Here is a 104,491-nt window from a genome sequence, read left to right on the forward strand (position 1 = left end):
AGTATTTCTAAGAGTGAGAGAGGTATTTTACAATCCTATCCAATACAAAGAAAGGTGCTGTCCAGGCACTGATTTCAAAATTTTGAAACAGAAAGGTTGCCTGTCATTCAAAATAGTAAATTGAAGACTCAGACTCTTAGAGCTTCTACTGCAAGGATTATTATTCTTCAGGAAGAAACACAAACAGCAGTGACCGTTTTTTCCACAGACGTGCTCAGCCATCAGAAAAGCTTAATAAGTCCCTATTTAGTATGCATTTATGCAGTGATTACATGAACTTTGACCTCTGAAGAGCTGTAGCAATTAGCTTTAGTGTCCGGCATCTTCTCCCACCATTCCCTACTGGCTTTCTTGGGTCTTCCTTTTTCATCTTAGTAGTTCATGCACTAGGAGGGTGTAAAATTTTAAAGTTGACTTTCCACATGAGGTATTTGCTTCTGCACAAGTCAATTCCCCCACCTCTCCCCACCACTCCTGTCTAAACAGCCATCTCAGATGGGTATTGGGGCTCTGATTGTCGATATTACTCAAACGCAAACGGATTTCAGTTCAATCTTGCCCTGTACTTTCTCAAAGAAGATCAACTCTAATGGCCCAAAGAGCTTCATTTCATAGCTCATGGCATCTGAAATAAATTGGATCTCTTCTGTCAGGCTAATTTAATGTGTTTTAAATATTCAATGTGATTTATTTTAAGTCAAATGAAACCTAGTGGGTTGGCAGAAAGCTAGAAGAGGAGGCAGGAGGACGAGAAGGGCAGCTGGAAGCTCCTCTCCCTCCTCCCCCAAAAAAAGAGCCAAGAAGGGAGAGGAAAGTGTTTTAAGTTTCTAGTAAACAATGTTTAGCAAAAGAATAATAGGAAAGTTGCCCCTTTCCCAAAGAGGGATGGAACTATAATTGTTGCCTTTAGCGGAGAGCTCAGATAAACCGCTGGGACTCATTCTAAAGTGACCCATCACTGCATTCATCTCTTCTTGAACTTTCGGTGAACCTGAGATTAAACAGGGGTGAGCAGCTAAGCAGTTTGTTGTTAGCAGCCTTTTCAACAACCCTTTCAGACTGAGTAAATATTGATCGGTTTGAATCTGATTGCCCCAGAGGAAAACACCGCGGCATCTGAATAGCCTCCAAAAGTAAACTTTCAAAGGTGAAGCCCAGAGCAGACTTCAGAGCCGCAGCACCATCTCAACTCAGCCTAGTTTGAGGACACCCTGAATTTCGGAAGTACTCTGAATGAATGTGAGGGAAGTGAGGAAAAAGCATTTGAAACTGGAATTTTATATTGCAGTTATCTAAAGTCCCTAACTGAGACTCTTGTCCTTTTTAATTTATCAGTAAAATGTTCTTTTCTGTTTGCCCTTTTTTGTTGTTTCAGTTACCATTGCTGTCATTTTTCAAGGAGCTAACTGTGCTCCTCAGAGACCAAAGTGGAAAAAGGGAGACCTTGAAATAGAATGTGTTAAGCGCCTTTGATTTAATTGATTGGGACAACTAAAAAGATACAAATGTTTTCCTTGTTGAAAGGTATATTAATGTTTCCTAAATGCATTGCTTGTTAACTGATTTATTCCACGACCTAGAGAAGGCTTGGGATGGTCAGCCATAATTTATCGTTCTCCTCTCAGCTACATTAAAACAGCACCTTGAAGATTGGAATCTCTGGGATTCCAGCTGGTCGGGCCCTGCTTTTAGATATTGAAATCATGGCAGTGGCATGCAAATGACATTTTAACACATTAAAGTATTTGGAAACCAGCCATCTGTTTTGCTGTGTGGCCTTACACTAATAAACAAAAGATACCGTATAAGGCCAGGCAGGGAAAAGAAAGAGTTGGCCGACTTTGAAGTTCTCCTGCATCCACTTGAGTCTTTTAGAGGCAACCCCAGAACCCAGAAGCCGAGGGGAGAGCACCGGGTGCCCTTGATATGGCCGCAGCAACGGTGCCTGCAAAGTCCAGGCTTCCCCTTTGACAGGGAAGTACAGGAAATCTCACGGGTGCTATAGGAGGCCTGCAAATTCCAAGTTTTTGTAGGATTTCTCCCCCAACCCCCTGCTCATTCTTTGTGAAACACCCTTTGGAGAGGAAGGAAGTCATATGTCTGTTTTTGTTTGTGATGCTGTAAAATTTCTGCTGTACTCTTGGGGCTAGATAAAAACCTCTAAAAATGTGTGAAAGTAAAGGGAAAGTGGTAAGAAGTGTAGGAGGAGAGCCACTTTGAACTCTCTGATTTGTTGGCTTCCTCTGTTTAAGAGCAGATACATGCCTTGATCGGAAGCAACTTGAATATTGAAAGACCCCACGGCGGCTTCCACAAGTTTACCTGGAAGAGCCTGTTGAGCCCAAAGAAGATAGAAACCTTTTTTTCTGGGTTAGGTGGCATGGAATTAGAATTGCAGATCTATTATAGCTGTGATGGCTATGAAATCAAAACTGCATCTAATGAGAATGAGATGTGAACCCAGGGGGGTGGAGAGGGGAGCTGCAGAAATGGCAGGAAGGAGTGGATATTGACCGGAGGAATGAGAGGAGAGATGCAAAGGTTTACTGAAAACAGACCCCACTCAGTTTAAAGAGTGGAATATCATGGAACACTCTCTGGCAATCCAAAAAGAAGGAAGAAAGATGGGGTGGGGGACCCATCCTCAAACAGCTTTATACTGGAGCTAATTAAATGTGAATCTCCTTGCTCTTGGTTCGCTGATGTGAGGAAAGACTGACTGAAGAGTTTCGGCTTTTGAAGGGGGCTCTGTTTATACATACGTCAACATTCGGTTGGAGGTGAAAAGGTTAGCACTTGACCCACGAAGTATCCATGTTTGTTTCAAAAATAGATCTGCTTCATAAATTTCTTCACCATTCATTTTTTCCATTATGAAATTTGATTATAATAAGGGAGCTATTGTTATTTTAAAGAAAACCTATTAAATAAACACTGGTTAGGTGCAATTACACTCATAGGGGAAGCTTCAGCTACAGAATGGAAAGCATTTACTTGTCTTCAAGAAAAGGCCCACCTCTTTGAAAATACACACCACCCTTCTCTCCTTTCCTGCATGAAATGAGCCAACTTTGTAGGAACCAACAAATTATAACCAAGTCAAATACACAGATGCTTAAGCATATCTGAAACTTGAATATATTTATTACAGACATCTTAAGACCCGTAAACTTTGCTCTGGATCACATCACTGCAGGATCTCAGAGCTGTTCATGATTGTACAGGAAATGGGGAATATCATAGACTCACAAAGGATAACTGATAGAACTCAGTGTGGTACTTTAGGGACATCAAAACATTGTGCGACATGCAAAAGACTATTCACGAATCACACAAAATATACATTCATTGTGCCATCCATCACATTAACAATTGAGCTGAAAATACATCATGTCCAGCTAAGATAACTGTGAAAGGAAAAAGCTTATTTGAAGAATATCTTTAGGTTCCGAATAATCCAGCACAAATTTTAAATCGAGTGTGGCCAGAGAAACAAGAAAGGGTGGGGATGGGGAGACACTTAGCACAGGAAGCAAGTTTTCTGAATCTTGTTCTGAACTCACTGAAAGAACAAATTGAGACCGTCCTCTGAGGCATCTGATTGAGTTTAAATGAGGGTTTTAATTCTTTAACTTATAATCACATATAAAATTGTACCAGCTTTAAGAGTTTTCCCACCCTGTTTTAGTCACTTAATCTAAACATTTCTAGAAAATCTGTATAAAGATAAATCTCTCAGGACAAAGTATTTACAACCAGCAAACTCACACACATGAAACTGACTTAAATTAAGAGCTGAATTAATTGTGTAAACACGATCATAGTGCATCTCTTCTTCATGAGCTCCTGGACTCTCTCTCCATCCTACTTTAAGGGCAAAGTAGGGGAGAATTGTAAATATGCAGATAGATAAAAGATGAGAGGCCTTCCTCTGACATGTTTCTGCTGGCAAGGAAGACTATTTTCCTGTGGAAATCTCCTAAAAGTAGAGGGGTATTAGGGACCATGAGAAAATTGATGCTGGCACTCAATCCGCATTAAAGAGTTAACACCCCACCATCACCACCACCACGACCACCAATCAAACCTTTAGTCCAGAATTCTCTGGAAACACATTATTCTAGCCAGGAGCTCCCCAGATAGGATCAGAAAGGAAGAGAGACTGTAAATGGAAAGGAAGATAAGCTAAGAATGTGCTTTGAGTAACAAGTCTCAGCCCGAGGAGGAGTCTAGGCTGCGGAGTCTGGGCTGGGGGCAGCCTCAGTGGGAGGTAGTCAGAGTGTCTGAGGTAGAAGACCCCGGGGAAGGAACGCAGGGCGAGGAGCTGGACTTCTCTGAGGATTCCTCGGCCTTCTCCTCGCTTCCCGGTGGGGTGGCCGGAGAGATGGGCAAGAGGCCCTCCTTCTCTCGTTTCTTTTGCTTCATTCGGCGGTTCTGGAACCAGATCTTCACTTGGGTTTCATTAAGCTGTAGGGACGCCGCAATCTCCACCCTGCGGGCGCGCGTCAGGTACTTGTTGAAGTGGAACTCCTTCTCCAGCTCCGTGAGCTGCTTCGTGGTGAAGTTGGTGCGCACCGCATTGGGCTGACCCACGTAGCCGTACTCTCCAACTTTCCCTGGGGTCAGGGTGGGAAGCGACGAGAGAAAAAGGAAAAATTTTTACAATCGATATGAAATCCCCTACACGCTTCAGAGCAACATTCAGGTAAAGGGGCGATCAAGAATTTCTCCACACAAACCGAGCTGGGGAGAGTGAGTGATGAGGTGTAAAGTGTTAATCTGAAGTCAACCATTAGCGTGGTCAGACTTGTGATTAATGGAGCCTGCAGATATTAACAGAACACCCCCCCCCCAAGACCTACCCACTTCCAGAACCTCTAAAACTCAACCCCTTTGGAAACACAACAGTCCCAGGTGCTCCTTTGCCCCAACACACCTGGGCAATCGGCCCACACCCTGCAACACCGGTAGGAAGGAAGAACTTAAAAAAAAAATTATTAATTTTCCCTGGAAACTAAGCATACTAGCTCCTTCCAGAATCATCAAGGAGCATCCACAGAATGGCAAGACTGACCTGTTTTGGGAGGGTTTCTTTTGACTTTCATCCAGTCAAAGGTCTGCGCTGGAGAAGACGTCTCTGATGTAGGAGAGCGACAGGCTTCTTGGTGGCTGGCGTGGAGAGGGGACAAGGAGTTATTATACGTGGCCAGGGCCAGGCTCTGATGCTCTTGTCCATATGAGTGGTGAATGTACTGAGGCGAGCCCACCGCTCCCCCGGCATAACCCTGGTGGTGGTGGTGATGCTGGACCATGGGAGATGAGAGATTTCCAGAGTAAACAGCGGGAGCGCACGAGGGGTACCCACCACTTACTTCTGCTTCCTGATTTAACGCGTAGGGGCTGTAAGGTGCGCTGAAGTTCTGCGCGCCGCCGTAGCTTGGACCACAACTCGAGTGCGAGTACGACACTCCCAGGTTCCCGGGAGTCTGGTAGGTGGCTGGCTGGGGGTGGTGATGATGGTGGTGGTGGTGGTGGTGGGGCGGGCTGATCTGCACCCCCCTGCCCACTAGGAAGCGGTCGTCGCCGCCACAGCTGTTGGCACTGACCGCGCACGACTGGAAAGTTGTAATTCCATGCTCGGAGGGGTAGGCTCGCGCTGAGCAGGTACCCGAGTCGCCACCGCTGAGGATGGGATATTCCAGGAAGGAGCTCATTCTTGCATTGTCCATCTGTCACTGAGTGACCGGATCCTGCGAAGCCCTGGGTGACCGTGCCAACTTTCTCACTTCCTCCATGGGGCCGGAGAAGAAAAATGATATGAATGTACAGTGCGCAAGAGGGGGGGCAAGAGGGCGGAGGGTACTTGGGGAGGGGCACGTGACTAAGTCAACCAATGGAGGAGCCTCCTGCGAAACTTTGCTGGCTCGCGCGGTGATGGATCACCGTTTCAGTGGCATTTAAATCCCGGGCGCTCCTCAGTCTAGGTGACGCGCAGTCGCCCCCCCAGGCAGCCCAGGCGGCGGCAGCAGCTGCGGTGGCTGCAAGGGCAGATTCAGAGCGCTGGGGTGAAGGGGAGCAGAGGCTGCCTTCTGCGCGCGCCGACTTCGCTCGCCGCCCCCCTCCAGGGGGTGGGGGCTGGGAGGCATCCCCCGTCTCCGCCCCCCTCCCCACCGTGCAAAGAAAGCTGAACTGGCAAGAGGTGAGAAGGAAAGAGAGCTCCGCGCTCTCTTGGGTCGGGAATCAGTGGGCCGGAGCGCGCTGGGCGGCCACTAGCACGCAGGCCGAGCCCGGAGCGCGCCGAACTGGAAGGGAGGTCCCCGGGCGCTTTCACTGCACAGTTCCTGCTGTGATGCCGTGGGGCAGTGAGGAACGCAGAGAACGGTGGCATAGGACGAGGCTGGGCCGCCAGCTCTCCAACCTCCGAATGGAGAAGGAAGTGCGCAGAGGGCTGGCTGGAAGGAACCTGGGTGGGCGTGGAGGGGACGAGGGAAAGAAAAGAAACTTCCCTTCTCCACGGACGGTCTCCGAAGCTCTCCCCCTGAAACACACACACTGGCTATTAGCATGGCTATGAGGAGCTTCTGTAATTCGACGCCCTAGGAACGGGTGAGCCCTAGGAGCTAGGCTTGCCGGAAAAGGCCGCGGGTGGCCGGGTTCTTCGCCCTCCCTCTCTCTTCGCTCTCCGCCCCTTTCTCCTCCCCACTCAGCTTTGCTTCAGGAGCCCTACGGGATCTGCAGCTACTCGGACGCTGGATTTTGAGGGGGTAGGAGGCGGGGGAGAGAGATGACGATAACGGACGTGGCCAGCGTGGGGGCCGGGCCGTGAGCTGCAGGCCATCTGCCGGCTCCCCAGGACCCAGGAGCCTGCGCGCTTCGGTGGGGGCCTCAAAGGGCGAGACCACAGCTCCAACAAAGTACGCTGAACTCCCCCCGAAACGTTTACTCCTTTTCTGAATGGGGATATTAGGAGTGGTAGAACTTCCTTTATCCATTCACCCCCGTTCTACTGCACGTCTGAAGTGGGGGTGGGGGCCGGCAGGTGGGAGGAGCGGTGGACAGATGGCTGACGGTGAACCCGACATTTTCTTCTTCTGCAACAACACCTCCTCCCCTTTTGTAACTGACTGTGTAGTTCCTTGTGTGAACCTTCAGTCTTTCCCTAGAGAGACACGTGCAAATCTGAACGTCATCCCAGGCCAGGGGTCCTGTTTTCCATCACCCTCGTCCTACTCTGATACTGATGGGGTCGTTAATTGCTGTTTACTATTAGGTTTCGTGTCAACCCTTGGCTTGTAGAGAGAAAAGGCCAAACAGAGGCTGGAAATTGATGCATTCTTAGGTAAAAGAAACCCAGAGATCGTCCAAGAAGCTTTGCAGCTAATGCTGTATAGATGTCCCTCTGACCATGTTTACCACATTGGAACCCGACAGATGAAATTTATCTGAGGATTGTATGTGGATTTGGGGTTCCCACTCCCCTCTAGTTTTCCCTTCCCAATTAGAAGAAGGAAGTTTTGCTTGAGGCAGTCACATTTCAAATGTTAGTCAAATTTTCAGGGTTCTGCGTTCTGTTCTCCACATGTAGAAGTTCCCCCCAAACCTGTCCCAGCAAGAGGGAAAACTCTTGCAAGCATTTGACTATGGATTCCCTCAGTAGCAGAGAAACATCTTCCCTAAACATTTCCTTTTGAAATATTGTTCTGTGACCTTTGACCCATCCCCAATCACTGTTAAGAGGGAGTGCAGGCAGGAAAGGTCACTCCTGCCTCAATTTCAGCACCTGGGGAACCTCATCTTGGAGAGTGGAAAAGGCAAGGCAGCCCTCCTGGAGGCGGCTTCCTTGGGAGCATCAGTCCTCCAGCGATGGGGAGAGAAGGGGCTCCCGGGGGGAGGAGGCAGGACGTGAGGGAGTCCGCACTGGCATTGCAGACAATATCCTCTCCGAGCCAAAGCCTGTCGGGTACGTTCTTCCCGCCATGTCCCATTCGTGTCCTTTTGTTGGCCTCCTCGGCCCAGGTTTGCGCGACCCCCTCGGCCACAGAGCTCTCGCCACAAAGCCGCCCCGGGCCTCCACCGCTCTCCTTCCTTTGCTAGTTCTCGGCCTCTGCGCGCCTCTCCCTCCACCTCTCTTCCTTCCTCCAGGCCTCTTTTCTGGGCCAGCACGGGTGGGGTGTTTTTCTTGGAACCACAAGCTTGCACTTGCACACAGGCCCGCAGACACACGGGTCAGCGACCGACCCGCCTCCCAGAACTGCTCCCTGCTCCCCGCAGGCCGGGTTCTTGCAGCCGAGCCGGCTCCGCCCCGGCTGGCCGCCCAAGGCATTTCTCTCCCGGTGCTGCTCACAAAGGCAGCCTCCGCTGGCCTCGAGCCCGCAGGCTTCCGTACCTCCATTCGTTCCCCACCCCCACGAAGTCCAGGGGCTCATTCCGCCGTGTAGGAGACCCTTGGTCCTCTGGGCAAGTCGGCTGGTGCGCCACGACTCGAGCTAAAGTCGCCACGACTCGAGCTAAAGTATCTTTAAACGCCACAGAAGAGTGGGTGAAAGGCGAGCTTGGTTACTATTTAACTGATCGCCTGCAAACGGTTGGCTGGGCTCAAAGCGCCTCTTTCAGGGCTCTTCTACTAGAAAAGGAAGGAACGAGGAGGAGACAAAACGCCGCCGAGGCCCGGAGCTGTTCATGGCATCCGCGGCTCAGCCAAGCTGTTGTTTTAAAAGAGCAATAAAAATGAATTATGACTAAACGCCTTCTAACTTAATGCTTTCGGACGGGGATCCCCGGCAAATACGTAAGAGGATTTTTATTTGTGCATGTGTTCCTGCAATTGATCTCTTTGATGACATTCTCATTCATAGAAAGCGTTTGATTTATGAGCGTAGGACGAATCGAAAACAGCAGCGGCTCAGCCCTGGCCGCGGCCGGGCCGCCCCGCTCCGCTCCGCGCCTGGGGCGGGAGACCCGCCAGGGTCCTCACAAGCTACCGTCGCTGCTGGGACTTAGGGGGCAAAGAGGTGGGGGAAGGTAGGAAGCAAACCCGTGGAGAAAGATGGCTATTTCCTTCTAACTTCCAAGCCTTCGCTATTAAGAGCCGGGTTCTTAAATCAACCCGCCCCCACACATGTTGCTTACACGCTGCGTTTTCTCACGGTAAGTAAGTAGCCATCAGTACAGCTCAGTACGGGAAAAACAAACAGGGGGAGACATAAGCAGGGAGAAAAAAAACCAGAACAGCCCAGTAACATACCCTAGATCACATTTTATTGATAATTCATTTAAAGTGCTTTTTCTCTTTCTCTTTCTAGAAACTGGGTTAATTTATAACCTCGGGTGCAGAAACACTCCATTTTAAATCTCAACTTGCTAACCTGACTTCAAAGCTTTAATGATCCATTATTTGCCATGTAAACAGATTTAAGAATGAAATATTGATTTTTCTGGCCCTGAAAAAAAAAAAGAATCCTAGAATGACTGAACCAGAGGATTGGAAAAAACCCTTTCTGAAGTACACTTTCCAGCTAGTAACCACTGTTTTGTTTTATTTTTGTTTTTCTCTTTTAGGTCTGTTTGCCTGGACCCATCAACAGCTGGGAGACTGATCGACCACACTGAAAATGTGCGGGGAGATTCGTGGGGGAGGGGGTTGGAATGTAGATGTTTGAAACAAATGTGTATAAATAAATGAATTGTTGATAACTTAGTTATTGACCTGGAGACTGGTGGCTTGTTAAAGAAACTCCATGTTCCTCCATCCTGGAGTTGGGGTTTCTGTAGGCACTTTATTTCTCCACTTTCAAAAGCTTGGGCTTGACCCAACTCTGAGGCTGCCCCATCCTGTTTCTATTACCAATTTAAATCTATGGCTTCAACCTCTACACTAAAAACCAAATCCATTCCCTTAAGGAAAAAAAAAAAAAGCAAAACTCTTCTCAGAAGCCTTAACCATTTTCTGGCTTTCCTTCTTTGTTGCTGTCTCTTGAAGACTTTGAACATGCCCCCTTAAGAAATATATTAAAATTGAAAAAGAAGATGAATCATGACGAGAATTTTATTTACCAAGTTAGACTAAAAGAAGAAAAAGAAACCGTTATGAGCCTTGAGAAAGAGGGGGAGAAAAAAATAAGAAAGCTACTTATAGCAAAGGAGAATTTATTCTACCAAAAATACGCATGACAATGCATCCTAATGTAATACAAAAATAAAAAGAAAGTGAAGGTACAATTCTATGATCACTTTCTTGCAGGCCTCATATATTGCTTTCAGGAAATCACATAGAGGGTTGTTGGATGAGATTTAAAACAACTAGAACTCCAAAATAATCTGTAAAAGATGGCTCTGAAACTGGGTCAGGGGACTCACTAAACAGAAAATCTTCAACATTTAAAGGAAGGAGAGGGTAGGTCCAGAAGAAAATAAAATAAAAATCAACTCTCAGAATAAAAGAAGGCAAAACCACCTGGTCAAAGGGGTTTTTGTTTTGTGATGCTTTGTTTGGCTTTAATGTTTTTAGTAATTCAGATGCTGCAAGTCAATTGTGGTGAGTGTGTCTGTAAAAAAGTCAAAGCTGTCAGCTGAAATATCTACGGGACTGTCGAGGGAACCTGGCAAACTGGGCGAGACTGCATCTGAAAGCTGCAGGCAGGAATCTGTGGAAAAAACGTTAAAGTCCTGCAAAGAGGGGACCTCGAGGGCCTCGGGACTGTCATTGTTTAGGCCAGAGCCACAGTTCTGGCCCATTGTTGACAAGCAGTTAGGAACAGTGGGTGACTGGTGCTGAAAATGTTTCAGATTTTTCTCATTGCTGGTTAAAGGCGAAACTGGGAAACTTTGCGAATCGCCATTGTGTCCATTGGGAGCCTGCTGCTGAGAGAGGGCGTTTTGCTGAAAAGTGTAACCTTCCCTCTCCAGAAGGGCCCCGGAGACGCTGAGGGCTTGCTCAAAGAGCGATTTCTCCTCCTCGTCCTCCTCCACTTTCTCAGAGTCTTCCAGGCTTTTAAATTTCCCTTCGCTGTGTTGGTTCTCCTTGCACTGGGTCTGCCTCTTGTGCTTCATCCTGCGGTTCTGAAACCACACTTTCACTTGCCTCTCAGTCAAATCCAGCAAAGCTGCAATTTCCACCCTTCGGGGTCTGCAAAGGTACTTGTTGAAATGAAATTCTTTTTCCAGCTCTAAAAGCTGCGTGTTGGTGTAAGCAGTTCTCAGGCGCCGGGAGCCCCCGCCGCTGCCATCGGCGATTTCCAGGGATTCTGCGGAAAGGGAAACCAACAAGAGACACACGCACAGTTGGAGGTGGAGGGGTCCGAGCGGGGTTATTCCACTGGAGAATAAATATAGCAGAAAAGATCAACTGCAACAAAATGGCCGCCCCTGGATGCAGTAGAGCTATTGTGCTGCCTTTCCTGGGAGCCCAGCCCAGGGAGACCCCATCTCTTCCACCTCCATCAAATTCCTGCCTGTAGTTCCCCCCAACCTCTCCATCCGGGAGCAAACTTTATATTAGCCACACCACAATTTATAATTAATGCATCAGCTGCTTAGCTGAGCAAGAGCGATCTATCACTCTTCATTACTGTCAAAAAGCCAAACTCTAGGACAACTAGACAAGAGGAGGTCAGTTCCAACTCAAATAAATCATCCCACATTACACAAGTTAGGGAAAGTTTCCCCCCCTCTTCTTAAAAATATATGTGTGTCTCATTGTGGAGCGCAGAATCCCTTTTCTCTCCATCAAACCCACTCCTGAGCCCACAGGGGAAGGGAAGGCAGCCAAGCATCTCTCCCTCTCCCCCTTCTCTCTCAGCCCACGCTCCCCTCCCCCCATAACCGCTCCTGGGGCAGCCCAGAGGGGGAAGAGGGTCCCGGGGACCTGGGGCCAAGTCTTTGGACTGACCTTTGTGGCTGAGGCAGGCAGGGCCGGTGGCGGCGGCGGCGGCCGAGGCGGGCGGCAGCGCGGTTTTCTTGGCCGCTTTCTTCTCCTTCATCCACGGGTACTCGGGCGGCTGCAGGGCGCCGGCGGGCACTGGACTGCCGCGACTGCCCGCGGGGCTCGGCTTGGGGCGGCCGCCAGCGCCGTGGCGAGGGTGACTGCCCGGGTTCAGGCTGGGAATGGTCTGCTCAAAAGGAGGAGGAATCAGTGTCGAGTGTGAAAGCGTCGAGGTCTTGATTGATGAACTTTGAAATGTATCAGCGACAGGGGGAAAAGATGTCAGGCACTCAGCGAGCGACGGCTGGCTATTGATAAAACCAATCTCTCGCTCAAATTCGTAATTCATGGCCTTCTCCTTGGAGCCCCCTCGGAGAAAAAGTTCCCTCTTCTGGAGGGGCTTTGGGGGGGCAAGGCCCAGGAAAAAGGAGAGCGCGGAGGAAAAAAAAATCTATCATAGAAGATCGCTGCTGGGGTGTTTTTTTTCTAATTCACTGATTACAGCCGTATGGGGACCGCGCTACTATTAAACTATTGAATTCATGGAGACAAGGTTGAAATTGGACCGAATTGGCTGTCACATGATTGCTTCTGCCCAATGACAATTTGGGCTTTAATCAAAAGAAGCCACTGTCTGTTTGATTGATCCAAAAAAGTCGGGAAGGAACGCCTCATTGGGGGCCAGCGAGGCTTTATTTACACTTTTTTCAGGGCAAAAATACATATATGTGGGTGTGGATGGGGATGCCTGGGTGTGTGTGGGGGCGAGGGTGCCTGCCTGCCTCCTGATCAGCAAGGATCTGGTGTGTGCGCCTGGGAGTGTGTGTGAGTGTGTGTGTGCGAGTGTGAGCCCTGCTGCCGGTCCCGCCGGCGGCTGCCCTCTGCCTCCCCCGCACACTCCGCGCATTGTTTGGGACTGTCGGGAAGACGCCTCGCACCTCACAAATCATTTAAGCACCTCAGTCTGACGCCTGCAGTCATTAACAAAGTAATCCATTAATCTTCAAAGTTTTGACACCCAAGGCCCTCGCATCCCAGCCACATAAGTTCTGCTAAGGCAGGAGGAAGGAGCAGAGGGAGAGGAGAGATGAGACAGGAAGAAGAAAAAGAGAGGGAAGGAGAGAAAGAGAAGAGAGAGGGAAAAAGGATGCTTTTTGGGGTTCCCCTACTCTTATTTTCCTTTTCCTCCTCCGCCTTTTCTAAAACCACTTCCTGCATCTCAGCACTGATCTCTCTCTGGCTCTGTTTTCCTTTCTCTCTGTCCGTCTGTCTTTCCCTCTTTTCTTCCCTCTTCACCCCTCTCTCCCTCCCTCTCTCTCCTCTGTCCGCCTCTCCTTCCCCCACCTCCTGCAGGCCCTCGCCCCCCTCCCAAAGCCCAGCTCGGAATCCGCGCCCCCAGACCCCGGACCCCGGCCCATTGTTAACCGGCTTTTCCAAGGCAGCTATGCATCTGGCTGCAACGGGAAGCGGAAAATGGGAGGCGGCTCTCGAAGCTTCCCGACCTTCCTGCGCCATCAACTTTTCAGGAGTGGCTCCAGAAAGATAGATGCATGTGCCAAGCGAGACAACAACCCCAGGTCCCTGTGCCCAAATCCCTGTAGCCAGGGAGGCGGCTAGCCAAAGAAATGCCGCGCCCGAGCAGGCGAGCGCGGCTCCTGGCATTCTGGGTTTCATACCCATAGGGCTCGGGTGCGGTGAGTATTTCTGATTTCCAGGAAGTCTGCTGGAAGTTAGCAGCAGGGAGAAGGCGTTTGTTCCTCTCTTTTTTTCTTTTTCTTTCCTCCCCTTCTTCTCCTTGTCGTTGTCGCTGTGACTGGGGACTTGTTGGTTCAGATGCGGTGGGTGCTCCCTGGCAGCCCGAATTGCCTCCCGCACCTTCCCGCTCCTTGGCCACCAGGAATATTTGCACCAGGTTCTGTTGTGGGAAATAGCACCGCGGGTGAGAGAGGGCGACCCAAGGAAGAATATAAAGGTTCTCTTTCTCTGTCCACTCTCTCTTTTTTCCAATTCGGAGACTTGAGACTGAGCGCATCTTAGACTGTGCTGGAGGGTTCAAAAGATAACACCTTTAAGTAGCAGACAATAACTTTTTAAAAATCCACCAAGCCAGAAAGAGTGGAGCAGGCTGAGAGAGAAATCTGGAGGTATCTCTTTTCCCCCCTGAGGATGATGATTCGCTTTTGCTTCCTTTGAAATGGACCAAGTGATCAGACTCCCCCAGGCCGGCAGGCATCGGTGGCAGGAAAATAAATCATTCTGATGGCCAGAGAGAGAGAGGTTGGTGGGGGAGAAAAATCTACGTAGAAAACAAGAAAGGCCGGCCGAGGCACAAGGATAGGACTCCATCTCTGAGGCCAGCATCAAAGGGGGCTTGGGTTGGAAATTAGATATAAAGTGGCCTCCATCGTTGGCTAGCCCAGAGCATGGCCTTACAGATAGAGATGCTATTTTGGAAAATGTGAGGTTTTTCAGTTTTCTTGCTTTTATTCCAAACAAAGCTCTGAAGGAAGTCTGGGCACGATCAATCTTGCTCACCAAAAGCCTTGACAGCTTCTGGCCCTTAAGAACACATTTCAGCTTCGACCTCTTTCCAAGATCAAATGTGGCTGAGCAAAGAGGAGAGCAGGAAACGCAAGTAAACAAGGAAAACTAGTCTTTTTAAAGATGTTTTTTGGCACTATGAGAGTAATAAGACTGCTTTTGGGAAAGGTGCTTTGCGGACTCTGGGGATGGTGGCTTTGGGCATTTGGTTTTTCCAGAAATATTGAGGGGTTAAGGGGAGGGGGGCTATGGAGAGGGAGCAGCAGCGCTGCCCCCATATCGCTGAGGCTTTGTCAGGGGCTGCGTGGGTGAGGGCTGTCTGCTCGACTCAGTGGCCTTAATTCAAATACCATCTGGAAGAAAACCCTTTTCTTTGACCATTCAACACTGAAACACTGAAATCTTCCCCAAATCTATTACTTTAACTCAGGAGATATTTTAATAAGGATTTCTTTTTAATGTCTAAGAAACTGGGGGTGAGATTGATGTTTTTTCTTTGAAAGCCAAAATGAATGTCTTGACTGGCCAGATATGGGAAATCATATTGGAATCTCATTTAAAAATCTGTGCCCTGAGGCAAGGAGGAGGCCTCAAAACCAGTTCTCCCGCAGCGAAAGAGTGGATTTTAGAAATGGGCTCAAATGGTGGTATCTCTGAAAGATTTTCCTCTCTGAGTGGACAGCTGTCTCTCTCCCCCTCTCTACTGTTCCTTATTTCCCAGGTAATTTTATACACTTCTCTAAAATTATTACTTGAAAGAAGCCCCCTGTGTCTGCTCAGCCTGCTCAGTTCAAATTTGAACAACCAAAAGAGCAGAAGCTCCAGTTCTCACAAAGACTGACTTTCCAGCCTCTGCATTTCTGAGGAGCGCCATATTTCGGCAGGGAGATTAGGGTGGGGTGGGGTGGGCTGGGGTGGGGTAGGGAGAAAATCTCCTTGTTCCACAGCATAAACTTTTTAAAAATAAAAAAGTATGGATCAGGAGCCCCAGGAAAGATGTGGGGGAAGCACTCTCACTGTGAGAGAAAAACCCAGATCTCTACAGCTGCCTGGCTTTGCATCTTCCGAGCCTTTTTCTTTTTCTTAAAATGTGAGGAGGTTCCTTGAAAGTAGCTCCTGCGGACCCAGCAGGTACCCAGAAATGGCTCCAGTGCCTGGTTCTAAAGATCATCTGAGGGAGCTTCTCAGGGGGAACATAGAGGCCATGATGATAGATATTTTGGATTGCAAACAAAATGGCGACATTTTTCACTTCTGCCTCTTGAAAGATACAATCCAGGGAGAAGGGGGATTTCTCTCTCACATCAGATGCTCCTGATCCCCAGACGCAGGTGGTGCCTTACTTCCAGCTTTGAGGGGGGATTCTGATGGGGATGCAGTTCTGAGGTTTGCACTTTCTGAATTTGGTTCCTTCTCCAAACAATTCTTCAATCTGAAGATGAAAATATTTCCTATCTCTATGCGCGCCTTTGCCTCTGCCAGCCATCAGTAGGCAGACCTATCTTAAATCCAGGAGTAGAAATGTAATGTCTAGCTCCTGTAGCACCAAATGAAAGAAGTACTTATAAAATTGCATTTTTATTAGAAAGATACTAATCTCCTTTCTCTCTCCCCCTCCCCCTGGGGCCATAAAAGGAAAGCGGGGAGGGAAGAAGGAGAGGAAATAAATTCAGAGAATGCCAAATCCCAAACTCCGGGAGGAAGACGATGCTGGGACTCAAGCAGTCCAGAGCAGGGCTCAGGGAGGCTTCTCGGAGCTCCGTCCTTCTTTTGCTGAAGACCTGGGTGAACTTCAGTCTCTTTCCAGCCGCCTCGCGCTCAGCGGCGCGATAAGGAACCTCCAAGCATTCGCGGAGAGTCTGGTTGCTCTTAGAAAGTGCTGGGCATCCTCCGCGCGGCTGGCGACTCTCCGGCTTAAGGCGTTGGCTGGTCCGCTTCGACCCGAGGAACATGGTGGAGAACACAGCCCTGCCTTATTCCCCGCCGGGCCGCCCGGGCACCTGTGCGCCCCCCGCCGCGCCTCGGGCCGGCTGCCTTTGTTTCTTCCGCACTCAGCACTCCGCAGCCTGTGCGTCCGCGGCCGGCCTCCGTGGCAGCTGGGAACCAGACAGCCCCGCGGGCTGGCCGCTCGGCGTTTCCAGAGCTGCCGCCGCCGCGAGCTCCGGCTGCCGTCCCGAGAGTTCGCCGTGCTCGCAGGCCCCACGCCGGGACCGGAGGGCTGCCGCGGCCTGCTCCGCCAGTTTGCCTCGGCTTGAATTCCACGCAGAACCCCGTCTTCGGCCAAAGAACCCCTTCTGAACACGGGTATTATTCAGAATAAAAACTTTATTTTTTTGTTTTGTTTCTCAGAATGTGAGCAGCAAGGAATGTAGAACTCTCAAAACAAATCTAGCGTTTTTTACGTTTACAGATTTTTTTTCCAGTTTCGCCGGATGTTAAACCTAAATCACCGCTGTCAAAAGCTGGATCCTCTCTGGTATTATTGCATCATTACCGTTTTTATAAAGGAATTATATTTCCCTTTCAAATAAAAAAATTTACTATGTACGCCAATACACCATTGAACAAAAGGCCCAAGAAACCTTCTGAACAATCAGGGTACAGAATTTCTTTAATATAAATACGAACGGATGGGGATAAATAATATTTAAAACTTAGATTATTCAATGCTTGCAAAAAAAATATAAATAAATCTGACTGTTCACCAGCACACACACACGGAAAGACGTACACTTAGTCATCCTTGCACAGGGAGCCCCTGTTTCAAAGCGCCTTTGATTTTTCTCGCTCTTTACAAGAAGTGCAATTAAAAAAAAACAAAAAAATTTTAAAAGTAATCGCTTCCCCTCGGGAGCCATAATGTACGAACAAATTCACATTGAAGAACTCGGCTAGAAAATTTGTTCATATACCCTGTTTCTGATCAAAGAGTAGAGAAGGAAGAGGGTGCAGGGCCAGTGGCCGAGCGAGGGGAGGGAGGAGATAAATATCGCTACTGATACTGACAGCCATTCCAGCAACCAAGATTGCTACGTCACATAAACTATAAAAACGCGTTACCAAAGAAAACAAAACGGGGGGAGGGGTGGGAAGCGGGGGCTGGAGGAGAGAGAAAAGGGAGGGACAGGAAGAACCTTAAACAAAACAAAACAAAAAAAGTAAACGAAGAAGAAAGGGGGGGGGGACTCTCCTGGCGCGCAGCCCCGAACCCACCATCACAGGTGGGTGAGCTTGGGGGCTTCCTGAATTCTTCCCTGAGAAGGATGGTGGGCGGTAAGGTCCGTGTAGGTGGGGTGCGGCTCCCCTGGCCCAGGCCCGTGATGGTGGCCACTGCCCAGCGGCCCAGCACCCCCGTAGTCCATGGTGGCCGAGGCGGCGTGGGGGAGGTGCGTTAGGCCGAAGAGGGCCGGCCCAGAGTTGCTCATGGGCTCCACATAGCTGCCCCCCACGAAGACGGGGCTTCCCTGTAAGTGTGGGGTCCCATAGCTGCCGTTGCCCTGCAGACCATGCGCATGCGGGTCATAGTCGGGGGTGCCCCCCGCGCCGGCCCCCGCCGCCGCCGTGTAGCGCTTCTGTGGGGGTGGCGGGGGCGCACAGCTGGGCAGGGGTGCAGGGTAGGAGGCGGGGGGCAGCCCATAGGCGCCCTGGGGGGGCTTGGAGAAAGGCGGGGGCGACTGGGGCTCGTATGGGACACTGTTGACCAGCGAATGCATAGAGTTCAGATAGCCACCCGCGCCGGGGGGCACAGGGCTGCGACTTGGGGACTGGCCCCCTGATGATGTCAGCATGCCCTTGCCCTTCTGATCCTTCTTGTACTTCATGCGGCGATTCTGGAACCAGATCTTGATCTGGCGCTCGGTGAGGTTCAGCAGGTTGGCCATCTCCACCCGGCGCGGCCGGCACAGGTAGCGGTTGAAGTGGAATTCCTTCTCCAGCTCCACCAGCTGCGCGCTCGTGTAGGCCGTGCGCGCCCGCTTGGACGACGCCTGCCCAGGCGGGCTCTTGTCGCCGGCGCAGCTCTCCCCTACGAGGACAGAGGAGAGAGGAAGAATGGCGTCAGGGGCCGACCGCGGCCCGCCTCGCCCCTGACCCAGCCAGGCCCCTCCTTGCTCCAGGCCCCAAAGTTCCTCCATCTGTCAGGGCCCAGAAATGGGGAGGAAGAACTAGGTGCTGTCCTCTGTTCTGGTGGAGAAACAGTGTCGGTAACTGAGTAGTTAGCCCCTCATTCAGTCAAGTTGCAAATCATAGGCTTCTCTGAGGGAGGAGGGACAGAAAAGCAGAACCTCCAGTCTGCCTTCCTGGTCTGTATTTCTGGGGCCTTCACTTTCTGACTCTTTTACTGATCCTTCAGGCCTATCAGGCCACAGTTGGGAGTCTCACCGTCTTCACTCCCTTCACAGTAACTGGAACGTGGGCACCTCATGTACACTCAGCAAACCTTCCCCTTGCTCACTGTCTGACTGAAGGATTGGAAAGTTGCCTCAACCAGCCACTTGTTTAATCTACCTAGTGGAGATGGGTGGCGTGGAAGCCCCAATCTAGAAGGCCTTCTCTGCCAAAAGGAAGAGATCTCATTGAAAGTATCCATTTCTGGCCGGGAGGCCCAGGCCCCTGATGCTGGGTCCTATTAATTAGGGTTCCCCATGTCATTAAGCAGTTTGCTTGAGCTTTGCCCACTAATCTTGTGCCCTCCTGTCCTCCCTGGCCCCCCAAATCCTGGCTCCAGAGGGTTCCAGATGCTCAGGCTTGGAGCAGAGCACTGGGAACGGGAGAAGGGAGGGGCAAAGCTGACCAAGATGCTGGGAAGCCTAAGACCTAGGGCCTATCCTGCACTGGAGTCCAGTTCCAGGAGGCCCATGTGGTTCCTATTAGGGTGACAAGTCCAAAGCCTTTCCCCCAGGAGATCCCTGGCTGCCTTCATTGTACTGAGTCTGAGTAGGGCTTTCCCAGAGGTAAGGCAGCCACTCCATCTGCTGGAGCAAAAATTAAAAATAAGCTCTGATTGTAGGCAAAGCATTGATTCTGACTTGGAGGGTGATTAGGCCCGCTTTTATTCTGCCACATTTCAGTGTGGGGTGCATGTCACTGTTTCATTAGAAAGGAGGAGTTGCGTTAAAAAGAGAGAGTGGAGCTCGGCTTTGCTCTGCTCAAAGGTCCCAACTCCAGAGTGGAACAAGAAGGGATTCCAAACCCACTAGGCCTCACTTACTCTTGGAGAAGTCCAGAGAGACTCCTAACAGGTCTCTCTCTGGGGTTTCCTGGGCACACAGTGTCCTGTCACCTTCCTAGTTGCAAAGACTCTGGAAATCTTTGTGGGGTGGGGAGAGGAGGAGCAGTGAATTCTTGGAAATGTTCCAGCGCTCCCAGGCAGTGCTGGCTGTGGCTGGAGGTGGCTTGGGGGGCCTGGGAGCAGGCCAGAGGACCCTCCTCCAGAAGGCACCCCTTTACCTGAGCTGGAGCCGCTGGTTTTCTGCTTTGTGTTTTGCCGAGACTCCTTCATCCAGGGGAAGATTTGTTTGGCCACCGTGGGCGAGTTGAGTAGGGGGCTCTTGGCCGCGCTTGCGGGGGCAGGGTTGCTGCCGGCATTCTGAGGTGGGGAGACTGAAGAGGGGGGCGGGGGCGCGGCAGGAGCGGGCGCAGGGGGCTGCGGCGGGGGTTGAGGCTGCTGTGGGGCAGGGGGCGCGGCCTGGGGCGGTGGCGGGGCCAGAGGCGGCTCGCCCAGCCCCGGGGGCTGGCTGGGCGGGCCGCTCAGGGTGCGCAGACATGCCTCGCTCAGCTCGTGCGCCTTGGGGTGGACCCCGGCGCTGGCGGGCGACTGGAGTGAACAGGCGGGTCGGTGGTACTCGCCCTCGGGGCCCAGTGGCGCGGACGCTGGGTAGGGCTGTTGACTGGCATTATAAGCGAACCCGTTGGCTGCCTGGTAGGGGTAGCCACCGTAGATCGCCGAACTGTCGTAGTAGGTTGCTTTTTGCATCGCGTTGTTTCACGATCTTGATGGCACACACTGGCAGGGGCTTGACACCCGTGAGGGCGCACATTGGCACGCCCCCGCGGTCACGTGACGCTCCGCCGCCAATGGCCGCCCCGCGCAGACCTGGTGGGGGGGGCGAGAATCGCAGCGCGGTGAGGGCTCCGCGCAAATCCATCTTACTCTCAATAGCTAAGTGACATGAAAGCCATAAAAGAAAAAGTGGTCAGCAATATTTAGCAGCACGACTTGGCCCCGGGCGCAGAGAGCCGCGCTATAAAAAGCCGCTGGAATTTACTGGCAGCTACAAATATTTGCTTAACTTGCGTCTGGAGTTGGGGGGTTTTCCGGGGAGAGAGGAGGACAGTGAGTGAGGGCTGAAAGCCAAGTCTTGGGAGCTGGAGTCCAAAAGAAGAAAGGCCTGATGGGCCAGAAAGGAACAGGGTTGGGATCCTTCTTTTCCAGGGAAGAAGAAACTTGGGGTGTCCCTTCGTTTCCGCTCCTTGGCCTCATCCAGCGAGCCACGCGACTCCTTCCCTCTGGGGATCCCGGGGAAGGGGCGAGGAGGCAAAGTGGAGCTTGGGTCGCCAAATTTTTCTCCAGTCCTCGCTTTAGGACTGGTATTTGCCAAAAGAGCCCTGACACGGGGTGACTTCCCATCCAGCCCCTTCTTGGACCTTCCAGCACCCAAAAGAGGTATGCGCAAAAATTTTTCAGGCAATTGCCCTACTCCACCCTGCTTGATTTCAGAAGCTGAGCTTGGTAGGCAGGGATATGACACACCTTTCCAAATGAGCTCCTTGCGCCCAAGAAGGAGAGAGAGAAACTTTGGATGGAACATCCTGTGTGGGGTGGGACCAAAAACACTTGCTCCAGCAAGTCAAACTCAAATCCTGGACACTTCTTTACTCCTTTCCTATTTCTCAAGCATGTCCCAGCAAGCCACTCCCACCTCAATTCCCCTGATACAGAAGGTCCTTAGACCCTCCTGCCTTCGGCTTTTTGAGGTGCTGTTATTCAGGGCAACTATCAAATTCTACCTGTTAAAACATGATGGATTAGAGAAAAAAACAACCCACCAGGAACCTGAAAAACCAGCGTTCATCTCCATGACCACGGCTTGAACTCTCCTTCCAACTTAAAGATAATAGGTTCTGTCTGAGAAACTGCTATGTAATTTGATGTATGGGGGTCATTTGGCTCCGGACTAGGGATGGAAGCACAAGCCATAAAATCCTGCCAGAGTTCCCTGATCTTTGTGTGCTGTTGTTGTTGTTGATATTTGTTCCTTGGCCTATTTACCTGCTTCAGAAACACCAAGTAAAGGGCAAGCCTGGAAATCTAAAAAGCAATTGAAAGTCTTCTCAACCCTTTTTTTTATTTAGAAAGCAGTTTGCAGAAGTGAAATCTGTGTTTTATTTTTATTTTCAACCTTTGCATGGTCTACTTCTGATTCTCAGCTCAGAAAAGTTCCATGTGAGTTCATATATTCACTCACACACACACACACACACACTCAGAATGGTAGTCTCTCTGACCATTTAAGAAAATAATGACAAATTCATGAAGAAAATGGTTTACACTTCACGCCCAAACTACACGTATTTGAGTCCTGGAGTTATTCAAGTTTTCAAGGACTAGCAGACACTTTAACTAGAAAAAAAAATAATGTAATAAGCATCTACCAGTGGATGATTCTAATTTCATTTTTAACAATGGACTCCTTCGGATTTCATTATTAAACCAACAATCTGACCAACATCTGGAAAATAGGCACAATTAATTTTCCAGAACCTCAATTAAAAATTACAGCATCCCTTATCCGGAGTTATTGTGCATAATCTTGAGCCCTGGAGTATTGTTTCTCTTTTGGAAATAGATAGGAAGCTATAGATACCATGATCGAAAGTAAATAAAAGATAAAATAAAATTTAAAACTGATTAGCAATTTAATGTCTCAGTTTCCTGTCCTTTCACTGGAAACAGTTCCTATTACATTTGGCAATGTTAATGTCTGCCATTATAAATTTTTAAGACGCTAGGTTTGTATAAAATAAAACAGGTTAAGAAAATTACTCCAGACACTTGAACAGCAAGATATTAGATAAAACAAAATTAAGTTGATTTGGAATGTGCAATATTTCCATTGACTTGCTAATACATTATCACAAGCTACACCGGCCTGCTGCTTACTTAAGTCCTTTTTAATCAACTTGTGCATTGTCTTGTAAAATAACAAAAATACCTTAAAAATCAAAGAGCATACAACAACTGCCATAAACTTAAAATATGAATTCACCTCGGAGATACCACCAAAGTCCTTCCTATTGTTTGAGGTCAGCAGACAACCACCTTGGGGCCCATACAATTCCCTCCCCAACCCAGCCCCCGAAGTTTGCAATCTAGTAAAGAAGTTGAATTGGAGATCTGCCAGCCAAGAAACTTTACTTTGCACCCCCAAGCAAGGGCTGGGGATATGAGGAGATTCCTCCGAAAAGATCTGTTTCTGGACAATAACCCCAGGTGCAAGAGCTGAAAGAGGGTTGAGGAGGCTAAATTGAGTGCAGGAAGCAAGCCCTATTGTCTCTCTGGAAGATCTGCCCAAATTCAACCTCCTTCCTTCAGATACCGCTCCCTCTTCTCGCTCCTGCCCCTTCCTCAGCCTGCCTTCACCCCGAGTTTAAGCGGGAACATCGGGTAAGAGCCCCCACGTCCCTTTTCCCATCCCTCTCTCCCTCCCCGACCCAGAAAAGTTGAGGCTGGGCTAGGGGAGAGAGAAGAGGTGGGGGCGGGGATGGGAAAGCGGCTTGAACTCGAAGTGTAAGGGTATCAGTCACTGCCGGGAAGGAAGCTCCGGCTTGTGAACTCTTCTTGAACCGAGATTTAAGTCTGCAGCCATAAATCACCGAGACGTAAACTCCGCCATTCAGCGCTGAGAGCGGCCGGTTGTGGCCCTGCTTACCTTAACTTCTGAAGAGCGCCACGAGCGCAGGCTCGGGCTCGGACTCGGGTTCCAGCCCCCGGCCCGGCTCGGCAGCCCGGCCGGGTCCCCTCGGCACGGGATGGGCACCGACCCTCAGCATCAGCCGAGACGGCGGGCGGGCGGGAGACCCCGAGGCCCGGACGCCGCGGCGCGCAGAGCGTGGCCGCCTCGCTGCTCCAGCACGGCTCGCCCAGGGCGGACTGGGGCTGCTTGGACGCCCCCCCACCCCTCCCCCACACCCCCGCCCCCTGCCCTTCCCGAGGGCAGCAGCCGCGTCCCGGAGATAAGCGCTGGCGCGGCGCGGGGCTCTGCCTGGGCTAGTGGCACCGACTTGGGTATGTTTCTTATGAATATTACACGCGGAGCAGCGTCTGGTCGGGGGTGCGCTGGGGGGTGCTGGGGGCGGGCGGGCGGGGAGGCCGAGGCGGCTAGGGAAGCGCGGGCCGGCGTGGGGGATGGGGCTGAGGCGAGGGGAGGGACAGGAGCGAGAGGGGGAGCTCGGCGGCGGCGGGAGGAGGGCGGCCTCCCCCCAACCCCCAACGCCCTCCCTCTCCTCACTCCTAGGCGTCACTAAAGTCCAGGAAAATTATGCTAATGAGGACAAACGGCTCTCACAAAGGGGCTCTCTGGCCGGGCTCTATTTCTTAGGAATCCGTTTGAGAAACCAAGTAACCCTCTGCCCTGGACATTTCCAGTTGGGGGGCTAGGGGAAAGAAAACCAGGAGAAGAGAGTTCCCCAGACTTTGGGCAGTATACCTCACCTGCTCCCCTAATCCAAGAACCTTAAAGCCATCTTTGGGGGTTGGAATAGGGTCTCCTTTCTCGAGAGACCTCCTCAAGAGCCAACTGGGCTGTCTTTGGTTATATTTTAAGACAGAAACCCTTGAAATCCTGGCAGCCGGGAGGGAAGGAGCCTGGGGAGATGCTCATTTGTCCCGGCAGTGAAATGGGACGCTCTGCGCTCAGGTACACACATGGGTGCCTAGGAACCTGGGTCTCCAGCTCGTCTGCGCCCATTTCACAGCACAGACACGCAGCTCACTCACAGGAAAAAACGAATAAAGATCTGACCCCACCACGAACCGACATCTATGATGTTTTCCCCCCTAGTCAGTGGTATACACAGAGGAAAGGCCCGAGTGTGCCCGGTAAAATTGCCACAACTTTAAGGAGGATGGTCTTTCTCCCTCCTAACGCCTCCCTCAACTCCCCAGATTCAGCAGCAAACTCTGCAACGGTATGTGTGTGGCAAAAAGAGAGAAATGGAGCTTTCGTGCAATTCCAAGGTGTCAACGGCCGGTCCTTCTCAAAGGAAGGTGTTAAAAATATAAGTAGTATGTTTAAACTGTCAGGGAGCCAAAGTGTCACCTTAGAGCAAAAACAAAGCCAAGGGAAAAGGGAGAAATCAAAAAGCACTCCGGGCCAGGGTGGCCTCATGCATACCAATGGTTTTTGTCATTTATGGCTGGGCAAGATTTATGACTCGGCGCCCCAAAGCTGTAAACAGAGCACAAAACAGCAAACACTTGCTCCTTATGGCGTATTGCGGCAGCGCGACTTGAAAGGGGGAGCCGGGCCGCGTAGGAGGCGAGAGCCGGCCGCAAAAATCCGCTCGGAGGCAATTTCTCTTCAAACCGGCCGGGTCGGATGTGGCATTTGAAGAAAGAAGGCGAGGGTCAATAATCAACCCGTACTTTCTCCTCCAAACTGCTGACGCGCCTCTCACCGCTTTCTCAGCTAATGCAGCTGCAAGGAAGGCCAGCAGTCCGTGAGAACCTGCCGGGGGAGGGGACGGCCAGGGCCCAGGGGCCGAGGGCACCGAGGTGAGGGCTGGGGCGCTCGGGGCGCATACCTTTCCACCGGCACCGAGACCGCGCCGGGCACAACGGGGGACTGGACACGCCAACCGGCAGGAGCCTGGGGAAAGGCGGGCAGGAGCTCGGGCGAGAGCCTCCGCCCGCCCTCGACCAGCGGCTTCTGGGCGGCGAGCTGCAGCGGGCAGAGGTCGGGTTCCGACCTCAAGACTCGGTTTTGGCCCCCAGGCACGCAGACTGCCGGGGTTCGGGCCTCTCTGCTGAAATCCGAAGGATTGGCTTTTGGAACAAGGTAGCCGAGGTGATTAAAGCAATTTATAGTAGCTGAAGGTTTTTTGTTTGTTATTGTTTTTTAAGAGAAAAATACCGCCTGTCGATTTCCACCGCCAGAAATTACCGGCCCTGCCGCCTTGCCCTTTCTAGGCAAATCCCACAGCTAGTCACCCGGCTCCGCCAAAACCACTGAGGTTTTCTTTGCTGAGAGTACTCTTTGGCTCCCCAAATTCCCCCAAGTCCCTGTGCTCCCCGATCTCTCACTCATGGGGACCAGAAGAAAATATTTTCTCAGCACTAGACTATTTGGAGCAGCAAGGGTGTGCTGGTGCCTTTCTACCCTTCACAGGGGTCTCCTTGTGAGCATGTCTGAGAGGGCCTCGGGTGGCTCCAAGGCTGTGCAGCCAGGAAGGAAGGTAAGGAATAACTGTTGGCAAGAAGAGGCATCGAGATCCCAGAATAGGGAGCAAAATTAATGAGGAAATACACTTGCCTATGAGGGTGAGGCTGGCATTTTGAGGGTAAGAGGGAACTAGCCTTTTTTATAGCTGCAGTTTAGCTATAATGGAGTGGCTTTAGCTCTTTCTGTGGAGGAAAAACCAACTTGTACTCTATAAATGTGACTATTGGCTTCTTCTCACTGTGCACACTCTCATACAGAACCAGCTCGAGAATCCATCCTTAGATGTTTATTTTGCTTGTTGGCACTGAAGCGACAATAAAAAGATGCCTTTAACAAACCTATATTCCCTCTCTCATTCTTTCTAGTGAAACTATATTATTTATGAGTCTTTAACTGGGTCAAAAATGCGCCAGAACCAGGTCATAAATCATACCAAATGCTGACAAGTAATTGAACAGCAATTAAAGCTTACATTTTATTTCCAAGGGGTGTTTTAGAGCACTTGAACCAGCCTCAGTTAAACATAGTTAGCACCGAGCCGGCAGCCGGGGAGGGCAGAAGCAGCCCTTCCGTTCTGGGGAAGTAAATCCCACTCAAGTAAGGGAAGCCTGATTTGATTTTTTTTTTCAAGTACAGAAAGAAATATTATTTTAAAAAGTCACAGAGCAAATCCGATTCCCGACTCCTTGTAGGCTCCCCTTTCCTCTGTTCCAAGAGCTCCAGGAGCAGAGGAAAGTGAAGTTTCCTTTGCCTTTTCAGGGAGTTTCCATCCTTCCCAGGAGTGCTGGGTCCCCAAAGCCCAATTAGCTGGAGCTTTCCCAGTAATTTGGAAGCACATAGTTTAACTCTCATCTGCCTCCATCCTGGCTACAGCACAGCTCTGGGGCTCTGAAGCCAGAGAAATGTCTGCCTCTGCTTCCCTAAGACTGTGCCTCCGAACTTCCCTCCAGCCTAGGGCACAGTGGCCAGTCCTTAAACTCTCCAAGCCCGCTGGGGGCGTAAAAAGGGGCACCCAGGCCATGCGGATTTATGAAGCCCAAACCTTGCTCCAGGCTCCCTCCTTCCTCTGTCTCCCAAATGTTAGAGTAACAGAGCTTCTGGGCATCCAGCGCACTTTCCCCTATCCCAGGCCTCTCCTAGATCTGAGCTGTCCTTCTCCACCCCTACCCAGGCAGAGGGTGCTCCGGAGAACAATGGTGTGTCCTCTTTGGCTCCTTCTGTCCAGCATGTAGGAGAGCATGTCCTGCAACCCAGCACTGAACAAAGTAGCCTGAAGCATCATCAATAAAATGGCAGCGCATCTGCACACTCATTGATTTCCCTCTCCCAGCTGCTCCGGCTGCCCAGGTCAGCCCTAACCCTCCATCCCAGGCTGGCAAACACAGTATGCACCTTCTCATTCACCCAGTCCTCACCCCTCCAGGCAGTTTCTCTCAGTGAGAGCAGCGCAGGCCACCTTGGCCCGCGTCAGCTCTTCGGGACATCCCTCCGCCTGGGGCTCAGCTCCTGGGACTAAGCCCGGCTGCAGTGGACAAAGCCACTGGAGTGCTGGAGGCCACCGGGCCCACCTAGTAGCCCCCAAGTGCCCCTTCCTTTAATCCCCTAACACTTTCCAGGGAATTAAACTCAGTCTGAGGTGCTACTAAGGATCTTTCAAATGGTTTCAGTTCTAAAGGAGAAACAAAGGAAGAGAGGGGCTGAGGGTCCTGTCCATGAACCAGGATCTCCTTGCCTGACCTTTGTCTCTCACAGCCATAACTCACTCTAGATATGAACAATCAGCGGAAATACCTTAAAATAAATTCCATCCTCCCGGTGTAGCCTCCAATCCCATCGGCTAGCTCGTCCAGAACCACTCCATGAGCGCTGAAAACTGCAACACGCTAGGAGAGCGCTCTCCGGAGAAGGGGAAGGAGAAGGAGGAGGTGGGTGCGTGGGGGTGGGGGAAAAAAGCTCTCGTTCTGTAGAGAATCTAGAAAACGTAATCACAGGCGAAGCCCGCCCGGGTCTCCGCTCCAAATGCCACAATAATGCGCTGTATTATGTGCTCACGTGGTCATACGTCAACTTAAATCCTTTTATTTGAAATAGGGAATCACTGAAGGAACTAGGTTTCCAAGCAGAACATTTAGCTTTGGGGGAGCAGAAGGGGGGGACCTTGACCAGCAGTGGGGAAGAGCTTTGTCTAGGGCAGTAGGATGCTGGGGGCATCTCTCCCCCCTAACAAGTGCCACACAAGGCCACTTATCTCTGCTTATATTTCTTTACACACGATCCAAACACAAGGGAACAGCAATGCCGTCCCCATTCTAGAGTCCACATAACTTTCTATAAGGTCTTCCACTCACGGACAAGCAGAACCCAGCACACCCAAACATTCCAGTATCCTCTGGCCTGCTGGCCAGTACATCAAAAAGCAAGGCCACTGTTTCCAGTAATGACTGGCCTAGTCAGTGGACTCCCTCATGGCCTGTGATTGTATGCAGTTTGCAAACACCCACGCCATACACTACAGCCACTGGAGAAACCAAAAGGCCCATAATTACCTGACAAAAGGCCAAAGCACCTCCTTCCAGTCCAGTTGGTTTCGTTAGATGGGAGCCCCCTAGGAAAGAGGTGCTTGGTTCTAGAATGGTGGGTCAGGGTTTCTGCAAAATCTGGAGGGACCCAGTGTCCTGGCCAAACCTGCACTTAGGCATTTCCTCAGTGCATAGCTGGGTGATACACAAAATTATAGGCTTCTAATGATGAAAAATATAAGGGGAAATGGTCTGGTTGTCTCTGCAAGAGGAAAAAGAAAGAACCAACCTTTGCTGGCATCCCTTAAATTAACCTATGAGACAACCTGGGACCCTCTCTGCAGATGGGTCTGTCTACCATTTCCTACAGCAACGCTATGTCCACCAACAGAAACTGAACTGGACCAACTCTGCTCAGGAGGAACATGGCTGAAACAAATAAGCACCCCTCCCCTCCCCCCTCCTACTCCTGCCTTCTGCTTGGTGACACTGTCCACTGATTTCAACACTTCACTCTCTCATGAGCTGTCTAAAAAGTTCCTCTTCTCAGGTTTTAGTTTCTGAACTTTGGGAGTGCTCTGAGCTGGTGAGATCCCCATGCCATATTCCTTTGTTCCTTAAGAGTGGGTATTCAGCTGGCTAGGCCTCTCTAAGTGTGAGGACATCACTTGTAGCAGCTGCAGGGGGCTGTGCATGATTTCTCCCCTCCCCTCCTCCCCTGCAGGGGACAGAGGGGCCTGGTGAGAATGTAAGGCCCTCAGTAAGGGGGCCTGGTCATGGAGGTGTCCAAATCAGAAGGGCAATAAAAGTGGAGGAGACCTAATCCCTTGGAAGTGAGGCCTGGCCTAAACTGGTGGCAGAATTCCAGTAAAGTTCTGTCTGTAGTATAGTTAGGAGAGAACCTCTATGTGAACTTTCCCAGCTCTGACTTAAGCCATAAGCTGGAAAGCAAGAACCCAAAGAGAAACCCTGGATCTCTCAGGTTTGGGGGATAGGGGACAGAACCAAAGGTTGGTTCCTAAAAAGCTCTCTCCAGTCCCCCAAGGACTCAGATCACTAATACACTGTCTTCTGCTCCGCCCCCCCCCATAAATATTTCACACTGAGATCTCCAGATAGCCTGAAAAGGACCTGGAAGTATTGCCGAATTGCTGGTAAACTCCCTTCCCCCCAACCAAACTTTCTGCAAAGGCTTCAAGTCAGAGATGAGAAGGGGCCCCCTTCAGAACTCTCAGAACAATCTGCAGCAAATCGAAACTCCTGAGGCCATAAATCAATGAGAGAAGTCTTTGGTACTGCTTCAGAGAAATGCCTTAACGCCAGCAAGGCCCAATGGCATCTCAGCTCTAGCCAGGAACTTCCATGCCACCATTAACAGCCCAGTTAATGCTCCAACTGCTGTTTAGCAATTAACATTAATGAGTTGGGGTAGGAAGGGGTGATTTGGTGGGATGTGAAAGGAAAAATCTGAGAAAATCAAAGGAAACTCAACTTTTGAGGTGAAAACAGATTCCCTAAGAGAGACCTTGGTCTGGGCAAACCACCAAGGAACCAGCAGCTGCGAGTCCTCCTTCAGCACTCTGAAATCCACTTCCCCGGAGCAAGGCTATGGGCCTTTTAAAGTTCAGTTCCAGAAAACAAGAATAGAGATGCTCAAGAATCTAGGCCCAGATTGGGAAACCCAGCTGCCCGTCCTCCTCTACTCACTGCCTTAGCCCCTAATTTGACCAGGGTTGGGACACATGTCCTGGATCCATGCCATCAGAGTCAAAATAGGCAGAAAGTTGTCTTGGAAGGAGCAGGTGACCAAGGATACAGAGCTTTAGTCAATATTTGCAAGGCTGCTGGCAGATTAGATTTATCTGTATTCAAATACTACAACCTGATTTCTCTGTCAAAAATACACTTAACATTTTTCTCCCTTTAGTTAACTCTAGTAGTTTTTCTACTCGCCATCGGGTAAGGCCCTCTTAACCCACTTTTTTTGGTTTGTTTTTTTTTGTGGAGGTTATAGATCATTATTTAACATGAGACATTTCCTGTAGGTGCAACTGCAGTGCAAATGGGTTCCAAGTTCTCTGGACATATGTGGATGTGTATATCATTTTATACTCATGGTCTCAAACTCCTGCAACTATTTATACATGCAATGGTTCTGTTGTGTGCAGAAATGCAAATCGTATGTACACACTGAGTTGCAAATTCCTGAAATGCTCCATTTATATCTGATATAAATAGACATACAGTAGCTGAGAAAGTAACCCAGCTTTACTATTTCTTTATTTACTCCTTATCTGATAAAATAATAGTTGTATGCAGAACACCACATCAGCCTTAGAGTGTCACTGAATAGCATGTTGCAATTAATAACTTGATATCTATTTGCAGAGCAAATTTTAAGAAAGACTGAGGCCTAGGGAATAGAAAACAAAATCTCAGAAAACTGTTTAAAATAGGTAATTCCTGAAAGAACAAAGCAAACCCATTCCTTCATACCAAGCTTCTGAAAGCTATTCCAACAGCCCCTCCCCCAAATAGGCACGAAATTTATGGATCTTTTACAAGGTAATAAACCACAGTAATTACCTCCCTGCATCCCAAACTAAGAGAACAAATTAAGCCAGAACTTGAAAAGAATTTTAAAGAGTTTTCCCTTGTTCCAAATAGGAAAAGAAAACGCCGAGACCCAGAAAACCCGTGCTTTTCCCGTAGGAAGAAGAGCGGATCACCCCGGCTAAAGGAAGCGAGAAGACCCGCCGCCTGACACAGTCTACACATTTGAAATACAGCAACTTCCCTCATGCCGAGGAAAGGCAAAAGAATAGAAGAAACTACAAGGCGGCGAGGCAAGTTTCCTCAACGCAGAGCTGGGGCTGACGACAATTTCCGAACTCACGGTCTCCGCAGGCGCCGCAAACAGTCGACAGGGAGAGCGGCCCACGCAGCGGCCGCCGCGCCCGTGGCCTCTACTTGCTTTGGCCCTGCTGTTCCGTGTAGTGGTTTGTTTGGGGCTTGCCGGCAGAAACAAACACACCCTCCTGACACCCCCGCCTCCCCACGCACACACATCTTTGATCTCTGCAACCGCCCCTCCAGCACAACGCGGGCCAGCGTTGGGGGCAGACTCTTTGTCTGCCTGAAGCCCCGCATTCGCGGGGCGTGCAGCTGAAGCGAACCCAGCTCCCCAGCTCCTCTGAAGTTAAATATTGACCAGAGCCTTTCTGAAAGGGCTGCAGCTGCCCGGGAGAGGAACTCCTCCCAAAGGCCGGCTGCAAAGCCCGGCGCAGTGAAGACTTTTGGCGCAGCGCTTACCTCGAAAGATGTCTAAGACTGAACCAGAGATTGTCTCCAACTCCGGGCGCTCAGGGAATCGCCTTTTCCGGTGTCCAGGCGCTCTGCGGACAAACAAACAGCAGAGGGTGAACGGCAGCTGCCAAAGAAAGGAGTTAGAGGACCGGAGTTGGAAGCGCGGCCGGCGCGGGCGCCAGGGTGGCCCCCGGGGTGACGCGGACACGGAGGAGTCGCCAGGGCACTCGTCCATGCGGCGCACTCATTGCTCAAAAGGTTCCAGTCTACAAATGGCCTGATGATGGTGATTTATTTTTCTAAAATAAATACATACTGCATCTCTGCACCCACACTCTCCTTTTTCTTTCTTTTTAGGGAGTGGGGGATGGGGGAGGGGAAGAAAAGGGACGAGGCAAAGGAAGATAGGAAGGTGGAAGAGGCTTTGCTGCTGTTGGCGCCGGCTCTGCTCGGACAGCTCCTCACGCACCTCAACTTGGGGAATGTGAATGCACGCTTTATTTTCTTTTGCTAACAAAGGGAAGCCTTGTCTGGGAGCATTCAATCACGGATTCTCCTGAAACCTCTCTAATAGCGTTCATTTCTGTTTGGCGCGAAATCAGACCCCGGCTCAGACCATGGGCCTGGGGTAGTCACGAGAGGTTTTGTCTTCTGGTTCATTCAAGCCCTGGGTGCGTCACTTCTCGGTGCCAGTGGGTTGGCAGGAGTACGGCAGTGCCCAGTCCCTCAGAGCCGGCCAACTGGAAGGCTGTTGGTAATAGGGGGAAACTGGGAAAGACGCCGGCATCAGAGAATACCCGATCTGGGGGCCCTATCCAGCCTGGCCTTGCGCAAGGGCAGCCAGCCGCTTGATGCCCTAATTCTGCTGCCACCTCATCCCTCAAGATATTTGCAGCCCTCTTTTACTCTCTAACTAGCAAATGGTCAGCCAACTTTCAGGAGTGAGAAGTCACTGGGGAAGGGGCAAAGAATTGTCCTGGGCTCTGGCCCCTGGCTTGAGGAAGTCCTTGGCTGGGCTGGGACTCTGTGGGGCAGGTTGCTTCCACAGCCCTATCCCTGCCCCATTGCCCCTTCACCCAGGTCTGGGTAGCCTTCCTATACTCCAGCCTGCCCCAAACCAGCCCTCGATGGCTGCCCCGCATCCATGCAATCCTGCTGATAGCACCAAGAGAGCTACCAAATAGCTGACAACTCCCCTGACCCTCAGGCTTCAGGGCCCCGTAGCACATTGAACAAGTGGCAGAAAACCAGCAGCTAGCTGCCCTCTGCCACCACCTCCACCTGCAGCCCCCTCTCCATAAAGCACCCGGGACTCAGAATCCACACTGAAGCACTTTCTCTTGTTCAAACTCGCCCTCTATGTCCCCAAAGGGAGTGCCCCCTGGCCTTGGGGCTCCTGGTGTGACCCTGAGGAAGGTGGGGCTTAGCTACCCTGCAGGTTGCCACCCAACTTCACCCCAGAAAGATTCACTATGCCACCGTCCGCCACCCACTCTCCAACATCTCCCCGCGACGCTTAGGAGTGTTGTAATTATTATGGTTATTATTATTGTTGCTATTTCCTTATCCCCAAGTCAAATATTCATGGCTGCTGTTTCCCATAAATCGTTCAGACTAATGAGTCACAAAGAGATGTTGCCCAGGTCTCTCCTTCTGCAATGGCCGCCGCCGCCGCTGTGGCCTCTCTCTCGGCGTTTTTGGCGCTCGCTTGCTCCCTCGCTCGCCCGGCGCGGGTGATTTATGAACACCGGGAAAATTGAACAAAGCCGCGCGCCGCTCCTGTGGCATCTCTGCAGCCTTCCCCAGTGTGAATCAGAACATTACCAACTGTCTGCGCATCCGTCCCACTTCATCACCAAAGCCAGGCTGTGACCGCAGAAAACCCGAGCCCGAACTCACGTTTCCCCGGACGCGGCGCGCTCCCGGGACTCGCAGAAACCCTGCAGAAAAAGCCCCAAACCCCCGCGTGGGCCCGCCAGCTCCGGTCCTCCCCGCTGAAGGGCTCTCTCCAGCTCTCCTGAAGGAGTTAAAAGCCTTTGGAGATAAATCTGAGGACGTGTGTTTTTAAAAATCAAATAGTAAGTTGGGGTCTCACTTCTGAGAGATTCATTCCTAGTGAGGCCCTGACGACGCCGATCCATTCCTGACGATCCGCATTAATTATTTAATGAGTCACGTGACCTCAAAGATTACAATTTCAATATCTCCCTCGAACAGGCGCTACACCTTTATCTGCTGCAACCAGGGTCCTTGTTTGGCTGTTTTAGTTCCCAGGCACGCAGATGCCCTTGTCCGACTCCAAGCCCCCGCCACCGAAATCCCAGGGCAAGCATAGCATTAGTCACTCTGGGACTATAAGAACTGTGGACAGTGGGGTGCCCACCGCACTCCCAGACACCCTGATGTCCCTCCCCTCCTGAGCACAGAGGTCAGCCCACCTGCCTCAGCGTTCCGGCTAAAGTGGTTTGGTTACATAATCTCCCGAGGCCGCTGTGACAGCGCAACAGGCAAGAACCCACCCTTCCTTCCTGGCCCCCCGCACACCTGTGGCCATCCGTGTCAAGTGTAAGCCCGACGACGCACGGGTCCATTCCAGGCAGAACAGGCTTCCGCTGAGGAAAGATGCACTTATCCCTATCCAAGGTGAGACCAAAGGCTCTATTCAACCTCCGTACTCATTAACATAAACATTAACACAAGGAGCATGGGGGGCAGGGGCGAACATTCAGCTGCCTCAGTTTCCTCATCGGTAAACTGAGAAGACTGAACCAAAATAGCCTCCAGATCTCTTTGGCCTTGCACATTCTTTCAATCAGGGAATCTCTTTTAGTCCCAGGAATCAATTCCAGAGAAAGCGGGGTTGGCTTGAAAGAGGGGAGAAGGCTATTCCATGAGTTTAGGCTCTTAAGAAGAGATGACAGAATTTCAAGACAGAAGCTTCAGACTAGGATGTTTCACAACAGCCCTAGCAGGCTCCCTGACACTATTAAGGAGCTAAAACTCGCTCTCTTCCTCCTCTTATTTTTCCCAACCCATACTCTTTGAAAGAGGAAGCAGAGTTATTCTTGGGCCAGTGTATAATATAGAGAAGGGGCAACAAGAGCAGTAGTTGGGAAGGGTGAGCCTGTGTTCTTGAATACAGGACCACAGCTAGCGCTGCAGAGACCAAAGGAGTGCCGAGAACAGACTATTGCTGCACAGAGCCCACTCATTCAGATGGGAAGCCCCAGGTTTCTGTTTGCTACATTGACTCTTTGGGGGTTTTCTTTCCTTCCATTCTAAAGAGTCACTGATCTGTTTCTACGTTGAAACTGCTGGAGGGAAGCCAGCAGTGAGAAGAGCAGAACAGTTTGGAAGCTTAGGGGAGCAGGGGGATAGAGGAGAGATGGCAATACCCACCCCATGGGGAGGAGGCCTCGAGGTGGGGGGGAATGTGGGCACCCTGGGACAGCTGGCTATAAAGTCAGAGAGATGCAGGGCGGAGGGCCTGCTCCCCATATATCTAGGTAATCTTCCCGTGAGCTCCATCCTGGGTATTAAGTACTCTACTATGCCTGTCACAGTTGAATTCCCGCTGTAATAAAACACTGGGTATATCATAGATTTCAGCAAAACTAGGAAAGAGAGCCTGCAAAGTGCCATTTTTCTTCAGGGGGGAGAGTGTTAAGTACCTAATTCAAACTGTGACCATTAAAGTGTCTCCGATCCGATTTAGGTTGATTTCAGATGTTGACAAAACTTTTATCTCCAGAGTCATGCACAGCTTGGCTCTGTGACTAAAGCAGATGAGTGTGTGTTAGAGGGAATGAAGGAGAAAGAGAGAAAGAAGAGGAGAGCATGTGTAAGGGTCACTTGGGTAGGAGAATTATAGAGCTTACACAAAATACTGTCTTTAAAGGTCAAGGGTTTGAGGGTCCAGTAGGGTTTGCTTAAAAAAAAAAAACAATTAATGAGATAGAAAATTTGTCCTCTGGGTGAACTCTTATGGTTGCCCTAGCAAAGCACAGACAATGCTTGATTTTAAAGCACGAAGTGGGATTTTCTAAGCTGTTATAACAAGCTCCCTTAAAAACCCACAACTGAAACAGGCAAAACACTGTGAAGAAATGACATGATCATTCGGATCATTCTGTATCACTTTGGCTTTGTAAAACTTAGCAATACTTTAATAATCAAGACAATTTGGGCAAAAATGCCGTTTTGTCCTGGAATATTAGAAAAACAATCTCCATCCTCTCTTCCTTTCCTGGATAGACTATGTGAGTGAGTGAAAGAAAGTTACCCCCTTGATCCCCATAACTGCCTCCAGTATGAAGCTAATGAAGGCCCCCATACCCCTCCTTCACTACAAAGGAGAAATACGAGAATTTACCTTAAATGATGATTATCTGCCATTTGAGGTTTTGCAGCTCGACACTCAATTTCCACCATGAGTCTAGGCATTTTTTGAGCAGACAGCCAAGATGCTGTGTCTTTGCCTGAGACCATATTATTTGCAAGAAGATCCCTCGCTTCTCCACAGACTTTTCCCAGAGAATGCCTTTCAGAATTGCTGTTGAATTACAAAGAAGTATTTATTGTATGAGGTGATTAATGATTCCTGGGAAAATTGCTATTTTCAGCGTGATTTAATTTCGTTTTGCAAGTGCGTGTAGTAGGGGAGAGTTAATAAGTTTCGGCAGCAGTTGCAGTGCCTCTAGAAATCCCTGGCCCCCCGTTCACACCTTATAAAATGCACTTTAGGCCGGGTTTGGCCTGATTCCGGAAGGCACGTATTTGTTTGTCCCTGAATTTTCTTGGGGAGAGGTGGAGGCCCCTCGGAGATTAGTGTCCTTCACTTTCCTCTCAGATCTGGTTTGTTCACAGGTAAAGAGCTGATCGCCCACCCTGTATCACACACCGGGCAGCAGAGGCTAAAGGAATAACAGGACTGACCACTGGCTGAGCACTGGCCACTGATGGAAAAATGTGTTTAAAATTCCTCTGATATTGCAGAGGTAGGTGAGTGCCACCCCCTCCCATCTCTGCTAAAATTACTACTACATGAACTAAAAATCGCACTCAGTCAAGGCCAGGTGACCATTCTAATATTCTGGGGCTAGTGTGTGTTGGTTTTCTGTCTCTTGTTGCAGAGTACTCCTTTCAGTGACAACCAAGTCTAAGTCCTCTCTGCTGATTTGTAAATCAGTAGACAAATACTAGGGTTATAGAGATTGAGAGGTAGGTTTTGATTTTCAAACTTTTGACTCTAGATCTCTAGGTTAGGCAGAAAGATCCAGGAGCATTTGAGGAAAGTGACCCTGGTTCAGAGTTTGGCTTTCTTCCAGGACTTAATACTCTGAGGTCTACCTTGCTTGGGGTGCATTGTAAAATGTCATTATGATTTTTTTTTCCTCCCCTCAGAATAAACTTTGGAGGGTGTACTGGGAAAATTCAGTTTATCTTGAAAGCTCTTGCTTCAACAAAGAAAAAAGGAAGAAAGAAAAGAAACAAACAAGCAAACAAATAAAAATTCCCAAGCTGTAGTTAGTGAAGAGAATCTTAAAAACAGCAAGAAAGAAAAAGCAATCTCAACCCTTTGCACAAACTATTTTTTATCTCCAGGGAAACAGGCAGATTAAGTGTGAAGGTGCAATAAATACCACAGGGACCACTTCTTTCCAAGTGTGCTCAGAGTTCAGCATGTAGAACAGCTGCAGAAACTCCTGGGCCCAAAGCACTGCACGGTTTCACCTTTCATTGCAGGGAAGGACACGTTTCTATGCCTTACAGAGACTGGAAGCCCAAAAGCCTGGCCAAGTTTGGGAAGCAGAGGAGCCCTCTCAGAGCTCAAGAGCCTTCATGCTCTTTGGAACTTTTCCCACAGTGGGTCAAACCTGACAAGAGTTCAGCTCAAGTTGAACACACTCACGCAAATGACGTGACTATTCAGAATCTAAGTGAATACAACTCAAGCCATCTACAAGATTTTTATATCCGAGGTCAAGCATCTCAAGCCAAAGAACTTGTGTTTTTTTAATTTAAAGTAGAAACACACAAATATGTCTTAGAACTTTAAAACAGTTTATTCTTAGCACATGGCTTTCTATATAGCCACAACACAATTTGTACAGTTGCACATGGGTCTAAACGCACTCCCCTCTCCCCGGAGATTGTGCCTCAGAATAAGACAACAATATCTCTACAATATTTTAAATAAATGCAAAGAAGGGAAACTAACATATGTCACATTTACCATCAAAGTCTATACATTTTCAGAATTAAATAATCTTGTGAGGTCCACAATGTCTACTCATTTATTCAGTTCAATGCAAGCTTGTATGAGCTGCCTTAACGAGGGAGGGGGAGGTAAGGAATGAGGGAAAGAGGTCTGTTTTCTTCTGCTTGCAACAAATATACATGTACATGTCCCCAGTCAGCTTGGGCTGTCTAGCTGACTTTAGCCATCTCAAAAGTATCTGATGCCAAGTGGTCCTTCTCAGGTACCCAATCCTGGCAGCCTTGTTCAGGCCAGCAGGTTGTTCCACCAGCCAGCATCCTGGCTATTGTCCTCTCTTGGATGGCAACCAGTAAACTCTTACCAGGATAATGTCTTCTTTTCTATTATCCTTTTCACCAAGTTGGGTTTTGTTTTGGGGTCTGTTATGGTCCAGATGGGGAGGGGTGGATGGGGAAAGGGGGAGAAGAGAGAAAAGCAGGTGGGGGAAAGAAACTGATCCAGATCTCCAGAAGATTATATGGAGGAGGGAATGGGTGTGGAGGCGCCCTGGTGGGAGTGGGGATGCGGGTGCGGGCTCTGAGTTTGTGCTTTCCCTGGCGGGCCTGCTGAGGCCGAGGCCGAGTTGGAGGATCGCATCTTAGTGTTGGGCAGTTTGTGATCTTTCTTCCACTTCATCCTCCGGTTCTGAAACCAGATCTTGACCTGGCGCTCCGACAAGCAGAGCGTGTGGGCGATCTCGATGCGGCGCCGCCGGGTCAGGTAGCGGTTAAAATGGAACTCCTTCTCCAGCTCCAAGACCTGCTGTCGGGTGTAGGCGGTTCGAGAGCGCTTGGGCTCCCCTCCGTTATAACTGGGGTTGACTGAAAGCCCATAACCCCGAAGGAGAAAGCCAAGGAGGAGGGAGTGGAAGAGCGGGAAAGGAGGAGGAGAGAGAAGGTGGGGTGGGGAAGAGCAATTGGACATCATCATTATATAATAACCTGACACCAAGTTCACGCAAGATACATAAAACGGCAAAGAAAATGTTTCACAGGCTATTGACAACGGGAAACACCCGAGAGCCATAAAGAATGGTGCTGGGCATTGGGGCTGAAGAAAAGCTTCAAAGACACATGGCCTGAAGCCTCTGCCAGGGCAATTAAATTTATGGGGGCTATAATTACTGCCCTAACAGTTTGGCGTCTCGTAAATCTCCCGATAAAGGGACCCCGGGTACAAAAGGGTTCTCACGTTGGGATCAGGCGGCTGGCTGGCGCGCACACACCCGCATCTCACTGTAGCTTGGGCCAGATGGGGGCTCCCCTCCCGAGGCCCCCTTCCCCTCTGCCTCGCCTCCTGACCCCCGCCCTGGCCCCAGCACACCCTTTCGCGCCTCCCCAGCGGCGCCACGTACCGGCGCTGACATGGATCTTCTTCATCCAGGGGTACACCACGGGCTCCTTGCCCTTCAGGCCAGGCGGGCTCTTGTCGGCCAGGAGCAGCGGGCACGCGGGGGCGCTGCCCCTTGCCGGGACGCCCGGGGTGGCCGGAGCCGCCTCGCAGCGCCGCGGGGGCGCGGGGGGCGCCGCGCGATGCTGCGGGGGAGGCGGCGGCGGCGGCGGGGGCTGCCGCCCGGCCGGCAGAACATGGCTCGAGTGCAGGCCGTGCGCGGGACCCTTGGCGTGCGCCGGGGGCTGCTCGGGCTGCGGCGGCTGCCCCGGGCTGGCGCCGCCGCGGTAGCCATAGGGGTAGGCGGCGTCGGCGGCCCCGTGCGCGGGGTAGAGCGCGGCCGCGGGGTAGGAGGGCTCGCGGGCAGCCCGCGGCGCGTAGTAGGAGGCGGGGGGCTCGCGGCTGCCGCCCGCGTGGGGGAGCTGGGGCTGCTGCGATGGCAGGTGCTGGGCCGCGGGCGCTGGGGGCTGCTGGTAGCCGGGGCCCCCGCCCGGGCCGCCGTCTCCGCCGCCCGGGCCGCTGTGCTGCGCGTACTCCTCGAAGGGAGGGAACTTGGGCTCGATGTAGTTGGAGTTTATCAAAAACGAGCTCATGGTCATTAATTTGTGAAGTGCAAAAATACTAATTTTTCTCGCGTTGTCGTTTTTCTGGGCTCGCCGAGGCCCCTCCCCCTCCTGTCTCGCTTCCCATCCCCCCTTTCCTCTCCTCCCTTCCCCTCCCCCGCTGTCAAGCGCCCACCCCTCCCCCTCCCCTTCTCTCTCCCCCTCCCTCTCCCTCCGCAGCCGCCAACGCCACCAAAGTTCGCGCCGCTCCTCCCCCGCCCACTCGCGCGCGCGAGCTTGCGTTTCTTCTCGGCCCCGCGCGCGCCCCGCCCAGTAGCCCCCACGTGACCCAGTCCTGCCAATGGGTGTGCTGCCCGCGCGAACCCGGATCAGGAAGCGCGCCGGTGGGTGATGGATGCTCCTGTCCGGCTCTGGGCGGAGGGAGGGAGCTGGCGCTTTGGTCCCCCAACCCCCCAACTTTGAGTCCCGCTGGGAATTCGGGGCCAGCCAGCCTTCTAGTGTTCACGGACACCCAGGCCTGGCCCTGCGCGTGCCCCACTCATGGTCCAGGCCTCGGGGCAGCCGGGTGGCCGCGGCCGGGCGCTGACCTCGGGCCCAGCCTAGCCTGGCCTGGCGTCCTCCAGGGTTCGAGGCCGCCTGGGGGAGGGAATGGCGTCAGGACCAAGGAGGTATCCTGGCTTTAATCCTGGCCCCGGAAGAAAACGAATGAGGCCAACAGAAGGGTTTTCTCACCAGCTGATCCCCTTCCCTATATCGCACTCACCGCGTCCGCGCCCGAGATGCCCTGCTTTGAGAAGCCAGGCAGGAGCCGCAAGGGGTGGGTGGGTGAGCAGCTGAGAGGTATCGGGCCAAGGATGTAAAGCGAGTCCATTCCAGTATAACCAGATGGGCACTTTTTATTTTTTCTTTCTGTTAGAGACAGAATCCATTTGGTTTTTTCCCTAAGAAAAATCAGAACTTTCCTAATAGTCACTTATTTGATGAAAGTGGTGAAGTGAGAGTTAAACATGCTCGCGTTTACTAGATGCGATTGTGAGAGAGAAGGTGGCACAAGGATGAGAATGGATAGAAGCGACCCCTCCACAAAATCGAGCTTTGAAATCAGCAACTTCCTATTTTGGAACAATCCGCAAACAAAAACAAGCTAAGGATAGGATAGGGAGTGTCCCCAGCTGATCGCCAACGACGAGTCTTTATCCGCTAAGAATTTTATGTTCTGTCTTTTGGATGCTGCTTTCTCAGGCTGTATCTGCTAAACTTTTATTTACAGGCCAGTCTATAATTTCTGAATTGCTGAAAATTAGCATATTAACGATATCACTAGCTCTGGAAGAGGGGGAGAGAGGACTGTTGCCTGCCATTTAGTAATTGAAATTTGATGGGTAAACTAATTATGCCATTATTAACAAATAAATTACATATTAATTCCACCTAATGTTGATCTCTGAAGTAAATACTGATGCCTTACTCGTAGTGTGTACTTTCTCTTTCCTTTTCTGAGAGACACACCTAGATCCTCTACTTTTCAGCGTAGATTAAAGCAGTGCAAACTAGCATAGTTACCATTCTAAAAATAGTTTCATATTGGCATGAAAAGCAAGGATATTTCAGCTGGTGTACCTTAGTTGATTTTTCAAAGAACAGTATAAACAGCCTTCTCACAACTGAGTCTGGAACGCAGACAAGGAAAGTTATAGCCTAAGCCTGGAGACACTTCAAAAGGAATGTCAATTCTATCTTCATTTATATCGGTTACTCATATGAGTTACTAAATGCTGGAATATATCCATTTGATGGATAGTCATTTAATGCTTAGCCACATAAAGCCTATTATATGGGACTAATCTTTAAACTAATTTAGGAAAAGAGGTTAAAAAAGGGATCATGTTAGCTTTCTAACTGGAATCACCCTGAAGTGGTACAAAGAGGTTTTTCACATTGGATGTGTGTCTGTGAAGAGTGCTGTCCATCCATGTGGGGCACCCTGAAAATTTTTTTTAATGAAATCTGAGCCACAGACAGAAATCAACCCTGAGTGTAATCTTTAGAGCCCCCCTCTCTAGACTCGGGGAAGAATCTAGCCTGTGATATAGCTGCCCAAACCCATATCTCTCTACAGCAAGACAAAATAATATATACATAAATACTATATAATACAAATAATATATACATACATAATGTAATTTGCGAAACAGAGCTCTCTAAGCTTCAGAGGGAGAAAAAACATGACAAGGAAATTTTACCCTCCTCCTCATGTCATCAGCCTTCAGCACTAGGGTCCTACCCATATCTGTTTAATATTATTTACAGACACTAAAACACAAAATTCAAGTTGTTTAGCCTCAGAACCTTCTACTGAGTTTCTATTTTAAAGTATTAACAAGGCACGGGCGCTGTTTTGTATATGGTTAACCTAAACGAGTTAACTATGCCTGTGTTTCATGTGGTTCTATTACTTTAGGAAGATGGGCTTACACAGAATCCCCCATGGCCTGTAACTTGTCTTTGTGGTTCGTATCATAAACACAAATGGAGCCAGGACCACCAAGTGTTATCTCACACACCGACATTTTGACATTTTACTGCAAGATTTATGGCTGTAATAAACAATCTCAGTACCTTTTCTGATCCTTCCACAATCTCTCTTTACAAGCCGTAGCATCATTCCATTGAATCAAATAATCTTTTGAAAAACATTTTTAAAAAAACACCAAACTCTTGCCTTCACATAAGATTCAAGACACCAAAGTAAAGCCAGGAAGAAACTAACTCAATTAATAAATAAACAAGTTTACCAGCAGCATCTCGCCCGAGAAAAGATGGGATGCTCTGAAATCGAGCAGAGAGGGAGCGTGCTAATCTTCGCACACCAACTGGCTCCAGTCCCAAGCAGGGTGAAAGCGTTATCCTTTTCTTGGGAAACTGGTAAGCACATTTGCTCATTTCCACGTGCAGGGATAACATATATTCCCAACAAAAGCTTTCTTAAAATCCCATTAAGTGAAATAACTTTTCATCATGTCCTCGAATCCCAGATGGAGAAGGAGAGCGAAGGGAGTCCAAGGAAGAGGGAGGGCGAGAGGGAGGCAGTATTTGCAGCCTAGTTTGAATCTGATTTGAATCATTTTGAATATATTTGGAACAGCCTTCCCTCTTGAATGCAACCCTGTCCCAAGTTTCAAAGTGACCGAACAGTGACACCGTGTGCATTTTGTTTCTTATTAATCTTACACATTGACAGTCTTTGTTAAATCACAAGGCTCGCCCTTCACCAGCCGACATTTTCATATTTGTTAGACGCGCTGACCTGAAGTTCACCTCGGCCTTGGACTTTGTGCTTCTAAAAGGTCTATACAGTGTCTTTTAGAGAGCAGGGTGCTTTGCCCAGGTCACTCCTTCTCAGGGAAAACCAAGGAGGGAAAAGCAAAGGAAATGTAAACGTTATGGAATGTATTGACTGTATTTGTCCTTTGTTCTTTAGAGCGAGAGTCCCCCAGACTGACTGTTCTCTATCTGAAGCACGTCTCTGGAGCGCACACGGGAATGGCTGAATTTCAAAATGCCTGATGGTCGCATTTGAGGGCTTCCCCCCACCTACGCTAGGCATATGATTTTTAGAGAAGCAGTAGTTTATCAGCCATTTGACCAATTAATTGGGGGTTGTTTCCTTGCAGTAGTTTAGAACAATGTACACGACCCAGGCATAAGAAGAGAAATTCATGTTCGGATTATACATGAATTTTAACCAGGACTGTGTGAGAGTCCTAAAAATCAAAATCCTCCAAATAAAAAAGTAAGCACTCTAAAGCAACTAACTTCTGCAGATACCTTTTTCTTTTACTTTAAAAACTGGTTAAGATGTATCTATGATTATTGAAGCTGACATGTTGCTAAGTTGTGGCACCTTTTTAACCAATAATACAATAACGAGGTTTTCTCAAAGAGACGCTTAATTGTCTCGGTGAGTAATAGAGGGGTTTCAGTTTTCTTCATTTCCATAGCCCAGATGTGGTGAAGTGTTCACTGCTGCAGCAGCAGTCACCACAGTTGTTCCCTGTCTTCTATTTTCATCTGGCACACTCCCATTTGGCTTCAAGCTCTCGACTGGCATGAAAACTTTACACATTGCACAGTGGAAGCAATCTGACTACTTCCATGAAAGCGGTGTTTGGGAAATATTTACTTTACTACTGGATGTACCTGGCACCAGCAAATCCAATCAACTGGAACATATTGGGATGATCTTACACATCCCTGCAAGAGTCTACATTCTGAGTAGTTGAATTAGCTTATGTCTAAAGTTGAAAAGAAAAGTCTAGGAAAACAATTTTCATCTTTCTCTTCTATTTTAGTACACTGATTACTTGAAGATCAATTACCTGAAGATCAATACATAGAAAAGGAAAATATGTCCCCCAGAAAATAGATTCTAATGGCACCAGCACTTACAGCTAATATAGGTGCATGACAAATAAAATATTGTTTAGCTCTCCAGTTGCAACTCACACAAGAGACATGGTTCCAGTCGCTTCCTTAAGACACTATCCCCTTTCTTTTCTACTCTCCCACTCTTCCTCCTTAGCTTGCTTCCCCTCTCCTTAGCTTTTATTCCCAATGTATTTTTAAAGATTACTTTCCGGAGAATAGAAGTCTGTCATGGGTTGTCTTAGGAAGGAAGGCATTTGTGGATTCCACCTTCCTGCTCAAATGCCATATTCTTTACAGTTTAGTTATTCAATTATAGATTGTAGCATTTCTCTTACATTCAGTTTAGGTTTAACAACAAATATAATGAAAAATTTCCAACAACAGGAACATTTTCGTGGAACCAACAAGCACTTTCTCACTGGTGGAGGGGTGGAGGAATCCTGTCTCTTCTGGAAGGTTTTCATTTCCTTCCCTCCCCTTCCCAGCAATAAGAACCCTTTGAGTTTAGTGGGTGGCAGTTCCAAAGCATTCTGTGTTTGAAAATTGCTAAGAATACATTTTGCAAGAAGTGCCTGTGTTTGCCCTTGTTCTCACACACTTTGGGGATCATTATATGTACTAAAAAGAAAAAAAACCTGGCCAATCACAATCACCGGCTTCAAATAAAGGACGTTTCCTGCCCCATTCTCTTGCCTTTGAAGGTATGATGGAACATTGGAAACTTGCTGCATTATTTCTTAAAAGTCTACTGATGAGTTTTGAGCTTTTTTATTTCATGACAAACCCCCAAACAAACTCCTGGCTCTCCAACATCTAAGGTGTTGGTGTTTCAGTAATCTATGCCTATTTACCTGCTGCTATTCCCTCAGAATGGGAGCGATAATTCAAGATGAAATACAGCATGTATTACTCTTGAAAAGAGGAATTTTCTATCCTTTCCTCCGTAATTGAGGTCATTCAACCACTAGGGTTCACCTGGAGTCCATACCGTGATACACGCGTCACTTCGAGCCATTTTATCTTTTGTGCTGATAGTCAAGATCGCAGCTCTAACATTGACATCAAACTCTGTCTGGGCAGATGGCTAAGAGTGCTGCACAACGTAAACTTTTGACCCTCAACTTTTTGACCTGCAGTTGTAACGCACTAACCACAAAAATACACAAAGCTGCGCTTCTTCTTTCAGGGGGAAGCCACCCCCCCCCACCCCCGCCCCAGGATCTCAGGGATGCTCTGCTTCTGCCATGGCCTTTTGGAATAAAAGGGTGAATTGGATATTTTTGTGTGTTTCTGACTGTATTTCCTGTCAAATCAGCCTCCTACCTCTTTTTGTCAGCACTTAAATAGAAATGAGATTATTTTGAAATTACTCATCATTACATTTACAAGGAAAATTTGGAGTAGGACGGGGAACCTCGAAAAAAGTGAAAGGAACAAGATGGGGAGGAAGCAGGCAATGGGAGTTGGAGACATTTTTTTTTCTTTATTTAAAAATAAAGATGCAGCCCTAATTGTTGGGAGAGCTGGCCCAGGCAGGCGAGTTGACTGTGAACTTGTACTAAAGCGTGCTCTGCTGGCGATTCCTAGGGTGTGCAGATTTATCTTCTCTGCATTTACTTAACCCGGCAGTGAACTGCGCGGGCATCATTTGTTAGGCGATGACAGACTTCACCTCCAGCAAGGGCTGCTTCACAAAATCGCAATAATTACCCAATAACCTTCATAACAAATATTATTATTGAAAAGACTGGTTTGTGGGGAGGGGACCTGGTGGGAGAAGAACAGATTTCTTTGTGAAAAACACCAAACAAAAGAGACCTAGGCAAATCTTCCAGTTCTGGGGTTTTCAAATGCCTGGGACTGTGGCTCCCCTCTCCTGTGTGGGTGGGAGCCTAGGCTGACCCCCTCAGTCCCATCTGGAAGCCTCGTTTATAGTTCTGTCATTGACTAGAAAGAAATTCTGCCTTGGAAGCCAAAGGGATGGAGCCCACAATGTTCTGCAGTCTCCATGATGGGCAAACCTCAGACAGACTGCACAGCTAAGGCCCGAGAGGCTTCGAAGGGCATCTTTTAAGCTAAAAGGATTGTTTTCCTTTTTAATAGCCCATCTTTCGGGATGTAATTTGCTCTCCTCTCACTAATTGTTTGGATATAATACTCTTCACATCTCAACAAATGAACATGACTCCATTTTTTGTAGAAAATTCTGTCTTGCTCTCCCAGAGCCGCCAACAATGAAGCAGGGGAAAGAGCAGGAGAAAAGGAATCTTGGCATAATGTTGTGAAATTAGACCATGGAAACCCTAACAAACCCCTAAGTAAGTGTGACCAGAAGCTTCCTATTATATTTATAGTTCAGGAAATATTGTCTCTGTAGCTTGTAGAAACACGGGGCCCTGAACATTTCAGACGCCTTCTCCTTTTACAAGACGAGGAGCACAGACAGACACTTCTGCCACTGGCTGAGGCTGGATGTCTTCATAAAACCCCCAATGACAGAGATTTTTTTCTAAGTAAGTTCTTCTGCAAAAATAACCCCAAGGATGCACAAGAAGAAATAATTTATCTACAAAATGGGCAGATAGCCAGCCATCCTCTTTACTATGCTTCCTATGAAAATAGGAAGAAAGAAAAAAGATCCTCCAATAATGCTCCCATAAGTCTGACTGGAGGCTGTACTTTTTTTAAAGGTCATTTAACTCCTTGTGAGTTGGCCTGCTGTCTTAAACTCTAAAGTTTTCTGAAGATTACAACAGACAGAAATAAGCAGGCTGACAATATTTATAGCCTGTAATTTTTGCAATTCATGAGAAAGATTCTGTAGATTGTGTGATGCTGGATATCAGTCCAACAGCCTTTCTGCCATTCCCACACCCCAGGGTGGGATGTGGACACAGAGATGGTGTGGACGCTTCCTCCAGGGAAGTTACTCAAATGAACCTGCCAGCAGCCCTATCACTCTTTTTTTCTGCTACTACTTTTAGTCACCAAGAAATCACTCAAGCAAGATCACCAAATGAGTAACTAAAATAAAATCTTAACCCAATATTTTCCAATAAAGAACTCAAAACTGAGAGCAGTAAAACAAAGACTGCAGAGTTCTCAGAGAGACATAATAAAAGAGAACCCAAATAGAGTTTACATTCTGGCTCCCCCTGAGATGCAGACCCATCTTCCTGAGTGCTGAGACATCAATGCTCGCTTTACCAGGTTACCCAAAATGACTTCAGGCATTCACCTTGCCACTACTCAAGAGAAGCTGGACTTGTGGGATGGTTTCAATTTTTTTTTAAAAAACTTCCCAGGTTTTGCTTTTCGGACCTCTGACTTTGGGGACATCTGTTGGACTTATGTTGAGCGAAAGTGGTCTCTGCACAATAAAGTTTGTTGAAATTCCAAATCTATACTTTAAATTTTTTCACTTTAAGCACTTAGTAAATATCTTTATCAATTAGCACTTGCAGAAAACTACCCAGCCTCTAAGGAGAAAAGCAGTTGGGGACAGAAGATCCCATTTTTTGTTTCATTTCTGACTTGGAGAATATGGCTTAATTCTTCAGAAGGAATACGGGGAAATCTGCGAGGTCCCTTGTGGGTACCCATCCAGAGAAAGACCCCAGCAATCCCCAGTCATGGCTTTGCCACTGAAGAATGTGGGGGGGTTGGGGCCAGAGTGGGTAGCTGAGGCCAAGCTGGAATTGTACCCAGGAAAAATTTATTTCACCTTACTTCACCCGTTGGTGCAATAATGGGGACTGTTTTGGAAATCATAGATTATGTAAATTTCCTGGGATCAAACAGAAAGAGCAGCTAACAAAAGAACGGCGGAAATCTCCTACTGACAAACAACCAGTTTCTTCCCTATACTACCCTTTATGACGTGTCAGGAAAAACAACCTAATGGCTCTGGGGACTTTTAAGTTGGGCATTGAAGACACCTCGATTTCCCCCCAAACTTTAGGACACAGTTTGGGAGAGAGAATTTGCCTGCATGTTGCTGGGGAGTAAATTTCTCTAATCTTCCGTGTTATCCAGGGGGATGCCTAAGTTGCCTTTTGAGGGTCCTGTGCCTACTAGATGTTTTAATTCTACAAAGGAGGAGAGGAAAGGAAAGAAGAGAGGGAGAAGAAAGGCAAGGCGAAGAAAAGAAGGCGCTTTAACTCCTTTCATTTAGCCTGGAGATTCAAAGACTTAAGTTAAATCCGGCCATAAAGTTTATTGCTTCAGACTCACAGGCGGGTGAGAACAGTCCCACCAAAATAAAAAGAACGTACAGGCAAACAAGGTTCAGGGCCTGGTCCCGGTGCGGGGCAGGGGCTGCTGCGCCCTCCCCCCAGGTGGCGACCCGCGGTGCCCAGCGTCCCGTGGGCGCTAGTGCCCTGGGCTCGGCCTCGTAACCCAGGGGCCCAGCCTGAGGTGCAGCCCGCGCCTCGCCGGCCTCTGCCACCCTCCGGGCTCTCACCAGCCAGCCTGAAATCGTCCCCGAAGGCAGCCGCCTCAATTCAGGGCTGCCAAATGACCCCGGCCCGCGAAGACACATTGCCACAGCCCCGTAAGGAATCCCGCCAGAGTCCGCCTCGCCCCTGCCCGGCCTTTCTTTCCAACGCCCAAGCACTCCCGGCGCAGCGCGGCCCTCGGCGCCCGCCCGCGGCCGGCGCCCCGCTGTCTCCCAGCCCCCACCCTAGGGCTCCGCTGCCCCCAGGAGCCCTGCCCCGCCAGGCCCCAATGGGAGGCGGCCCTGCTAGGGCTGCACACACAGGCCCATTCGCACACAAAAATCATCTTTTTGCGCGCCTGCGAGAGCAGCGGAAGTCATTAACATCCGCGGTTGTGCAGCAATTAAAGTTGGGCCTGGGGATGCGGCGCGGCCACAGGCGCTTTTCCCCGTGGTGCCTCCGTAGGGCTGGCTCCTGGCGCTGCTCCTTTGGGCAGGGGGAAAGTTTGCTCTCCCCTTTAGAATTCAGAGGCGACCACAGAGGTATTGAACCAGAGACAGAAAGAGAAAGAGAGAAAGGTCGAGGAAGAAAGTTTTCAGAGTACAAATAAAGTTGAAAGCGCTCAGGAGGCGAGCTTACCTTAACTCGGAGGGAGCCATTTTTCAGAGAGTTTTGAGAACTTGTAGTTTGGACACTTCTGGACCTAAAATTGACAATTTGAATGACCAGGCGGCACACGTAGCCTGCAAAAGAGTCAAATGGAGTCCAGCGTCAGTGAGATTATATGTTATGTGGTATATAATGTTGGATGTCAACTCCCCAAAACCATAAAACTTACTTTAATGGCCCCACGTGACGTTTTATAGCCAGTGAGCCGATCTGTCTGTGCTATGGATGATTTTACGATCTAATTCATAGACAAAACCCTATTCATTTGGCACCCAAATGTCATATAGCCGGAACTGGGGCTTATAAAGTTTACTGTTTTATAACTTTTAAAAGGAAAGACGGCATCAGAGTAAGCAGTCGGTAAATGTGCAAATCTCTAGTTGCGCTTTAGCTGCTCTGAGGAGTTTCCCAATCGAGCTAGGATGGGGTAAGTACCTTCCATTTGCAGCAAATTAATTGTAGCAAAAGACGCCAACTGGGTCCAGGGCGAGGAGTGGAAAGGGGTGTCTGGGTGGGTCAGGGGCAGGGGGTTTGGGGGCCACAACTTGGCACAGCAGCCTCTTCACCAAGTGGAGGCCTAGGATGGCCTTAGGAAAGAGGCAGCATCTGTGCGGGCCCGAGGGTGGCTAACAAAGCCCTGGGCTTTTGCTCCTTTCTCTCTCTTTCTCTTTTTTGTACCCAGCAAGTTAATTTGGTTTCCTCAGAGATGGGCAGGCTGGACTCAGGCTTTGCCACCACCTCCAGCTTTTCCACCTTCTGCCCTGAACTCTCTGATGGGTCAGAGTTAGGGAGGCCGCGGATCAGGGTGTCGGTCTGAGGGCGCCTTGCACAGGCAGGCTGCTCAGGTAGCCTCAGACTCACAGCCTTCCACACTGGACAGACAGACAGAAGAGCAGAAAGAGCCGCTTGCTATTTGGCACAAACCAGACCAAGAGAACTTACAATAGAAAGTTTATTTTTTGTTTCCAGTCAGTATTTTTTCCTTAAAAACAAATACAAAAAAAAAAAAAAAAAAAGCTGATCACAGTTTGCTTAAACAGCCAGACTTGGACAATATTTGTAACTTTGTTCACAAAAACATACATCACTGAAGCTGCGCTTATAAGAGCCACTTCCAGAGTTCGTGCAAAGGGTCCTACAAAGGCACGCAGGGACACACCGCTCAGAGTCACAGTTTTCGTCACAGAGTCACTAGTCACTACATGTCGAACAAGTTAAGTTGTGTCTCATCAAGTCACCTCTACAACAGCATTAATTACACAAGGAATATAGGTAGTTTGAATAAAAATATCTTTAACAGCTTGGAGCTACTGAGACAGGAACACTTCCACTCACATGCACAGTTAAACAACTGGAGTGCAACACACGACATTGGCACTAACAAGGTCAAAGGGGGACTTTTTGTGTGTTTTTTTTCCCTTTTCTTTTTTGTTATAGTTACTTCAAGTAACACAGCTTGCTTCATATAAATAAGTTAAAACATCTATTTTTTTTTTTCAAGACAAAGCCATTCAGGACAAAGAGATGAACAGAAAGCTGATCTACTTATACAGGCGCTATAATGGCAATAAACAGGCTCATGATTAAAAGATGAATTAGGGCAACGAGAACAGGGCTTCTTCACAGAAGGAACACAAGGGAGTTTCAGAAAGTCACCTTAGTACTGACACTACGCGGGGTCCGCTAATACTGCTCAGTACTTTAAACGCTCAAATACTCAGGGGCGGAAGGCCCCTCCAGCCGCCGCCATGCTCATGCTTTTCAGCTTATTATCTTTTTTCCACTTCATTCTCCGGTTTTGGAACCAGATTTTAATTTGTCTCTCGGAGAGGCAAAGAGCATGTGCTATTTCAATCCTCCTTCGGCGGGTCAGGTAGCGATTGAAGTGGAACTCCTTCTCCAGCTCCAGGGTCTGGTAGCGCGTGTAGGCCGTCCGGGCCCTTTTGCCTTCCGGGCCGCCTATGTTGTCTGCAACAGAAAAGTCAGCGGTTTAGCCACCAACTCCTCAGTCCCTGGCTACTAAAGCCCGCCAGCAGGATGAGCCAGGGTCCTGAGCAGAGAACAGGGGAGAAAAGCTCAACAAGTCCTCCCTCCTCGCCTGCCCACCCCTCCCGAATTTCCTTCCCTCTTCCTTTCTAGAGAGAAAACAATACGATTTGGACTCAGGGAACAATCGGCCCATCTGAGGCTGGAGCCGCGTCCCGGAGGCTCGCCCGGCGTTCCCTCACCCCTCTCCTGCCCTCTGGCCCTGCCCCTGGAGCCCCGAGGCGAGGCGGGGGCACCGCCCTCCCAGGCTGCCCACCGCTCAGACACCCACCAAAGCAAGGCCCCTTGCTGAGCGCCCAAGTGGCCTTCAGGTCACCCTCCCTTAAAGTTCCAGCCCCGCGAGCCGCCTCCTGTTCCAGCCTGCACGCTTGGGGCGCCTGCTTTCTTTTTCTTCCCTTTCCTTTTCTGTTCTCCCTCCTGCCCCCAAACTTCAGAATCCCGCCGACTCTCGTCTCCATTATTCCCCCCCCAAGCCCCTTTTCGGGGACTCTAATTAGTAACGCTGTTTCCCCAGCGTAGCCCTCCTCATAAATTATCCACCCTGACAAGCCCGATTCACAGCCCTACTGCCATCCTCTACCTCTCTGCGCCCTGCTTGGCTGGCCTGACCCGGGAGCGCGTTCCGAGGCGCTGGGGTTCGATATGGGTTTTTCCTTTCCCCGCCTTTCAACGTCTAAACTTGCCTGGCCAGCGGCCCTTTCCCCCTCATTTGCGAGCGCTGGGCGCTGCGGAGAAGAGAAGGAGGAAGGAGGAAGGCAGGGGAAGGAGAACGGCGGGGAGAGGCTCCACAGGGCTGGGAGAGGCGAGACGAGGAGAGAGACGGGGAGAGAGGGCGGTAAAGGAAAGAGGGAGGACTGAGAGCCGCGCCCCCGCGGCCGCGTGGATTTAGAAAAAGGCTGGCTTTACCATGACTTATGTGCAGCTTGCGCATCCAGGGGTAGATCTGGGGTTGGGCGGGCGGCGCCGGGCTCGGCTCGCTCTGCGCGCTCGCCTGCTCGCTGCTGGCGGGGGCGTCCTCCTCGGCTCCGGACGCCGTGCCAACCCCCTCTCTGCTGCTGATGTGGGTGCTGCCGGCGTTGGCCGAGGCGCCGCTGGAGTTGCCCAGGGAGTTTTTCCCGCCGTGGTGGCTGTCGCTGCCGGGCGAGGGGGCCACAGCGGAGCAGGGCAGCGGGTCGGGCGGAGGCGAGTGCGTGGACGTGGCCGGCTGGCTGTACCTGGGCTCGGCGGGCGCCGTGCTGGCGCCGGCCGCATAGCTGCGGGCGCGCTCCCCGGAGCCAAAGTGGCCGGAGCCCGAGCGGCCGACGCTGAGATCCATGCCATTGTAGCCGTAGCCGTACCTGCCGGAGTGCATGCTCGCCGAGTCCCTGAATTGCTCGCTCACGGAACTATGATCTCCATAATTATGCAACTGGTAGTCCGGGCCATTTGGATAGCGACCGCAAAATGAGTTTACAAAATAAGAGCTCATTTGTTTTTTGATATGTGTGCTTGATTTGTGGCTCGCGGTCGTTTGTGCGTCTATAGCACCCTTGCACAATTTATGATGAATTATGGAAATGACTGGGACATGTACTTGGTTCCCTCCTACGTAGGCACCCAAATATGGGGTACGACTTCGAATCACGTGCTTTTGTTGTCCAGTCGTAAATCCTGCCTGATGACCTCTAGAGGTAAACTCGTGCACTAATGGGGGAGTTGGGTGGAGGCGAGAGGGGTGGCGCGCGCGCCCCAGGCGCGTGCCCGCCGCCCGCTGCTGCCGTTCAGTCGGACTCGAGCGCCACCCGCTGGAGGCAGGGCGCATCGCTCCGCTTCCGACCCAGGGCTGCAAGGGCCGGGGTCGAATTGAGGTTACAGCCCATTATGGCAAAATTATTGCATTTCCCTCGCAGTTCCATTAGGATGTACCAATTGTGAGGCCGTCAGCTGCCGATCGCGTGCCCGGCGAGGATGCAGAGGATTGGGGGGAGATGGTGACTTGGATTTTATTTACAACAACTTTATTTCCCCACTGTGCAGCCCCTCTTATTTTTGTGTCGAGGTTGGGGTCGGTTCTGCCCGTCGTGCCGGCAGCTCTGAAATTTGAAAATACAGATATCACCTTCAGGGAAGGGGGGAGGCTATTTAGCCAACTGGAGAAATAAATCCTGCCCGCAACAGTAGCTACAATTACGGCTCTGTTTTTGCGAGCGCATGAGGGACAGTGTCCCTGCCGCTCTTAAATGACAAGCGTCTATTAAAGATAGCTTTTGTGTAGTGTTTCTCCGAGGCGAGGTCAAATTCCATACACTTTTATAACCGAAGTCGATTTTTCTTTCGTGTAAATATGGTCTTCGTGTCATTAGTTTGCTGTTTGATTTGCTTGAAGTATCCAGCCTGAAGAATCTTCACACAGGGTCCCTTGAGCCAGCCGGCCCCAAATCGGAGGGTTCTCAGTGAACCCAGCGAGTGGGCCGAGGCTCCCCGTAGCCACAGTAGCTGCTTGGGGGCTGGGAATCCGTGGGCCGAGTTATTCGGGTCTCGCTTAGACCTCCAGGAGTAAAATGAGAGCGCTAATGCAAGCATTTCGTGGCAGTGCCTAGTATCTCCGTTGTTCTTTTCCTGGGTTCTGAAAGAAGAAAGCAAACCACAAATACAGCCGAAAGGCATGGGGGGAGTCTCCCCGCTGGAGGCCGGGCGTCGCCGGCACCCCTGGCACATTTGGAAACCAGGACTTTTGCGGCTCCCATGGCCCTGGGCCGCCTCCTTTGGTCCTGAAGGCTGCTCTGGTGGCAGCACCGGCACTGTCGGAGGCGGGGAGCCGGAATCCAAAGCCCAGAGCCTTCGGGAGCCCAGTCGCTCCCGGGGCTGTAAAGTTCCACCCGCGCCCAGGTTGGTTCAGCTCAGCTGAGGCTGCTTCTCTTCCACGGACGGTTGCGCGCGGGGCCGAGAGACCAGGCTCTCTCAGGGCCCCCTTTGTTCCTTGCGCTTCTTCCTGTCTGGGGGCGGCCTGGGAGGCCACCGCAGTGCTGGGGCCCCAGCCTTTAGGCCCCCTCTTTCCAGTGGCCAGAGTTGATTTGGTGGTGTCCTCCGAGATTCGGTGGCGAGGGACCGAGGCGGAAACGCCCAGACACCAAAAGGGGCTCAGCCCGGGGTTCTTTCCTCTCCAGCAACCCTGCGTCGGGAGCTCAGGGGCGCGCAGAGGCGATAGCACAAGAGCCGGGGACGAATTCGGGGCGAGCCCTGGGATGCGGAGCCAGCTTGGGCAGCCTTGGAGAGCAGGACTGCACGTGCAGTGCGCCCCGCTCCACCGCTGGGATTGGCTGTGTGTGGTTTTTATTATTATTATTATTTGTAAGAAATAAATGCTCAGGCGTTTGCAAAGCTCCGGGCTCCTCTGAAGCTGCGGAAGCTCCCCGATGGGAGGCGGCGAGAAAAGTTGGGGACCAGGCGAAGGCAAGGGGCAAAGCCGAGAGATGTTGCGGCGCTGGCCTGGTCCCTGCCCAGGCGTCTACTCGCCCGCCTTTGCCTCAGCGTCCTCCCCGCTGGGCTGTGTGGAATTGATGAGTTTATTTTCCTTTTTCCATTTCATGCGGCGGTTCTGGAACCAGATCTTGATCTGGCGCTCGGTGAGGCAGAGCGCGTTGGCGATCTCGATGCGGCGGCGCCGCGTCAGGTAGCGATTGAAGTGGAACTCTTTCTCCAGCTCCAGCGTCTGGTAGCGCGTGTAGGTCTGGCGGCCCCGGCGCCCGTGACTCCCGTACACAGCACCTGCGGGCAGAAATGGCCGGCCTGGATAAGCCAGCATCCGGGCAGCCCAACCGGTCAGCCCCGTGCCCCGCGCCCCAGGCCTCTGGGCTGGAATCACCCGCCTCTACTTCAGCCTCCCCCACTATATCTGGGGCCAAAAGCGGGCTGGATGGGAGAAAATTATTTCATACCAGTCGAGACGTTTTCCACTTAAAACGAGTTGGGGTGGGAAGTTATTGTTTTTGAAAAATCTGCTCTGTAAGAAAACTACTACAAGCAAAAGAATAGAACGAATCATTCTTAATTCGGGGTACCTAAGTCGTGTTTTTGTGGGACTGCAGTGTGTGTATGTCTGGGAGTGGTGGGTGTGGAACCCTGTGAGTAGAATAGACATTGAATTCACACATGGATCTCCATAAAGATGTTACTGTGGCCAGCCATGTCAGGACTCAACATGCTTTTTGGAAAATTTAAAATGGTCGGCCCTCTTGAATCTTTGCAAACTCCCCCAAATTATATGGCCCTTCTGAGAAACACAGAGCTCCTTTTAAAAAAATAATAAAAGTGGATTTTAAAGCAAAACATTGTAAGTTTAAGAATCCACATTAGATTCTGTCCTGCTCCAAGGATTCCCTGTCGAGTTTTTGGAAACCAGGGGCAAAGAGATGGAGCTATGGGCCATCCGAGGTTTCTGGAAATGGAGGACTGTGATGGGCTATCTGTTCTGGTGCCAAAGGGGTCCATGGGTGGGGGGCTCCCCCCAAGCTGGGTGTGTGAGACTCAGGCAGGGCCTCAGAAGGAGGCAGAAGTTGGCTGAGTGAGCAGCTGAATGGAAGGGGGAGGAGGGGAGGGAGGAGAGAGAGAAAAATCCTGAGGCTGGGGACGTGGCCCTCCAAGGCTTTGGGGAGACGCTGGAAGAGGCCAAATGAGGGCCTTTATCTACCTGCGTTTCTGAAGGGCAGAAAGGAGAGGGGGTTTGGAAGTGAAGGGGTGTTATCAGTGATGGTTACAGAAGGGCCATCTCGCTTGGACATCTGAGCAGGATGTTACCAGGGTGCGGTGTGGGCAGGCGCTCCCTCCCATCCAGCCTGGCTCTCTCTTCAGGTTGCCCCTGTCATGGGTCTCACATAGCGTGGCAGTGACCTCCCACGGTCCCCTGAGGTGTCGCTTTACATGGACACTAATGCCCTGCCTTTACTCTGCCACAGCTTGATTGCCTCATTGGGAATGGTTTTTTTTTTTAACCTTCTTTAAAAAACTAAGAAACTTTGTTCATTCTTTCCTGTTTTCTACTTCCTCTTTCTACTTTCTGTCTTTTCCTTCCTTCCTTCTTTCCCTGCCTCCTTCCCCCTCTCCCTCCACTCTCTTGGGGGGGGTCTGCAGGGAAATGCCTTACCCGCGCAGGAGTTCATCCGCTGCATCCAGGGGTAAACAGGGCTCGTGTACTTCCGGTCGGTGCCTTCGTCATGGAGGGCTTTGCCTGGCACGCTGCCGCTGTCGGGTTTGTACTGCTGCTCGGGAGAAAAGTGCAGGTAGTCCCCGGGGCCCCTCTGCTTGCCACTGCCCGAGGGCGAGGCGCCACTGAGGTCCTTATCAGAATAGAAACACGAGGCCCCGTACTCGTAGGACGCCCGGTTGCAGGCCAGGACCGAGTTGGACTGTTGGTAGAAACAAGGTGAGGTGTATGTCTTGTCCGGGAGGCTCGACGCCCCGTAAGAGGCCGGGAAGGGCCTCAGCGCGTCATAGCCGGCCGGGTAGAGGGGCAGCTGGCCCAAGAAGGAGTCCTGGCCGCTGGGCAGGCTCCCGGGGAAAGTGGGATTCACAAAATAGGAACTCATTTGCGCGCCCCTCTGCAGGACTGTGATTTGTTGTGTATTAGTACATCTGGCTATAACTATTAGTAGTCATCGAACTGGTTTGTTTCTGGATGGCCGAACGCCAAAAGCGACAGCAGCAAATCGCACCAGCTGACGCGGCGGCGGCCAATGGGAGTGAGCGCCGGAGCCCGCTCCCCGGGGACCGCGGCGACCGAGGCAGCAAAGTTACAAACAGCCCCCAGCCCGCCCGCCCGCCGCCCGCGCGGCAGATTAATGGGCGCGCACAGCCAGCCGGCCCGGCTGTCCTCCCGAACGCCGGCGGCGGGCACCGGCGGGCAGGGCCGCGCGGCTCCGGCCGGGGCCGGGGTCGGGGCACCAGCGTCCGGGCCGCAGCAAAGGCCCCACCAGGCCCGCTCTTTCCTCCTCCTTTTTTGCCTTGCTGGATTTTGGCTGTTTTTTTCTCTCCAAACAGGAAACCTGACAGCTCTGCGCCGGGAGGGGCGGTGACAAGGGTGGCTTTGCTCCCCGCCGGCCTCCCTCCCGGCAGGCCCTGAGTTTGCCCCTCCCCCCGCAATTCCCTACCAGTGGGTGCGGGTTCCGGAGCTGGAGAGGGGGCTCTGCGAAACCAGGCCTTCCTGCGCCTTAGGAATCGGTGCATCCCTTCTGTCCCGCCTTTCCCACTGCCACCGAGGGCCTGGGCCTGGCCGCTGAGAGCGGAAGGCTCACCTTGAGCTGACCAGGACGTCGCCAAACGTAGTCTCTTCCCCGCCGGCCCCCTCCGCCCACAATAGGATATGTCTCCTTTGAGTCCCAGTGGACTCCCCGCCAATGGCCAGCGACTGCCTGGCCTCAGAACACCCCCACAAGCTGTGCACCCCCGCCCCGTCTTTGAACTCAGGAACCGAGAGGCCAGAAACTACTGGTTTGAACGAGAAAGGGACCTGCAGAGGAGTGGCCGTGAGACTAACTCCGAAGCCAGCCGGGAACCTGCTCCCCTCACCCAGCGCCCCGGGACTCGCCCTCCGTCACCCGGACAGCTCAGAGCTGAGACAGATCCACTTGTGGAAGCTCTGTCCTCATTCGAGAGGCGCGGGCGACCCAGGGTGCCTGGTCCAGCCAGGCATAGAGGGCAACTCGGCCGGCGCAAGGCTGCGGGATAATTGATGTGCTGGGTTTCCGGGGCGCCCGACAGCACGCACTGTCCTGGGATGTGCCCTCTTTCTTGCCTTTCCTGGGACCGTTCCGGCTGCCTGCCACCCGCGGTCGGCCCAAACCGGGAACAGTTGTCTCACCGGCTCCAGAAATCGTCTGAACTGCTTTTACCGCGGTCCGAGGCCTGGCCTTCCCCAGACAGGACATGAAAAGCCTGTGCTGGGCTGCTGTCTCTCCCCTGAGAGGTGTGCCTTGGAGATAGTTGACTTTTACAGCACATGGATCAATCTCGTTTTGTAAAATGTGATATCTTTCCAATGGCATTTTTACCACTGTATTTGTTGGGCTTGTAAAATCCCCTGAATTAGCTTTAAAATCCTCAATTCTGTAGAGGTTGAAGAAAGACTATTTATACGATTTGGTTGAATTTCTGGAAGGTGTTTATAAGACCTGTAAAACTGGTGAATGCAGGCTGATGGGGTTCAGGAATTGGGGAGAGTGGCAATACCCCCCCTAGGAATCTGGCAATGACTTCCTTAATTTCTTCCCTGCTTCTCGATTTTTTTTTCCTGCCCTCACTTCCCCCAAAAGGAAAAAACTGGGAAAGGTCACCCTCCACAGAGCCTAGAGTATACCATGGAAAGCCGCAGCTGCCCACCCGATGGAGGTTCGCCCAGAAGCCTTCTGCCTGTGCCCCAATCATCCAAGCCCCGAAAGTTTCTCCTTTACATATACAAAGAAAGACCTCCAGGGAGAGGATAGATTTTAACATTTCCCTTGCATTTCCTCAGGAAAAGGACCTGAAAGGTGAAAATGAAAGCTTATGAGCCAAAAAATAAAAGGGGAATTGTTTTTTAAAAGTTATGTTCGAAGAAAATCTTGTTTGAGTTATAGTTTCTTAAATAAGACCATCAGATGACAGTGATTTCAAGCAAGTTGTTATCATGTAAGACGAAAATAACCATTTGGAGATGTTCATAAATGTTTACATTTATAATTTCTGCTTCCTTCCCCCAGGTCCCACACAGTGTTAGGGCCAGTGGCAGTTTACTACCATTATTGTTTGTTATGGTCTGACTTGAATTTTCGATCTAATAATTGTACTAGTCAACGAGAGAATTTGATTTCTTAGCTAAGAGCAAAAAAACCCGTATTTTTAGCTTCTACAGGCACTATGATGGAAAGAAATATATTAAATTGAAATCCCTGCGTGTTAGCCAAGGCTGGTACATATCATGTTGGCAGCCGCCCAATTTATTTCTCCAACCAGCATTAGGTGCCTATATATATATATATGGAAAGAGAGAGAGAGAGAGAGGAAGAGAGACACACTCAGGCAAGAATAGGAGCCCCAGACGCTGGAGGGAGCCTCTCTTGGGATGGTGAGAATGGCCACCAGGGCTCTCTTCTCGGTCAAAGCCACACAGAAAGTCCACTTACCTTTCAGCTGCTCTTCAAGGGGGACAGGATGGCGAGCAGGGCCCCATAGTCCGCCCTTTCCCTGGGCTGCCCACTGAGCTCCTCCACCTCCATCAGCCTGGAGGGCGGCCTGCTGGTGTGTTGGGGGGACCTTGAAGGCCACCCTGTCCGCCGGGATCTCGAGCCCAGGCCAGAGCCCATAGCACACAGGTGCGGCCTCTGCCTGTCACAGGCCCTCGCTTGGAGCCAAAGCCCGCCTTCCTTGCCATAGACAATCCTCCTCAGGGCCAGCCAGGCCTGCAGGCCTCAGGACTAGGAGTGCCCTCTCCGATTTCAAAATCCCAAAGCGGGCGCGTTCCTCGAACCAGCGTGCGCCCCCGGGGCCTTGGGACGCGCGGTTTGGACAGAAGCAGCCATGACGTGCCAGGCGGCCTGTGCAACCAGTCTCCATGGTGCTGGGGTTGGGGCGGGAGGACCCGAGTCTAGTCGGGAGTCCAGTTCCTGCCAAGGGTGACCAAGGCAGGGGAGGTTCCGGGCCCGTCAGCCCTGGAAGGCCGCCCCTTAGGTCCTCCCTCGCCCCTCTCTCCTCGGCCTGCTAGGGAATCTCTGAGGGGCCCGCGCAGCAGTCGCGCCAGGCTGCAGGACGCGGGGCTGTGGCTGGCGTCGGTCCCGGTGACGGCCACAGCGTGGCAGCAGCGAGCGCTAGCGCGGTCGCAATAAATAATCTGCCCGCGGCAGCCGCAGTCAGGCAGCCCCGCGGCTCTGCGATGCAAACGCGCCGCTTTATCCGCCCTGAGCGCACCCGCACCGCCAGTGGACGTCCCAGACATCCCCAACCCCTTCTTAATTATCTAACGCACAGTAAAGTATTATCTTAAGGTGGGAAAACAACAGTCAAAGCCAAAAAACAAACAAAAAGAACACGAGCCCAGAACCTCAGGATCGTTTCTACTCGCTGTCCCGGGAAGCTCCCTGGGGCAAATCTGGCCAAGGCGCACCCAGGCCAAGCCACAGTCTGGGTCACCGGGCTACATAAAGACAATGCCCGCGGCACCCTCCGCGCCGACTCCCGGGCGCTGCCGCCGTCCTCTCCCCGCCGGCGGGTAGTGGGGCGCGCGGTCTCCAGCCCGCCGCGCCGAGGTGAGTGGGGGGTCCCCCTATCGCCCAAACTCGGTCTGCTTCCTTCCTTCCACCTTAGCTGTGGGCTCCTGCCACTCGCAAAAGCACCACTACATCCTCTGCGCCGAAACTTCCCGCCAAGCAACACCCAGCCAATTAACCCCATCATCTCCTCCAACACAGAGTTGCACCCAGGCACCTATTCCTTCTCCCGCTGCTTCAGACACTTCTCTCATCGGAAAACAGCGTGAAGGGAAGCAGGCAATCAGCAGAGGACTCTGGCTGAATTAGTAAGTCCTTGTTTGTTTTTCCCTCATTCCCCCTTTCTCTCCAGAAACCAATTTCCATGGAATAGAAGGTGGTGTGTTTATGCTAATAAAATGTCTGTCGATTAATTCACTCTTGCCCTCACCTCTTCCCACCTTCCCATGTCGGGAACTGTCTCCACTTGTTGGGGAATTCAATCAAACCAATTTGGTCATGAAGGGGAGAGAGAAAAAATCCAAACCCGAGGGGCTGGTAGGGAAGGCAGGGTGCAGAGCCACTTCCTTTTGGTCTTCCTGAGGTCTCTGGGGAAGGGGAGACAGAAGACCTCAGTGCTCCCACGCGGTGCCAGGCGCTGTGCCATGGAGGGAAGGCGGCCTTTACTGCCATGGTGAGCCAGGCAGAGGAGAGAGAGGCTGTGTGTGTGTGTGTGTGTGTGCGCGCGCTGTAGTGTGTGTGCTGTAGTGTGTGTGTTGGGGGGGCGAATGTGAACGGTGAGTGTGGGTGAGGCTGAGTATGCCCCTCTTCAGCGCCGCCCTGGGTGCCCTCACCCACCGCCCCCGGAGCCATCTCACCACCTTTGCTCCTGTCTCCCCACATGTCTCACCTTCAGATGGCGGCTCCCAGAAGCTCCTGCACCTCTGACAGCTGTCGCTTGGGCAGCCCGAGGAGACGAATTGTCCTCCTTCCTGGTGCCAGAGGACGCAGGAAATTAGCCAGGTTGCGAGTTGCAAAGCGGCCGCCACGGCGCCGGGAACTGGGCGCGCCCCACCTCCAGCGGGAGCGGCCGGGCCAGGCCCGGCAGGGGCCTCATCTCGCTCACCATCGCCGGACAAAGCATAGCCGAGCCAGGCTGGAAGGCAGAGCTCCGAAGCAGGCAGGACGGAGCGGAGCGAAAGAATGCGGCTCTATTCTCGCAAGGGAAATTATAAAAAAGTTCATGTTCACGGTTCCCATCCACATGACCGACAGCGTCCAATGGAAGGGCCGAACAACTCATAAAGTTGTATTGCAAAGTTGTAAATTTTCATAAACAACAACGGATTTATGACCCTTTCCCCATCACTAAGAGGAGGCAGCTCTTACACCGGCGCCATCTTACCACGGAGGCCGCCCCGACTTGGGGCCGCAGGTTTCACGGACCCAATTGGGCCGGGTTTTACTAAAAGAGCAATAAGAAGCGGGCCCAACCCAGGCAGGAGACTGGAGTCGAGGTCTTTGCCCGCTGAGCTCACGCTGTTCTGCGCTGTCCCCACCGCCCCTCGCTCCTTCCCCGGCCCTTCATCCTTTCCCGCGCCCAGACACCCCTACCGAGGTTTCAGGCTTTGCAGCACGGGGTGCGGCCCCTACCCCTTCCCGCACCCCTTAGCTGCAGTGCTGGGCCCTGGGGCGCCCTGACTCGCCTGAATGCGGGGTGGGGGTGGGGGCTGCGTCAGAGGCCCTGAATCCCACCTCCTAGCCTGGGGCCGGGTTCAGGGCTCAGGAAGAATTCGGGATCAGTCTAAGGGTAATATTCCTTTCCAAGCCCACCGCAGAGCCTTCGAGAAAAGGGCAGATTTTAGATTCGCTCACGGAGTTTATGAAAGCTTTTAGGGAGGTTCATAGGATAGAATGTATCCATCGAAGATTCTATTTTCAAGGGATCTGGAAGATGTTGGCACATACACACAAAAACCGGACAAAAATCTCCACACAGAGAAATGCACATACACAATTATGGACACACGGAAGCGCATGCTCTCAATCATGGACACAGAAATACATACAAGTATGTTCTCATGTAAGAATACACAGACATACACCAAACTACACATACAAAGAGAGGTACACATATACCTATACAAGTCCACACATAAAAAATCCACACAAAAAGGGACTCGACACACATATACACCATAACATGGAACCCAACACTTGGATCCTATTCATCCTTCCACTTTTGCTTCCCCAAAGCCTCTTTGGGCACACAGGCACAACCAGAGCTTGCTCTCCCATATGCTCACCCTCTTTTCCCCAGGACCCTCTAGATAAAGCAGTCATGTTTGTTTCTTTGTCACCAAGCATCTTTATTTTTCTGTTACATGAAACACAGCTGGGCAAGACGGGAAGCGAACCTTCCCGTTCCTGAAACCCCAGGCTAGAGCCGAGGGGGACTAGGGGGACGCAGGACAACACAGGAGATGAAGGGCACTGGAGAGGGCAATGGCCCTCTCCACCCGCTAGAGAGTTAGCTCAAGACAACACACCATGCTACAAAGTCACCCCAGTAACACATCCTTCTCAAGACATTGCCTTACAAATGAGCTCCAAGACTATATAAATGACCAAAAAAAAAATCTTGTTCAAATATACAATATTTGCTATTGTAGGAAAAGTCAGGGTGTACATATTCAACATGGCTGGACAGCAGGACACAGGGGCCAGAGGAGAGGGCAAGGAGGCTGGGAGCATCTCTGCAGTCCTACTAAGCAGAAGCTAATCCAGAGATCTGCAGCTAGCTTGGGAATGCTCCCCTCCAGAATTGGGGGGATGACGGGCCTGAACTTGGGGTGCCCAGGCCAGAGAAGGAGGGCTTCTAGGTTGCAGCACTTAGAATGCTTTGGAATAAATATATTATTTTTCAATTTAAATAGAAGCCAATGCCCTGATCCCCAGACCCCAGTGCCTTCTTGGCGCAGCCTGGGGGAGGGGTGTCCCCAAAGACTGCCAGCAGGAAGCAGCAGGGGCCTGGCTGGGCAGGGGCCGGCACTAGGTAGCAGGCAAGCCAGTGAGCATAAAATAGGTAGTTTGGGGCGAGTAGGTAGTACTGAGAGTCAGGTCCTTGCCGGTATTGGGGGGGGGGGGGTTGCTGGGTGTTTGCCAGTGTTGGAACACATCTGGGCTTCCTTGGAGTGGAGGCCCACTGGGGCTGGGCCCATAGGTAGTTTGGGGGTGCCTCTCACGGAGGCCTGTGCTAGGTAGTATCTTTTCTGCACCAGCACAGAGCTGGCGGCCCGGGATTGGGGGAGTGTCTGTCAGGGGTCCTCAGAGGCAGAGGGGATCCTCAAGGAGACCCAATCTAGGCGGCTGCTCAGTCCAGAAAAGTTGGGAGTTGAAGTGGGTAATGGGGTAGATGGGGTGCAGGTTGGGGACAGGGCTTTTTTTTTTTTTTTTTTACATTTTTTTTATTTTTTCTACTTTTGTAAATAAAATCAGCGAGTCTCTAAAGACGCTTTCCCGACTGTGTGGTGCAGGCAGGGCCCCGGCTCGGCCACTTATTCCTCCTCCTCCTCATCGTCGTCGTCGTCTTCGTCGTCGTCCTCCTCGTCGTCCGCCTTGTCGGCGGCGGTGGTGGCGGCGGCGGCAGGCACAGCGCCCTCGGGGGCTGCGGCAGCGGCCGGACCCTCGTCCTTATGCTCTTTCTTCCACTTCATGCGGCGGTTCTGGAACCAGATCTTGATCTGGCGCTCGGTGAGGCAGAGCGCGTGGGCGATCTCGATGCGGCGGCGCCGCGTCAGGTAGCGATTGAAATGGAACTCCTTCTCCAGCTCCAGCGTCTGGTAGCGCGTGTAGGTCTGGCGGCCCCGCTTCCTGTCGGGCCCTGCGAGCAGACATGCGGACGCACGGACAGACAAGCCGACAGGGATACAGACAGAGCAGTGCATTAGCCAAGCCGCCATCCCAAAGCCCGACCCTTCCTCCCGGCCCTGACCCAGGAGCGCGTCCCCCTCTGCCCTGCGCGCCCAAACTGAGCTGGGGGAGGACCGGGAGTGTTAGTGTAAGATCCCAACTGCGGTGCCAGACCCGCAGGCAGCTCTGTGAGGAGGGAAGGCGCAGAATCCCAACTTTACAACCGCCCTTTCCAGCCGGCTAGGCTTCCACAATGTCCTGCTTCCCCCTGACAAAGGGAAATTGTAAATATAGAGTGTGGGCAAGTGGGAGACGCTGCGCTTTTGCCATTCAAAGGCGAGCCGGGCTGCTTCCCCGCCTTGCTAAACAAGTGGGCGACCTTCGGGCGGCCCGCACTCCAGGGGCGCTTTCTCTCCCCAGCAGCCCGCGCCCCCCATCCCCAGACCTTTCCAGGGCGCTCCGAACCTCTGTCCCCGCTCCCCCACTCTCGCCTTTAAATGGCCCCTAGCACAGAGGGGCCCTGAAGGGTTTGTCTCTCCCTGCTTTGAGAAAGAAAAGCCAGGCTAAAAGGAAAAGGAGGAGGGAGAGAGACAGAAGAAAGAGAGGGGAAAAAAGAGAGAATAGCGAACAAACAAACTTAACGTTAAAATTCCAAGGCAAATGGAGTTAAATAAATTTACGAGGTACGAACCCATTAATTGGGCCATAAAAAGTTTTATGAGCCTCATTTACATACAATGCTGTGGGCTCTCCACGCTATGGCGCCTCAGCTCTAATTAAAACCAGAAAGGCAGCGCCGCCAGGAGTCACGGGGCCGCCGGCTCGCAGCCGCCTCTCTCTGCTCCCCAGTCCCGCGGTCCCTGCTCCCAGTCCGCCCGCCCACCCGGCCCGCCTAGCGGCTGCGCCTACCTGAAGACCGCATCCAGGGATAGATGCGGAAATTGGCCTCGGCCGCACCGTGCAGCGCGCCTTCGTCCGCCTTGTCGCAGGCGCCTTTGGCGAGGTCACTGCAGAGCCCGGGGATGTTTTGGTCGTAGGAGGCGCAGGGCAGGTTGCCGTAGGCGTCGGCGCCCAGGCCGTAGCCGGACGCGAAGGGGCTCTGATAGAGGGGGCTGTTGACATTGTACAAGCCCGGTACGGTCGAAGCGAAGGCGCCGGCGCCCGCCCCGTAGCCGCTTCTCTGCGAGTTGGGCGCAAAGGAGCAAGAAGTCGGCTCGGCATTTTGGAACAGAGAAGCCCCCGCCGTATATTTGCTAAAAAGCGCGTTCACATAATACGAAGAACTCATAATTTTGACCTGTGATTTGTTGTCCGGCAGCTTTCAGTGTCGGTTTTACGAGGTAGCGTGATATATGATAACATTACACCCCCAGATTTACACCAAACCCCATTTTCTTTTGGACCGAGCTCGCCGCAACACGTGACCGCCCACATGACCGCCTCCACCAATCTCAGCAGCCCTCACAGGTGGTCTCGCTCGGCGGGGCCCGCGGCAGCCTAGAATGGAAGGGGAAGAGGCTCAAATATGTGGCCAACGAATCTGCCTGCGCCAGGCCCGCCTGGCGCGTCCTGCGGGAAAAGGACCCCCAGGCTACGCGAGAGCGCTCGGCCCGCCGCCAACCTGGACGCTTGGCCTGCACAGGCCGCGCGGGGCCGACCCCGCACAGCCCCCTCTTGCCTATTACCGAACCCTGGACCAAGCCTGGGGATCCTCCCTGCCCCTCTTCTGCCCAGTGACCCAGCCCAGGGAGGGTCTCTGCACCCCGCACACCCGCCCGCCCCCCACGGTGGCCTGGTGGGCAAATCTCAGCTCTGGGCAAGTCGACTCTTTGCCCACATCTACCCCGCCCAGATCCAGTGGGCGATAAACCGACTTAGACTCCGATCCAGATGGGGCAGGCGCAGCGTCGCTTCCAGCTGCAGAGAGAATGCCACCGCAAACTGGAACCATGTGGTTCGAATAAAGTCAAGGTCTCCCAGCTTCCTTTCCTTAATCAGCGGCGCACTGTTTATCCGCCCTAGAGGAAGCAGTGAAATATTTATCTATTAATGAGCCTCATTTGCCAACAGATTTATTAACATGGGGTTCCCTTCCCTCCTCCTAGACACGCTGGCTCCGCAGACTCTGTGCGTTAGCTCCTGGGCACCTGGCTGGCCTCTGACAGCCCGAGAAGGGGCTTGGCACTCTTTCGTCCTCCCCGAAATGCTTAGTTCTCCCTGGCTGAAGGGGAAACAAGTCTCTTTCCCCCAGCTTAGAGGAACCTCAGGCCCCGCACCTTTCTAGGTAATCCTAGAACACTGAGGTTTCTGGTAGGCGTCACCGCGGCCACCCCTGGGCCTCCTCCAGCTGCTCATGGGCCTGGATGCCTGGAAGCTATACCTGCTATAGAGCCAACTTGGAGAAGACAGAGGGCGGCCCAGGCGCCTGAGGACGGCAGCCCACTATGGATCTCCATTTCTTTTGGAGACCCCAAAAAGAGATAGGGAGCTCCTCCCGAAAAGGCCACCCAGCTCTGGCGGCTTCTCCTTTCCAAGGACTGGCTGGCAGAGAGTAGAGCGCACAGTAGACTCACTCCCTCACATCCAGGCCCCCAACTCACGGAGCTTACCTTCTCAAGCCTCCAAACCCTGCGCAGGGTTGGAACAGCCGAAGCCCCTGCCGCCCCCGCTCCGTGGAGGCTGGTGGGGCGAATCCTTCCTCTAAGCGCCTCATAAACTGCCCAGGCCGCGCTGGAAGCCCAGCCGCCAGGTCAGTACGCCTTTTACTGCTCAGCTCGATTGCACACCATAAACCCGACCTCACAATGGAATTGCCCCGGAAATTCTCCTCTAAATTATAGAGTTTGTTTCCTCGTGTACAAAGCGCTCCTCATCACTTTTAGAGGGTCCAGGCCGTCCCGTAGACCGCACCCTCTCAGGGGTCCCAGAAGCACAAAAGCGGCGTGAGGGTTAGACCCGGATGCACCGCAGCCCAGCTCTTGCCTAGTGGACCGCCCTGGGGCGTGGGTGGGAAGGCTGGGGCTGTCCCGGCAGGTGGGGCCACGGTGGTTTCCCCTGGGAGTACAGGGCCCATGGGGGAGGTGCAATATCCGGGGATGCCTTTTATGGCGGATCAGGATGATAGCGTGTCTGGGTTGGAGAATGTTGGGGGCAAGCCGAGTAGGGAAGAAAAAGCCAAATATTCCAACAGTGTCGCTTTCTGGCAGGAAATAAAAATCTAAGAAAGTTAAAGGAAGACCCACAAACAAGAGGTAGGCTAGGAGATCAAAGAGGCGGAATTAGACGGCTTTAGACCAATAAATTGTTCCTCGGGTGACACAGAGCAAGATGCAAAGAGAAAGAACCGAGCCCCGCCGCCGCCGCCGCCGCCGCCGCCGCCGCCGTCTGTCTAGACTCTGGTGGCTGGAGCGGCCGACAGCAATGGCGTTTAAAGTAGGACCTGCCGTCATCGAGGCGACCCGACAGACCGAGTGAGGAGCGATTTCGAGGAGTGCAGGAAGGAACGCAGTCCAGGCCAAGAGGGCTGGCAACCCGTGTCACAGGCTCATCTCTGCCCGGGTTTTGTCCGGCGCAGGTCCAAGCGGCCCTGGCAGGACGCGCTGCCCCTCTGCCTGGGCCAAGGATGATCCAGATACTGCCGGCAAGACCTCGGCCTCACCGGGCCCAAGTCAGCCAGCTGGGCCGACTCCCGCGGGTGCCGAGACCTCCCTTTCGTTTCTGCGCTGCTTGTCTCTCTCCTGCCTTCTGTGGCAGGGTTTTTAAAACGAAAAGGCCAAAGTTAGGCTTTCAATAAGGTCTCTTTAATGGCGTGTTTTCGAGCCGTTGGTTTCCTTCTTAGTTGGCTGAAATGACACAAATGCAGTGTGTTATGTGTGACAACATACACAGAAATACTGGTTGACGCTCGGCCTGGAGCAGGCAAGTGTAGGCGGGGTTTTAATCAGGCCAGTAATCTTTAGGTAGACATTTTCCACCGCTCTCCTGGAGCTGGGTTCCTACCTACCCGAGCGGAATGCGTCCTCTGCTTTTTGTTAGTAAATAGTCCTCAATCTTTAAACTCGGCTCTAGGGCAGCGAATGGAACCTGCTGGGAGCGGGGCGGCTGGCGATTTGCTTCTCTAAACGTTCCCACCGCGCCCCTCGCGCGAGCCGCTCGTCGGTTCTCCATCCACTGAGCGGTCCCCGGTCGCTGCGGGCACAGACCCATCCCTGACGAGTGCGAAGGAGCTCGGGCTGTCGCGGGCTCCGGGCTGGGCGGCTCACAGGGAAGCCGCTCCCAGGCAGCCGAGCAGGGAGAACCGCCTCCCAGCCACTGGCCGGCCAAGGGCAGGAGAGGCCGCTCATGGCGGTCCTCTGAGATCCTGGGCCGGCCAGCACCTACCTGGGGCCTGCGCGATCGGTGGGGAGAGAGAAGAGGTCGCTACCGATCTGCTCCTTTGCCGTTCACTTGTAGTGACACAAATCGAGCTTCGTATCTGCGGCTTGGATACACGGCCACCGGCGGCTCTCGGGGAAGCTATAAAACCCTTCTTACAATCGGATGCTGTGAAATATTGTGTATTATATAAGGAAATACAATGAAGGCGTGTGTCTGTAACACCAACGTGTGTATATAAACAGAGAAGGGAGGAGAGGGAGAGAGAGAGAAACACCCGGGAGAGACGTCAGCCTAAGTCCAGTCCCCAGTTTTACAGCGTGTACAGAGAGGAGAAGCAGGTTGTAAATATTTTGTGGGCTTGGCGCACTCTATTACAACCCAAATAAATGCACCGCGTGTGCCGTGTTCACAGGCCTCCGGGGTGCTTCGAAGGTTCTCTGTTTGCTGTTGCGTTTTCCGTCTGAAACCATCTTGCACCCGGGGCTGATCCTCGCACCCGAGCTCGGGGCTGCCTCCGGGAAGGCTGCGGGGCGTGCTCCACTTCCAGGGTCGGGGATAAGCTGGGCCTGGATTGGGGTCCCCTCTCTCCTCCTGAGCAGGGGACGCCAGAGTAGCCTCAGTACTCCCACTGCTGAGGAAAGTCGGAGGCGAGAGAAAGCCGGGCGGCTTTCACGACGTGAGCTCCTATCCGGGAGCTAGGAGGTTATAATTATTTTAAATGTCGCATTTATTTTAGAATAACCAAAGCAGTTCCTGGTCTGTCCCCAAGGATTCCCCATCCCACGAACTCAGGCGCCAGACCCACCCTAGACAGTCAACCAAAGCGCCTTTACACCCAATTTCCAGCCGCCTGATTTTGTCACGTCTTCAAGGCGGCCGAGTCCGGGGTCCTAGCTAGCCCGCGGGCGCTGGCTGGCCGGGCCCTGTCCCGGAGCGCAGCCTTCGGGGGCCTCCCGGCTGCGGAGGGACCCTTGACCCCAGTGTGCATCCTCTGCACACCCTCTGGGGGGGTCACCAGCTCCGCGGGCGTAGGCCTTAGTCCTTGCGTCTGTCTGCCAGTCAGCCTGGTTCTCCGAGCGCCGCGCTGCCCCGAGGCTTGTCCCGGGCTGGGGACGGTTACTAGAGCCGTCTCCGCCCCCGGAGCTGCAGCCCCGCAGCCCCGCAGCGCTAGGCCCCCGCAATGGGGGAAAAGGGAACGCGAGCCGCGCAGGTCCGGTGAGCCCCCGCCGCCTGCTTCGTTCCCAGCGAGGCTTCTGGCCCGGCGTGACCAGCACCGAAAATATACCACAGCTGTTCACTCAAATCTGAGGCTCCCATTCCAGAAGGCTCGCGTCAAGTCGACATCTTAGGAACTTCCCAGGGTCGCGGCGGCGGGAGATGGCGGCGCGGTCGCCTCTTGCGTGGAGCCATACTGTCATCTGCTGGCCGCGCCTTGGTACTGCAGCCCCAGCGGTGCGGCCCGAACTTCGTCAGCAGCCGCCGCGCGCCGGGCGCCCCACTCCCGGAGCGGGGCGAGGGCCAGGTCCCCGGGGGGCTGCGTGGGGCCGGGAATCTAGGCTGCCGAGAGTGCCCATAAAAGAAAGCTGTTTCCGCAGCCGCTTTATCGGCGGCAGACAGACCAAACAAATGAAAAGGCTTTGGTGGAAAATCTTAATAGGGGCTGGACAGTTGTAAACTCATTAAGGGCCGAATTCCAGACAGTTCGCAGACCCGGCCTTTATGGCACACCCTTACTGCCCATTCTTTGAAGTTCCTTCTGTCTGCAACAACAGAGGGCGTCCCAACCTGGCGGCTGGGTAGGGGTGGGGGTGTGAGGGGGCGCCCCATGCCCAGGCGCCCTGGTTCCCCTTTTTCGCGCCCGAACGCAGATAACTTTGCAGAAGTCGCAGGGGGTGGGGGCTGGGAGATGGGGACGAGAGGTGGGAAGGGCGAGAAAAGAAAAGGGGGGAGATGAGGCTGAACCCTCTGGCCACATCTAGAAGACGCTGGGGCCTCCGCAGCCCTTTACACCCCATAAATGGTAACAGCCCTCATTTTCTTTTATGGCGCTCCGGGCTCTCCGGTTGCCTGGGCTCTGCCTCTGCCAGGACTTGTGCTCTGGAGGGGCTTGCGGGGCAGGACCCGGAATCCCCCGGGCGAGCCGGACAGGACGCGGGGTGCAGGGGCGCCAGCCTTCGGTCCCCTGAGAACCCCCAAATGTCTGTCCCGGGGTCCTGTTGGGGCAGCCGGGCCCCTGTTGCCTTCCTTGGGAGGAAGGCCCTCAGCTCTGGCTCCTGGTCCCCATGGCCCCCCAGCCCAGGGGAAGCCCCAGGAGTCTCCGTGGACCCGGATTTGGGAAATTTCTTGGGGCGCCAAGGTGAAAAAGTGGTCTTTCACTGCCAGGGGCCGGCGATCCCCAGGATCCCAGCCCGGCTCCTCAGAGGCCTCGCAGCCGTCCCGGGAACGAACGGACACAAAGCGGGGAGCAGGCCGCGCCGCCTCGGTGCCCCAGCCTCTCTCCGCTGCTCGCCCGCCCCGCCGGGCGGTCGGCCTGGAGGCATCTTGGAGCCTCCGCCAGTCCCGGTCCCCGAAAGCCCGCCGCCGGGGCCAAAACGGAGGTTCTGTCCTCCTCCCCAGCCCGGCCGCCGCCCCGGAGACTCCACCCGGCTCCCACCCTGAGAAGATGGTGCAAAGAGCTGACCCGCAAAAAGTAGAAAAGAATCAATATATTTTATTTGGCAAAAAGTTAAATATCTCAACACAACAATTTGGTCAGTAGGCCTTGAGGTAACTATTGCAAAATATACAGTGTACGTTCAGCCCGATGGGAACCCCAGATTCATCAAGGATACAAATCTACAGTAGCCCAATGGCGGTTTCATAGTGTATAATTTATTATCAATAAAATTAACTCCGTTACAATAAGCATTCATTTCCCCCCAATTAAAATTAAAAGTAAACCATAGGTAGTAACCTTCTGCACATTTGTATAGCTCCGAATTTCCTCACTGTTGGTCTGGTGCAAAACCAATATTCAAGCTTGTCTGATTACTTTTTCTTTAATACGTGCATGATATATACAATGGACAAGACAGGTCTATAGAACGCATAGAGATGAAAATGCCCGTGTTTCAAAAGTGGAGAAAACCATGAATCTATGTATCCTGGAGAACACTTTCTCTCTTTTTATAAAAATTTTATTTCACTGGGAAATCCTTACAGCTAGTTTACAATCAAAGGTTAACAGCCTAGTTATACAGAAGACACATCCCACTACAGAGCTATACTCTATGCAACTGTTTTTCCCCTTCATAAACAACCTGAGTTCAAATTGAATTCTAGCTTTCACAAACACAATGGGTGCGTCACCCAGCACAGAAGTTTGAGTCACAAAACATAATTACCACAATAAAACACAGTGTTCAAGTATCTGAGCAGATCGCTCTGCCGCACAAAGAGCAAATTAAATTAACTACACAGACTAAAAACCATACAGCTCGCCGTCAACAGTTGTGCATTATAAAAAGGTAGTTTTTTTTTTTGTTTGTTTTGTCAGGAACAGGTAGATTTTTTCCCCCAAATATATACAAGCTAGCACACGCAGCCATTAGTGCTAATTCCCCCCCCACCCCTTTTTGCCTTATAGAAAATGGAAAGCTTACAATACCTCCTCCATCAAAACGGCAGAGGCCAAGGAGCCAGCCTGAGCAGGGTCTGCCAGGGGGAGATGAGGCCTGGCGTTCAGAGCCCCTTTGTGCGGGGTGGTGGAGGCTGGGGTGGAATGGGGGTGGGAGAAGGGGACAGGCAGTCCGTCTCTTTCTCTCTAGCTCGCTCGCTCTTTTCTAAATGAACTCCGGCCGCATCACTCGTCTTTCGCTCGGTCCTTATTGATTTTCTTCATTTTCATCCTGCGGTTCTGAAACCAGATCTTGACCTGCCGCTCGGTGAGGTTGAGCAGTCGGGCCACCTCGTACCTGCGGTCCCTGGTGAGGTACATGTTGAACAGAAACTCTTTCTCCAGTTCCAGCGTTTGGTGCTTCGTGTAGGGGCATCGCTTCTTCCGCGTGGAGCGCGCGTGGAGCCAGTTGGCGGCCGGGTTGCCTGCGGGGAGAGAGACGGGATTTAGAAGGAGGAGAAGCACACACCCCCCTCCGCTGGGGGCTAGGGAACCTCCAGGGGTCTTCGACCTAAGTGCAGGACGATGCTGAGTTGGTTAGGGAAGGCGGCTGAGTCTTGGACACAATGGAACCCTGGCAGACAGACGCAGGGACGGTCACTTACAATTGCACGCAGTAAAACCTCGGATCCCCCTCCCCTCTGAGGCCCTCCTTCCTCCTCCTCCTTCCTCCCACTCTCCGCACATGTATAACGAGCGAAATTTGGAAACAGATCTCCTTCTTGCCAGGCAGGGAGAAACCACGCTGCCGTGTGTTCACGTAGGAGGATTAATATCCTTTTCTCCCTCTCACTGACTCTGTCTTCTCTCCCCCGCTTTTCCTTCTAACTCTCCCCGCTCCTTATTTCAGCTTCCTGGAAGGCCACGGGAGCTGCGCAGGCCGGCATAGTGCCCCTGGGTGCCCCAAGGCCGTTGATCACTTCTCCACTTTATTTGAATAATCTGGCAGGGGGACCCTCGTGGCCCGGTCGCCTGCAGCCTCATCTTGGGCAGGATTTACGCCGCCACTGGCTGAAGGCAAGAACTGGAGGGACTCGGCCTTCTCCCCTAGCGTCCCGGCTGCAGTTGCTGTCGCTGCTCCCGGACAATCTAGACGCACAAAAGATTCTCTCTGCCGCGCTGCTTTCGAAGAAACGGCCCAAAGTATCTCTGTGCTGGTCCCGGGTAGCCGGAGAAAGGGGCGGCTGGTCTTGGCTTGGCCCGCAGCGCCCGCCCCGCCCCCTCTCTCGGTAGCAGCCGCCTCCCCTCCCCCCAGCCCCGCGGGCCCACTTGTCACTGCTCTCTGGACTTGGGGCCCTATCCGAGGCGTCCCAAACAGCGGCTTCGGGCTCCTGGCTCCTGGTCCCTGCTCAGGAGGCTCCCAGAGAGGGCGAAGGCAGGCTTGAGAGAAAGCTGGTGGGCCGGCAGATCCAGGTGGCCGGCGTGGAGGCGGCGGCCGGTCTGGCGGGAGGAGACACTTACTGGGATCGATGGGGGGCTTGTCTCCGCCGCTCTCATTCTCAGGATTGTTTTCGGAGAAGGCACCTTCGCTGGACTGTTTTTCTCTATCAACTGGAGGAGAACCACAAGCATAGTCAGTCAGGGACAAAGTGTGAGTGTCAAGCGTGGGACAGTCACCCCTTCTGGCCGACAGCGGTTCAGGTTTAATGCCATAAGGCCGGCTGGAGGGCAAGCCCGCGAAGGAGAGCGCACCGGGCGTGGGCTCCAGCCAGGAGCGCATGTACCTGCCGTCCGGCGCCGCCGCAGCCACCGGCGCCTGGGGGTGCACGTAGGGGTGGTGGTGATGGTGGTGATACACGGCTGCGGGCACCGCGTTGGCGCCCGCCGCGTGCACCGGGTTCCACGAGGCGCCGAACACCGCCGCCTTGGACTGGAAGCTGCACGGGCTGAAGTCAGGGTGCTCGGCCAGCGCGGCGGCCTGCCGTGGGGGCTGACCCAGGGCCCCCGGCGCGTAGCGGCCCGCGCCCAGCTCGTCTGCGGCGTCGGCGCCCAGCAAGAACGAGTCCACGTAGTAGTTGCCCAGCGCCCCGGTGGTGGCCATCGCCGTGCCCCGCGCCCGGCCTGCCGGCCCGACCCGCGGAAATTATGAAACTGCAGATTTCATGTAACAACTTGGTGGCACCAGGGGGGGAAGTACAGTCACCTAATAAGTTGCCGGCGCCCGCGCCCCTATTGGCCGCGCGCGTCACGTGCCCGCCCGGCAGAACAATAACGCGTAAATCACTCCGCACGCTATTAATGGCCCGGTGTTTTGCAGTCATAATTTTTATAGCAAAAGCCATATGTTTTTATGCAAAGGGATCGCGGCGCTCCACGATCGGGTTTGTTTTAATTGTGGCCAACGAAGATTAAAAGATCAAATCTGGCCTTGCCTCTGTACTCCCTCCCTCCCCTCCCACCGCCACCACCAGACACACAGTTCTTAACCGGACTATTTTATACCACAATTAATCACGCCATCAGCAAGACGCGGGTCCCGCGTGCGAGTGCGGCCAGCGGAGCCCCTCACATAAAATTAGACAATAATTGAAGCCATAAAAAAGCAGCCAAGTCGCATTCTCGCTCTACTGTATTTAAATCTATATTTATGATATTTCATAAGGAATTATTGTTTCAGAAGCCACACAGGCTGGTGGGAAGTTGGGAACCACCAACAGATTCTTTTTCCTCGCCGTGGCTCCAAGCTGTAAAAATTTATGAGGACTTGGAAAGGTTAAATTAGACTGTTGTGTTTGGTTGGCGAGCTCCCTGTAAATAATCCCTGCGGTTCCCGGAGATGCGAGTTTACCCCGGGTCCGGCTGCGAAAAGTCAAATTCAACATAGTATCCGTCCCAAACAGAGCCACCACCGCCCCTGCCCGAGCGCGCTAGGCAGGGACAGGCTGCCGAGAGGGCACCGCCTATTGTGGGCCCCTGAAATTTGCCGAACCCGAGCACAGGGCGCCGGGGCAGCTCCCAAATTCTCCGCTGCGCCGCCAGCGAGGGCCCCAACCAGGGGCGGCCGGAGAGGGAGCAGCCATCCGTCCCTGAGGCAAAGGGGTGGAGGGCCTGGTTGTGCCGCGTGTTCCGCTGGAGCCCGCGCACACACGCGCCCAGCGTGCACTGTTCACTGTGAGTCGGGAATCACCATCCCGGGGCGGACGCACGAGGCGACCTAGTCCTGTGCTGCGACCTCCAAGGCCCTAATGCTGAGCTCGGCAAGCCTGGTGGCACTCCCTGAACCACAGCTGGGGAAAAAAGCAGGAGGCAGCATGAGTGGAAGGAGAGCCTGGCTTGCGGAAAGGCAGCCCCGCCTGAGGGACCCCGCGGCTCCAGTAGCTGGGAGGCCTGCACCAGAGCGGCTGGCCTCGGGACTCAACATGAGTCCTTCAGGGTGCCTGCCTTCCTTGCTTCCTGGCCACCGCCCCGAGCCCCGCCTCGGTAACCCACCCGGCGGGGCTGCTCAGCAGAGTTACAAGACCCAAAGCGAGGCGGCCCCAGCTCAAGTCCAGGGCTAGAAATTAAAACGGGGAGGGGCACGGAGCATTGACTTTAATCCCATCCCTTAACTTGGCCAAATTGAGGAGGGTATTTCTCACTCCCTAGAGTCAGGGGTAAATGAAACGGCCTCGCTTCTCTGTTAACTGGGGGAGAAAAAAACCCACCCCAAATCCGAAGAGAAAGCGACTCCTAAAAATGGGGTAATTAAATTCACGTGCGAACACTGTGCCTGCAAGAGTGTTTCTCATTAGTCCACTTCCCTGGCGGCGAGGGCGGGCGGTCTCGGCCGTTTCCATCTCCTTTTTGCCTTCATCTTCTCTAATAGTTCCAGTAATCTCCCCCAAACCCTGATGCGTCCCTATCCCGGGTGCAGACCCTTACGTGCCAGGCTCTCCCCGAGAGTGAGGCTGCGAAGGCGCCGGGAGACCAACCGGGTGCCCCTTCCTCCGCCCGCGCCGGAAGAGGGAAGTGGTGGACACAATGAACTCCGACGTGGCTGGTCCTGGTCGCCTCAGCCCCCTCCCCCCTAATATTTTCCTTTCCCTGTAAATTCCTCCGGTTATCCCCACCCCCACCGCAGCCCAAGGTATCCCAAACGTGGAGCAGTTCGCGGAGCCTCCGAGAGAGTTTCATTAAGAAAAACTAACCTTGGAGGAAACCTTCGCTCCTAATTGTAAATGTCTGCAAACGAGCTGGACACGCCTGGCTGCCTTTTGCACTTTTTGTACCCAGAAAAGACAAGAGTTATTAGCATTTTTTTCAAAACAAAAAGGCTGTTCTTTAAATGGCCTTAGCTCCCAAAATAAGATGGTTACTAAGTAGTTAGCAGGCGTTGAGTGTTAAGTTGTCCTTACTGGTGCTCAGAAAGTGAGAAAATCACAAAACGAAATCTCTCTCTTCATCCCAGAGGTTTGGGGAGAGAATATTCAGGCTTTTGTGTCTGCTTTTATTTTGGAAGTGAAAAGAATTGCGTGCGCATAAAGAAAGAAATTGATGTAATTACAAACCGCCTCTTCTCGCCTGAGAGTTCTAAAACTTCGGCCTCCAAAACAAATCCAATACTCAGGTCCAGAAAATGGCAGAGGAGTTGAGGGGAACGCGGTGTGCCGGCCTTTCAGATAACAGTTCCCGGGCCCACTGCCGCAGCTGCGAAGGGAAGCACCGCGCGGTGGGCGTGAGTCTGAAGGCCCGCGAGTGTGTGTTTGTTGGGGGTGGTTAGGGAGGGTTGGAGGTTATTTTCAGTTCTGGGTGGCGAGAACGGTCCGACTGGCTTCCAACGGTGGACTACAACTTGGAACAAGGACTCAAGTTTGTATTCCAACGGTTCTGGAATTTAGGATCCCTTCCCCTATTTTTTGAAACAGACTGGCGCTGGAAGGGTCCCCTTCTCTAGCACCCATCCACACAAGGATGCCATATCTAACATCCTCTGAACCTGATAGAAGCTAGTGGCAAGCAAGCAGCCAATGTTTGCCCTAGCGGGGCTCCCTTATCGCGGGTAAAGCCCGAGCCGGGATCGGCAGGCCCGGGAGAGCCGAAGAAGCTTCCCCGCGGAGTCCTCTGCGTCGCCAGGCTCCACCGAGCCTGGCTGGGCCTCGGCCCAGGTCCTAGCCTCAGGTCCTCAGTGAGGCTGGCGAAGGCCTCCTTGCCCTCGGTGTGGGCACACAAAAACACCGCGAGTGCCCTCTAATCCGCTCTCTTAGGCTGCCATTGCAGACCCGCGGAGTAGGAACGCAAGGCCGCCGCCATCCGGTCGTGATCGTAACCGAGGCCTTGTCTGCGCAGCGGCACACCAGGCCCAGATCCACAGCCCTCAACAGCCGCCCCACGCGAACCCTTCTTCGGCAGATTCCGACCTTCACTTGAGCACGCAGAGAAAAATAAGACCCCCTCAGGCTCTCCCAAAGCCAGCCCTGGATCTCTCCTGAAGGAAGAGTTGTGGAGGATAGGAGGTGGGAATAGAAAAAAACAACACAGAGAGACGATGAAAGAAAATTAAAGGGAAGGAAGGAAAGAAGGAAGGAATAGAGAAAGAAAAAAGAGGAAGGAGGACAGGAAAGGAAGGAAGAAGAGAGTCAAAGGCAACTCCTGGGAGTAGAGAGTGGCTTACAGACAGAAGGGTAAGTGGCAACGCCAGGATCCCAGCCCCCCCCCCCCCCCCCCCCCCCCCCGTTCCTCCTAGTTTGGCCTGAGTCTCAGCTGGCAAAGGGATCTTTCCTGATCTCCTACCTGGATTGGGGCTGGTGGTGTCCCAGGCTTGCAGGAGAATGGCGCAGTCCCTGGCCAGGCGCAGGCCTGGAGCGGGGTAGGCCCAGGATGGAAGCGTGCGCCCCTGACCTTGAATGGCTCGGGGCCCAGAATTCCTACCACGCCCCCGGCGTCCGCTAAGGAGCAGCTAACCTGACCATACCTGCTCAGGCCTAGGTGGGGATGGGGAGTGAGGCCAGCAGGCTGGCAGAGCTCTGAGAATGAGGCAGGGTCGAGGCTCCTGAGTGGGAAAAGCCGAGGTTGCCACTGCAGGCCTGGCACGATCAGGGCCTGGATGCCCTGCCTGGCCCGGCCCGGCCCGGCCCCCGCGCGCACGGGTACCTGGAGACGATTTCAACTGAAGTAATGAAGGCAGTGTCGTGCTGTCGAGAGAAAGCTGGATCCCAACAACAGGAAACTACCTAAATCACCGACCAGTTCTGATGCTGCCCGCGCGGGTCTGCCGCCCGCAGCCTCTGCCGCCGCCGCCGCCGCCGCCACTGCCGCCGCCAAAGGAGAACCCTGAGGTCGCGCCGGCCCGGCCCCTGGCCAACCTGCGCCCGCCGCTGCTACTGCGTGCCCCGGGGATGCCGCTAAGGCATCACGGAGGGAGAAGCCACCGGCCCCGGTAAGGTAAACCTGGGAAAGGGAGGGAAGGAAGATAAAAGAGAGAAAAATGGAAAGAGGGGGGAAAGCGAGAAGAGCGGAGAGAAGGAGCAGTGTACGTGCTGGTTTCCCAAATTTTGCAGGTCAGCGAGCAGGCGCCGAGCTGCGGCAGCCCTGGGCGGCTCGAAAGCGCCAGGGACAGCACCGAGGCCCGCTCCCTGTCTGGTCTCGGCCTCCCGCGCTAGCTCCCCGCGGCTCGCTTTCCCCCCTCTAGCTCACCGCCAGCCAGCCAGCCGGGGCGCGCGCGCCCGCGCCCCCTCCCTCTTGCTGTCGCCCCCCCCCCCACCTCCCGCGAGCAGGAAACGCGTGGCCCCGCGGAGAGCGACCAGGTGGGGGAGGACACGCTGGGGGAGGGGGTGCCCGGGCCGCCCCACCGCGGTCTACCTAACCGCTGAGCGGACACCAGGGACACGCTGTGGGCCCAGCCTGCTCTCCGGATTCCTAGTCTGGGGGTCATCTAGGACCAGGGGACCCACAAAATAACCAGCCTCTGCGAGCCTCCCTAGGGCTCCCGAAAGAAATCCTGTTCGGCTTCCTCTGTCTATGCAGCTCCCCTCTCAACTGAAACCACTGGTCCAAGACAGCCACAATCCAGATATACTAGCAAGTCATAAAACTGAACAAAAGCCGACAAACCTTACGGCACCAGGGCTATAGGGCCCAGACAAATTACGACCGTCTAGGTAATATTTAAATAGATGCCTAAAGTAATTGCAGGGGGCGCAGGCTAGTCCTCCTGTTGTAAAAGTGGTGGACGGGGTAAAGTGGAAGGTGAAGATAAGAAGTCAAAAAAAAAAGAGGTAAAATTAAAAAGCTTCATTCCACAGCTTTTATTCTTCTATAAGAACATAAACATCGTCTTTTTTTCCACGCACAGCAGCATTACAATATTAATTTATTCTGATTTAAGATTAGAAGTAAATAGAACTAGAACTAACATTTATAATAATGATAGAATGCATTTGCATAAAACAAGATTGGCAATTTTTCATAATAATAGACATTTATACAGATTTGTATTTATAGTTTTTTCTTTTTCTGCACCTACAGGTTTGACCCTTTTATGCATGTAACTTCACAGTATAAAGGAAATCCAACAATGTCTCCCTTCTCTAGCTATTCTGCTTGCTCCTGCCCTCCTCGGCTTCTGTGAATTTTGGAAAGAAAAAAAAGAAAGAAAGAAAGAAAGGAAGGAAGAAGAAGAAAATTAAAAAGTGAAAAAAAAAAAAAACCCTCCACAGTTAGGAAGAATTGTGGTGTGCTTGTCGTGTGTTACCACTGGTAACAGTTATTCAATCACCAAAAAATCTGCATGTATAAACAAAACTACATTAGATTATTTACCTACAGCCAGAAGGATGTGGAAATTCAGGGGTCAGTGAAATAATTTAGTTCCACAATGCAAGACCTTACACAAACTGGAAGAGAAGTTTCCTTCTTCTGGTCATTCTTTTTGTTCCTTTTAAAGCTGGAATATCTTACAGAGGAAGGAAAAATTAATCTTTCTGACTTTTCAATTTTCCAGTCAGCCGAAGTCAAGCCCTTTTGCCAACCTGCATGTCCATGCCTATAAGCCCTTCTCTTTGCCAAGGAAGAAAGTAAGAAAGAAGAAAGAAACCCAGAGGCCTGTATCCCCTGATTAAACACAGCCCAGCACTCCAGGCCGGCGAGCCCGGTGGCGGCTCCTTGCACCATTGACCTCAGGCCAGACACCTCAGAGCCTACAATGGGACCTCGGCCTTCCGGCTAGGTTTGCCCGGGGGGGCCCCCCGCAGGAAACCAGCTCCAGTTCCACCGGGAAAACAGGGGCCATTTCGAGCATTGGAACCCCCCCGAGACAGCAAACCATCCCAGTCACCACTTGACACTTAGGACAATATCTATCTCTATAGAATTTTAGCGCGATATGGCTTTTTCCCCCAGAAAACAACAAATAAACCAGCACCAAGCAAACGGACAAAGAAACAAAAAGTCAGAACAAACCAGCCCTGCACAGATGTAACGGCCAGGAGATGGCGAGTGTGGGAGGGAGGAATGGGGCTCCGGCACAGGTGCGAGTTCCTGGGCAGAGGCCGAAGACAGAGGGAGGAGAACAGCTCTCTGGAAGCGAAAAAACGGCGTTGCCTGGAGATTCATCAGGAAAAATTAAAGTTGGCTGTGAGCTCCCGGATCCGGTTTTCTCGGTTCATTTTCTTCAGTTTCATCCTGCGGTTCTGAAACCAGATTTTAACTTGTCTGTCCGTGAGGTGGACGCTGCGGCTGATCTCTAGGCGCCGCTCTCGAGTAAGGTACATGTTGAACAGAAACTCCTTCTCCAGCTCCAGCGTCTGGTGCTTCGTGTAGGGGCAGCGCTTCTTCCGGCCGCTCTTTGCAGTGAGCCAGTTGGCTGCGTTTTCGCCTTTGGAATTGCCTGGCATTTAAGAGAATAAAGAGGGGAAGGTTAAATCGAGGCCACGAGGGCTGCGCGCAGGGGTGAATTTAGGACGTCTCTGCCATAAGAGGGATGCCCTAAGTCACACAGCTATGCCCCTCTTGCTTGCCCAGGGAGAACAGTTCCTCCAAAAGGCATGTGCAAAATGAACTGGGCCTCCAATCTACACCTTTCCTCCCAATACACATTTTCCTCCACTTTTTTCCAAACACCTGTTTTAGCACAAAGCTGCCAGGCGCTTGCAGAATGAATGGCCTAGGAGGGCAGGCTGTATATCTTGAACTTAACGCCTTTCTTTGCTTCTTGCCCCAAGGCAGACGAGCATTTCCGCAGCCCCGAGGCTGGGGGTGCGAGGTGCTTACTTGAAAGGGGGGAGGGCAGCGGGGCTGTGTCTCACTCCAGCCCCCTGGTTGCCCAAGGCCCGTTGAGGAGAGGGAGAAGAGAACAGTTGGGACTTGGGAGACGCACGAAAAGCTGATCTGGGGTCAAGGGCCCTCCCTCACGTCTCTCCAGGAGCCAGGGACGTGCAGTCTGGGCGATCCCGAGTTCCAGGAGAAGCGAAACGGCCCCTCTCTGACTCTCAGCTCAGGGCCCCGGCGTCCGGGGCGAGATTTGCCTTTTCTTCTCCCCGAAACAAGGATTCCCGCCCCTCCAGCAACTTTGAAAAAAAGCATGGGGGATCGTAAACTCGAACTTCGCCGGTTAATGGGCTTATTTATTGGTGCTGGCGGCTGCTTATTTTGGATGCCTTACAAACATCCACGCTATCTGCGGGCGAGCTACTTTCCCTCCCTCCCCCTCCCCCCGCGTGGGCCGCGCCTCGAAGACTGGGCCCAGACCACGGCTTGGGGTGCTCCGGGCCACGAAGAAGGGCACGTACAAGAGGGGGGCTGCTCGCCGGTGTCCTCGCCCCCAGAAGGGGTGAGCTGAGGCCAGCGTGGAGGACGTCTTGGTGTGGGGCGCTAACCCGGACATGAATTTTTACTGCGTCCCCACGCCCAAATATTAAAAAGCAAGTTCACAGGGTCAGCCTGCCTGCAGCTCGGGCCAAGGCCGGCCGGCTGTTAGGCGGACTCCTGGCCCTCTGTTCCTTCCCTTCTCTGGGTCTGCTAGTCTGTCTGCCCGCCTGCCTGAGGCCCTTCAGCAAGCCCTGCTTACCCAGGGAGTCCTTCTCCGGCGAGGCTTTGCTGCTCTCGGAAGGGGCCGGGGAGAGCTCTTCCGCAGCTGAGGACGAGGCGTGCGCCTCCTCGTCGCCCTGCGAGCCCCCGCCGCTGCCACCGCAAGCCAGCGTCGGGGCCGGCGGCGAATCGAGGGCTCGCTCCTTCCGGGCTGCATCCGCCGAGCCGGAGGCTAGCGAGGGTGGCGGGTCGAAGCCGCGCCCCGGGGGCTGAGCGGGGAACGGGCCGGCGCCAAGCTGCAGCGCGCCGCCGCCGCCGCCGCCGTAGCTCTTGCTCGTGCCATAGGCCTGGGAGAGGCGGAAGTAGCCGGGCACTGGCACCCCGCTGGAGGTGCCCAGGGCGCAGCCGTCGGGCGGCGGGCCCCGCGGGGGGAAGGGGGCCAGCTCGGCAGCGGCGGCCGAGCCTTTGGGGCATTTGTCCGCCGAGTCGTAGAGGCAGTAGGAGCTCTCCTCTTTGATGTTCTGCGCGAAAGAGCAAGAGGTGGCCTGGGGCGGGGGCTGGGGTGGTTGCGGCGGGGGCGGCGGCTGCTGCTGGGGCTGCTGCGGTGGCGGTCCCTCGGGTGGTTCCATCCGGCACGACCGGGGCGCGTCCAGCCACAGGTCTATAGGCGCGGGCGCGTAGCCGTGCGCCCCGGGACCCAGGCCCCCGTTGCCACCGCCGCCGCCCGGCGACGCCGCCTCATGACGCTTGCCTCCCAGAGCTGGGAAGAGCCCGCAGCTCTGCAGCCCGTAGGGCAAGTCGGTGGCTGGCGGCAGGTAGACCCCGCCGTGGGCGTAGTAGCCGCCGCCGCCGCCGCCCCCCGCGCCGCCGCCACCACCGCCAGCCTCGCCTCTGCCGGAGCTGATGAGCGAGTCGACCAAAAAAGAGTTCGCGGCGGGGCTCTCCGAGCATGACATTGTTGTGGGATAATTTGGCGAAGGGAGCAGATAGCTCTTTCTGGCTGACATTTCTTGTGCAAAACATGCTGAATACGATTAGCAATCCCCCCGCACCGCGGCGGGCGCCCGCAGCCAATCCTGAGCCAGAGTTTCCGCGCGACCACTCCCAGTTTGGTTTCGTAGGCGCGGGGCCGCTCTCCGAGGGCGCCCTCCGAGCCCGCGATTGATATAAATATGTAATCTGTATTGATGGGCCGCAAGACGCACACCCGATACCTCAGCCCAAAGGCCAGGAGCTGCGGGGGCTGCCTCAGCATGGCTGGTGGGGGGCCGGGCCCCTGGGCTCGCCCCGCCCATGCCCGGCGTGAGTCCTCCTGCGGGGTCTGTTTGAAGGGCCCTTGGGCCCCGCGCAGTTAACAAGTGGAGTGTTTATGGTGTGCACCCCAGCCCGCCTTGGGTGCTCCCTATTCTTAATTTGGAATCAGCCACTAACCTTTGGTGCACTCTAACCACTAAGGGGGCCTGTCGGGCCTCAAGCTCTTCCAATTCAGCTCTGGACCTGAAGCTGTCTCCCAAAAGATGTAGACCATGTCCTAAGGCCACCAGGACCCTCAGAGTGTCCGAAATCCAGAGTAGACGGGAAGATGGCTATTGCTACTTCTTTCTTGCATCCCACACAGAATTTTCCCCAAAACGCAATGCCCTGGCCTTCCACCCCCTACACTTCTCTTCCACTGGTCGGTTGATCCAGTTAGGATCTTTGCCTCTGGTGTGCTCACCTGGCTTGCCTTCTCTACAGCTCCCGTCGGTGGACCTTGGTGGGCTGGCACGAGTCGGGGGTGTACGCGACTGGCAACCTTGGCTGAAAGATTCCTCCACCCCTACTCCGAGACCAGAGCCAGGTCCAGATACCACACAACCTCATCACCCTGGCAGCCTGAGAGCTCATACGCAGTTTGGGGCAAGTGAAAGAAACATTGATCTTCAGAGTCTTTGGCTTGCCGGGAGGCGAAGACCTGGAGGGGGAAACCTGGTGGGGGGCGGCCGATAGACATCTCTGCCACACTCCTCTCCAGCTCTCCCTTTTAGCCTTGGCATTCGCACGCTCCCGGAGGCTATGACAAAAACCAGTGTCACCACACTCCTGCCTCTCTGTCCCCTCCCTTCTTCCCCCCTCCCCTCCCCTCCAAACCCGAAGCTGGGGCAGCCGTCACTCCCGCGGTGTGCGCATTTTAACGAGGCCCGCGGTGAGGAAATCCGTTCCCTGCGAGGCCGGGTTGGGCTCGTGTCCCAGTTATAGGAGTGTTCGGAGGCCAGGCCCTTTGCTCAGCAGACACTGGGCCTCCTTCGTCGCTGGCCGTGTGACCTGCTCTTAGTCAACTGGAAACGGCCGGCCCGGGGCGCTAGCCCCCAAGAGTGGGCCTCATACACGTCTCAGGAAATGCGACCTTTTCCGGCCGGATCCACTGGAGCCCAGGAGGTGGATTCTTGCCCCTGGCCTGCGGGCTACAGCTCTACAGGATGCCCCAGGCCTGCCGGCCCCGTCAGCTCCAGCCCAAGCAGAGGCCTTGACTTGCTGCTGGACGCCGGGATCCCAGGAAGCTGACCGCTCAGGCCTCTGCCTGTAACGGGAAAGACCCTTGCAGCCCGGTTGATTTGTCAGCACTTGGCCTTGTTCCTCCCAGTATGAACCCAGTCCGAGGAAGAAGCCGAGCCTGAGAGGACCCAGAGAGAGCGCACGGGAGAGCTGGCGGCAGAGCCCTGGCGCTAGCTTCTGAGATGCAAGTAGTCGCGAGCAGTTGCGGTCTCTGCCGCCTCGGCTGCTCCGCGCGCAGCGCCCGGAGGCCGCGCCACCGCTTGCGCTGCGCTCCAGCTACTTCTGCTGCGCTCCTCAGTGACTGGCTCTTTGGACTGGGCATCTAGAGTGGAGAGGAGGAGGACAGAGAGAGAAAGAGGGAGAAAGGCAGAGGGAAAGAAAAGGGAAAGCGTGAAAGAACTAGTTCTCTCCAACCGGACAGCGTCTTGAGGCCACAGTAGTGGCACAGCCGGATCAAGTGAAGAATCTATGCGGAGAGATTAGGAACTGTGCTTCGCTGTCCACGTTACTCCCACCCACAAGGCCAAGGCAAATTCTAACCTGGCTAGGCCGGCAGCACCAACGAACTTGAGTACAGAGAAGCTGCAGAACTCGCAGCCTAGGAGCCTTCCCCGGATGGGCCCGGTCCTTACCCAGGAGCTCACCAGGCGCTCAAGACTGTGGCGCTCAGCAGCGCTACTAGGAAATGCCACAAAGCTGAGGGCTGCCTGAGAAGGGGATTTTGCCTCTCAGCACTGTCCATGCCTCCTCAGGAAGCTCTGTGGAGTGGGAAGTAGGTCCCAAGAAGAGGAGAGGATTTTTTGAGGAGAAAGAGCCGCAGCAGCCCCAGCCGGGACTTTGTGCCTCACCGACTAACTGCAGAAAGCAGCTTCCCAGGCCGCAGGTTGGGAAGGACCAGTGGCCATAGGTGAGAATGCTTGAGATAGTGGAGGCTAATAAAATAAAGAGAAAGACAATGATCTAAACTTGTCTTTTTTAACCTTTTTGGAAGTGAAGTCCCCTTTGGAAAATCTAAGGCCAAGTTCTGACTCTTATCCTGTGAGAAACGCACATCTGTACATTCCCACAATTTGACCCATCGTTTTCAAGGAGTTCACAGACCCCCTCAAAGGCTTCTCCATGGGCCCTCCAGAATATTGCAGAACTCTGGAAATTCAGCGACCTGGCCAATTTGACTGGTAAGACAAGCAGGGTGTCTCATTGTAGGCAGCTCAGGCCCTGTCTGGTCAGGGCCCTGTAGGGTGGCCAAATGGGCTTCTAGGCTGGATGGGATCCAAGACCGGGTGTGCTCCAACTAAGGTTACAAAAGTCACCTTGGTACTGCATCTGCTACAAGAAGGCTGCCCCGGCTTCGGCTGCAGAGTAGAAGAGGTGGAAGGCCGGCTGCAGACTCTCAGACCGTGGCATTGGCACTTGGGTCTTCACCACCCTTTGGGGAGAGCTGGATGTTTTTCTCCAGCATCTTTTCCCCCTTGTAATAGACCAAAAGGAATGTTTGGTTTGTGCTGTTTTTTGCTTTTAAAAAAGCTGTGTAAGCGTGTGTGGGAACCCCTCTATGGCCCAGGACCACCACCCCACCCCCACCGGGGCTTGCTGAGCCGACAGCCAACGCAGAGCCTGCGGGTGTGCCTGGGACGCAGACTGGCCTGGCGCTGCTGCTGGTTCGGAGAGAAGATATCCACGCAGCAGAAGCTCACGTTAAACGTGGCTGCCCTCAGCCCTCCTGGAGCTTCCAGCAAGACTCCACACTCCCACAGAGGTGTTAGCTTCCTCAATAGACTAGTCCATTTATCCATCACCTTGGCTTTCCTGAGATTCCCCACCTTCTGGAGATTAAGAAAAGCGATTCAGTTACAGCGTTAGTCGGCTTCACCTTCTGGACACACGCTCTCCCTCTTGCCATTTGCCTTCTTTCCTTCTCTCCCTTTCACCCTCCCTCTCAGCTGCTGAATTTCTCTCCCGTTCTCAGGTTGCCTTTGACTTAAAACTCTCGGTGCCTGCTTGCTTCAGCCAGGCCTGTGGAGCAGTTCTGTGGCAGCCATCGGGGCCCACGTTCCATTTAGGAGTAAATATCACCCATTTCTACCTGAGTAATAACACTCTTCCCTCCCCCATGGTTATGGAGCCAAAGTAAATGCCAGGCAGGTCGAATAAGCCCTTTGGTGAAGATTACAATGCGGTTCACCAGGCATCAGATTTGTCCTCCTGAGTAAACCCTTGCAAATGATGAGAAATAATAAACTACCACCAAAAAATTCTTTTTAAAAATACGAGGTATTGAGATTGAGATAGCCAGTAAACAATTTGTATCTGAAGGTCGCTCTCAATGCTTTCAGGGCTCAGAATTATCTGACTGGCTATGGAGTTGGGCTGCGGCCCCACAGAGGGAAATAAACACTACTTCCATGTGTCCGGCTTTAACAAAAATTCTGGACTCCTCTGATTCACGTATTTACTGCCGAATTAGAAATTTTTTTGGTAAGCAATGATGTTCTTTTCTCGTCCATCTTTAAGAATGTCAGCATTTCCAGGGATACTGGATGTGTGCAGTCAAATACCAGGTGCAATATATCCCTCAACAACCCACTTTAAAATTTTTTCTAAATCCAACCACTGAACTAGCCCTTCTCTCCTGATGAGGAGAGTGTTCGGGCCTTTTCACACACCCCCTAAATTGCAATGTCCTTAGTTTTGTTCATAACAAAACTGCATCTGGCCTTGAAACGAGAGGTGGCTCTGGGATTTTAGAGAGGGCTCGGCTGCAGAGAGTGCCGTGTGGGCACCCAAGCCTTCCTGTGGTTGCCTTCTTCTGGCAGTATTTGGAGCTCCTGCTCAACAAAGACTAGTGACTTTCACAGGCAAAAACCACACACATGCAAGCAGCCCCTACTTTCTCTCAGATTCCCCCCACTCACCTATGCATTGTATATTTGTGAAAATAAAAGAACCATTTCAAGAAACGTATGAAAACATATTAGAATAAAAATTTAAATACAGGAAAAGGAGGAATTTGAATCTGGCCTCCGAAAATGTAAGTGAAATGATTATTTAAAACTTGTTTTATGACCACCCTGATGGAGAGATTGTTCGATCAGAGTTTATCCTCAGTGCCAGCTTTTGAAAATGTATAGGTATTTACCAATACAGTTTTTGCATATTTATAAAACATGCAAAAGATCTCATCTTTGCATCTAGGAAATTGCTTCAAAACCCAAGCCAGGTTTATAGCGGTACATTCCAAATAAACAATACAGACTTCTCTGGCAGCCTGAAAAATCAAGTGCGACTTTTCCGAATTGGCTCTTTTCTAAACAAAGGTTTCCCCCAGGCTGCTTGGCAGACCTAGAGACCTCACCTGGTAGGAAACCAGCGACAACCCGGACGTCTGCCCCAGGGAATAAGCCCATCCCAGCGGCCAGGGTCGCTGACCACCTCGTTGTTTGGCGTAGAAACTTTGTTTTCCCCAGTCCCGCCATCTCTTTTTTATCCCCATCGCACCCCCCTATCCCGGCACAGCCCGGGACCCTTTCGCTTGGATGCCCCCCATCTCTGGCTCATCTCATTCTGAATATTTCTACAAACTCGAAGGATCGCTTTGGGTGATTGCTGGCGCAAGGAGCTAAAACCGTCGACTTCCCACTTAGGCCTGCCTCTGCTTTCCAACCTTAGGGAGCGATGGGAGGGGGTGGGGTGTGGGCTGAGCGCCTGTAGCGTCACCCCGGAGCGCACAAACCCAGCCACTTTCCCCAGCCCTGCTCAGACATCGGCCACCTCCCCACTCCCGCCCCAGCCAGACTGAAATTGCTAAACTTGTGGCCTCTTACCTTGACACATTTCCGAAATCACTGCCAAGGGAGAGCTGGCTTCTCCGCGCCGCGACGCCTGCGAGGCCTAGAGAAGGTGCGTTGCTTTAAATTACACCACCAACCACTTCCTGAAGGTGAGCCTCCCTTTTTTTTTGATGCGAAGGGGAGCGGGACAAGTGAAATAACGTAACGTGCTGCTCTTAGTATCAGAAGCGAACAAAGGCCAAGAATCGCGCTGGGGTTCCCCGCTCCCCAGCGGCTTTGACATTGATCGGAAGTGCGCCATCTCGTGGCGGCTGAGCGCCTAGGCCGGGCCCGAACTCAGTCTCAAGCCGGGAGAAGGAAACAGGCTCCAGGCAGAGACAGAGAGAGAGAATGCGCCCAGCCCGCTGCTAAAGAGATCTCATTTTTACATCTAAGAAATTGCTGCAAAACCCCAGCCGGGTTTATAGCGGCGCATTCCAAATATGCAAATGGGCCGGCTCCGGACGGGTTTACGACCACATTGTCACAGCCATCGGAGGATGGGCTTTTATAGGGCTCAGAAATCAAACCCGCGCCCGCTCGCTGCCCGCCCCGCTAACAGGCCTCCTGGCTAGACTCTCTCTAGCAACTTGCGAGACTTTGGTTAATCTTTAACCATACCAAAGGAAGTCTTTCCTTAAACCCTAGGCTTCCCTGCCCACCCCCTCCCTGCTCCCCAGGAGAGTGCTCATTCACCTCTGTGTGTCTATCAACCCAGACATTCATCTCGGGGTCTATCCCACTCCCCTTTGAGCCCGATTTCCCCAGTCGCACCAGTTAGACAAACACACAAACAAATAAACAAAGCCAAAGCCGGGTCTGGGGGTCTGGGGCCTCTCTCCAAATTTGATCCTCTCTGCCGCTCTGGCCCTGCCTGGGTGGCTAGGAAGAGGGTGAGTGGGGGTGGGGTGGGCAACAAAAGGCTCTGGCCTTACTGCCCTGCCCCTCAAGGTTATGGGTGATGTCCAAATTTAAGGCAGAAGTTCAAAGGCAGGAAACAAAGAGGAAACCGGCATCTTTCTTTCCCCAAAGGGAAAAGGCAGCCTCCGCTGGGAGCTGATGAGAAAGCGCCCTTAGAGGCTCCTGAGAGTCTGCTGTCTTTGTACCCAAACCCATCTCCCTCTTGCTGAAGGGATCCTCAGGGCACCCGAGAGGTTCCACTTCAGGCCTCCTAGTCCTGAGGTGAGCAAGCCCAGCTTGGGATCAGACCCACTGGCCACTTCAAGCTTCAAAGCTTTCTCCCAGGGCTGGGGTCAGTCTGAAAGGATGAAGCCTCGTATTCCAGTCCCGGAGATAACCCATTCCGGGGACCCCACTTCCCAAAAGGACCTGGCCAGTCACCCTAGCTTCCTAAGCCTGGCTTCTAGTGGAGTTAAATCCTGACTCAGTCACCTCCCCACCCCCTTAGGGGCCTGGTAACTTGCCCCTTTCCTGGTGGGGGGGTAATGAGGGGGCAGACATTTGGCAGTAAAAGGCAAACAGGGAGAGGAATGTCACACCAAGACCCAATACTCAAGTTTCCACCGTCTTTATTTTCCTTGTGCCCTGTCGCCTGTATACATGCTGCGACATACTTGGTGGGTGAGAATGGAGGACAGGCCAACTCCCCCGTTACAAACAGAGCCACCAGACACTTCTTAACACAGGAAGGCAGAGGAGATTCAATGGGTGTGTGTGTGTGGGGGGGGCTGCCTGGCTTTCTCAGCTGAGGTTCTCAGGCCCTGGCCGAACTACCTGAGAGCATCCCCTAACACTTTCTAAACATTGCAAGAAATTAAAAAGACCATTCCCAACGCGTTTCCTGCCTCCTCCAGTACCCCAAAGGAAATCAACTAATGGCAAAAAAAAAAAAAAAAAAAAAAAGTATTCAAACAAAATAGGTTATGGTTCCTTTATTTACAAGTCTTTTGAACACCATCCCTGTATGAAGCGTACATTCAAATATTCTTAGCAGTGAGTGAGTTTAACCGTTGAACACTGTAAACAGATACAGCCTTTAAATATTTTCTTCATCATCTTTTTTCCCCTCTACATTGCATCTTTTAAAATTCGCTTTGGTTCCTGCAGGGAAATATATATATAATATAATATTTATCTTTTAAAATAATTCCAAATTGCTCTCGACCTCTTGGAAGGTCGCCGGAAGCTTCCAAGCTCAGTTCTGGGGTGGTGAAGGACAGAGTGCGGCGCCGGAACCGGGTGTTTTGGGAGACACGAGCCCCTCATAGCTGGGGACCGCTGGCCAGGCCTGCTGCTCCTCTGAGCAAATCCAAGCTTCAATTAAGTGTGGGGGAGATTTTGCCAAGCTGCTGCACTCCACAGGCATTTCCTGCAGAGATCTCGGGGCCAGCGGCCTGGGTGAAGTCTCTTGGCTTTTTGATGTCTTCCACCTCGGGGAACGCTCTGCTCTGCCACCAGGCTTTAGGCCTGAGTGGCAGGCCAGGACGAAGACCTTCATGGGTAGGAAAAACTAGGTGGGGTGCAGGAGGTGACTGCTAGAAACTCAGGCCTGGGACAGTGCGATGAGTGGCTAGGAGAGGTGGAGAGCCACAACTGTCACCTGGAATTGTAGATTTTTCTTCCCTCAAGGATCAGCAGCCCTCTCCCACATCATATCTACCTCTTATTCCAGCCGTCTTTCACATTGGCTTTGGAAAGCAGCCCCCTTCCTGCCATCTAGGAATCCTGCCCCTTCCTCCTACTCCTGTCCCCAAGCTGAACTGGGTTTGGAGATCGCATAGCTTCTTGATGCAGGGGTCCTGGGGATGGGCAGGCTCCATGTGGAGGGTCCTGGGCCGGAGTTGATCTCCAGGGGGCCTGGCAGGGGGCTGTGTCCCTGATGGAGACCACACCCAGCCCGAAGCTCCGCAGTCTCCAAGAGTGAACCGCCAGGGGTCCCAAACCATTCATTCTAGTAGATGCACAGCTCTCCAAATCCAATTACTGTTAGGAATCTTAACCACAGATGCCCAAGAGAGTCCCAGGCCACCTCTTTCCAGGCTATCTCCGTGTAGCCTCTCCTCTCTTGCACATCTCCTTTCTTCAGAAGTCACTGTGTGCCTTGACCTTGTCAAGGGCAAAATCTGCATATAATCTCACGTGTATGAAGCCCCCCCACCCAATTCCAGCTGGCTAGATAGAGCCTTAGAGGAGCGGGTTGGCTGAGTAGTACTGTAAACGGTCTCTGTTAATTTTTTTTTCCTTCATTCTCCTGTTCTGAAACCAGATTTTGACTTGACGGTCGGTGAGGTTGAGCATGCGAGACAGCTGCAGGCGCTTCTCTTTGTTGATGTACACGCTGAAGAAGAACTCCCGCTCCAGCTCGCGGATCTGGTACTTGGTGTAGGGGCAGCGCTTTTTTCGGGTGCGTTGGCCACCTGTGGAGGGCAAAGAGGCTGGGAGTGAGCCAGGTGTGGGGGCTGCAATTCATCCCAGAGGCCCCCGTGGAGGAAAAGGGCTGGCCCCAGGGCCTGGAGGCCCTGCCCAAGCCCCATCAAGGTCTCCCCAGGCCCCGTCTTCAGGCTTCTACAGCCGGCCTGGGACAGGCTGCAGGCAGAGGCTCAGGCCCAGATAAAAGCCAGCTCCCTAGATAGGCCCCCAGGGAAGCTGCTCAGGCTGCCCCCAGAGCAGAAAGGAGGGCTCCTCACAGCAACAGGCGAGTTTGTGCCGCGGAAGCCGCTTTCAAAGCAGCCAAGTGGGGGTTGCCGGCTGCCTGCAGCCCGGCCAGACTAAACAAACTGCCGCCCGCGGACATTTCACCTTCCAGCACCTGGGAGCCGCTTCTCGAGGCGGTAAAGGAGGCCCCAGCCCCGGTCTTTCTCGGCTGCGGTCAGGACTCGGCCCGCGTTAACGTCTGGGGCAGCTGCGGGGTCTTTGTCAGCCTGAGTCCGGGCCACCAGCTCCTGCCCCCCTGGCCAGCCTCTTGGCTTCCGCGAGGTGAGGAGGTGGCAGCGGAAGCCTCCTACCCTGGGCCTTCGCTGAGCACCAAGGCCACACAGCCGTCCCGGTCCCCCCGCAGGGCAGGAGTGCTGTTTTAGATAGGGTGGAGGGAAGAGGGGTTTCCCAAGGCTGCGGGCAAGCTTGACTTGCTCCCCTTTTCAATAAAACTCCACAAGAGGTAAAGAAAAAAACCCCGCTTTTGACAGATTGAATAACAATTGTGAGTAACATGCAGTCGGACAGAAGGCGGCACTTAATTGCCACCGCGCCAGAGGAAAATGGCTTCCTTTGGACAAAAAGGCCAACTTTGGGTTAATTTGTTTCTTTTAATATATTGCTCAAGCTAAGCGGGCTATTTTATCTGTTAAACACGCTGCTAGCGCCGTCGTTAAACAGCGATGCCTTTGAATGCCGGCCGGGGCTGGAGTCCCTGCGCAACACATGGCTTTTATAAAAATCTCCAGATTACCTCTCTATCAAAGGCTCCCGGAGCCCTTGCAGGGGGAATTTACAGGCGCCCACCTCCGGCTCCCTAGCCCCGGAGCTGGCCCCGAGCGAGGTCGAGCTGCCGGGCTTGGGAGCCGAGAAGGGAAAAAAGGGAAAAAGGGAGTTGTTTTTTTTTTGCAGGCATGCCTTGGCCGGTGGGTATTTCACGGCCAATTTCAGCACTCGCCACGTGATCCCGCCTTTTATAACAAAGTTTTGTTGGGGGAAACCTAAAGGCCCTTCATAAACCTTATATGCTTATAAAACAGCATATAAAAATTTAACAGCGGTGCTGCGCTAGATTTCCAACTCCCCTTTCATAAAGCGCAGGGCGCTGCCTTTATACGTACTGGAGCCGCCGGCCTTGTCCTCAGTGTGGCCGGAAGACGACTCGGGGCTGCTGCTGCTCTCCGGGCGCCGCCGCCGCTCCTTCTCCTCCGCCGCCGCCGCCGCCTCCCGGCAGCCGCCGCCGCCGCCGCCGCCGTCCGAACTTGAAGTTGCCGGCGTGCCCGTGGCCGCTGCCGCCGCCGCCGCCGCCGCGGAGGTCGCCGCGGCCGCCGGGGGCCCCTTCTCGGCGCTCTTGTCCCCGGGGTAGTCGGAGGAGGCGAGGTTTTCCGGGGTGCCGTAGGCCGTCTCGAAAAACTGGTCGAAAGCCTGTGGCAGGACGCCGTTCCTGCCCACGGTGCTATAGAAATTGGACGAGACGGCGGGGGTGGGGTGGTGGTAGACGTTGGCCGAGCTCTTGGCCAGCACGTCGCCAGGCACGCCGGCCGCGCTGGGCGCCTGCAGGCAGTCTCTGTGCACGAGCTCCTCCGCGGAGTAGCAGTGGGCCAGATTGCCGCGGGGGTGCCATTTAGTGGCGGGCTCAATGGCGTACTCTCTGAAGGTCACTTCCCGCACGGGTTGGACCTGGGGCAGGTTGGAAGAGTAGGAGTATGTCATTGGGCGCGAAGACGGGGTCTGGGGCAGAAAAGAAGGGAGGCTGGAGAAATCTGGACCCGAGACGTAGTAAGTACAACTTGGCAAATACATGTTAGAGGAGCAGGGACCACGCTCATCAAAATCCATCATTGGGCTACCTTGGGCTCTCCGCAGTAGCCGAGCTTAACATGATTCTCCACTGCAGCTGCCTCTTTGAAGCGGATCCGTGAAGTAGAAATTTGGAGACGTAAGCTGACGTGGAAATCTATCCCCATCCTTAGCAGGGAGGTGCTGGTCATGTGACCCGATGTTGAAATTGACAAGCTGCGAGCTAGTCCGGGCCTTTTTTTTTTTTTCCCCTTTCCTTTTTTTTTTTCCCTCACTCCTCGGCTTCCTTTCTTTGTAGCCACCTCAGGGGAAGCAACAGATCGTCACTCGGTGTTCTCACCGAAAGCACGTAATCGCCGGTGTAACTCATGTTGGCTGGGGGGCCTCCCGGCGCGCGGCGAGGCTGGGGTGCGCCCCCATGCCACTCGCTTGGGCTCAGCTGCACGATCCTGGCCCTCAAGTGCGCCGAGGGCGGTGAGAGAGCTCAACTCCTGCCACCCACAACTCCCCGGGTGAGGGATGCCTCAGACTGGGGGTGACTGGGTGGGAGCTCGTCGCTGGGTGGCCCGTGCGTGGTCTTGGAATCTATTCGCCTGGAGGCTAGCGTTTGCACCTTCTTCGCTGTCCCCCTCCCACAGGCTTGCTCTGGGAACCACCTCTGCCTCCTGCCCTGGCCGGACCCCCTTCGGGGCCAGGGTTCGCAGCCGTGGATGTGCCTGCCTCGTGACTTGCCCGATTTGCACGGTGGCTTGATTACACGCTCGCATTCATGGTCACTTCCGAAGCGCTTTAGTGCCTTCCGTCCCTAAACCGCCAACAACCGGGGCGGCTTCCCCCGCGGTTTGTCAGGGATCCGCAGGTCCCGGAAGGGCCTTCGTCTTACCCGGGATCCACCTCCCCTTCATCCTCCCAGGCAGCCTCCTCACCCCACCCCCTGCCCTTGTAGAAACCCCCTCCTCCTCGCTGCCTGCCTGGGTTCAGAGTCGCTCCGGAGAGCCAGAGGCGCGGGGGCTGCGCCGCGGCGCACTGGTCCGCCCACCCGCCTGGTCTGGAGCTGAGGACTCGGGAAACCATGCAGTTGAGGCGAGCCTTGGGCTGCTTTAGAGGCGCTGATATTCGAGGAGGCTTCTCCTGGGTACGCTGCACCTTCCAGGGGCCCATCAGGCTGCTAGCGGAGCTCCAGAGCTGTAGGGAGAGTGGGGGCAGCCAGGAGGGGGAGAGGGCCAGGGAGCCGGCTGAGAAAGGGGTAACAAGCCTCCTCTCCTTCCCTGAAAGCGTGAGAGGCAGGGATGTGCAGGACAGAAACTCAGAAGGCCCGGCGCCTTTCTTGCTACTCATCCCACAGGAGGAACACAATGCCAAAAGAAAGAGACGTGTTCCCCAAACTTCTAGCACCTTGGGTGACAAGGATGCCTTGAAAAGGCTAGGTTTGAGCTAAAGATAGAGACAGAGGCCATAGAAGCTAGTATGAGTCTAGCTTTGTTGGGAAGAGGAAAGAAAAATATTGAGATGGTGAAAAATGCTGGCCATCCTGCAGGATTGGATGAACAACGTTTGGGAGAAGTGAAAGAAAAGGGCATAGAGCAGCCAGGCAGGGCCAGGAGCGGGAGGGGCCCAGCCCTGAGACCTCCCCACACCTATCTTCTTGGAAAAAGCTGGATGTCGCTGAAGGAAAGTCGAAAAATGAAAAAGGATAACCTTTTCCCTTTCCCCATCCAGGAAATAGCCAAAGGTATTTATATATCTTGGGGAGATTTAGAGTATAAACTCTAAGATCTTTGGTATTTAAGTGTCAACATCGATTTATTTATTTATTGCTGAGCTGACTGTAACTGACTCAATAACAAATCTAATCATGTTTTGCACTGGAAAAGAAATATTCTCATTATGTATTTTCTTCAAATGATGGGCCACCATTGCACTTGAATACCCGCTGTAAATATCAATAATATCGAGTAATTACTCTGTAGTGGAGTAAACTAATTTATTAGCATTAATGTTTATGTGGCTCCTACCCCCCTTCTTTACAAGGGTTGCTTATCACAAATCAAACTCCTCGGACACATTGGTTTAATGAACTCTTTATTCAGGATTTGCTGCAAGAACTTTCATGCCCCTTGAATCCCTGAGAGTTGAACTTGAAATTATTCGTGCATCTTCAGCTTGACATATTTGTCCACTGTGGCTTGTGCAGCGGGCAGTAGCGGTGTGAGTGAGACGGTCTGGGTCGGAGGAGGAAAGTTTTTGGGAAAGGTAGCTTGAGACCTCCTAAAGCTGGGAATCACTCTTACAGAATTGCCCTGCAGCGAAAAAACCTCGATTTCAAGTGGCAAACAACAAGGCAAAATATTTATTTCTCCACAGCATCTCTTTCTTGGAGACAGAATGTAAAAGGGAAAACGGAGAGGTTTGGAACAGCGGTATTTGACCCGTTCCCTGCCTTGATTTTGGCTCTCCCAAAGTCTCTCCCTGCAGCCCACCCGGTCCCCACCACCCCGACCCTCCAACAAAAGGAATGCATGAGGGGTTTCAGTCACTTTGCTATAACAAAGGCGCCACCATTTCGGGGCTTGCCCCGCCCCTGGGTGAAGGCAAACAAATTCTTGCACTTGTATTAGGGCTTTTAAGACTATAATTGAACCCGGGGGCGTCTAGGAGAGCCGAAAACAGTTCTAGACAGACCTGGGGTTTTATAGCAGTTTTGGCAGTCAACTTCAGCTTGTGCCTGAGCAGACCGGCTGCGGTGGCCCGCCAGCGGGGGACGCCAGGCCGTCTCCCCCAGCTGCACCTCTCCTAATTAGATCGGGGTTTCCCCTTGGTGCTAGGGAGAGGGGGTCCCCGCAGAAAGGTTGGTATGGGGATGTGCGCTGTTCTGCATAGCCAATGCCTCCCATGTTCTTGATGGCCAAGCCGAGAGGGTGCCGGCAGGTCTGGATCCCATGGGCGTCTGCAGGAGACAAAGGCGAATTCCCGAGGAAAGGCTGGGGCTGAGGAAGGCTCTCCGGGAGCGGCTGGCAAGACAATTCGGAAGGCTGTACCGAAGCGGGGTGCCGGGAGGGACTTGCAGCCTAGAAGGGGGCGGGTGGGGGCGCTGCCGGGAAATGAAGGAAGGAAAAAAGGCTCTCGACGCCAGAAGGGAAAACGCCTGGAGCGACGAATGCTTTTAGTTCCCCAGCAGGGACAGGAGGGGGTGCTCAGATCCCCAAGGCTGCGCACTGTTCCCAGCTTTGTCGTCTCCTGCCCCTCTTGCCCAGAATACCCTGGCGGTGTGAAAGTTGGGGAGGGGGGTAGTTCGGGGGTGCGCGCAGTTCTGAGGATCAGATAAAATCTTGGGGAAGCATGGGAGGCAGAGCTGCGGGTCCTTGGTTTTGACTTTGCTCTGAGCCTAATTGACTCTTCCGCTTTACAGGAGGCCTAACAGCCGAGCTGAGCCCACCCAGCTCAGGGAAAGACCCGACGCGAGGCTAAGGCGGCCCTGGAAGGCCAAGTCCGAGTGGCATTTCTTGAAGAGGCTGAGACGGGCAAGGCTGTGACATTGGCCCTGGCGACTGGTTTCCCATGAGCTCTTCTTTCTCAGGAGCTCCAAAGCGCAGGGCCATCTCCAGAAAACAGACATCAACGTGTATTTCCTTTTATCGTCAACCCGGAGCCCCTCGGCAGCAAATGCAAGAGGCCAAAAATGTTTTGGAGGAAGAAAAACAAAGGCAGGAAGTGGCGGCGGCCTGACGGTGCGTGTGTGTCTGCGGAGAAGGGAGGGAGCCGTTTCAATCTCTTGTTGTTTTTCCAAACTTCAAGGTCTAGGCAGCTTTCGCAGGGTTGGCCCCGTCGCTCCGCGCGCAGCATTTGGAGATGGCCACCCCGAGAGGAGAAGGCTGGCGCCCGCGCCAGCCTTGTTAAGCGGAAACGGCTAACGAGGCGATTTGCTCAGCAAAGCAGACCGAGCCTTTCCAAAGCTTAGTTTGATTTGGCCCTAAAAGTGGGGTGGGGGTTGGGGGGTTCCGCAGCGCCTCCCGACTCTCCTCAGGCGGACTGAATGCGCCCTAGCAGGAGGATTCGTGCGCCCTGCGCTCCATGCGCCTTCCCAGGCGGGATATCGCAATAAAGTGTGTCCAGGTGCCTCTGCCCAGCACTGCCGCCTCCGCTTCTTCTTGCAGTCGAGGGGTCTGCGCAGCAGCCGCAGGGCGCCTGCTGGCGGTGTCCGGGCTGGGTAGCCTTGGCGCGGTCGGTGCGCACTGGGGGCAAAGTGAAGCCTTTTCGATGAGGTTGTCTTGCTGGAGGCATTTCCAGCAGAGTCACTGGAGAGACACGAGCTGAAAGACTGTCACTTGATAGGCAGCCTAACACCCGCTTACTCCAAGGGAGGATAGAGCTGTAGGCAGGGAGCACCTCCAGACTCCTGGGTTCCCAGCCCCCGTGGCCCTGCTGCCAGGCTGCACTCTTCTCTCTGTCGGGGCTGGCTAGGTTGCCGGCAACGGCTCATCGTCCAGAAATCTGAGAATCCGATGTCCCCAGTGCCTGCACTTGCAGCCCTTTGACTGCTTAGTGTGTAGCCCATAGTGTGAATGCCAACACCAGGCTGCCCGCCCACCGCATTCCCTCCCGGGCCGCTCCTGTCTCCCTGCAGCTCCTGCTTGCCTGTCTCTCTCGCCCAGCCTCTTTCCAGCCACGTCTCCCCTTCTGCGGCTGCCTGCCTCTTCTGATGCCTCTGCTAGGCTGAGCAAGAGCTGAGGTGCCAATGGAGGGCACCCAGTACTCAAACACAGAGAAGGGGTGCTGTTAGGTGCCTGACTCTCCCCCAATTCAGGCCTCCAGCAGGGATCTGAACTGGGCCTCGCACCTCCTTCTGAATACTCCACTCCAAGGCCCTGACACACTCTTTTTCTCTCCCTCTCTCTCTCACCAACACTTCCTCCTCTTCTTGGGACTCAGCTCCTGCTTTTCTAGGCCTGGCAATCCTGGATGGCAGCTGGCCTGGGAGGAGTCAGACCTACTTGACAGACTGAACCTCACTCCCAAAGATCTACAGTTGTTTACCTGTGGACCCCTTAGGGAACCAATTTTTTTGCCTCTTCTTGCTGGTCTGAGCTCTTACCTTCCTCTGTCCCTAAATGTCATACCTGTTTCTAGAAAGCTACACAGAGGACGATCAAGAGCCAACTGGGGGGCTCAGGGTGGAAAGAGCCACCAAGCCCTTCCTGGGGTTGGAAGCCAGGGTTTTCTTTGGGAGCCATCCCCTTCCAAGGAGGAAGTGTCTTGGAGGTGCATCTGTCTTCCATGGTGAGCCTCGGAAATGGGTTTTCTGGGAAGGCCCAGGAGATGTCCCAGTATTTGTTCTCAGGAAACTATCAGCAGATCATAGCCAATCTATCATACTTCCAGGCACTGTCTGGAGGCGGTGCTGAGGCTTCGATGAAATATCAGGAGACCGCCCCTTCCCCCCATCACTAGCAGGTGGAGCCAGGGGTTCATTTATCCCCTTGGCTTGGCAAGGCACCTGCCTTGCCCACAAGCTCCTCTACCTTTTCCTAAAACATAGAAACAGGTAATGCCTTGAACTTGACCTTACGGTTGGTTATCATCTGACTCAAAGTTTCAATCCTCCAAGATCCCTAAATAGCTGAAGAAGTCCACATCCTTCCCCTGGCCCCTGAGGGGTAGGGCACAGGGCTCAGCTGAGGGGCTCAGACACCCAAACAATCTGGTTACTATTTAGTTTAGTGGGTTCCAAACCAATGGGAAAAAGAGAGTTACTTCCTTTGAGAACTACTTTTATTGTTATTGTTGTGGACTCATTAAAGAAGAATTTTTTCCCTATCGAGGGGGGACAAATGGGGTGGGGGGAACCTTGAAGGGCAAAGCCCTGGTTCTCAGCATCTGCCTTCCATTCTCCCTGTGACTTCGGCGCAAACGGGTTTCCCCAGCCAAGTGTGTCTGCAATAAAGAGGACAAAAGAGGGCAGCCCAACCAGAAGGCCAGCTCTGGCCCTCAGGGTCTGGGTTCCCGCAGCTGTGGCTCAGAGGAAGGCCCCATGCCCCAAGCTCCAGCCGCCTCTAGGGCAGCTCCCCAGGCTCCTCCGTTTGTTTCTGCTCATCGGTGATCCATGGCTCACATTCCAGACTTGAGAAGAGTGAGCCCCAGCCGGTCCAGCCCTGCTCTAGGAGTCTCCCTCACACACCCTGCCAGGGAGTTCTGTGATGGGACCCACGCACGGGGAATCCCTCCAGCTAGTGTCTCCTCAAAGCACTGCTCCACCGGTGCAGCCCTAGGGATAAAGCCTAGCTTTTCTGTCTTCTGTGAAAAACAAGATGCAATCATTTGCTGGGCCTCTTTGATTCACCTGGAGCAATAAGCTCAGGGGCAGACGGGCTTAAGCTATTTGTTGACCACTGGGCCTCATGTGGTGACCTGCTGCAGGCAGGCTATGGGCAGAGGGAAGGGGCTCCCATCCCTCCAGAGCACAGTGAGGGGGTTCTTGGGGCACGAGAGAGTCAGGGATTTTTACCTTTGGCAGAATGCACCTCTCTTCTTGGGCCAGATTGTAAGCAGGAGAAGGAGGACATCAAAGGTCTTGCCAAAGACCTGCCATGCATTGAGGGAGCAGACCTGGACTCAGGGACCTCAAGAGAGGCCCCCAGCAGGGTCCTTGCTCCCCTATCCTATTCCTGGCCCGTCCGGCCCTGCCTGGTCCCTTGTTTCTAGCGGAGCCCAGAACTCCAGTCCAGCCACCACCCTTTCTGGAGCTCGCAGGCTCTACCTCTCACCGGTCTAGGCCTCCACGGCTCCGAAGTCTCCTGGACCTTGCTCTTCCAGGACTCGCTGGAGACATCCTCTAGGCCACCCTCGGCTGCGGGAACTCCTTTTCAATAGGGCTGGGGCCGACGGAGTTGGAAACTGAGAAAGAACCCCTGCCTCCAGTCCGCAAGCCCAGGCTATCGGAACCCGCTTGTAGCCGGCCGGTTGGGTGTCCTGCGCCTTCCTGCGGCCGCCACCGCGACCGGCACTGACCAGGGAGGCGGCCACGGCGCCAAGGACTTGACCTTTGCGGAGCGAGGGGAGGGCGCTCGCTGAGCTGCCTGGAGGGGCATTCTGCTGTCTCCGGCCTCTCCCACCCAATAGCAGCCCGGACAACCCACGCATGCTGCGCTGCTCACCCCGATTCCCCCCTCCATTTCGCGCAGTGTCCGCAGACCCGCAGCCTGAACAAAGCCCCCAGCAGTGCTCTCACCACCTCCTCTGCAGCTCTTGTCCCCAACTCCTCTGGGCCAAAAGGCTCAGAGCTAGAGCCAAGCGGTCAAAGGCCCTTCTCAGCGCCCTCTTCTCTCGCCTGACCCTAGCCGCCCTCAGCCAGCGCCGGGGTACCACTCTGGGTGCCAACCGGGCCCCTGCCCGTGCCAACTTCGCGTGCGCCGGGTCCTGGCCCCGGGCTGCGGGCGACGCCAGGCCTTCAGCCGAGCGGAGCGCCGCAGAGGCGCGGGACGCAGAGAGGCGCTAGGCTGCTCACCGGCCCAGGCGGAGGCCCGGGGCAGCCAGGGGCGCCCGGATCTGGCGGCTCGGGTCCCCACGGTGGCCCTGCGTGCCCAGATCCCTCTGCACTCCCTCGGATCTCACCGCACCCCTCAGCCCGGGGCTCAGAAAGCGGAAGTATTTGGTAGAGAAAAACACGGTTTCTTTTCAGCCCGTCTCAGAACCCCTTTTAGAGAAAATGCTCCTGTCAGGTTTTATTTCCCGTTGCAAACCACCTTCCACGCTGCCAAGAATTAAGACCGGGAGAGATTAAATACCCGATTATTCTCTTGGGGAAGGAGGGGCGGGGCGGAGAAGGGGGCACCCGCACAAAACATTCGTTTGAATCGGCTTGTCCTCATCAAATAACGCCTAGGGAGGCCCGCGAAGGCCCGCTTGGGCGACGGTGACGTCAGCCCGCAGCTGCGGGGAGACTGGCGGCGCGGGTACCCGGCCCTGCAGAGGCCGCCTGGCGCGGGCCGGGGGGCCGGTGCCGTGACCTCGGCCTAACGTCCTGCTGCACGCCCCCTCCGGCCCACAAACCATCCGAGCGAGGCCGGCTCTGTAAGGGTTGGAGCCTCCATTTTGAGTAGAGGGTTCCTTTGGAAGCGTGCAGATCTTGAGCCTCGCCTGCGGCTCTGCGGCGCGCGACACCAGGCGGCCCCGCGTCCACGGCAGCGCTCCTCCAGCCTGTCCACACCCGGCCCCTGGGGCGAGCCCCGCGCCGCCGCGCGCCCGCCCGCAGAGGCTTGAACAGCTGGCACGCCGAGGTAATGATTTCTGCCGGGTGGATCCAGCTCTTCAGCCGCGCGACGGAGCCGGGCAGAAATGAAATCAACTGTGGCCAGGCCTTGGCTGCTTTCACGAAGGCGTTTTTCTGTGCCAGCGTCTTTTTTCTTCCCTTTAAAATCAAATTAAAAACAGCCAACACCTTTCAGGCGTTCGTCGGCGCTAAGCAGATGCCCAAGGATTGAAGCAGCCGATCAGAAAGCGGGTATTTTCATAAAAAAGGAAGCAGGCTGTTATTTACCCGGCGGCCTAGCAGATGAAAACATAATTATGGTGTGCCGGTCCTAAAACCTAGGCATAAATCTCCCTGGGCCCCTTGGATAACGCTACATCTTTGCTTATGAAAAATGGGATGTGAGCAACTCGCTGCACATTTCTCTGATTCTCCAGGTCTTGGGCTGCTGACACGCATTCGATCAACTTTAAAGGAATGCGCATAAATCAGCAAGCCCCAAGCGTCTCCTCGGTAAAGGTCCTCAAATCCGGAAGGGCGCCTCTGAACCCACCGGGTCTGGGGCTTAGCAGCCTGGGGCAGCCTCCGTCTCCGCTCCGAAACTCGGGAATTCGAAGAGAGGAATCGAGGCGCCGCATCTTCACCCAACCCTCCCAACGCACTCAGCAGGGTGTAATCTGCATATATATTATACGGTGAAATCCGTGTCATTAACTACCAGCACACATATGTCTCACCCTCAGCTGAATTTCACTGCCTCGTGAATTTTTAAGAAAACATCTCAGGTTGAATTTTAAAAAATAATTTTCTTTTCCCTCTTTCTTTAAAAATTTTTCTTTTTCTGTTTTCAAAAAAGCACACAATTTTAAACGGATGGCTTCAGCTCTGCATGAGGCGTAAATAGTAGTCAAATGCAAAGTGACATTTTACAATCATCCACTTAAAATATCTTAGTAAATTTGACAGTATTAAGAGCAGATGGAAAAAGTAGGGTTTTTTTTTAAAGTCCCATATTTACAATTTTTTTTAATGGCACCATGACAGGCCATTACAGCATTCAAAATCTTTGCTAATTTAATACATGAAAAAGGTATCTATTTGTTTCCATACTTACAATTTCTTATTCAGAAAGAGTTTTCCTTTTAGGAAAAACAAATACTTGAATCAGCTATTCAAAAACACTATTCCAGTGTCTGGTGTCATTATTCCTATACAGTGGCTGGCGTCCTCCTTGATGTCTTTTTTCTAAAGGTTTAGACTAATAATAGCTATTTGGGCATTAGAGAGCCATCATAAACCATGCTTACTTCAGGTTATCTGGTAGATCCAAGGGAATTTAAATAAGATGGGAGTTAGGTAAGATTGACATTATCAACAATCATTTTAGAACAGGAAAAAAAAGCCTCTGAAATATCTTGCCATTAGTTTCAAAAACTGAAGAGAGAAAAAAGAAAACTACTACTTTACCCAGGGTTCCTGCAGTGGCGATGGCTTGTGAAAGGGGCGGTATTTCGGCTGCAGAGCTGCTGTTGGCCTCCTTCCTAGGCCCGAGGCTCAGAATATTTCTTACATCTAAAGAAAAATATCCCCCGTCAACAGAAGAGTCCCCTTTGGAGCTGTTCGTAAACACACAGTTTGATCCAGCTTTGAGGGGATTTTCCACCACTTTAAGCATTTTAGGAGCAAGTTGTTACTTTGGTTTGATGGCTGCTCATTTAAAAATGGAGTGTTGTGGAACAAGATGTGGGGAGGTTGATCTGAAGCATCATTTTCATTTGTTTCCACAAGTGGAGTGAAAATCCTCAGAGCAGCAAAATTTGATTGCATTTG

At 53.0% G+C, this 104,491-nt stretch overlaps 10 protein-coding genes and 8 long non-coding RNA genes across 27 annotated transcripts; 6 read left to right on the top strand and 12 right to left on the bottom strand.

Annotated features, from left to right (window-relative positions):
• Window positions 1–3,126: 3,126 nt before the first annotated feature.
• On the bottom strand, window positions 3,127–5,905 carry HOXA1 (homeobox A1). Of its 2 annotated transcripts, XM_008526853.2 has the most exons (3): window positions 5,373–5,905; window positions 5,075–5,169; window positions 3,127–4,616 (listed from the first exon to the last, which is right to left on the bottom strand). In XM_008526853.2, the coding sequence occupies exons 1-2, from the start codon at window positions 5,727–5,729 to the stop codon at window positions 5,110–5,112; spliced, it is 417 nt and encodes a 138-aa protein (XP_008525075.1). In that variant the 5' UTR covers window positions 5,730–5,905; the 3' UTR covers window positions 3,127–4,616; window positions 5,075–5,109. The 2 variants fall into 2 exon arrangements, with proteins under 2 accessions (XP_008525075.1, XP_008525074.1); XM_008526852.2 differs by having other exon boundaries at window positions 5,075–5,905.
• Window positions 5,871–9,697, top strand: LOC139082842 (uncharacterized). The gene is made up of 2 exons (XR_011539159.1): window positions 5,871–6,199; window positions 9,559–9,697. It is a non-coding gene; the product is annotated as an uncharacterized lncRNA (long non-coding RNA).
• Window positions 9,698–10,129: 432 nt separating this feature from the next.
• Window positions 10,130–16,104, bottom strand: HOXA2 (homeobox A2). The gene is made up of 2 exons (XM_070616080.1): window positions 11,888–16,104; window positions 10,130–11,243 (listed from the first exon to the last, which is right to left on the bottom strand). The coding sequence occupies exons 1-2, from the start codon at window positions 12,267–12,269 to the stop codon at window positions 10,504–10,506; spliced, it is 1,122 nt and encodes a 373-aa protein (XP_070472181.1). The 5' UTR covers window positions 12,270–16,104; the 3' UTR covers window positions 10,130–10,503.
• LOC139082845 (uncharacterized) lies at window positions 14,464–17,171 on the top strand. The gene is made up of 2 exons (XR_011539162.1): window positions 14,464–14,555; window positions 16,097–17,171. It is a non-coding gene; the product is annotated as an uncharacterized lncRNA (long non-coding RNA).
• HOXA3 (homeobox A3) lies at window positions 16,769–61,761 on the bottom strand. Of its 7 annotated transcripts, none has more exons than XM_070616072.1 (5): window positions 61,622–61,761; window positions 49,442–49,545; window positions 31,734–31,816; window positions 19,910–20,555; window positions 16,769–18,485 (listed from the first exon to the last, which is right to left on the bottom strand). In XM_070616072.1, exons 4-5 carry the CDS (start codon window positions 20,433–20,435, stop codon window positions 17,677–17,679), a joined length of 1,335 nt encoding a protein of 444 aa, XP_070472173.1. In that variant the 5' UTR covers window positions 20,436–20,555; window positions 31,734–31,816; window positions 49,442–49,545; window positions 61,622–61,761; the 3' UTR covers window positions 16,769–17,676. The 7 variants fall into 7 exon arrangements, with proteins under 7 accessions (XP_070472173.1, XP_070472177.1, XP_070472176.1 ...); XM_070616076.1 differs by having other exon boundaries at window positions 31,318–31,816; XM_070616075.1 differs by having other exon boundaries at window positions 27,694–31,816.
• LOC139082843 (uncharacterized) lies at window positions 33,855–37,653 on the top strand. Its single transcript, XR_011539160.1, has 3 exons — window positions 33,855–34,370; window positions 36,594–36,724; window positions 37,473–37,653. It is a non-coding gene; the product is annotated as an uncharacterized lncRNA (long non-coding RNA).
• HOXA4 (homeobox A4) lies at window positions 37,770–40,066 on the bottom strand. The gene is made up of 2 exons (XM_008526863.2): window positions 39,341–40,066; window positions 37,770–38,807 (listed from the first exon to the last, which is right to left on the bottom strand). The coding sequence occupies exons 1-2, from the start codon at window positions 39,972–39,974 to the stop codon at window positions 38,461–38,463; spliced, it is 981 nt and encodes a 326-aa protein (XP_008525085.2). The 5' UTR covers window positions 39,975–40,066; the 3' UTR covers window positions 37,770–38,460.
• On the top strand, window positions 49,687–64,221 carry LOC139082844 (uncharacterized). The gene is made up of 3 exons (XR_011539161.1): window positions 49,687–49,898; window positions 60,934–61,040; window positions 61,628–64,221. It is a non-coding gene; the product is annotated as an uncharacterized lncRNA (long non-coding RNA).
• On the bottom strand, window positions 50,406–55,264 carry HOXA5 (homeobox A5). The gene is made up of 2 exons (XM_008526850.2): window positions 52,424–55,264; window positions 50,406–51,439 (listed from the first exon to the last, which is right to left on the bottom strand). Exons 1-2 carry the CDS (start codon window positions 53,316–53,318, stop codon window positions 51,189–51,191), a joined length of 1,146 nt encoding a protein of 381 aa, XP_008525072.1. The 5' UTR covers window positions 53,319–55,264; the 3' UTR covers window positions 50,406–51,188.
• Window positions 53,661–57,259, bottom strand: HOXA6 (homeobox A6). Its single transcript, XM_008526851.2, has 2 exons — window positions 56,640–57,259; window positions 53,661–55,264 (listed from the first exon to the last, which is right to left on the bottom strand). The coding sequence occupies exons 1-2, from the start codon at window positions 57,079–57,081 to the stop codon at window positions 55,005–55,007; spliced, it is 702 nt and encodes a 233-aa protein (XP_008525073.1). The 5' UTR covers window positions 57,082–57,259; the 3' UTR covers window positions 53,661–55,004.
• Window positions 64,152–70,395, bottom strand: HOXA7 (homeobox A7). Of its 2 annotated transcripts, none has more exons than XM_008526849.2 (4): window positions 67,233–70,395; window positions 66,498–66,641; window positions 65,533–66,120; window positions 64,152–64,594 (listed from the first exon to the last, which is right to left on the bottom strand). In XM_008526849.2, the coding sequence occupies exons 3-4, from the start codon at window positions 65,909–65,911 to the stop codon at window positions 64,269–64,271; spliced, it is 705 nt and encodes a 234-aa protein (XP_008525071.2). In that variant the 5' UTR covers window positions 65,912–66,120; window positions 66,498–66,641; window positions 67,233–70,395; the 3' UTR covers window positions 64,152–64,268. The 2 variants fall into 2 exon arrangements, with proteins under 2 accessions (XP_008525071.2, XP_070472183.1); XM_070616082.1 differs by lacking the exon at window positions 67,233–70,395 and adding an exon at window positions 66,900–67,204.
• Window positions 70,396–71,690: 1,295 nt separating this feature from the next.
• On the bottom strand, window positions 71,691–74,834 carry HOXA9 (homeobox A9). 2 transcript variants are annotated; one of them, XM_070616090.1, is made up of 2 exons: window positions 74,117–74,828; window positions 71,691–73,080 (listed from the first exon to the last, which is right to left on the bottom strand). In XM_070616090.1, the coding sequence occupies exons 1-2, from the start codon at window positions 74,694–74,696 to the stop codon at window positions 72,842–72,844; spliced, it is 819 nt and encodes a 272-aa protein (XP_070472191.1). In that variant the 5' UTR covers window positions 74,697–74,828; the 3' UTR covers window positions 71,691–72,841. The 2 variants fall into 2 exon arrangements, 1 of the variants encoding a protein (XP_070472191.1); XR_011539172.1 differs by having other exon boundaries at window positions 72,206–73,080; window positions 73,261–74,834.
• Window positions 74,835–77,045: 2,211 nt separating this feature from the next.
• LOC139082850 (uncharacterized) lies at window positions 77,046–78,475 on the bottom strand. Its single transcript, XR_011539177.1, has 2 exons — window positions 78,365–78,475; window positions 77,046–78,059 (listed from the first exon to the last, which is right to left on the bottom strand). It is a non-coding gene; the product is annotated as an uncharacterized lncRNA (long non-coding RNA).
• Window positions 78,476–78,866: 391 nt separating this feature from the next.
• LOC139082847 (uncharacterized) lies at window positions 78,867–80,279 on the top strand. The gene is made up of 2 exons (XR_011539174.1): window positions 78,867–79,010; window positions 80,099–80,279. It is a non-coding gene; the product is annotated as an uncharacterized lncRNA (long non-coding RNA).
• Window positions 79,864–84,654, bottom strand: HOXA10 (homeobox A10). The gene is made up of 2 exons (XM_070616089.1): window positions 82,638–84,654; window positions 79,864–81,458 (listed from the first exon to the last, which is right to left on the bottom strand). Exons 1-2 carry the CDS (start codon window positions 83,602–83,604, stop codon window positions 81,184–81,186), a joined length of 1,242 nt encoding a protein of 413 aa, XP_070472190.1. The 5' UTR covers window positions 83,605–84,654; the 3' UTR covers window positions 79,864–81,183.
• Window positions 84,655–90,839: 6,185 nt separating this feature from the next.
• On the bottom strand, window positions 90,840–94,599 carry HOXA11 (homeobox A11). Its single transcript, XM_008526861.2, has 2 exons — window positions 93,738–94,599; window positions 90,840–92,339 (listed from the first exon to the last, which is right to left on the bottom strand). The coding sequence occupies exons 1-2, from the start codon at window positions 94,456–94,458 to the stop codon at window positions 92,107–92,109; spliced, it is 954 nt and encodes a 317-aa protein (XP_008525083.2). The 5' UTR covers window positions 94,459–94,599; the 3' UTR covers window positions 90,840–92,106.
• Window positions 94,600–94,666: 67 nt separating this feature from the next.
• Window positions 94,667–98,545, top strand: LOC139082846 (uncharacterized). The gene is made up of 2 exons (XR_011539173.1): window positions 94,667–94,928; window positions 97,826–98,545. It is a non-coding gene; the product is annotated as an uncharacterized lncRNA (long non-coding RNA).
• A 1,626-nt stretch (window positions 98,546–100,171) lies between these two features.
• Window positions 100,172–101,680, bottom strand: LOC139082849 (uncharacterized). Its single transcript, XR_011539176.1, has 3 exons — window positions 101,178–101,680; window positions 100,919–100,995; window positions 100,172–100,347 (listed from the first exon to the last, which is right to left on the bottom strand). It is a non-coding gene; the product is annotated as an uncharacterized lncRNA (long non-coding RNA).
• Between the last annotated feature and the right edge of the window lie 2,811 nt (window positions 101,681–104,491).

Source organism: Equus przewalskii, chromosome 4 (genome assembly GCF_037783145.1).
Source record: "Equus przewalskii isolate Varuska chromosome 4, EquPr2, whole genome shotgun sequence".
Classification (NCBI taxonomy): domain Eukaryota; kingdom Metazoa; phylum Chordata; class Mammalia; order Perissodactyla; family Equidae; genus Equus; species Equus przewalskii.

Bases quoted from the DNA above. Each gene is read 5' to 3' on its own strand.
- HOXA10 (XM_070616089.1), bottom strand. From the start codon at position 83,604: ATGTCAGCCAGAAAGAGCTATCTGCTCCCTTCGCCAAATTATCCCACA. The intron at 81,459-82,637 runs GTAAGCAGGGCT...CTTAAATGCCAG, and splicing joins GCCGGAGAAGGACTCCCTGG to GCAATTCCAAAGGCGAAAAC.
- HOXA2 (XM_070616080.1), bottom strand. From the start codon at position 12,269: ATGAATTACGAATTTGAGCGAGAGATTGGTTTTATCAATAGCCAGCCG. The intron at 11,244-11,887 runs GTCAGTCCAAAG...CCCTTTCCGCAG, and splicing joins TGCCTGCCTCAGCCACAAAG to AATCCCTGGAAATCGCCGAT.
- HOXA3 (XM_070616072.1), bottom strand. From the start codon at position 20,435: ATGCAAAAAGCAACCTACTACGACAGTTCGGCGATCTACGGTGGCTAC. The intron at 18,486-19,909 runs GTAAAGGGGTGC...CTGTCCTCGTAG, and splicing joins AACCAGCGGCTCCAGCTCAG to GGGAGAGCTGCGCCGGCGAC.
- HOXA1 (XM_008526852.2), bottom strand. From the start codon at position 5,729: ATGGACAATGCAAGAATGAGCTCCTTCCTGGAATATCCCATCCTCAGC. The intron at 4,617-5,074 runs GTCAGTCTTGCC...CCCTGACCCCAG, and splicing joins AAGAAACCCTCCCAAAACAG to GGAAAGTTGGAGAGTACGGC.
- HOXA5 (XM_008526850.2), bottom strand. From the start codon at position 53,318: ATGCGCCCTGCCTCCAGCGGGTGGCGCTCGAGTCCGACTGAACGGCAG. The intron at 51,440-52,423 runs GTAAAGCCAGCC...TTTCTGTTGCAG, and splicing joins CAAGCTGCACATAAGTCATG to ACAACATAGGCGGCCCGGAA.
- HOXA6 (XM_008526851.2), bottom strand. From the start codon at position 57,081: ATGAGTTCCTATTTTGTGAATCCCACTTTCCCCGGGAGCCTGCCCAGC. The intron at 55,265-56,639 runs GTAAGGCATTTC...TTCTGCCCGCAG, and splicing joins GCGGATGAACTCCTGCGCGG to GTGCTGTGTACGGGAGTCAC.
- HOXA7 (XM_008526849.2), bottom strand. From the start codon at position 65,911: ATGAGTTCTTCGTATTATGTGAACGCGCTTTTTAGCAAATATACGGCG. The intron at 64,595-65,532 runs GTAGGCGCAGCC...GTCTGCTCGCAG, and splicing joins TCCCTGGATGCGGTCTTCAG to GGCCCGACAGGAAGCGGGGC.
- HOXA9 (XM_070616090.1), bottom strand. From the start codon at position 74,696: ATGGCCACCACCGGGGCGCTGGGCAACTACTACGTGGACTCGTTCTTG. The intron at 73,081-74,116 runs GTAAGTGTCTCC...CTCTCCCCGCAG, and splicing joins CAAGCCCCCCATCGATCCCA to GCAACCCGGCCGCCAACTGG.
- HOXA11 (XM_008526861.2), bottom strand. From the start codon at position 94,458: ATGATGGATTTTGATGAGCGTGGTCCCTGCTCCTCTAACATGTATTTG. The intron at 92,340-93,737 runs GTACGTATAAAG...TGCCCTCCACAG, and splicing joins GGACAAGGCCGGCGGCTCCA to GTGGCCAACGCACCCGAAAA.
- HOXA4 (XM_008526863.2), bottom strand. From the start codon at position 39,974: ATGACCATGAGCTCGTTTTTGATAAACTCCAACTACATCGAGCCCAAG. The intron at 38,808-39,340 runs GTACGTGGCGCC...ATGGGCTTTCAG, and splicing joins GAAGATCCATGTCAGCGCCG to TCAACCCCAGTTATAACGGA.